This window comes from Maniola jurtina, chromosome 4, assembly GCF_905333055.1.
Source record: "Maniola jurtina chromosome 4, ilManJurt1.1, whole genome shotgun sequence".
In the NCBI taxonomy this organism is placed as follows: Eukaryota; Metazoa; Arthropoda; class Insecta; order Lepidoptera; family Nymphalidae; genus Maniola; species Maniola jurtina.
Window position 1 is genome coordinate 8,861,303 of NC_060032.1, and position 113,399 is coordinate 8,974,701.

At 35.8% G+C, this 113,399-nt stretch overlaps 2 protein-coding genes and 1 long non-coding RNA gene across 14 annotated transcripts; 1 reads left to right on the plus strand and 2 right to left on the minus strand.

The window, feature by feature from the left end:
- The first annotated feature begins 2,082 nt into the window (after window positions 1-2,082).
- On the plus strand, window positions 2,083-34,779 carry LOC123864465 (matrix metalloproteinase-14). 12 transcript variants are annotated; one of them, XR_006795782.1, is made up of 14 exons: window positions 2,083-2,403; window positions 21,079-21,232; window positions 24,369-24,473; window positions 24,577-24,745; window positions 25,839-25,914; window positions 26,597-26,674; window positions 27,209-27,340; window positions 27,795-27,963; window positions 28,596-28,799; window positions 29,319-29,575; window positions 29,962-30,127; window positions 32,218-32,405; window positions 33,629-33,752; window positions 34,439-34,473. XR_006795782.1 is itself a non-coding variant. In XM_045904924.1 (12 exons), the coding sequence occupies exons 1-12, from the start codon at window positions 2,245-2,247 to the stop codon at window positions 34,552-34,554; spliced, it is 1,785 nt and encodes a 594-aa protein (XP_045760880.1). In that variant the 5' UTR covers window positions 2,083-2,244; the 3' UTR covers window positions 34,555-34,779. The 12 variants fall into 12 exon arrangements, 3 of the variants coding, with proteins under 3 accessions (XP_045760880.1, XP_045760883.1, XP_045760881.1); XR_006795781.1 differs by lacking the exon at window positions 33,629-33,752 and having other exon boundaries at window positions 34,439-34,779; XR_006795783.1 differs by lacking the exon at window positions 32,218-32,405 and having other exon boundaries at window positions 34,439-34,779.
- On the minus strand, window positions 18,532-34,432 carry LOC123864501. Its single transcript, XR_006795797.1, has 3 exons — window positions 34,266-34,432; window positions 29,286-29,296; window positions 18,532-18,542 (listed from the first exon to the last, which is right to left on the minus strand). It is a non-coding gene; the product is annotated as an uncharacterized LOC123864501 (long non-coding RNA).
- Window positions 34,780-43,566: 8,787 nt separating the features above from the next.
- On the minus strand, window positions 43,567-112,435 carry LOC123864482. Its single transcript, XM_045904960.1, has 4 exons — window positions 111,834-112,435; window positions 50,126-50,270; window positions 48,551-48,757; window positions 43,567-48,043 (listed from the first exon to the last, which is right to left on the minus strand). Exons 1-4 carry the CDS (start codon window positions 112,293-112,295, stop codon window positions 47,718-47,720), a joined length of 1,140 nt encoding a protein of 379 aa, XP_045760916.1. The 5' UTR covers window positions 112,296-112,435; the 3' UTR covers window positions 43,567-47,717.
- Window positions 112,436-113,399: the final 964 nt, after the last annotated feature.

Below are 113,399 nucleotides of genomic sequence, written 5' to 3' on the forward strand. Positions count from 1 at the left end.
TGCTTTCTGTGGACGGGCATAGTCTAATTTTAAACCGAAAGACTGACGGGATTCTCAAAAACGTAAATCCACGTGAATGAAGTCGCGGACATCATATTTGGTACTGATATTATGTAGCTTACGTCCTGTAAACGGCCACAGGCTACTTTTTATCCCAGAAAATCAAAGAGTTTCCACAAGATTCAAAACCTAAATCCATCTGAAGTCGCCACCATCTAGTAGGTAATGTAATAAAAAATAGATAAGTAATTAAAAATACGGTTAATGATTTTGATGTCGGTTTGAACAAGAGTGAGAGTTTCCATCAGTTGTAATTGTGGAAAACCTATGATAGTATAATGAATAAAAAAAATAACTGGCGCTCTTATTGACCCTAGGCAATAATCGATTCAAAACTATAATAGTCAACTTATGATTTGAGGTGGTTAGGTAAGTATTCAAAATTCGGTTCAAAATCATATTTTTTTTAATGTCTATGAAACATGTAGGTGTTGTCCTAACACTGTTAACCCAGATACGGGCACGAGGTACGGGCACGTCAACAAACACTGTTATCAATACGAAAGATAAGTTTTTTCAACATAATCACCACTTACAGAAACTTATTCCCGCATACAATTGCTGAATAAATAGTAGATTTTTATTATTTATGATAAAAATGTATTAACACCGATATGAACGTTCTGATTTCTTAAGTGTTTAGTCACAATTGTTATTTTTTTTCACAGGGACTTACTTGAGTTCAAGGTAATCTATCTCAAATCAAGCCGCTATCCAGTAGATACATAATATTACAATGATAGATTTAAACAATACCGATGTTATGTTTGAAACTTAAAAACAAAAACGTTACGGTAACTGTAACGTAGGTGCTTACATGTTACGTTATTTTACTAGAAGAGAGATAAAAAAATCCCGTAAGAATTTTTGAACTTCCGAAATAAAAAGTAGCTTATAAGTCTGAGATGTAAGCTATCTCTGCAGCAAATATATACAGGTGTCCGCGATTTTGTCTACGTGGATTTCGAATTTTTTAAATCCTGTGGAAATCCTTTAATTATCCGGTACAAAAAGTAACTTTTGCCCGTCTCTGGGATCCAAGCTATCTCTGTACCAAACGTCAAAATTAAGTATTGAACGTTAAATTAAAACGTTGAAATTAGTTAAACAGATGGGCCGTGAAAAGCTAGCAGACAGATCTGACAGACAGGCACACTTTTGGATTTATAATATTAGTAGGTATGGATTTAACACAAGCATAGATAAAATGTATAATAACAAGTTTAAAGATCTGATATTTTTTAAAACATAAATAAGCCTTGTATAAACACTAGGATTAGTGATTTGTGGACAATATAATTTTACTACTTAGTGGAAACTACGTGATTTGCTAGCACTCCTCGTGAGTGGAATCAAGTTAGTAAGTGCTTGTGAGTTATGACTCACAGCAGCGGATACGATGTGTCAACCAAGACTATGACCCTAACAAATAATTATCTTAAAGCTAATCTTTATTACACACTGGCTAATACTAAATATGTAATGAATGACCTAATAATAATAGCTAATATCTACTAACTACTAGCTGATGCCCGCGACTTCGTTCCCGTGGTCATAAATTTTACAAAATCCCATGGGAACTCATTGATTTTGCGGGATAAAAAGTAGACAATGTGTTAATCCAGGGTATACTCTATCTCCATTCAAAATTTCAGGAAAATCCGCCAGTAGCTTTTGGTTGAAAGAGTAACAAACATCCATCCATACATAATATAAACTTTCGCGTTTATAATATTAAGTAGGATTATCGCAGCGCGTAAGTCTCATAATCTAAGATCATGATTTCGGTCCTTATCCTCGGAGATATTAGAAAAAAAAATACGATAGGTACGTTGATGATACTATGTCAGAAACCTACTCGCAAATCCTAATAGCATGTGTACATAGTTTTAACTCAATCGGATGAACGATGTGAGAACGCATAAGTAACGAACAGACGGATAAACTTTGTGTATAAGTAAGTGAAAAATTAAATGATAAAATATTACGCTTATTTAATCATATTTTTATTTTGTTTCAGATAACGGGATACCAAAATCACACACATATCGAGAAACATCATTCAATGATTTTATAGCAATATTTTGTGACCGTATCGGCCTACAATAATATTATTTGCAATATAAGAATGACATATTGTTTGTTATAACAGAGTAGTATTTTATAGATAATTTTTAAGAACAAATGAGCTTATTAAGTATAAGAGAAAACATATCATCTAGAAGTATGGCGTTCATTGGTTTGAGAAGTAGTTTAAGGATACTATGGGCGGTGGCGGCAACGATGGTGTTTTTGACGAGGAGTAGTGCTGCGCCTGCTTATGGTGAAACCAACAGGGCAATGGTGAGTGACCGAATTTCAATATTCACATAGCAGTATCTGCCACACTTATCTAATAACAATTTTATTAATACTTACTTACTTAATTTTCAACAGGTACCTAGTAAGACCTAGGTACCTACCTATTTTAATTTAAGTCATTAAATTTAAGTCAAGAATTCATACATCTCATATCTCATGTCATGCTTTACTAAATATCTAACTGAATATAATAACGTCAATAAAAGAAACTAATGATATTAAAATATATGACCAAAAACTATTTAAAGGTAAGGTATTTAAAGGTAAATAAATCCAGTACTATAAGTAAACCTTTAAACTCTTGCTTATATTTCGAAATTGTTTACACTATTACCTAAAAAAGATACTAATTTGTATTTGTAATTTGTGCCAAAAAACGAAAATAAAGTTTATTTATTTACCTGTCCGAAAAGATTGAGTTTATTTACTACTTAATTAGCTTCTTGTTAATAATAATGATCAAATAACAGTAATTCGTCTCGGTGAGTAATGCTATTGAGGTTCCGTTAAATGAATACCCATGCAACATCATCCATTAATCGATTAGGTAGATCGGAATCGGAAATAATCTCGCAGTGGGTCGACAACTGACTCACATTTCTCAGAATACGCTCACTTATGCCTTCGACTCATAAAATTGAAACTGACTGTATCCGTAGTAGCCACACCTGATAGTAATGTTCATTCATAACGAGTGATACACCGACAAGATAAAAAGTACGACGTTTACGTCACTTCAAAGGTATCAGGGGCCTCCTAAATTCGTTAGAGTAATACATGACTCACGTATAGATGTACGCATATGGCGTAGGTGTATTTACACATATTTTATTGGCTATTAGCTGGTGGTAGAGTTTTCAAAGACTCAGCTCTTAATTTCCGGTAACAAGTGATTTAACATAATATCGACTTACTACAAACAGCCTCCAAAAAAACGTGTTTATGGATATCCTTTTTATGAATCATCGTTCAATCACCTTGAGTAAGAACTATTTTCTTGCGGAACACATCGGTGCCCCTCTTGCGCGACGCCCTTTGGGCCCATCTCGGAGAAAAACGGTAGCCCCCTGCATTCATTTTGTTAGATATTACAGCTTGTGCCACAGCAAGATGTCATCTTCCCAAATCAATATCAACAAGTGTAAATTAAAAATTTATAACACCCCCGACAAGTGAAGGTTACAGTAACTAGAAAAGAGCTGATAACTTTCAAACGACTGAACCGATTTTCTTGAATTATAGCTAAGAACACTCTCGATCAAGCCACCTTTCAAACAAAAAAAAACTAAATTAAAATCAGTTCATTAGTTTAGGAGCTACGATGCCACAGACAGATACACAGATACACACATACACAGATACACACGTCAAACTTATAACACCCCTCTTTTTGGGTCGGGGGTTAAAAAACAGAACGAAAAACCCAGTTATGTTTGTTTTGTTTTAGATTTTTATTGCACATAAAATATAAAAGTCACATGGCGAATTTATTTTAAGGGCAAAAGGGCACCAGGATGATAGAACAGAGCGTAAATAGGGAGAATGAAGTAACATTAAAAAATAAACATTCAGGTTTATAGGAAGAATTAAGTTACAAATAATATGCATAAATAAACTAAATACAAGTAATTAATTCTCGAAAAATATATAATAATATTTAATTTTAAATATAATTACATATAATTATTACGAAGATAGACGATGTACTCATAGTTACAGTTGTAACTAGTCTGCGCCAAAAATATTTACATTATGAATAAGTATATGTCTACCTAATGAATTTAATAAGAATTAATGATCCTATTCTATGAGTGTTGTACGTGTCTGGATTTTTAAATAGTGCAAATTGAAATCACGGAAATGAAGTCAAAAATATGTAAGTATGTATAAGTACATATTAAATAAAAAAAATCATTGATATTTAATGCGGAAATAACAAATTAAAAAGATGACTTCATTGCGTTTAAATGCGGTTGCATAAAAATTATTCTACATCCTGTATCTGAATACCGTATAATCCAGAAAAGAAGTGGTTCCGCTGGTTTCGTGACTCAGGGGCAAGAATGCCTACTTATTGCCTAGGGTTCAGAAGGAAACGGCCATAAACTCGATGCTTTCTGAGAATAATTCGAGTGCGCTGTGAGTCACTGCTTGCAACAATTCTCGTAGGGTTACCAATTTCCACTTTCTTTTACTCAAATGAAACGTATAATAGACAAATAAATTATATGGCTTTATGGCTATAAGAAATGGTTATTTGACATAAAATCTAAATATATCAATAGAGAAGGTCTGCTCAAGCTCAGAAAAAAGTCAAGCTCAAAGTCACTCATCAATGCTCAGCCTAAGCCATTGGTACAACTATTTTATAATGTGAACAAAGAATAAGATCTGATTTTTCGTAATTTCCATTATTAGAATAAAGAGGGAATAAAGACAATTTACCTACACATATTATTTCAACCGAGCGAAGCCACGGGAGGTTGCTGGTGATACATATAACTATAACTGAATGATAGCATAGAATCGACTAGACATTTCTTTTATTTAAGCAGTTTTAAGTCTGCCGAAAATGTCTGTCATAAATTCATAATTTCGAAAGTTATAGAGTTATAACTCTTATATCTATGGTTTATTGTTTCTCTTTCATTTAAATACCTACTCAAGAAACATACGAATAAAAGTGTATCAAAAACTAAAAAGTCACAAAAAGAAAAGTTGGGAAGGAGACACGTGGCTAGGAGACTTGTGTTACAGACAAAATATCAGCCCAAGTACAATTAGTGCGACAAGGCTTTCACGAGACTTTTGTTTCGGAAAATTCTTGTAAAAGCCGCGAGAGGGCACTGTACATCCAGCAACAACAACAGTACAAAATTAAAGTGGAGAGCCCATTCAAGGAGTCAAACGTTAAACTTGTCATCGATAAATTGAAAGTGGGAACCCTAGTTCGTACGAAGTTCTAGGTCATAGAGCCTGTAAATATCGCGTTTTACCTAAAGGACGTGCGTAAAACAGGTCGTTACATAACATTGAATTAATTATCAACTGGCTTATCAAACTTTATAGTGATAGGCAAGTATTTGAAGAATAATGTCGTCAAAAATAATAATTTTTTAAGGAAAAAAAAGGTTTTCAAGGATTTTTTTTGATTTGCCGGGATAAAAGTAGGTACTATGTGATAATAGAGTATAAGTTATTTTTATTATTTCAAGGTTTAGCCTAATCGGTTCAGTTAATTTAGCGTGATTGAGTAACAAACTTCCAAACTTTCACAAAACTTATAATATTATAGGCATGGTACAGAATACCTTTCACCTTTTTCTGTTTTGAGGCTACGAATGGAATTTTCATCAAGATATCGAAGACGAACAAGTTTAATGTCCGTCCAAAGTTAATGTAAAGTAATTATAGACTTATCAAGGAATATTTCAAGTACCTAGGCATAAAAGTATTAACTGTGGTGCAAAATAAAATAAAAACAAACGTTGGTTCAAAAAGAATTAAACATTTAGTGTATTGTAATTCGTTGATAGTCGATTCTTACTTCTTACTAAACTGTTGTCATACTGTGAAGGCTGTATGAGTTTTTCTTTATGTATTCGACTTTTCGCTTTAATCTGATAAGCTACTCGTAACACTATGTCAAGGTTAATCAGTGCTCTAGTGACCTGCTTAGTTTTCTATTACATTCTAACATGTAATAAATATGAAGCTAAGCCGGCTAAAGCAGCGGTTTAAAAATAAAATCTGTCGGAAGTGAAAAATTTATTGTAACCCTATAGTTACTTAACCGTGCCTCTAAACTTTAGAGTAAATAATTTAGATCCTTACATCCTCATACTTTTATTTTTTATGGAAGAGGTTTTGTCTACTTGGATGGCAATCAATCTTTACGTCTTATATTCGGTGTTTCTAGCAGATTTTTGGTTAAATAGCGTCATCCATAGAAAAATATTTATTACAATATACTATTACTGATATTGTTGTAATCATTGATGACCGAGAAATCACATCATTAATAATATATAAATGCAAAAGTGTGTGTGTGTCAGTCTGTTTCTATTGTAAGCAAAGACAGCTTGTATGCTGGAGATGGACATAGCTGTTCCTTTTTTATCTCGGGAAATTAAAGAGTTCCCATAGGATTTTTTAAATCCTTAGTCCACCTGGACGATGTTGCGGGCATCATCTAGTTAAAAATAAAACGGATTATAAAAATAGAGTATTAAAAATGTTCTATGGCTCATAAACGTAAAACCGGTTGAGAGCAGGATAGGCGACTTTAGACCTATAAACAGTTGTTAATTAATCCAAATGATAGTTTTATTGAACGGAAAACCTGTATAATTTTCTCTAGGGTTTTCCGCATACTCATTGCACTGAGCACAGATGATTACCTATTATACCTACCACCCAAATTATTTACAATGACGTCCAAAGCTGGGCCTTAGCTCTATCAACTTTAAATAAATTCCTCACCTGCCTTTCAAAAATGGTAAAAATTCAAAGAGCTTTAAAACCGAGAAATAAAATATTCCTTGGTCCGAGAGCAAAATGAACTCAATTGACATCAAAAGTATTGAAATGCTCAAACGGTTACTAGGATACGATCAGGCACGATTTGAAGAATCATAAAGCAAGTCACGAAATTATGCAGGCTGCCAGCATTGTTTTTGTTGGGATACAAGGGTTCAAATTTTATAGGTCATTGTACCTTGCAATCACGTGAATACCGTGCCGGTGTTGCTTTACCGCAAGGAAGCCATTTCCTGTCGTTTTCAATAGGTATACTGTTATGAATAACGTACCCTTATATAGGGGGTCATTCTCCCATCAAATACCTGCGCAGGAACAATGGCCCCAGCAGAAGTGCGAGGAACTGATGTTCTTTGTTTTTATCACTCCACAGCATGTACAATTAATGCGATATAAAAATTCGACGCATGTTCCATACAGCGGACATCTCTCGTAAAATTTCCTACGCGGCGCCCGTTTAGAACAATGAACTCTCAAGAGTTAGCGTGTTTTACACTAACAATTTTATGTATGGAAAGCGCAAACGTTAAAGGTTCCTCAATATAGGAGATTTATCATTTGCGATGCCTATTGTTTCATGCAATTATTTAAATTTCTCCATTATCCAAGCTTTCGGAATACGCGTTACGCATAACTAACAGTAAACTAGTCAGCCACCTTCTTGTTATGCGCGTATGAAACAAGAGACTTGGTATCTCGCGATCGCACCACGGCGTACGGCGTGCCAACCCAGAGATAAACGGGCAAAAAATATTATTTGAAGAATAAACCGCCAAACAAGTCTTTAACCCTAGTCACGAATTTGCTCCTGGGAAATGAATGTTTTAAGTATTTCGCAGAAGATGAGATAATACGATGTGAATTTAAGGAATTTATAAATGTGTTTAGTTGTTTTTCTGCTAAGTTTTTGTGTAGGTAAAACACATAACATCTTTCGTAATCTGTAATAATCTAAATAACTAAATATGCTTTAAGGTAGACATTTGCTCTTCTAAACTATAATTTTACCTCACAAACTTGTGACTTAGTACGAATATGGGAAAATAAAATATGGGAATCTAAAGAAAACTGTTTTGCCTGAAAATTCCCATTGCAAACCCATGTAATAAAAAGAAGCCAGGGCAAAACGGGAGTTGTGTCTAATATAAAAATTTGTTCTCAAAATAGCATGTTGCCGGAATCATCTGACAAAAGGTTTCTGTGTACAAAAAGCGACCGGGTAACCTCGATGGTACGCTCGTAATGAACATGTGCCTACTACCTACAGTATTTTTGCGATGTGCTAAAATCGAACAACGAAAGTTCGATTTTAACGCAAGTCGCAAAACGTGTATCTTCTTACGATATTTTTTGGTTTCGGCTCGTAGATTTGTTTTATTACACCTACCTACACGTATTCTACAATCAATAGGTATCCTTTCTCATTTCTCCTAGATGTTCAATTCAGCAAATCCTGCATTGATTTAGTCTCTACAAACACTCTTTGTATTTAATTTGGCTACTAGATCTATTTTCATTATTCTGGTTCTTCAGGTTTTAATGTCCTCTATTTGCTCGCTTTTTGTTTTATGGATCTTCTGGAAAATTTCGCTTTTCTATTATTATCATTGTATGATTAACCCATCACCGGCCTACCACTGAGTACAAGTCTCCTCTTAGAATTAGAAGGGTCTAGGCATAGTCCGCCACGCTAGCCAAGTGCGCTTCGCAAACTGCGCACGCCTTTGAGAACATTATGGAGTACTCTCTGACATGCAGGTTTTCTCAGATATTTTCCGTCACCGTTAAAGGAACTCCGAAAAGTTAGAGGTGCAGCGTGCTCGGAATCGAACTTCCAACGTCCTGAAAAGAAGGCCGCAGGCTATTACCGCTCTCCGATGGTGACTTTGGTATACTTAAGAGCTTATTCTTTATTTTTGTGTTTTTTTATGTCCAAGATTTACATCTGTAGATATATCATAAACTTTATTTAGGCAGTACTCATGCCCTATACCTTTGGTTAGTTAGTAGAGTGAGTGTTTGCCAGGCAACCGCTGCGCTGTTTCGACTTTGGTCTATAGCACATAGGCTTAGTGATATATCATTATGAGGTGTGCAGGCTTGTGGCAGCGCATGCTCGTCACGCACGCAGGAAGCAGGCGGCGACCTTCAACACGCGCGCCACGGCCACCGTCCTCTGATGATCGCTTTTCATTGTTCGCTTTGACGCTCAATCATTACTCTAAACTACTGTCGTTTATCGTAATTTTATTATGAAGTCCGCTCTACGGTAAATATAGGAAATTACAGCCAATTGTTGCATCTTCTCTGTCCTGACAAAATAGTACAGTAGTGGGAGGTCCCGGTTTCGATTCCCGGCAGGAAATTTCATAATTTCTGGTCTGGTCTGGTGGGAAGTTTCGGCCGTGGCTATTTACCATCCTACCGGCAAAGCCGTGCCGCCAAGCGATTTAGCGTTCCGGTACGATGCCGTGTAGAAACCAAAATTCCACGTTAGCCCGCTTCCATTTTAGACTGCATCATTACTTACCACCAGGTGAAGTTGCAGTCAAGGCTTAACTTGTATCTGAATAAAAAAAGTAGAACTTTGCAATAAGTATAATATTTCCTCAGTACCACTACCAGCTCAAATTAGGAGTTATTGTTCTAAATGTTTAAATCTACTAGATAATGCCCGGCAATGCGTGGCAATGCGACTCAGGCGCCATCTCTGTCAGATCTGCTAGCAAGAAGATACCTACGAAGTCAACGTGATGAGCTAGCCCAAAGTAGTTAGTTAAAAGTCCAATTACCTAGTTACGTAGGTACACTTTTCAATAATTAAGTGCTAGCCCTACACAATAATTTACACGTGGAATAAGACAAGAAATGATTAGCTGTTCAACTATATTATTAAAAAGCAACAACGCTCTCCACGTGAAATAGAAATAGGTGGGTAGATACACTTTTATTATATTAAGTGCTTGTGAATCGTAAAAAGAATCAATCACTGGTTTGGAATGCCTTTCCTGCTAAGAAGAACCAGCAAGAAACTCGGCGGTTGTTCTTTTTATGAATATAGCATAGCGTGCATTGCTAGCGCGAGTCTTTGCGCTTCATAATCATTATCAGTATAGTCAGACATATCAGTCAGTCAGTTTACGAGTTATGCCTACCTAGTAAGGTAGGTAGGTATAAGTATAACTCGTAAAATTTAAAATGAAAAAAATGAAAAATCTTTATTTACACTTTATAGTGCCTTAAAAGTAAAGGACGGTAACAAATTGTCGGTAATTGTCTAATTTGTATGACAAAAGTTCGTAATTTTTAGATGAAAGAAAACGCGAACGGAGTCACGGTGATCAGCTAGCTTCGAGTAATTAGTTAAAGTTGAATTATTTACACAGGTACACTTTTGAAATAATTATTGACCCTACACAATAATTAAATAAAAGCACGTGTAACAAGACAAGAGATGATTAGCCGTTCAACTATTATTATTAAAAGCAACGACGCTCTCCACGTGAGCAAACGTGAGTTCGGTCGATAAAGGGCAACCGAGAAAAAAATACTCTCTACGGAAAATGGTGGTTCACACGCAACGGATTCTATTTTAATGTTTTGTCAATCACCCTGTAATTGTGATTAATTACTGGTAATTATCTCTTGCATGCGCAGATAAAGTGATATGCCGCGGTTGAGGGGCTGACTGTGACACTAAAAAGTCACCTGTAGGCTGTAATCCATAAAGTAATAATAATATAATTGCGAAAGTGTGTCTGTCTGCCTGTCTATTACCTTTATACGGCCCATAAGCTTAAAGATTTTAACATTTGGTAAAAGATATAACTTGCATCGCCGAGGCTTCATTTTAGCCCGGAAAATTTAACAGATTTTGAGGAAATTCGGTATACAGATAACTTGCATCCCGAAGATGGACATAAGCTACATTTTGTCACAGAAAATTAAAGAGTTACGGGATTTTCACAAAGCCTAAATCCACGCAGATGAAATCGCGGACTTGATCTAGTTTATATTAATTAATATACTTTGTAGAAACACTTCAATAGATTTATTTATGAAAAAATGTCAAACTTTATTTTGCAACTACAAGTTCAAGCGACCAAGTTTAAGAGACTAATCTTGTCAAGTATACCTAATAACTATTCATTATTTTACCATCTACAAATACACTAAAAGGTTAAATTTTTTGTTCTTTAGTTTTCAAATTAGTATCATAGATTAGTAATTTAAAAATTAATGAAATAATGTATTAAAAATTAATGAACGCTTTACAGTGCTTTGCACTTTTTAAAATCCTTTTTACCCAATATATGATGAGTAAAAAAAAAAGAAAAATCTGTAAACAGTAAACATGAAGCTGTTATTTACGCTCTAAGCTTACTGCAAACAATGTTATGTTCCAAAGGCTTTGCGAAGAGTCATCGCTCAGTTGTTTTAAACTAACCTCATTTATTTGAATAAAATAGTAATAAACATTATAAGCCTGACAATCCGATGCGAGGTTAATAGCTTGTTTCCATTGCGTATATCGCGTACCGATCTCATTTTTAGGGTTCCGTACCTCAAAAGGAAAAAACGGAACCCTTATAGGATCACTTTGTTGTCTGTCTGTCTGTTTGTCCTCGTGTCTGTTAAGAAAATCATAGGATACTTCCCGTTGACCTAGTATCACGAAATTTGTTAGGTAGGTAGGTCTTATAGCACAAGTAAAGGAAAAAATCCGAAAACCGTGAATTTGTAGTTACATCATTCAAAAAAAAATTAAAAAGTATTTAAATTTTCAAAGTAAGATAACAGCTATACCAAGTGGAGTATCATATGAAAGGGCTTTACCTTGTACATTCTAAAAGAGATTTTTATTTATTTTTAGGCATAATAGTTTTTAATTTATCGTGCAAAATGTCGAAAAAATACCCAAGTTAGGAACCATTGGTGCGCGAGTCCGACTCGCACTTGGTCGGTTTTTTTAAAGAGTCTCAGATTTTATTATGTATTCCATGTTTACTGCGACTATCTATGCAATGGATTTTAAAAACAGTAAAGGCATTATTTCCGTATTTTTTTAACAAATCATTATTCGCTCAAAACGTTCAATGAAATATTTAAAAAAGTAATCAACTAATTACAAAAACTTTTTTTATTGATTTTCATTCCGAGGACTATTTTTGAACCGAAAAATATGTATCTTTATAATATACCTAAATTAAAAACACATTAAGCAATTAACCTTGTCAATCGGCATAATAATTAGAAAAAAATAAGAATAAATTAAGAGCTGCATTCCTTGACACTCACAAATCACGATATTGAGGTTAGTTGTCTTAAATTACTGTTCTTAAATTCAGCTCTCACTTCTCAGCCTCTCTACTTGCCATGAAAATAATAACTTGTAAAATTCCTTACACATGTAAAGAATTTGCTGGTAGGTACGCAATAAAACATGTGCACTTCAAATACGCAGGTCATTGTTTACAAGATAATTGTATAGTAAATTATCCATCGCTTCACGTGAATGATCCAATTATGCCACAAATATTATAAAAGCCACGAGTTCCGCTATGGCGTAGTGAAATCTTTTCCACCCATTTATATTTTGCGTCTCAAATGTACACGTGTAGTATGTTATTTATACAATGCAAGTAATGATCACCCCATTTACACGCATAACCTATTTTCAAACATTATGCCGGTAATTTATAGGAGCTCGATACTTAAATATTCATATTGCATTGTTTTTGATGTTTGAGTCGTAATAGTGTTACAGTTGCAGCTTTGGTTGTTTATTAATGTGCACAGTTTTATTCAAATAATTTAACACAAGGAACAATTTTCTTGTACGAGATTCTTCTTTATCAATTTTAATTCTGTGAGAATTTAAGTTTTGTTAATTATTCAATAAAGAGAAGGTCTTCCGTGATTAGTAAATTTATGTCTTGAAACTTTCACGCAAATATATTATGTACCTGAACGAAAAACTGGCATACTTACTTAGATATATACTTAATAGACTGCACACTTAAGTAATGTATTTCCATTAAAGCTAATGGATACTAACTTATAAATTATAAAAAAAAAATTGGTATGGTTGTATGGAAATAAAAAGAAGTCATTTTAATTATGTATAGAGTATTTACGAGCACGTAAAAGCACGCTACCGCTGCTATAGGATATTGATAAAACACAACCTGACTTTGACTTTTATGGCGAGATGATAGAATTTCAAAGGGACGAGGAAGTCGTTATGAATATTTGCACGTGTTTTGCACGTGTCTGAATCTTCCGAATGGCTATCAGTGTTGGCTAAATCTAAAACCGTTGCACACCTACTTCCTAGAATATGACGTGTCATATGTATTTTTTATTGTACTTAATACGTCAATGATACGGGATGGAGCACCAATAAGTGTTATGAATTGATAAGTACGGAATTCTATTACTCATGATGTAAACAGAGAAAGATGTGCAAAACAAAAGAAAACCCAACGGTGGACAAGTTTAAATTAAAAATTCATAACACCCCCAACAAGTGAAGGTTATAGTAACTAGAAAAGAGCTGATAACTTTCAAACGGCTGAACCGATTTTCTTGGATTATAGCAAAGAACACTCTCGATCAAGCCACCTTTCAAACAAAAAAAAAATTAAATTAAAATCGGTTCATTAGTTTAGGAGCTACGATGCCACAGACAGATACACAGATACACACGCCGAACTTATAACACCCCTCTTTTTGGGTCGGGGGTTGAAAAGCGAATTAAACGGAAACAAATCGGCCTTGTGATTCTTCTGGAGCCTGTGAAAGATTCAATTAATCTAAGTAGTATCGTCTCGTGTATTGTAATTATTGTTACATTTTAATATACTATCTGTTTATACAACATTAATAACTTACAATGCACGTTTAGTTTAATCACCTAATAACTTTGTACTTCTCCACGTGTTTACCAACATGCCTTGCATAATATTTTGTGCAGGTAATATATGCAAATTTATTGTTTAGCTATGAAAATTGCTACCTCTCTAAAATAATAAATGATTTAGTAGTTAATTAAAAATTATATTGACGCCCCATTAACAAACCGTTATGTAGGAACCAAATATTATGTGAGGCAATTTTTATGTTGTGTAAGAATTTGGTGCGATGTCACAGTGGATCTTAGAATCCACAAATTACCATCCGGAAAATCAGAAGAAAACCATCTCATCCAAAAGCAATTAGGTACCTACATTTTATAAGTCTACTAGCATATTTTACGATTGTCTTGCTCATCACTGTGCCATACAAAACAATAAGCTTCAGTTTACATTATGTGAAACTTCTATCATTTTTTTGAGAATGATTTCTTTAACCAAGAAATATAAAGTACAGTATCCAAGAAGAATGAAAGAAAAGAAATTTGGCATGCAGCTATTATGACGTAGATATCCGCTAAGAAAATTCAACCCCTGAGGGGGTAAAATAATTTTCTGGAAGCTCCAAATTATTTATTTATTTTATTAAGTGATTATTGCAATAAGTTTCATTCATGTGCTATCTACGATGATGATACGATTATAGTAGTAGTGCAAAACTAGTAGGTAATCTTTTATTGCAATGGCTTCGATAGAAGCGTAATACGATTATTATTATTATTAACATAGGTGATTCACGCACTGAGTAGATACCAATGCACGCAAAGGAAATAAAGGAAGCGCTTTTCTTTTTGCCATTTTTAATGTATTTTACAAGATATACTTTGTTTTGATTTTATATTTCAAAAACTTTTTTTAAACTAAAGTAGTTATCTAAGTTTCATGCTGATAATGGAATGAATCCAATTAGATAAAAAATCTTGTCTAAGAATTTTGGTTCTCGTGATAGATTTTTTTTAAACTAAACAGGTAGACTTTTTCTCGTTGTAATATATAATATTTATAAATAATATGATTCTACTCTTTCACCTAAAATATAAAGATTAAATACATTCTATAATATTTAAGTCCTAAAAAACCATTCAAGTGCGAGTCGGACTTGCACATAAAGAAATGACCCCTTTTTTGTGATAACAAATTCACTGTTTTCGGATTTTTCCCTGTTCTTGTGCTATAAGACATTGCGACCTGCCTTTCATGATTCTACGTCAATGTGAAGTAGGTACCCTTATAAGTTTTGAGGCCCTTGACGGCTTGACACACGCGACAGACTGACAGACAAAGAAGTAACCATATGCGGGTTCCTTTTTTTTTCTCTGGAGATACGGAACCTTAAAAAAAGTAAACTAGGTATGTCTTCGTAACAGCGAGACAGCTCTCATTGTTACCGTGTAAAGAAGGCATTAACACAGTTCCTTATGTAAATTTGAAGTTCGGGGACAAGCAACGGCCCAATCATCACGCCTCGTCGGTAACTAATCGCGCAAACTGAAAACACTCGACTTTTATCCTCTTATTTTTATTGATACAAAGCTGTCAAGAGCAAAACCAGACAAGTGCGAGTTGAACTCATATAGGTTTCTTATAGGTTTTCCTGTAATCAATAACTAAAGAAAAATTTATAATCCTTGTTTTACTCTTGCCCACTTGCTTGGTAATTACTTCACTATTTAAAAAAAAAAAAAACAAAACGTCAATCGGCTCTGTTTTGTACGCACTCCAACAATTTCTACAATAGAACTGTAACAGAAATTACTGGACAAGTGTCATACTAGTAACGAGCTCTAAATACAATATTACGTAATTAGGTGTTTTACGCTTCGCCTATAATTCTCTGGATTTTGACAGTGATGTTTAAGTATGAAGTTAGTCCAGTTATACTGTTCGAAATAACTAATTAAAAATAACCTTGACCGTGCGGTATGTTATGGCTCTTGTCGGAACCTTACAAATATATTAATTGTATCTAAGTGAAATTTAAAAAATAAAAAATAAAGTCATAGAGTGGAGTAACACCAACTATGATTTAAAGAAAGCAACATGGAATACGTAATTACTTGGAGTGTTTTTTCGATACAAAGATCTCAGACGCAAGCGCAGCCTCCGACCGTTACAAGGACACACTGACCCCGATACGGTTGTGCCGAATTTTACTCCACCTTGACAAGCGCCTTTGCATTATCTTCAGACTTTCTTGTTACCGATTCAATAACGAGGTAGATGTCTCATGTCGCTTTTATGTGATTATTTGTCGTAAGTTCCGCTTATGGAAAAAATTTAATGATGACCGCAACCGCCGTTGGTGTAGGTTTCAGTTTTTAAAAATCCCGTGAGAGCTCTTCGATTTTCCGGTCTATATTCGTCCCTGGGAGGAAAATTGGCGAAATGCGATGATCGTGTTTTTAATACATATGCCATTTCTATTACCTTATTTAGATTTCTGCGATGTGACCTACAAAATACAAAAAAAATCACGTGATTTAAATACTTCACTGGAAAAAAGTAGGTAATTACAGTAAATATCTACGAATAAAAGCATGTCTTAATACTTTATAAGTAATTATTATTGTTCAGGGAAAGTTTACTAAAAGCTTTACCCGTTGTAACTCTCCATATTTTTAACCGACTTCAAAAAAAGGAGGAGGTTCTCAATTCGACAGTATTTTTTTTTTTTTTATATTTGTTACTATACTTGATATTTTGTACCTTTTAGATAGAGCTATTTTTTCTACTATCCAAGTTACTATATGAACTAAGGATAAAAAAAGATCATTTGATAACGTTCACATTTACAATCCTCAATAAACAGACAACATGTAAACATTAAAGGCTTACATCTGATAAGAAAACGAGAATGTTAACAAAATTTACTGTTACAAATCCTGTCACTGACAGTCAGTTATTCAACTGCAGGCTGCATTTGTCAGTGATGAACAATACAGGAGTCATCGCCCCTTATTGTCGGCCAATGGTATAATAGGTAGACGTACACCCGAAAACTGGTAGGTAAACTTTAGTCATAGTCCATAATAATATATTATTTAGCACTTCACTAAACTTAGGTACTTTTTTTTTTTTTTTTTACATTTTTTTTTTTTTGAAAATATTACAATAAAACTTAAAGCTAGCTAATTACTATACAAATCATGCCCGCGTGGAATGGTGCCAAGAATACTGGCTGCATTTCTTAGTTGGTTTGTTTTTTGTTTTACATCGTGTTGATTAATAATGAAGCTCATATTATGGTAAACTTTACACTTAATTTTTTGTTAAAATTAGTGGTTTAAGAAGACATTTACTTTTTCAATGGAAAATTTAATAATTACAAATAAGAGCCGTAGCAAACATGATGATCGCTGGTGCTAAAGGCAATTTAGTTACTTTTCGGAACCTCGATGCCGCGATCGAATTCTTCACTCTGCACACATACATTCTCCAGGCGCAATTTTTTTTATTAAGTAGGCATTTTATTTATTAAGATGCCCGCGACTTCATCACCTGGTTTTCAGGTCTTTAACTATACCCAAGCAAAAAATCATGTCTAGCCGTTGATCCGTTGCGACGTTATTGAAAGACTACAAGCCAACAAACAAACACACATTCACATTTATAATATTAGTAGTAATTTTAATACAGTGATCGAACTCAGAAAGTCATCTAACGGCAATTAAATATCAAAACTATCGCTACATCGCGATGTAGTCGCAAAAAGCCGTTCGCTGATGTTAAAAGCATCGTGTCTGCTAAGGCCCTAAAGGGCATATAATCACACCTATTTGCATTAAATATTTGAGAGCGTACCCTTCCATATTATATTTGTCATGTACACGTGGTAGGTACACATCTATTTTTGTGCGGTAAGTATGAGAACTCAAAACCAACGTCAGTAACTTATTTCCTGTCAATATTTGTTCAAGATAATTACACAGTGTACCTACCTATTTACGTAACATGTTAGCAAAATTTGACGCTCCTGTCTACGCTGGTTAATTTAAGACAGAGGAATATATCAAACACGTCTTATGTTAGGTATAGTACGGTAAGCTAGATAAGATATAGGTGGTAAAGTAGTTAGGATTAACAAAAGTATTCTCATTAGACTAAAGATATACTTTTTATAATTTTTAATATAGTTTTTACGTAAGTAAGCAAGTAGGTATCTACTACTATGAACTTTTATACCTACCAATCGCAACAGACACTTCAAAAAATTAAAATGTTATATTATGTATCTGGCTGATGGTAAAGTAGCGTAATTTTAATAAGGAGCGCCCAAATGACTTCGAGTGACATCGCGCCGTGCAAAATCAATCCAAAGCAAAACCGGTTTTCGTGCATTGCAGATACTTTTTTCCTTTAGATTTTCCTTATTTAGAGTACAAAGTGCAAGATTTAATAAATAAGTGTACTATTCTATGAGATTATTTCCCGATGTCAATACAGAAGAGACAAAGGGCGTCGATGCCAGACGTGTTACATGGATTACTATTCGGCGCACGCGCACCCAAGGTCGGCTCCGACTTGAACTTGCATCCCTATTGAGCTGCGGTGAACGATCGCAAAATAAAGCCTGCGTTTATGTGCCATAAAATTTTACTTGACAAATAGGTACTTGACAAAGCTTCAAAGCTTTTTACTAGGTATTCTCTTTATTTAGAAACTTAGTCACTAAGTGACTATGTCGCTTCGTAAATTACCATCGTGAAAACGTTAAACTCTAATTTTAAATAACTTACCTATATAATAACTTAGCTTGAGCGCACGCAAGAAACGAGAGAAAAGTAGGTATTTTTGTCCAATAACAATTTAAACACTAGCTACTTAGTAAGAAGCGGTGACTTTGATTCAGGAAGTCGGACTCGGGCTCTAACTTTTCGGAGCTAAGCTTACCTACATTTTTTGAGCAATAAATTAAAAAAAACACTTGCTTTAAACCGGCGAAGGCAAACATTTTGAAAAAACCTGCATCTCTGAAAGTCCTTATAATAATATGTAGGTATGTATTTTCAATAGTACCGCTGTGAAGTCTGCCGATCCACACTTGGCCAGCGTGGTGGACTACGGCTATATATACGACTACTATGAATAGCCATACAACAAATCACGTCAATCCGTTGATCCAATGAGACGTGATTGAAAGACAAACTAACAAAGGGGTGGCTCTTTCAAAATCAATGTAACAAACCAATAAGCCAACAAAAAAGCACACTTTTGCATTTAAGTATAATAGGTATGCATAGTGATTCTGTACATAAAATTAACGAAGAACCACTTTTTCGATACTTTCGTTAAACTTATCTGAGGCCTTACAGTAAACAATAGGGGTAACCTTGCTCTTGTATGATGTACCTACTATATCTAATGTGTAAAGATTACCCATGCTAGTGAAGTGCTTTGTTGTAAACGATCAGCGTTATCTTCAGTTACTCTGTGAAAAGCAAACCAAGATTACTACGATCCAAATTTTTTATTTAATTACTAGCTGATGCCCGCGACTTCTTCCGCATGGATTTAAGTTTTTGAAAATCCCGCGAGAACTCTGATTTTCCGGGATAAAAATCCGAAGTATAATCTAACTCCATTCCAATTTCCAGCCAAACCCGTGCAGTAGTTTTTGCGTGATTGAGTAACAATCATCCAAACGTTCAAACATCCACACTTTCACATTTATAATAAGTATTATTAGGATTAGGATACCTTTATAAAGAACTAGCAGCTAACTATTTCATTGTATTAAACACTTAAAACTATGTATTGAGCTCTCGATATCGACAGGTGACGTTTTATAGGTTAATCTTTGAATCTTGATAATCTCGTTATAGCGTGCTTCTATAATCTAACATTTATCTACTGCCATTCTATTGTTTATCTTGTCGGAAGATTTCTTGCTCATCAATTATTTTTATTTCAATAGCGATAACTTGTTGTCATATTATAATAATAGTTACATTATACGTGGTAAATAATAATGATTTGATTACTAGGCTCTTTAGCAGTTAGTATAAATAATAGCTACGTTCTACGGATTTTTTTTATTGAATGGTGCAGATGTAATTAACATTGTAAAAACTAAATTGATGAACTAGACGTTTTTACTACGTAACTTTTTTAATCGTTCAACCTTTCGAATTTTAAATTTGGTCGTTGGCATTGAACTATTAACATTGAGGCTTGATTATATCGATCTGAGATAGCTACCGATTTTTTAGAGTTATCTAAGATAGTTAAAGATTTACTTACTTACATAGTTGAAATGTCACTAAAAAAATTCATCCTATGCTCTATATTAAATGCCACATCATGCAAATATGGCTTATGTTTATGTGGTCAGACTGTATTTTACCTACTGTTAATACAGGTCAATTACGGATACTGAGTGATGTAATCTATTGGTTTTACTTCAAACAAACCGTAATATTAACGATTTGAGCGACAAAAGCTAAAATAATTTTAAGTTGTTTTTTTTACAGAATCTTACGCTTGAGGTAAATATACCCATTGTATGAGAAAAATTAAATAAGTAACCTCCTAAAAATTAGTTCTTACCGAATGTGGGTCATATTCGTGCTGTAATTTAAACAATAATTACAAATAAGGAAAACAACAAATAAATCATATTCATAGTGTCTGTATCAAGTAGTAGTGTTTTTTTCATTAGCATTACTCACGTGCTAGGGGTTATTCATCGTCTGTTATGCGATAGTGCGGGTTCCGTAATTAAAGGAAATTCCGCCATGAATGTATGGCCATTATTTTCCATAATGCTCCTTGCAAACAAAGCCGTGTCTGTTAGTACCATCTGCTTCACTCCACGAAGTTGATTTTCTAAGTAATCAACAACAATGAAAATAAAATATAAGTAACTAATCTTATATGTATTAGAGTATTTATTGAAATAAATAAAACTAAATAATCATGACTATATTATTTAATTTAAAGTACTATTAGACATATTGAAATTGCCTGGTCTTGATAATAATCTTAGTAGACTCGAAATAATAAAAGGGTACATATATCTTTAGTTGCTAATAAGCAGACCCTGGTGAAATGTACCTACCCACCTATTAATTATTATTATTGATACTAGGAAAACACTAGGTCGACGCAGTAATCACCTAACAGCTTAATCTTAGCTCGCTTTCCTGCACCATTACTAATGAACTTCATCTCGACAAAGGTCCATGTCCAATCTTGGATGCGGCAGCCTGATTATGACGTTGACTTCCAGATGTACCTGGCCCAATATGGCTACCTCAGCCCGTCCGTACGGAATCCTTCCAGCGGTCACATAATGGACGAAAGTACATGGAAAAAAGCCATCGCAGAGTTCCAGAGTTTTGCCGGATTAAATAGTACAGGTATTATGTTTTTTTTCAAATATTTCATAGACATCAACTTGCGTTTAATATAATCACTAATCTAATCGTAAGCTGGATATGTAAGTCTGTTAGTTATTTTCTTATGCGGTTCAATGTAGCATATACCTATCCTAATTCAAAATGTTGTCATGTGAATGTGAATTATTTTTATTCGGAGCTCTTAGAAATCCCGTTTAAACGAGAGTAAAACTGTCGACTTCTGGTGACTCATAAAATTTCGAATAAAATGTGGCACAAACAAAAGTCCCGCTTGCGAAATGCGATATTTTTCCACTTTTCGTCATAATCACAAGAATTTCACACAAATCTCGTCCTTTAATCTTAATGGCTTTTTGTGTTTACCACCATGAAAGAGGATAAAGTATCATGTACCTACATGATTCGTACTATGCGTGACAGTGCATTTGTTAAAATTACGAGGTTGACGTAAAACGTAAACGTACGGATATGTACGAGTACGTACGGAAATATCGATTTACAGGATATACTTATTTCAGAGAGTTATGTACTTTTGATCTGGTTCATCGCACCGGAAGGCATCGTCTTGGTCTCTACCCATACGTGGTGGAAATTCCACGGACAGACGGACATACCAAGTGATTTGCCTCCTCGTTTCTGATTTGGACAAGATATGGGACGCTCTTCTGGCATCAGTTTTCCCTCCACTTTTAATATAAATTATCTTTTCAATTTATAAATTCTTATCACGAGCGAAACTTTAAGTCAAGAGTGGATAAGCATCTTCTAGATAAGCCGCGCTCCATTTTATGCTGCATCTTTACTTGTCAGGAGGTCTCATTGCAGCCAAGCACTAATTTATGAGTCTAAACTAGAAAATAATAGTTGGTGTAGTGGTAACCCATATCGAAATCGACACGACCTTGTCCGCATTGTGAACCTTGTGAATACAGCCATATGTACAAAAAGAAAAACTAATTTCTACGTATTGGAAGTAATTGGTATAATAATATGTATTTTGTATAGCGGCGGTTTTGCCCAATTAGAATTGCTATAGCGTTATTTTTTATTTAACATTCTTCAGTAAGTTATTACTTTTAGCTACATTTTTAATGATTTAGTTAGAAACCAATAATATTATAAATTTACGCTTACGGTGCAAAAATGTGTCATATCATTTGGAGATTTCAGTTTTTTTTCTTATTGGGTAAAAAAATCCTGAATTGTTATTATGTTGACGAGGAAACCTTAAGTTACCCAAAATCTTGTAGGGAGTATCGAACTATGCCCACCTGTAGTGCATATTACGAGGCTCTAGGATCTGTTAAAAACTTGTATATGTAAGTACTGTATGCACCTTCTGATGTAACTGTAACGGATTAGGACACAGGGTTATTTAAATGCCATAAGTGCATTGATGTCTATAATACACCATTTTATTGTATCTGAGTAGATACAATAAAATGGTGTATTATAGACATCGATGGTTATAGAATTTAACTACATCTGCAGGTATGTCGTAGTAACAGCCATAACAGAATCATTTTAATTCGCGTTGTCACGAGTAGCTACCACATGACATTGGTAATGCAATTACAGTATGTACTGTTGGCAGCAAACTATTCGAATACCATACCATTACGTGGGCAGAACTTGAATCTTCATTACGATGTACGTGATTTGATACGAAAATCAGTTTATTGGTCGGCACTAGGGGCAGTTATTATGTAAGCAAATAACGAAGTACACACATAATACATTATTCATTGTTTATTACCACGCCAGTTCCTAAACGTAAAGTGTTCGCCTTGCTTTACCAGAATTTTGTATATTTTTCGCTGGTTGTTTTCAAGATATTTAGTAGTTCTTTTATTAAACTCAAAGTCTCTGTTTCGCATTCGCAATAAAATATAAAATTCCCATAACATTTCACTATTTGCTACCTAAAATTTATTAACTCATCAGGTGTGAGGTGACCCAAGAGTTGGCATTTATTTAACCCAAAGGTTAAGAGGGCTCTCTCCGTCACTCGTTTCCACTCGTTTCATACAATCGTAGTTCCAATTTCATTTGAATATTAAGCAACCAAAGTCCATGAAATTTTGCACATATATTCTAGAAACTAATATCTATGTCTGTGGTTTTCCAGATTTCTGTTAAAATATTCTGTTTCAAAGTTACGCGGTCTTAAAATTTTCATACAAATCTTTGAGCCCCTGTAATTTTAAAACTACATATTTTTAGAAAAATCTAAAACACCACAGACACAGATATTAGTTTCTAGAATATGTCTGCGAAATTTCATGGACTTTGGTTGCTTAACATTCAAATGAAATTGGCACTACGATTGTATGAAACGAGTGGAAACGAGTGACGGAGAGAGCCCTGTTAAGCTGACAAAACAGAAAGGCATTGTCGCCAGCGTCCTAGTACTGTATATGAATCAAACATTTGAATCTATATTTTTGAAGACTCGTCGCCTAATTATTCGTTCTTGCTTGAGTATGACAAATTAAGTATGTTTTTTTTTTACATTAAGTATTACCTACAGTATTTTTCTTGAATATAAGTTTAGATTATAAAATCACAACGATTTTATTCAATACGCGTGCTAATTCTGCGTATAAACATTAGGTGATGCAAAGTGTGTAATTCGGGCTATCAAACATATGAATATTAAAAGCCATGCTGACTAGTTCGCCTCTAAACCATTCTGCCTGATTGTTAGAGTTTTCCGCTTGCGGTTTTTGTTGCTATGATTGTGTAATTACTTCCTTGACATCTAACGACACATTGAGGGTGCGCTTTGAAATGATGATTTTGTATAATATTATCCTGCTAAAGTAATATAATATTATTAATATATGGTTTTTTGCGAGATAGGTTACATACCTACCTAGCGTTTTCATACCTACTCTGTACATCTATAAGTAATTCGATATCTTGGAGATTCCTTTGTTTAGCTACGATTGGAAACGCAGTTAGGTTAGGATTTTTGTATTTTACATTTAAAGTTAGGAGGTCACCTTCTGCGTCAATTCAAGAATACTAACTAAGTACTAATATCAAATGGTCAGTTTGTAAAGAAGGTGAAACCCGCCCCTTGTTTTAACCATCAGGTTTTTTAATAATTACTAATCCATAATATTTCTTTCAGGTGAATTGGACGAAGAAACTGTCAAGCTAATGTCATTGCCAAGGTGTGGAGTTAAAGATAAAGTAGGCTTTGGTGAAAGCCGGTCCAAGCGATACGCGCTTCAAGGTAAGTTATAAATTTCTGTGATAACGTCATATTTAGTGTTATCTAACAATTTTCAAAATCTTCTAGCAGGTTTTACTGTTTTTTTAATTCATTCATTCTTCAGGCTCAAGATGGCGTGTAAAGAACCTCACATACAAGATCTCCAAGTATCCATCTAGACTGAACCATGCAGAGGTTGACGCCGAGCTGGCAAAGGCATTCTCCGTTTGGTCCGATTATACGGACCTAACCTTTACCCAGAAGCGTGCCGGACAGGTCCATATTGAAATTAGGTAAAATTCTACGATATTTTTATCATTATTGATTCAGAATAATTGGTGTGTTTGTTTGTTGGAGCACGAGTCACTCCGAAACAACTGTAAAGAACCGTTTACATGTTTGAAGGTAGGTATAAAAGTAAGACTTTACAAAAACACTCAAAGCATTTATAAATATAGCAATTACTTCGATTATCCGGACTTTGAATAAGGAATGACAAAATTATTTTGTTTCATCATTTTCGAAACTATGCTTATAAAGGCTTTTCCATCTGGCTTTTATTGTAAAGTTGATAAATAAAAATAATATACTGGCGTGCCTAATATTACCAACGTTTATTTACTTTACATTCAAACACAGATGGGAAAATAAATTGCATCACTGATGGCGATGACTGTTAGGATTTCTATGTGTGTACTTATCTGTTGCATGGTTTCGTACAATGGTGATCTGCGTTGCGTAACCAAGTCCAAATTGTTGACATTGATTCACATAATGTAGTACCCATAAACCGATGTCATACCTACGTATTAGTACGTACTACGAACTTGTACCTGCTGGTTTCGATGTACTGAATATATTAGGATTTTAGACGTACCTAAGTCCAAAATAAGCTCATTTGTAGGACTACAGATTTCGTTCGGAAAATCATGACTTTTTCCATCTATTACAGTACACGTAGCACTTACTTATATTTAAAAAAAAATGTTATTATAAAATTGAATTTAGTGTCACATATTTTAATCATCAATCAACCGATTGACCTATTTCAGAACAGATTAAAACCAAAACATATATTTAATTTAATAAAAAATAAATACCTATATAATTTTTTAGTGATAAATTTTTTCAATGCAAATATATATATTTCTTTTTTATCTAAGTACTGTTGAAATACATAATATGTAACTTACCAACTTAAACTTAAGTTTAAGTTTAAAAATTTTTATTCGATATAAGCATGGTTTTAAACCATAGATATATTGAAAAAAAAAACAAAATTGTACAGAAATCTGCAATTTTGGTAATATATTTTTTAAGGATTAGATGTATAATTTGTATAAATAAAAACGGAACAAACATCATGTTACGATAATATTTTCGAAGGTTTGAAAAGGGCGAGCACGGTGATGGTGACCCCTTCGACGGCCCTGGTGGTACCCTGGCCCATGCTTACTTTCCTGTAAGTATTTCACAAACATATTTTAAACTAGACCATAACGTCCGTTTAGCCATAATTAGTGTAGTATAGTATAGTATATCAGTGTAGTATAGTATAGTATCTGTCGGTGTACTTTGATGAAACCTGAAAAAGCCATATGACAAAATTGAACACTCAATTTCTACATAATCCTAAGGTGATCTAGGATTTCATCAAACCGCAAAAGATTATGATGAAATCGAGTCCCATTTCATCATACTTACTCCTATTTTTTCTAACGAATAACTTAATGTTATACTTATGCAATTCAAGATGTATAATATGAAAACGCATCAACAAACATAGTTAAAGGAACTTTATAAGTTAAAAGTTACATAAATATTATACTATTTTATAGGATGGTATAACATGACGTTCAACGTAGAAAATGGAATGGTTATTTACCATTTTCATGGCATCACAAAACATGTACATTAGAAACATGAGCGTGAAGACCAATTAAGTAATAATGTTACACCCAAATGGGATGTTGCATCTACCTATGTCACAATTTACATACCTAATATTTGTAGTGAAAGCGATAACTATACTGTAACTAAATAGTATATAATAATTTTATTTATCTCTGGTATTGTGACAATTGCTTAACGTGTGAACATGTAAAATTATTGCTAGGTATAAAAATAATTTTCCGTTTCAAAAGGTATACGGTGGTGACGCTCACTTTGATGACGCTGAAATGTGGTCCATCAATTCCAGAAGAGGAACCAATCTTTTCCAAGTAAGTTTTTTACTACCTAATCCGCTATCGATATTAATCTGCATCTTTGCCCGTTTTCATATTGTCATTATTAAATCTAAAAATAATTTATTTTGAAACCGACCTTCGGTTTCAACTGTAAAAATCATGGCTGCCCTGAATCCGAGAACGAATTGCACAATTCCATTTTAAAATCTTTGCCAATATTTTACTTAGATACTGCAAAAAGGTATACTCGTATTAAGTATACAATGAACTAAGCTCAGTAAAATTAAAATAGAGTATAACTTAATATGACCCAAATTACGTTTTGTTCTTTGCATAATATTAGGAATTTTAAAATACAATAACTTATTAAATCAATCGTTAAATTTACCTACCTACATCAGTTATTGAAGTAGTTAATAAGTCAACTAATTCATCAGTTGTCAGGCAACAAGTTATTGAACAAGGTTGGTTATTGAATATGGGTTTTAAACTATAATTTTTAAAGCGTTGTCCTCAGAGATGTCACATAATATACAGACTATTAATTTGATTTATTTTTGTTTGTAGGTAGCAGCCCACGAATTTGGTCACTCTCTAGGGCTTTCGCATAGCGATGTCCGCTCAGCTTTAATGGCACCCTTCTACAGAGGCTACGATCCCACTTTCCAGCTCGACCAGGACGACATACAGGGCATACAGGTACAACAATGATTTACTCTACTTTAGCAACAACCTTTTTATAATTTACTAGTTGATGCCCGCGACTTCGTCCGCGTGGATTTAGGTTTTTAAAGATCCCGTGGGAACTGTTTGATTTTCCGGGATAAAAAGTTGTCTATGTCAATTACAGGGACGTAAAACTACCTAGGTACCATTTCATACAAATCGGCTAAGCAGATGGATTTTTAGGAATCCCGTGGGAACGCTTTGATTTTCCGGGATAAATGTACGTCCCCGGGATATAAGCTGACCCTGTACCAAATTTCGTCAGAATCGGATAAACTGTTGGGCCGTGAAAAGGTACCAGACAGACAGACTCACTTTCGCATTTATAATATTAAGTATGGATTTTTCTGTTTGAACGACGTACAGTGGCTATTTAGGTAAGGTTTATGTGCACGCAATTGTAAAAAATTACTAATTACAATTCCAGGCTTTGTATGGTCGTAAAACGCAAATCGATATTGGCGGTGGGCTCCCCAACCCCACCGTGCCACGAATCACCACGCCACAGCCCTCGGCCGAGGATGCCACGCTATGTTCGGACCCCACCATTGATACCATATTTAACTCAGCCGACGGTGCCACTTTTGTATTCAAAGGTAGATTTCTCTTTTCAATTTTTTGTGAGCTTGAAACTTTATTTCAGGGTATCGGGTGCGAACCCAGGAGACGCAGGTTCGAATCCTGCCAGTTCCGCAATTTTGTACATGTATTTAACAATTATTTAGAAATTTCCTTAAAGTGTAGGTAAGGACCCCTATCATAAAAATTATAAAATATTGTCAGATTTCTACCTCAGATGGTAAACTTTTGCAGATTTATATTTAGCAGCTACAAAGTTTTAAAGTGTTTATTAATTTCGGTAAGTAGTAAGAGCAATGTGAGCATTAATTCATTCACAATGCTTGATCTTTTTTTTTTTTTTATACACAGGAAATGCCTAACGCATACCCTTCCGTCAGGGGAAACGGAGGGGTTATGTGGGGCTTGCACCCACTAAAACCTGTGTTTGTCCCTCAACGGACTGGCGGTTGCGCGGGTATCACTAATGTAGTATTCACCGCACTCCCGCCAGGCGGTTACTTACTTTCCTATATAGATAGATACCAATTCGCAGAACACAATTCCGCTTGGCTGGGTGGCAACAGAACAAATTCGTTTATTGTAAATTTATGTATTAATATAATAATATAAAGATTAAAGATGGTACTAAATCATTTAATTTCTCCAGGCCAACATTACTGGAGACTGACGGAGAACGGCGTAGCATCGGGCTATCCCCGCCTTATCTCACAATCATGGCCCGGCCTGCCTGGAAACATCGATGCAGCTTTCACTTACAAAAACGGAAAGTCTTACTTTTTCAAGGGCTCTAAATACTGGCGGTATAACGGACAGAAGATGGACGGAGATTATCCCAAGGAAATTAGCGAAGGTAATTTTTACCAAAGATATTCCTCCTAAATATCTACTGGTTACCTTTTAATTAATAAAAAACTGAGTTGTTGGGAAAAGTCCTTACAAATAAAATATTGTATTTTATGTCAATACTGCCCGCAATATTTTATGTTAATAATAATGATGATGCCCGCGACTACGTGTGCGTGGATATAGGTTTTTCAAAAACCCCGTGGAAACTCTTTGTTTTTCCGCGATAAAAAGTTATCTATAATGCCCATCTCAAGAATGCAAGCTATTTCTGTACCTACCGAATAGATAATGATCTACGAGTACGTCTATATGGATTTAGGTTTTTAAAAGTCCCATGGGAACAAAAAGTAGCCTATGCATGCCCGTCGCCGGAATATAATCTAAGTCTGTACCAAACGTCAAAACGTAGCAGACAGACAGACAAATTTTCGCATTTATATAATATTAGTATTAGTATGGATTACTAAAATTTCTTCTTCATAAGTCGCACAACTAAATCACCTTAAAAACTTTATTCTTCCAGGTTTCACTGGCATCCCAGACAATATAGATGCAGCATTAGTATGGTCCGGCAATGGAAAAATCTACTTCTACAAAGGTTCCAAGTTCTGGAGGTTCGACCCCGCGCAACGCCCTCCCGTCAAGTCCACGTATCCTAAACCGTTATCCAACTGGTCAGGAATACCTGATAATATCGAGGCAGCATTGCAGTATACGAACGGATATACCTACTTCTTTAAGGGTGGATCATATTGGCGGTTTAATGATAGAACTTTCAGTGTAAGTGTTTTCTCTACATTTTTTTGGCAACCACATAGTTTTCAATGAACAGTTAATTAAAATTTTCAACATTGACTCATTTGAGGCAGACAGAGTTATGACCATTATCTACTGTAGTTAAAACCTTGTTTTTCGAACAGCCAATTCTGAGCTTATTCATTTAACTAGGCTTTAAAATATTATAAGCAGGTAATAGGTATGCTTTTAAAGTAAAGTCAAGCTATTTATTTAAAATAACTGGCATTGTTCACATTGTGATATATACAAGGAACCAATAGCTTAATTTGAAACCAGACAAATCTGTATGGTGCAACATGCAGCATGCGATATGCACCGCCCAACCTCCCACTGCTAAACTAAATATAAAATAATATCGCTAATTTCAGGTGGACACCGACAATCCTGCATTCCCAAGGTCCACTGCTTACTGGTGGTTGGGTTGTAGTAGTGCGCCGCGTGGAACCGTCGGAGGTAATGCGCGACTCTCCGTCCCTTCGCACTACGCCCACGACGACGATGACGACGACGTGGGCGATATCATATTCGACGCAGGTAGGTTCGGGACCCAGCACAGGGTAGCTCTTGACGAACTGACACTTTCAGATCATTGAAAATACTAAAGATCAAACATGATTCAGAAATGAGGATCAAATGATTTAGCATTTAAAATTGATCACAAATGAAAATCAAATAATAATACTTATAGTATTTAAAATAGAACTAATATATGTGTCTGTGGTGTTTTAGATTTTTCTAAAAATATGTAGTTTTAAAATTACAGGGGCTCCAAGATTTGTATGAAAATTTTAAGACCGCGTAACTTTGAAACCGAATATTTTAACAGAAATCTGGAAAACCACAGACAAAATATTCGGTTACAAAGTTACGCGGTCTTAAAAATTTACATACAAATCTTTGAGCTCCTGTAATTTTAAAACTACATATTTTTAGAAAAATCTAAAACACCACAGACACAGATATTAGTTTCTAGATTATGTCTGCAAAATTTCATGGACTTAGGTTGCTTAATATTCAAATGAAATTGGAACTACGATTGTATGAAACGAGTGACGGAGAGAGCCCTCTTAAATAATAGTCATATTCACATTTGACAAATGGAAGGTAGTTAATTTGTCTAAGGGATGATTTTTCACTTACCACCGCAACTGAGAAATGATTTGTATTGGAATAGGGGTTATTAATTGCGAGATAGGCTTGCGCTTAACAACAGTCATGCTTGATGAAAAGCATTGATGAGGTTTATCTGGAGCGCTAGGTTGCCTAGAAGATGCCTATGCACTCTTGCCTTGAAAATATTTAGGTTATTTGTGGTAGGAAATATTCTGTTAGAGTTTGTTGTTAGTTTAAAATCAGCTCTTCATTGAATGACAGATTAGTTACTTTTTAAGTAAAGGTAAATTTATATATTAAGTATAATTTAGTATTATCAAGAGCTATCCTGTTTTAGTAACGCGCGTTTGTTTTCAAGTGAGAATAATAAAATACTGTCTACAGTACCGTCTTCCACTGTTATGTGTCGTGAATGCTCGCTCTTGTGTATTGTTTTGTCCTAGTTTCAGTTCTGTTACTATTTATTATACCTACCTGTTATATTCTGACATATACATTAAAATGCTGTATTAGATTAATTTCTTCCTTTATTGTGTTAGATATTTCATGAGACGTTGTACTAGATATTTATTTTCCTCTCTTATTTATGTTCTTGTGTTTATGTTATGTTTCGTGTTTCTTTTTCATTTTCATCCTATTATGGTCATATGATACTAACCAAGGAATGTTTCTGACTATGGACAGAGCTTGTACAAAAACTAATACCATTTATTTCCCTACACTACCAACTAAATGAAAATCTAATTAACTATATATCTGAAATTTTTAACTTTATAATGTTACTAATATTAACATAATTTACACTAATAAAAAACGAAGCTTTATTGATATTTTTACTAAAAAAATTAATCGGCTATGCCTTAACAAATCTGTAAATATTAAAGCTTGAGGTTTTGCTGAAGGCAGTGGTTGACGGTGGATGGATTCAAGCGGACGACAACGCGGCTTCTGGGCATCCCGAACCTACTGAAATGTAATGTAATGAAGATTTGTTTCATACAAAAACCTAATAGAGTTTATTTTAACTTCATAATAAACGAAGGTTGTTAAAATTAAATTTATCATTCTGTGATAAATAATAATTTTCATTATATTACAACACCACACATTTAATATAATTTTAGATTATTTATATAGTATTTGGTATCCACCAAAAAAGTAATATTAAGTAAGTAATTTAATCACAAATCACAGCAATTTTACGTGCACTCTAGAACACTTTTAATTAATTATTATTAGTCGTATCTAAAACAAGATTGTCATTTGTTACTTATTTGATTAATCAGTAATCTAAATATTTAAGTACTTGTTTTTTTGTGTCCACTTTTACACACTTAAATATTTGTCCACACCTAAATATTTTAGTCAGTACCTACCAACATTATTTTGAATTAAAGTGCACATTTTTTTGTTTTAAGTCTCTGTCACCTATAAAAGTTATAACACTACGTGTTTATATCATGGTGGTTGGGACGGTCACATTACGTTGTGTGTTTGTGTTTGTCTTCTAGGTTTAAAATCATCCGCTCCCAGATCATTCTTCTGGTTCAGGAAATAGCCTCGGAGTTCCTGACCAATTTGTACATAGAGAATATCATAAAGAACAAAGACTAAATTAGTAACATAGGGGATCATGTACCAGTGAGATTATAGACATAAGCGGTGATTTTAGTACCGGCGAGCTTCTCACGCGCTGCCTGTACGTTTTATTTTATTTCACATTAGCATGATGTTATTGCATGAATTTTTCGCTTTATTGGCAGTAGCAGGAGCTTGCGCACTTAACTTAACTTTCATCGGAGCATTTTCATCTTTCCTATTTTTACTCATTCATTTAACCATGGTGAGTGGTGAATAATAAATAATAATTGATTAGTGGGTCGTCAGATTTAAATTAGTTTACAATGCACAATATTTCACCTGTTTCACATTTAGAAAAAAACTAATAATTAAATATTTAAATTTTACTCTTGATCAATATTTTTAGCAATTTTTATTAGATGGTAAATTCAAAGTTATTTTTTGCTATTCTAGATAAAGTCAAGCGGCCGTTGCGAGTGTTTATTTTAAGATTGTAAAACATCTTCATGCTTATAAATACAATGCAATCTTCGGAGGATTGTCTCGTAAGATCTTTCAACCCTGATCAGTAATGCACATTACAAGTGTTTCGCAAAAACTGATTATAAAACTATATAGCTATTTCGAATTTTGCACTTTCTTTGCATTAGGCTCAACAAACATTGCGGCAGAGTCAAAGGAAATCGATGCGTCTTTTCTAAAATTATACAAAGTACCCAATTATCAATTTACTTTGGAGATAACTGCACGCCCGTTTTTGTCTGTATGTTGCTAAATTTTTCCTCTTAAAATAACACGCAGGTATATTGAAGATAAAATTCTGCTAGCTGCATCGTTTTAGAAAAGACATGTCGCGGGTCTTTGGCCTCCTACCCTTGTGGCGTGTCAATGTCCTTATTATGACAAAAAATATAATTAGTTTTTACTTTTTACCTATAAACTGTACTTAGATGATGTTGTGTGACTAACAAATCCAAGGCGTATAACGCATGCATAGGCCTTTTATTTAGTCTAACGTAATATCTATTAATCGTGTTGTAGATACCGATGTACATAATCGTAGAAGGGGTGAAATAATAGGGGGTCAATAGGAGTATTATTTAGAAAGTGATTTATTTAGACCCATGGTTATAGAATGGTATAAGGTCTCGAATAAAAGAATTGTTTCTTTTATCGCTAGTTTGACTGATAATTATGTAAATAGGTAAGTACCTAACTAATGAGTAGGTAGATTGCATGTGAGAGTGTTGACATGTAAATAAACCATCCGTAGCGTAGATGCACTCGGGTATTGGTACCATAAACTAAAGAACTCTTGCTAAAGGCAAGTTAATGTTTCAGTGGTCAGCGTTCAGTCAAGTGGAGCTAGACTGTAGCTCTCGTAGCTCAGAAACTATGTACTCGGAGCTCAGAAATATTAGGAGGGCGCGAAACGTCCTCCGCCGCGACATCTTTCACCCGCATCGTAGGTTACTTTTCATTTGTTTTGCCAAACCGTACCTATGTCATACTTAATGCTATGTTAATGCTAAAGTCGAGTCCTGACGTAGTATTCCATAAAACTTTTAAAAACGCTTAACAAATGTAGTTAATTATTACATATGCTGAAGTAAAAGCAATTACCTAAGGAACTTTCAATTCAAATCTCACACATACGCCTAAATTCATCTGATATTTGATCATTAAAATAAATCAATCTTTGTTTCCTGCCAGCCATATAATTTTAACAGGTAATTATGGTACAGAGCTACCAATGGTCTTTACAGTTCAAACAAATAGTATAATGTCCTTACTAAAGAGCGTCCCTAATTTTATTTAAGCGACCGACTGCGACAAAATATACTCGTACCATCATAATTTTTTCTTTTGATATCATACAATACGATAAAGATTCGAGTACTTAAACCTAATAAACAACCTGCCAAACTAGTCAAACTTCTTGAACTACATTTTTTACTAATGATTAGATGTTAGTAACAAGCTTTAAGTATGGTATGGCATCTTCGGCCTGTTTTAATTATGCCTTTTATGTCATCATCACTCCATTTGTGTTGTTCTAAGCCCGTAGCATGTTGTAGTACGTAGGTGCACTGAGCACTTGCACTAGCCCCCCTGTTTCGTAGTGTAAAGCATTCGGCTTGTGGTGTGCAGATGCGGGCCACGCAGCGGGCGGCGACAGCGGCGCGGCTCACGCTCGGCAGTCGCTCACTCTCCTGCTCGCTTCGGTCTGCTCTCTGCTCCTGTTAAGGACACTTCCGCGCGCCTAGCGCCGGCCACCGCGTCTCCTCTGTGATCGAGTGTTGTGTGCCTGACTGCGTTCGGTATATTGTGTATAGCGAACGCCATGCTGTGATGTTATGTCCTTTTATACTGTTGTGAGAACGATAATTTAATTAAAAGTCATAGTTTTTATACTTAATATAAATAGATGATGTAAGTTCGAGTGTGATATTGACGTAAGCGACGATTTTTGTATTAAAAATATTTAAAGAAAATATGTATTTTATTTCTAATCTAATAATCTGGTAACTAAGTAGTTGTTATATTTTGGTGGAGTGAAAATCAGGACTGGTTAAATGATAGACATGATTGTATTTTAATCGGTTTATTTAACGTTTTTCTGTTTCTCCAATAATTCCTCTTAAGTTAGTAATTACAGGTTTATAAGACAATATTTTTCGTTTTTATTTGATTTTCATAAACGTATTTTTTTAATAAACATCTCCACAATTCATCATAACACGGTCGTGCGACCTACTGTCTCAATCGTTCTAACTCTTAGGAAAATGCAAATAATATTAAACTTCAAAATCTGTCTACGATTATTCGAACAATGTTAAGTTTAGTTCGAGTGCAAGACGCTAACTAAACGAGAGGCACGGCAGCGGCACCGGTGCTCGGGGCGGATGCGCCGTGCGCCGCGCGGAGCACTCGTGTCGGCTCCGTGGCCCTCGGCTGCGCTCAGCGACGCTCAGAGCGCTACCCGCAGAACCCGCGTGCGTGTTCCACCACGCCAACCAAAGCCTGCCTGAGCATAACGCGGCCGGGCGAAAACTCCCAACGCAAGACTCTACTTGTAGAGCTGTTTACGTCACCTCATACCACTTAGAAGGCGTAACATAAGACTTAGTACACGATCACTACTCGAGAAATACCTACGACACATCCTAGATCATATCAATATATAGCCGTAGCCCGTAGTACTGTGGCAGTGTTCGAGAGCGCCGCGGCCCGCCCTAAGGAAGCGTGCCGCCCGCCTTTGTGAATACGCTTTCGCGCCGTACCGCCATTGATAAAGAATAACAATAGAAATTTGAAACTTCTCTCGGAACATAAGTTCCTAATGCAGTTTGTGGATGGCCTCATTTAAAGAGAAAACGATAAAGTAGGTAAAAAATTGCTGCATTGGTCTGCTACTCTGCTACACATATACCTACTATCAAGGTACAATAGGTATTTAATCACTTTTAGATATGACAAACAGGCGTGCCAAATTGAATTGATGATAATGCTGACCTTGCTTGATACTAAACACCATATTACTGAATTTATTTGTTCTCGCCCCATCGACCAATTGGCATTTCCACCAAAATTTTCAGAAAAAGGGTTGACGTATTATTGACGTAGAGTCAAGTTAACGCTACGCGTCTTTTCTGTAATGATAAAAAGGATACGAAAGTGTTATATGCTGTGTAATATTATTATATTGAAAGTGTCAAGAAAAATCAAAAAAGTGTACAGTAGCTCAGGTCGCGAAAAATAAATATTCGTATACCTACTCATTATAATTTGCTACACAAGTTAGTAAATAACATAGTGGATGTAAAGCATGTAATATTAAACAATAGAAAAGACGCGTCGCAACGCTCGCTTTGACTCTACGTCAATATGTCTTGGCCCTTACGCGCTCAGCACGCAATGGTATCTATGAAATTAGTTTTCCTTGGTTTAATTAAAAGGTAAACAAACAAGTAGCTTCTCGCTGAAATGCGTTAGTGGCGCACTATTACGCGGCCTATAAGATCTTGTTACCACGAATCTACTTTAAAATCACGACACGAGTGAAAAAAACTCCAGAAAGTCTAAAGCAGCACGTCGCTTACACATTTCTCCGAGAAAGTTTTTGCGATTTGTTCATCGTTTAAGTAAACTAAGGAAAAATGAACTAAAAATGAAAATAGTAGTGACGATTTTTGGTGTAAGCAGGGCGGCGTCAAAGCGTATCATTATTATTTTTAATTAAGAGTAAAATACTATACTACCTCTCTCACTATTAACCAGGCAATTTTAAACATTATAAAGATTAAAGTTACATAGTAGCCCTGTGGACAGATTTAATTCTTCTCATAAGTATGCTCCTTAAATGAAATAGAACAATGAAATTACATAGTTAAGTAAGTACATATATTTATATGATCTAGAACTTATAGTAATAATTAATTTTATTCGTGGTTCTGTTCATGATGTAAAATAAACATAAATAACACTTTGATAGAATATCGAACAGAACATATTTTAAATAAAATAAATTGACCACACATATTATAATGTGATATAAGTATCGAGTAATATTTCAATATAGCAACAACGAAATAATAAATTGCAATGCATAAAAATCATTAACTTATATCATTTATATCAAAGAATATGGCTAGACAACTCTGTTGACGTATTTAACAATTATTCTATTCGGTACCTTTTCTCTATTCGATTCCGTTTACCTCCTGTGTGATCGTTTTAAGGGTTTCATATCAAATTGGTAAAATAGGAACCCTTATGGTGCGACTGAATCCCCCTGTCTGTTCGTCCGTCACAGTTGCTTATTTCAGTAACTACTACTAATGCTATCGACATGGAATATCGACTTGAAATTTTGAATAGTTTTAGATAACTCTTGTCCAACCTTATTTAAAGAAATCAAGAAATATTATAACAAAATAATAATTGTGAAAGCGGCCGAAACGGGGGTTGAAATTTTAAAGTGGAGTTATTAGTAGTGGTAATAATGAAGTAAAAAATGGAAACAAGAAAAATACCGCTAGCTATTAAGTGAATAATGTGCACAAAACAAAAAAAAACCCTTATTAGCACAGTTTTTTTAATAGGTAATCACCAATGAACCTTAATAAATAAGCAAACTTGCGATCCTAAATAAAAGCGATTTGTTTTTAAGAAGGTAGATTAATATACCTAACCAAGCAACTATTTATATAATGATTCTTTTCAAGATACGGAACCCTCGGTGGGCGAGTTTAACTCGCACTTGACTGGTTTTTTCATTACACATCCAAAATGTCTTGAGTTTATTAGCTTATTTCTCTCAACTTTCTTATGTTATGAGAACGCAAATAATATCAAAGCCTACTGTTATTGAGGAATCACCAGGTCGTATAGTCACCAATATTGATCATTTAATTCATTATCCACATTACTATTGTGGTCGCGTACAAATTATTATGAAAAATGATTAAAAACCTTAATTTATATGACTATTCATCATAAGATTTCAACTTTGTCATATTATATTACTATCACCATCATATTATAAACATTGCGCTTTTAAGATGATAAGGTAATGTATTTTCAATAGATAGGGGTTTAAAATGACAAAAAGGGATAGGAACGATTTAAAATAAACAGTTTAAATTTTATTAAAACAAACGAATAGTGCCTATAGATATAAGGAGACTAAAAATATTGGATACATTCTCCAAAGAAAAGTAACATTCATGAAAAATGCGGTGGCGTATTTTTGGTTGACTGGTAAAATGAATGTGTTCTTACATAATTACAAAATATTTCCACTTAACAGATTATATACATAATTACATCCAATTACTCTCCTGGTCGCACTGTTGTAAGCGATTTTATGCCTCTTGTATAAAAAACGACCACTTATCCTACATCCAATCTCAAAATTTCAAGTGTACTAAAATGACTAATATCAGAATGTCACAAACCCTAAATTTCCTATAATATACAAATTTTGAGTGCTCAAAATATATTGCAACAAAGTTTAACAATTAATTTCCCTAATTTGAATTACCACCTTTATGTACTATGTTGGGTAGGTATCTATCACTGTTGGTTCCTAAAACTTTTCCAGTGACGCGTTTCTGAAATCCGCCTGTACGTGCGTGTAAACTTTTCGGATTGCTCAAAATAATAAAGCATCCTAATGAAGCTACTTGCTTTTATTCGCGCAGAGCCCACATTTATACAACAATGAAACTGTAAGTTTGTAAATCGACAGGATAATCTCAAAAAACTAGTAGGGGAAGTCCGGGAGACTTGCTCAGGTGGGAGAGTTGAACCACCTTTTAAAATTGGTAGGTTATCCTATATTTATCAGGCATTATGGGTTTCATTATCACGAGAAAGGTTTGATATACAAACCGGTATTATGATTGATCACATTTATCTATGGAATAGGTAGGTACCCACCCGTGCGAAGCCGGGGTGAATTAACTAGTAGTTATTAGTTTAAATAGTAGGATTTTGTATTTTTAAATATTATTTTTTTCAAATTTGTATTTTCATAAAAGCAAAAAAATTAAGAAAATTTCAATTTCACCACCTCCGTCAAAAGTATTTATTAGTCGTAGAGGTGTTGTAAAATGCTTTTAACTTTAGGTCCTTGAAACCGTTAAAAAAACTGATGGCTGCCGCAGAGTTTCCGACAGCCGCTGAAGAAATCCATTCTCACGGAGCATTTAATTTTTGATTAGATATAATATCCGATTATCGTTCTATTTAAATGGTGGCCATCTTTTTGTATGAACTAGGTAACTACTTATGAAATCATTTACAGGCGGATAAACTTTCAACGCCACTAAGTTCACGCTCAGCTTTCGGTGGGCACCAAATGTTAATTCTGTCGAAATATCAACCAATTACAATACCGGTAATTGCCAAATATTCGTTCAAATTAACAAAAGGAAAAGGTTTTTGTCATGCTGGGATATCTTAATTAGAAATATATCCTATACCTATATTATTACTTTACATATTTTTAATGGATTTCGTTCTACAAAATTCCTTGAAAATATGTCTTTTGCATCTTTTTAAAATTAAGATTGGATTGATGGACATTCCCATATATTTGTCAGATTTAAACACAAGATATTTTGGAAAGGACGACGATTTAGTGCAATTACACGCTAAACACACAGTTGAACCCAAATGCGATATGGCTATCGTAAATAATAAAAAACGAACAACATCAATTAAGTATTATTTATCTCCAATACCTACCAACTTTCTACAACTTAAATACTTTATTCAGTTTAACTGTCACTGTCTCTATTGATCCCCTCTACATGTTTATCTTATGGTGTTGGATTGTTGTGTACTCGTGGCTATGATCCTGAACCATTGTAAGAATTTGACCTTTTAGGATTTCGTTGTGAGCTTTTAGTAAACAGAGCCTTAACATACCGCGAAAGTTCTTGCTTTTGGTGTTAAATAGGGCAGTTTTGTGCAATATACCTAATATAATTATTATCTACTAATGGTGAAATGGAATGGTCTTCTTTTTCAGCTTTTATTCAGTGACGCGCAAGTCATAGAGACAAAAAGCAATGCTTACTCTAGTCGAAATAAATCAGTTTTCATTTTTCATTATAACCTGTTAGTAAATAGGTATTTATCTAACTAAAGCCTACCCTGACTTCAACCCCTGAGCACGCCACTAGATGCAGGGTAGGTATATCCAGGTGGAGACCACACGCTGTACCTACCTACACAGTAAACAAATAGCTACCTACTTAATAATTGAAAAGTATAAGTCCCTTGGTGAAAAAAATAACTGCCTTTAGAAATAATCTGTCATATAAGTTATAGGTAACCTGTACAACGCGTCCAAACTAAGAAAGGCCACTTGTGACTTTATATATAGCTAGAAATATATTATTTCGATTCAATATATTTTTTTAAGTATATACCTACCTATTCCATCCATTCAAAATAAAAACACAATCAGTTGAACTTTTGTCCTACAGAATCAATTGGAAAATAAAAAAATGGACGTTGCCCGCTACTTTGTCCACGTGGATTTCCTGTGGGTTTCCACGGGATTTTTTAAATCCGTAAAACCAAAGAGTTTTCTTTGATTTTCCGGGAGGAAAAATTTCCTATGTCAATTTCCAGGACGCAAGCTACCTCTGTACTTCATGCAAATAGGTTGAACGGATGGATCTTTAAGAATCCCTTGGGAACTCTTTGATTTTCCGGGATAAAAAGTAGCCTATGTTTTTGTCTCCGGGATGTAAGCTAACTCAGTATCAAATTTCACCAATATCCATCAAAAGCTAACAGACAGACAGACACACTTTCACATATTAAGTATGGATATATTGAATCAAAATATTCAAAATATATTTCTAGCTAAGACATCACAACATGGCGGGAACGACGCCCCTTTGTTAGTTTGGAGGAATATACCTTCTTTTAACGGTTAAATAATAAGTTAACTAATATCTGTAAGGTTTAACCTTAACAGCAGGAACTTAAGTTACGTCCCACAGTTGGGCACGATCTGGTTCCCGAACCAGCATCTCAGGATTTCTGCTGCTTAAATTTAGTTAATTATACCTAGCAGATACCTCAGAACTTTCACGGTAACACAGTCACAGCTATATTTTTATTATTCACAGCAATGTATACGCAGTGGTGATTTAATAAATTAAAAAAAATCCTTAAAAAATAGTTTACTGCAGAATAGATAAAATTCATACATTCAAAATATTATGCTTTGTTTAACGTTCGTGTTCGAATAAAAAAAATGTAGGTATTGTATAAAATATTTCAACATCGAAATGACTATTTGTACTCATATTATAAGTATATTGTTTGTAAAAGGCTACGATTTGGTGTTTTCCTTACATTAACGATTACGGACCGGGCTCTGTACCTATTGAAATTATCTAAGTATATTTATATCGTGACTTCATTATGAGCTTTTATTTTGCAATGTTTGTGCGTGTGTATCAACAGTCAACAGTGTTGTTACGTAAACCTAATGTAACAAATGAACAATGACTAATTAATTCCATGCTTAGTGAATTGAAATCAGTTAAGTAGGTACATTCAAAGGTGGATTTCGTAACTTCATGCTGCCCAAAAAAAACAGCGTCTAATAAACATCAAATCCAGGTAAAAAAGACAAAGAAATATTAGTATCTACCTACCCATAGCTTGGCAGCAAGCGCACGAAGGAATCTAGGTCGTATCCCTAATCAATAACTTTCAGTTATAGTTTAGAGCTAATTATTATATAATAATTTTTCATACAATGTTTTATTTTTGTTATTTATTTGTGCGTTAAACATTTACACATTATTTATGTACACCAAAACATACGTATATTATTCAAAAACATAATGTACACGCTATCACCAAACGCTCAACGTAACATCAAATACACCCGTTATGCTAAACCTACTTAGAAGAGCACGGATCCCATGGCATGGCCCGACCTCTGGTGTCCGGCGTGTCCTACCCAGCGGCATAGTCCTCAAACGATCTGCGGATGTGAACTCTACATGATTATTCAGATAACTCTACGAATTATTGCTACTTTTGTGTCCCTACGAAATCAATAAGAATTTGAATAACTGGTCTCGATAATGAACTTTAAAGTAGGTAGCTTATTTAAAATTCAATAATCCTATGTTTAGTACCTACAGGTAGATACTTCGGTTTTAGTACAAAAATTACGTTAACGTGACGCTGCGTACATATCTGTGTACATCGAATGGCCGACGTAGAACGAGACGCCTGTATTGTATTAACAACATTCGAACCGATCTCCTATCTTTTGGTCTTTTTTTATCTACTCTAGAATAGGATAGTAGCCAAGTGAAGATTAATTAGAGTGAGAGTAGAAATATCCAAAAAGAAGGATGCACGGTCAATGTGTGAGTTTTAACGAGTGCTCGAAATTGTTTCAATTAATTTATTATGCTCTAGTAATTCATTGTCTAATACTAAATTTTGATAATTTATACATAGATACAAGTAGATATCGTGAAAAATACTCCTTTCTATAGGAGCGATAAGGTAATTTTATCTAACAAATCAGCTTGGATAGTATTTAAGTTACATTGTCTAAAAGTAAAAAAAAAAATGTTTAGTGAAATTAATTGTATTAAATATCAAAATATATAGGTATCTGTTTGAGAGTCTGATTTAAGTACTTAATTATAAGTATGAGCTCATTTATTTATATATGCTTAGAATAATTGAAATAGTCCGACATAATCTTTCGTAAATACAATTATTACGTAGGTACCTATAGAGAAAATATCTTTTTTAAGAAAGAAAATTTAGTTTTTTTTCTTGTTAGTTTAATAGGTTTATAACACACGTCTTATTTTGGTTATGGCTACAACTGTCCTTAGCATTCACTATCGGAGTCTGAATTGAAAAATTATATTTTCTGAAAGAAATTATAATATTATTAATAAATAAGAAGGTAGCAGATACATCTATTATAATTTGGAGAATAATTTAGTTTTTTTTTTTAAGTTTTACACTGATTTTATTATTAAGTAGGTACTACATTCACCAAATTTTTGTTCAATGTACGAATAGATGCAGTTTGGAAAAACTCATAAAATTCAAATAACAATTTTATATTTGTACCCTGATTTCTAACCGTTTTTTCTGTATACCGAACAACTGAAGGTAGACAAACGACGTATTTTTAGTATTGAATAAATAAATTCGCTATTATTGTTTTATACGTAGAATGGATGGTGATTGATAAGCGACTGGACCTTCTGGATTAAAAGATAATCTATTAAATTGTTTCGGCGATAATACCTGTGACGTGCTCTACACCGGAAATTTATAGAAAAGTAAAATTGTACTGCTTATCATATTATAGTTCTTTGCCTTATGAGATGGAATAGTGCCAGACCCTAAACGTTAAGAGGCTTCGTCAGCTTTCACTCGGTGAAGGCACTAGGCATCACTTGCGAATTAGATACTCGATTGAAACAATACGACCCACTATTCTGTCTCAAACTTACTCAAACCGGATAAAATCTATGAGGATTCAGAATCGAGGATTTTTAATAAGTTATGAAAATAATTGCATTCGGTATGCTTACTGTACCTATAGAGAGTATAGTGATATGGCTTAGACTCGTTGGAAGTTCAAAGTGATCCCGTGGGTGTGAGATTGCAGTGCGATTTGTCCAGTGACATCATCCTCACGCAGACCGACAAACAGATCACGTTACAAGGTTGAAGTAGAGAAAAACAAAACAAACCTCTAAGAAGCGTTAATAGACATTTAGCACCTTTGGTGGCTTTTATTTAAGTACGGGAATGGAAACAACAAACCGTTTTTGATATATTTACACAATAAAAACGTAAAAAATAACTTATTTAATATTATTATCTTTCGAATACAACAACTACATCCCCGATCGAGGACAATATCTCAACAAATGTCCATTCAATAAAGTCTTAATAACCATTAATTTTTATCTTCTTCTCGATCACAAAATCTTCAACGACACCACTATAATTTAATACTTTTTAAAAAATAAGACAAAATAACTAACATTGTTACCTATTCAATTATGACAATGACCATACCCGTGTTCAAGGTATTTCTGTTGTCATATACAACACGTTTTATATATGTATATAATATATATTAATTAGTCAATTCATATAAAAACATCTTCAACCACGTTTTCATCTGTAATTGGTATATCAATTAATTCATAAGACGGATATATTATTAAATATAATTGTCATCATAATACGCTAATGTCATACTTTCTTACAAAACAACAACTACTTTTAATTAATTAATCCTAATTTAAGATTTAGCCAATATAATGTACTCAATAGACCATTATTAGGCATGCAAGGCGGCTGGCTCTCGTGACAAAGGTTGCGTAGGACTTTAGCCTAGCTTGAAACTGTAACTGATTAACCATAACAAATAGTCTCTGTTTGCTTTAAATAAAAAGTAATAAATAAATAAACTTGCAAGCAATGTGTAAAATGTAAACTCCTGGGCAATTTTTAGAGCTAATCATGTTTCAGTAGCTGATTCGCCCGGTATCACAAAGGTGGCTGTATAAAATGTCTATATTAGACTCAAGGGCCCAGCAAGCTCATTAAGAAAATAGCCCACAATGTGGAATGCTTTTTTAAAATATCTACATACCGAAATTCATATTATGGTACTTATAAAAACACCCGTGATGCGTTGTGGCAAACACAGACCAAGCAGACATAGCAGAAATCATATCGTAGCTTTCAAATACAACGAGCTGTGTTAATGAAGATAAGTCATGGCGCGTTCTGAGCCCTACATCATGCAACCACGACACAATTACTTTTTTTATCACTGGAATAAATCCTCATCATCAAGTTCATAAAAAAAAATATAATGTGGTTCAGAACGAAATCTCAGCACCCCGATCCCACGTAATCCTGTCTGTCATACCCTTAAAGTGTATTTCAAAAGCGCGAAGCTAGAAGAGGCTATGATAATTCATGATCCATTCGGCCTAATAAGTTCGCTTCATAGTGAGCCTATACGAGCTCGAATGGAGCAAAGAGTGCAAGTGTAAGTGATCCATCTACATTGAGTAGTTGAAACTGAATGATATCATGATGGGGCTACGGAGCGTCTTCCAGTCCATTCAAAAGCCCGTTGAGACGTTGTGGTATCAACTAGGACTCAGAACGCCTTATAACTTTCTTCATAGCCACAACGCGTTAAGCGGAATTTACATTACAAAATAAGTGGCATGAAATTAGCTTCACGACATTAATTTCATTATCTATTGCATGTGTAATGCATGCATTATGAAATAAGACGTTTACACGTGCAATTGATAATGAAATTAGTTTTGTGAAACTAATTTCGTGCCACTAATTTCGTAATGTAAATTCCGCTTTAGGGTCGAGTATCACGAAAGCTACGACACAAACACTATACTATGTATGTAGGGGTTGTTCTGTGATGTCCACAACACATAATTTGCGTTTTTATAAAACGGTGCCATTGCACGCGGTGTGGATGTCGAATCGAAACCACAGTTTTTTCGGCTAGTGAGCGTTTTTCTTCTTTGAGCCTAGCATATTATGTATATTATCACTGCACAGAGTAACTGCTGAGTTTTCTCGCCGGCTTTTCTCGGTAGAATCAGCTTTCTGAATAGTTGGTAGTTTTAACATACTTACATGAAATAAATTTTTTTTTATTTATTTATTTATTTTCAATGGCTACGACAGGTGTTATAAACAGTGAAACGTTAAATTTATTTAGTACTATGATTATTTAGGACCGATTTTAAGTAACCAACGTAATAAGTCTTAAGTTGATTTCAAACTAAATCTTAATATCGCTCACGCTACTTTTAAAAGTACTTTTATTTAATTTATGTATTATATTATATTTCCGTAGTTTGAAGGCAACTGTATCCGAGAGTAAAATATTTGCTATTTTGGCAGGTTTTCATAACAAAAACTGTCATTACGCCCAATTTTATTCTTGATTTTAAACGTTTTTGGTAAAATCGGCGGTACTTCTTCTACATGAAAGAGCCTTAAGTAGTCGTTAAAATAACCGCAATAATTAGCTACTTCTCATGATTCGCGGCAGTTTCTAATCCATTTTACACATTGCTCAATCTATCTCTTTATATCTCACTGCATGAAATAGAAACGACCGGTGTGCGAGATTTTACATCTCACTAATGTTGATAGAACTCGAGCGTTGAAACACTAAAGTGTTAAAGTAAAATGAATTGTTTTAGAACTCAAATTCTTCCATACAATATTGTCTTGGGAGAGATTTCTCTTGAAACATTGTGAAATCGAAATTTGTTGTACTGAATTTTTATACTTTAAATTAATGCTGTTTGATTCAATTTTACTCTTTATTGTGTTTCGACGCTCGAATTCTATCAAAGTTAATGAGATGTAAAAATATCTCATGCTAAGCACACGGATCATACTGGATCGTGTAATCGATGACAATAATATTATATACTTAGTAACGGAGACCACCAACAATATTGTCACGAAGCCTCCGCCTCTTTACCAATGTTCGACTAAAAAATAATAATTAACACTACAAAACGAATTCGCACTATTGACACTAAGGTTAAAAAGGTCTGGATAGATACAAAACGTACGGCAACAACACGACAGAATATTACACTGTAAAAATTCGCACATTGAAAACAAAACTGACCCAATCTAAAATCTCTCTCGATTTGCCAATTAAAGATTTTGCGCTTGAATTAAACGAAAAATGACAAAGTATAAAGTGACACTGGTATCATCTAGTGAAGATCTAGCAAACGGATAGAAGTTACACGACAGAAGGATCTTTAAAACGGACGTATTTTTTTCTCGTAGAATTAAAATTGTTGTAGTTGTAACCCAGAACTGTTAATTTAAGGATAGTGCCATTTTTGTTACCAATTTGCGAATTCGTAATACAAGGAACAGTATGAAGCACGTCATACACACAGCCGCTCGCAACTGCTTAGTGAAGCGAATGCTTTGCAATGTGGACGCCTCAATTAGTACCTATATCTTCTACTCTTAATCGTCGCGGGTCGCTGCCGTCATAAGGTCTGTCCAAACCTTAAGAAAATTATTGTTGTAATTCGTGCCAATTTACGGTAGGTATACATTTGCATTACAGCAATGGTTTTAGATACATATAAGGTAGCAATGATTATAATATTCATTAAATCACCGTTTTAATACTTTTAACTGTTCTATAGTACCTAATATTATCTTCGCTACCTTGTAAGTATTTATATGCCAAATACCACGTACTTCCGCATACAGTCATTTCTTTAGAATCTATTATGGTCTCAGGTCTACTACTATTCATTCTTCTAGGAATATCGGATTCTTGTATTGTATTTCACTAATTGTTAAGACACGAGATTCGAGTTTTGCATTTAAATTGTATTCACAGCTATAGAATATTTAGCAAAAATAAATGAACTGCACTGTGGGCTCTCGCACCTATCGGCTGTAATAATTGTACTCCTACTTTAAAATATACAAATACTTAACGCAAATATAATAATATGTATTCGTTAGATTTCGTGGCAAAAAATATTACTATACTGGCCGGAATGTCGGCTATATGCTTGAACATAACGCATAAGTAACGAGTTAAGATCATTTTTGGTGTTTTTCTGATAAAGATGTGTAAAACGGGCACAGACATAAACTTACAGTCTATAGACACCTCGCGCTCGCGGCGACGCGCGACGAGGGCTCGCGCTCGGCGCTCCGAGGCCGCGAGGCGCGGGCGTCGTGCATCTCGTCATCGCGCGCAATTTATTATCATAAGTACAGCACTAATAGAAGTTTCGATCATAGTCCGGCGATCGCGGGACGTGGGAGTGCGACGCACGTTAACGTAAAACTATAACCTCGTATCGCGCACATTCACTAGTGGTGTAGGTGTCCAGTGAGTCCGAATCATCGCGGCGACAGCTGTGACGACCGAGGCCAGGAGCAGGCCGAGGCTCGGCAGCGGCTGGGCGGCGGCCGCGGGCGCCTGATACGGCACCGAGCAGGTCGCCACGCGCTCCTCCACGGGCGAGCACCACTCGGCTTCGGGCCGCGGCGGCTCGCTCAGCCGCGCCTCGCAGCGGTAGCAGAGCCGCCCCTCGCAGTACCAGTAGCAGCACTCGTCGGCTCCGTAGTTGGATTTATTCGCCTGTGCGCCCGTCTCTGGTATACGCGGATCTGGAAATTAGGTCGATTTGTTTTAGAATTGAATCAGACGAAGACGAGGTAAGTCTCTGGTCGTTTGGATTACTATTTAGGTTAGTCGTTACTGAAGTCTCTTAAAAAGAAATATCAATTCAGAATGAAAGTAGATACATTTTATCTTCGAATGAAAAAGCTAAAAGTATCGTACAATAAAGAGTACCTAAGTAGGTAAATATAGGAAAAAAATCAATGATTTCTCGTTTTTCTCGCCAAGAAGCAACAATTGGTCAAAGTGATATGAAGGTGCAGCTCACAGATGCTATAGCGAAAATTTCGAGGAAGGTAATCACGATTTCCATCAGGCGCAAACCTATAAAAAAGACTACCGGTGGAGGGATCGGCGACTTGAAAAAGGCTGGTGGATAAGGAAAGTGGACCGTGAAAGGTGGCACACTCAAAAAGGCCTACGTTCAGCTGCAGTGGCCACTAACTGATTGATGATAAAAAAATATTATGCTAATGATTATAGTTATTGCTTACCAAGGCATAGGAAGGTGGGCTCGCCGGCGTACTGGGTGGGGTATGCGGGCGCGCGATCTGCCGGCAGGAAGTAGGGGCAGTGCTGCTCAACGAGCTGGCAGACGGAGAGGCAGGGCTTGAGGCGCACGAGGGGCCGGCCGGGGCCCGCAGCTGCGGCGCGCACCCAGCGGCCCACGACTCCGCCGCCGCGCCGCCGGTCCAGGTGACCTGCACATCCAGTTCAGCTAGGGATTTCTTTACAAAATACAAAGTTAGCTCTTGACTGCCATCTCACCTAGTGGTTACAGATGATGCTGTCTAAGATGGAAACAGGCTAACGTTTTTCTTGACGCTAACTTTTATCCTTGTTACATGGGTAGTAGCATGTCCTTCATAAAAATTTCAAGGCCTAGTATTTACACACTTTTGTTTAAAAATATTACCCTAACAGAACAGAACCCTAAAAATGAGAACGAGGAGATTAGCTACGTCACTTGTCCAGCATGATATTAAAATATGCTGATGGATTTTTACCGGTAAGAAAACAAGAACATGGGTCCTACACCATGTTCTTGTTTTCTTACTGGTATTAAAAGAAACCAAAATTCAAATAAGTTTTTTTGTTTACACCTTTTCCCAAGCCCTTTCCCGAATCAATCCAAGTACTAAAATCTACTCCAGAATATATTGTCAGTAACTATTCCCATGGGGCACTCTATTTTTCAATATTTCTTTTTCTTTTTCACATAAAAAATGGGACGGGCTGTGTCGTAAAACACGGCTATCAGTCTAAGCCGTAATGTCATCCATCGTAGCTGAAGTGATTACGGGTAATAATTTAGAAGGAGCATTAACCACCGAAATATTGTATAATGCGTCCGAACTAACAAAGGGAAAAGTTTCCACCCTGTTGTAACGTGACTTCTTAGCTAGAAAAATATTTTGATTACAAATATTTTCAATATAGTATTTTTACAGGATTTATTTCTACAAAATCTATTGAAAATTGGTGTAACAAAATCGAACAACAACAACGTATACCTAATATACGAACAAGTTAAACTAATAATAGTGCTTTACATGGTCGCTCTAAATCGAGCGTGAACGCATGCTGTTCCAATAAATCCAATCAACATTTACATGACGATATTTTAACAACGTAAATCAATCAACATTTAGCAACCTACTTTTTTTACCCGACTGCGGCAAAGCCGCAAGCTGGAAGGGTTATGATTTCAGCAGTATGTATGTATGTAAGTATGTATATATGTTTGTATCTACATTCTGTGTGTTCCACCAGTACTACTGTAGTACTACATAGTACTACACTGCCCAGTAGTTTAGGCACTACGCCTAAACTACTGGGCCGATTTTGATGTCAATTGATTCGTTGTAAAGGTGCCATAGGCTATATTTTATACAAAAAAAACTTACCTAACGGATGTTACATCAAAAAAAAGTGGAGGTCTCCAAAATTTTTTTTTTTTTGTATCGAGTAGGATGTCAAATGAAAGAGGAAAAAATTCTGAGCGCCGTGACCGCCTGCCTTCGTCACCGTCCTCAAACATGCGGAGTTAGATGTTGTGTTGTCATTACCTACGCGCTCGAGGTGCCGCGCGTGCCATCTCGCTGTGTGCTCCGCGGGCGCGCGCCGTGACCGCCCGCCCTCGTCGCCGTCCTCAGCGCCCTCTTCCACCCAAAGCGGAACCATTGTGCTACACGCCCAACGTCGATACGTCTCCTGTAATAGAACAAACGGCAATCTTCATGACAAATTCGTACATTCTCATGTACACAGCTGGTACACAGAACCGGACTAGTCCTCTTTTAACTCAAAATCATTTTTTTAAATAATATTCTAGCTACGTCGATCTCTGTTATTATCCATACTATCCATATTCCATATCTTTACTAATATTGTAAACAGGAAAGTGTGTCTATCCATCTTTTCACGGCCCATCTGTCTGACTGTTTTAACGAAATTCATTACAGAAACAGTTTGCATCTTAGGGAAGGCTACTTCTAACTGGCTTGCTTACTGGCTTTTAAACCGGAAAATCAAAGAGTTCCCACGGGATTCTTAAGAAACTTAAATCAACTGGAACGAATTCGGGAACATCATCTTTTTGGCAGAGATAGCTTGCATTCTGGAGACGGTTCTAGGGTACCTATCTACTTTTTATCCAGAAAAATCAGTTTCCCGTTTCCCTCGGAATTAAAATACAAATAAATCCACGCTGACGAAGTCATTATTCATCAACGAGATACAGTTTTCACTACTTAGTGCTTACCGATTTGATACAAAAAATCTAATTTAGTTCTCTTATCTTATCGTCGTAAGTAATAGCACGGTAATAGCGACGGCAAGGGCTACCGCTTTTGTCAGATTTTTTCGAATTCAAGCAATGAGAACTTGTGACGTTCAATTTACGTACGTTGATTCTGTCTTCTGCTTAGCATTTAGTCACTAGCACATCACTAGTATGCTCTTATGTTTTCGTGGACAATGGATCCCGTTTGAAGCACGAATAGGCACAGATAAAATATACCTATTTACTGTACATCACAAAAGATACCCTTGCTATTATAAGAAGATGTAGATTTACGAGCTGTACCGCCATTAAAGGGCTGAAGCGGTAACAGCTGGCCAGTCCCTTCTCACATTTATCGTTATTCAGCATTTTTCCAGCGCGCACGATATCACGTCGTGAGTGATTAATTAGACATCAAGCGACCGCAGCGCCCCTACTGTTTATCTCGGCTAGCCCGGCTAGTATTTTGGTAACTTCTTGACGCAATTAGGTATCTACCTATCGGCCATCTCTAGCGAGAAATTGCGTTCATGTTAAAAAAACCTGCATCTCCATCTAGAGTACGCCATTTGTCTCCAAAATACGAATTTGGCACGCCATGCTTACAGGATATGCGATTTTACCTAAACACACTAATATTATAAAGGCGAAAGTTAGTATGTTTGTGTGTCACTCTTTCACGCAAAACGGAACTAAACGGATTTGGCTGAAAGTTAAAAAGGAGACAGACTATACTCTGGATTAACACATAGTCTACTTTTATCCCGGAAAATAAAAAATAAATAAAAAAGATTCCGACGAATTGAGAACCTCCTCCTTTTTTTGAAGTCGGTTAAAGAGTTCCCCAGGATTCAAGAAACCTATATCCACGCGAACGAAGTCGCGGGCATCAGCTTGGTCGCGGCACCTTAATACATATGTAAATATGTATGTGTATGTGTATGCATATACCATATTCTAGCAAAATAAGCGATTATGATTATGATTACCTACGTACGAGTACATCGGACGTTACAATTAACAACCTATTATCGTTTAGCCAATGGTCCAATACAGTGCCCCTTTTATGACGATTTCTTTATCTTATAGGTGCTTAAGGCCCATTGACATGAGCTCTTAACACTAGTGTGTACACTGTACAACCAATTAACTTTTCTATAATAAAAACATAAGATAAATGTTGCAATGTTTCTCATACCAATGAAAATCCGCGCTATTTGCCTACTGGTATCATTACTGGTGCAGTTCTTCGTAACTAACTATGACCGACTGTATTCCATTCATCTGGATCTTATATGTAGATAAATTTTCAGCTTTTATAAAATAACGAAGCCGTTTTTTATGACCCGTTCGCCCGTTCGTTATTTGATTTAGGTAATTGTCATTTGTCACCATAGTTTTTGAACTTTGTATACCTAGTTGCATTTGTTTTGGTATTGCTATTGACGATATTGATGCGATAGACTTTACTAACCAGACAATCCAATTTCATACAATTCCCGGTTCTCTGTATCAACATACCAATCATATTTGTTAGCATTGTTAGAGCGGACTGCGGAAATATGTGCATACTGCATAAGCACTCAAGTTATTACTTTACACAAGTATAACTTGCTGCATATACATGTATTTATGCTCTATTATTTTCTCCGACGTTTTTTCAAACAGTGCTCCAAGCGCTTGAATGTAATGCCGGTCTAAGAGCTCGTGGGTAATTTTAAGGAGTTATTTGATTACAGCATAAAGTTAGCGCGGTCCTTCAAAGGTTCTTCAGTCAGATAATAGACAGTACTTAATCATCATCATCATCATTTTGACTCACACAATGCATGAAACAAGCGTTATTAGGGTATAAAGTGGAGTTTTTGATATTTATTCAAAAATAGCTAAACGAGGTGCACGCATTTGCCACCGCGGTCCCGTATTGGTTCCTAGTGGATTCGTCTGCCGCTTCATATTCATTATGATACTTAAATATTTAATATGGGTATTAAAAAAATAAACACCCTTTTATCATTTTAAAAACAAAAAATTAATGCCCCATAACAGCTTGCAAACAAGAAAACCTACTCGGGCCCAAGGTCTACAAAACTAAAAATGATCGGCTATTATTATCAAGCATTTTCTAAAAATTTACTACGGGATCCCGGGTCTTACCAAGAATCATACATTGTAAAATTTTATATGCCGTGGAAGAAAGTCATCTTCAAGGTAAATTGTATATGAAAAGAAAAACAAAAGGGTTGCTTGCCCGAAGCATTTAATTTTACTCACAGTAAGGTCAAGCCGCTTGAGATTGAGACTATATTGTTCTTTAAAGTAGTGAAATAAAAGAGGAGTTATTTTAGATTACTTCTCTCAACTTTTTTATTGCAGTTTATATGAAAATGCAACGTTTAAGGATTTTAATATTCCTTTTAATATTTTATTTACAAAGGTATATTCATAAAGTAACTTAAGAATGCGGAGTCTTCTTTTCTTGATTACCTACCTTCTTTAAACAATACACACAGCGAGATACAATGAGAAAATTACTTTTAAAGATAGAATAATAGGAGTTAAAAGAAACGGGATCGCAATCAAGCTTACTTTTTTATTACTTTGCAAGACATTATTTTTAATGTCTTGACCATATTCATTTTTCTAATTACGTCGTTTAAAAATGTCGGTTACTCTGGTTCTCCTATGGATCTCATCATTTCTGATTTAATGACGTAGACAAACTCCAACCATATAGCCCTCTTCATCATCTGCTGCGTGACTCGGAGCTTTAAAGCATACAAATGAAGTGCGGAAATCTCTCTAGTAAATCTTTATCCAGTAGTGGATGTTCGCTTCAGCTTTACTCTCTCTCTTTCGTCACAGAATCTTGGCCAATATTTGGAATCGTCCGTGTGCAGTGGGGCTTAAGAAATTAGGACAAATGAAGTATGCGAGGCCATTGTCTCGACAGATCGGGGGCGGAATGGAATACTAATCAATCATACCGCAATTCCCTCGATGTTTTTGTGGGCGACTCTATCGCGTCGTAGTCTGTGTTAGCTAGCCTTATTATCTTCTTTCTTTTTTACTGAAATATCCGTGTCAAAGCACTGTTCTACACAGACAGCTATTATGTCTAGTTTGCTGATGTCTGATACGAGTGTTTTTTTAAATTCTAATAAACCACTAGCCAACACTACCCATAATATTATAAATGCGAAAGTGTGTTTGTTGATTGATGTGCCCTTCAATCAAACCATGGATTTTTACATGGATGTAATTAAAGACCTGAAGGATAACAAATAAAAAGTATCCTATATACTTTTGTCCCGGAAAAATTAAAAAGTTCCCACGGGATTTTTAAAAACGGGATTTTCGCGAGCATCATCTAGTCCACAATAACGTATCAACGTATGAATTATACATCCATGATGAATACAACGTCATCTTCGTTTATTTATTTACTAAACAAAACATTTTTAATTATTGTGAAATGCTAATTTTTAAATACACATGAAGTTCGGCCTTAATAAATGAGTAGGTATATTGATACCTACCGACAATGTTAAGAAAAAATGAAGTTAAAACATTATATATGTATTTGTGCCAAGCGGTTTACTAGTGGAACCCAATCAATCATACAATAATAATTAATCCGACATGTCTGTATTAGCATACATCACAACAAGAGACAAGCTTCTATCGTGCCCTACTTTGCGATTTCATGTCAGCGTACAATATATCAAATGATTGCATTGTTCAAGCAGCTTTAAGAAGATCTATGGGAGGCAGTTATAGCTAGATACCGCCTGGCCCATATCGTCTGATAGTAGATAGTAAACTAGGTCACTATTTTTTCTCCTACTCTGAGGTAGCAAGATGATAAAGGAACTTAATGAGGTTTTTATTTTATCACTACCCATATTATTATAATTTTATTGCTGGAATACCTTTATAAAAAAAACGTTAAAAATATTGTTGAAGCCAAACAGAAACTAAACTGACCGATAGTTATGATGTACATAATAATCTATCTAATTACGGGATGGCAAATCCATCTATTAATTATTATTATAATACAAAAATTGCTAGCTTTAAGTTTTATTGTAATATTTTCAATATAAATTTTGAGACCATTAAGTAAAAAAAAAAAAAAATTGCGTAAGTGTTTGTATATTTTTATGGCGGTGTACTTACATACTGAAAACTCTAACTGTTTTTTTGCTTACTCTTAAATTACTTATTTCGATACTTAAGAATTCTCAATCTTATGCAAAGTCGTTACATAAATCAAAAGTTTTCAATTCATTCTCCAATACAACTATAGATATTGAATCTGCTAAATAAACATTGACGCCTAATAAGCTACTTTAACTAGTCAAAACCAGCGGCCTCGGAAAGGAATTACTGGAATCGAGAGGAGGCATAATGTTCCTTTAATGGCCCAAGTTGAGCAATAACGCTATATAAAACGGGATGATAGACGAACACGAAAACTACAGTCATCCGCATCGTTCGCATTACAACGTGATTGTCATAATCCCTCTCGCAATTCATATTTCATTTCACTCTAAACCTACTTATACCTAACCGAATCTCTCTCTTTCTCTCCGGTCGTTCCTTTATTAATAAAGATCGTGATCCTGGCCAGGTCCCAGTCTCGAGTGGATCAGATGTTTCCATTTTCTTTTATCGGTGGTCATCAGCTGTTGGTCAGACATCTTGTTGGTGAGCGGCCGCAATGCTTTTCTGCCTTAATGTTGCCAGTAACAATTAATACAACTCAACAGTTTATTAAAACTTAAAAGAAGATCAACGGAACAAAGTTTTGTTCGACATTGAAATAAATCTATTTCGTCCATAGGCAACAAGTGTAAATAATAAATTTATAGCACCCCTGACAAGTGAAGATTACAGTAACTAGAAAAGAGCTGATTGATAACTTTCAAACGGCTGAACTGATTTTCTTGGATTATAGCTAAGAACACCAACATCAAGCCACCTTTCAAACAACAAAAACTAAATTAAAATTGGTTCATTAGTTTAGGAGCTACGATGCCATAGACAGATACACAGGTACACACGTCAAACTTATAACACCCCTCTTTTTGGGTCGGGGGTTAAAAAGCGCAGCGTAGGCAAATACCCCACTGGACAGGCGACATCAAACAAGTCACAGGGAACCGCTGGATCCTGGCGATGCAAGACCGCTTCTTGTTGTCCCAACAAGAAACCTAATATGTCCAGCAGTGGCCGACCATCGGTTGACGAAGACAACAACGTACAGTACATAAATTATATTTTTTACAATTAGGTACATATTATGGATTTAGTGTAAATACAGTATACCATTCCTATATGTATACAATTTTGAAATTTTAATTTATAGATATAGAACTCAGTTTTTTATAATTATTTGGCGTGCCCATCTGTGGAATGATCAAGTATTCATACAAAACAATCAAGACTTCTTTGTCTACGCATCTAGAGCAGTACAAAGGATGAACTGACATAATGAAAAATGTCAACACAACAATTGTAGATATATGTATACATACAAGCAATATACAAGAGGTATATTTGTAAAATTATTATCATCACATATTAAACTGAAAACCAAAAATATAATGTATTGAAATGGCTTTTAAACGCGATATTTTAAGGCTACGGTGATTCTACGGCGCAGTTTATCTACACATAATTTCGATTATTCATTTTATGAATATTGAGTCCATAGTACCTTCTTCACATTACATATAAGTGTATGCTTCCTCATGAATAAAAAAATTAGTACCTAGTTTATGAAACCACAAAACTGTGATGAAACTTTTGCATAATGAGAATTATTAACACACGAATGGGAATTTAAAAAATCTTGCTATACTCGCATTGCCACATGAGAAATATATAATAATAGATTTAGAGCCTGTGAGGGCCAGACCTTCGTTATTATATAAAAGCTGAAAGTTTCTCTGCGCATTGTCCCCAACACAGGGAGGAACGATCAGCGACTATGAAGTTTGCATCATTGTGGCTTTGGCAGCAGGTACAAAGACGTATAAAATCTTTCGTCAAAGTATAAAGTCAATTTTTTTTATATTTCAAAAATTGTCTTAAAAATTCACATACAAATCTTTAAGCACCTGTAATTTTAAAACTACATATTTTTAGAAAAATCTAAAAAACCACAGACACAGATATTAGTTTCTAGAATATGTCTGCAAAATTTCATGGACTTTGGTTGCTTAATATTCAAATAAAAATTGGGACTACGATTGTATGGAGTAAGTAACGAAGAGAGCCCTGTTAAAGTTTGATTGGTTAAATATTCAAATAAGAGCCAAACTACGATTATTTGAAGCGCATTACAATAAACTCCTCTTAAAATGTTAACGGTCACCGTACGGACATGACACACCTCGTCCGCGAGGATTGACGCGCAGGCGGTTATTGCCCCACTGACCTCGTAAGCCAGATTAATGACTACGTAGAAGCCATGACTCAGTTCAATAGAAGTGACTATGAGTCATTTTTATTAAAATAAAATATAATATGGTCGAATAGACTCCTGAGACATCCAAAACGGTATCTTGTTAATTGAATGACGATATTGGGAATTGTGTGGAAGATAGCTTAGTGGTTAAGCGTCGGCGTCCTATTCAAAGAGTTCGATCCCGGCTTCTAAAGTTTCGGATATAAAATGTAATTATGTTGCCAAAAAAATCTAAAATGACTACTTATAACTTAATTTTTCTTTGTGCACCATCCGGCATTTCGGTCATTTAATTCTTTCACCAAATGTTGCTTGTTAAATGATTGCTGTAACAATAAAGCCTCCTTTGCACCCTTATGTATAATTTCTTCTGTGTGTTATTTATACGGTTGTGAGTGCAATAAAGAATTCTAAATAAAAAATGACCATTTGCCCCATTTCTATTTTTAGGCAGCATTTTATGGTCCATAAGCTTGCCAGAGAAGTATTTATAATTATTTTCCGGTGGATTACACGGCAGAAAAAGAGAAAAAAAATAAACGAACGTCTATGTTATACTTGTAATCCCTTTATCAGGGTCGCCGCGTGTTGATCACGCGGTTCCGCTGTCAACCGTTCTCGGAACTGATAAGCCATTGAAATATACGTGCCCACTGCCTAGGTATCATTTCTTCTGTAATCCATACCAAAATTATTAATCTCTTTATCTGTCATTAAAAGTATACGTCTTACCTATGTAGTGTGAATGGTTGTTTACAAACGAAAAGTTTCATTTCAGCCTTTAAAAAGTAAGTCATAAATTACTGCAGGCGATAAAACACCGTAATGATGCGATGAAATTATAAACTTCATTTTCATTTCAGTGAATGAAATAAAATCGACTAAAACCACTGAAAGGGTCATATAAAAGTACCTACGCTGGAAGACAACATGACAGTTATTTTTTGTGCCGATACGAAGCATCCCCCCGAGCGTACCGGGAATTGAAATTGACTCTTGTTAAATGTTCTGCGTGTTGACAATATGTTGACAATAATTGTCTCATCACTAGCATTTAGTTCCGAGTATGCTCACATGACGCTTATTTCTGCTATCAGCGTCAAAATGGTGAAAATCGACTTCTGTCAAAAACAGGTCGGCAATCGCTGGTCTAGCGTATGAATAGAGATCATTAACTAAAACACTAAAAATCTTCAATTATGAATGAAAACGAAACTGTGAATTATCTTTAGCCGTATTTTATTAAATTTTATTATTTTTAACCCCCGACCCAAAAAGAGGGGTGTTATAAGTTTGACGTGTGTATCTGTGTATCTGTGTGTCTGTGTATCTGTGTATCTGTCTGTGGCATCGTAGCGCCTAAACGAATGAACCGATTTTAATTTAGTTTTTTTTGTTTGAAAGGTGGCTTGATCGAGAATGTTCTTAGCTATAATCCAAAAAAATTGGTTCAGCCGTTTAAAAGTTATCAGCTATTTTCTAGTTTTCTCGTAGAAAAGAAGGTTAGATAACCCTTAGGTTCATAATATTCAAGGCATTCAAGTGTCAATTGACAAATGTCAAGCTGTCAAGATGGACGTTGCCTAGATATACATAATTATTTATTTGAAAATGATTTGTCGGGGGTGTTGAAAATATTTAATTTACACTTGTAGTCAATTTATTTGTAATTATCTGACTTGACCTTCAATCGTAGATCGTACTACGTACACAAATTCAATATCTACAGGCGACAACAAAATAGGTCAAAAGAAAGTGCATTAAAAACCGCTTCATCGCCCTTGGACAAGCTTCTCTATTCTGAACGAGAGAGCTCTTCTCAAGTATTATGAAGCGTGTCATAATTTTGCCACTACATTGAAAAGTTTAGCGCTATGAAGCAAGCTGTGTTGCATATCTCTCTCAGGGATAAAATTCGGGACGAGATAGAAAGAATAAAAGCGACCGCCATAGCTCAACGGACTAGCATGCTGAAGTGGCAGCGGGCAGAACCATACAGCCCATGGAACAGACGTGCTCTGGAATGGAGACCGCGTCTCGGTAAGCACAGTGTAGGATGACCTCCAGCCCTTGGACCGATGACCAGAAGAATGTAGCGGGAAACGAGTGGATGAGGAAGGTGGATGAGGATTACATAATAATACGAAAGTTGTAAATGGTTTATCGTGTAGTTAGTGTTGGAAGCAATAAGATAATTCCATAATCGGAATAATTTAAGGCAAAAAGGATTCTGGTCGCCAAAAAAGCAAATGATTGGACGATTATAATACAGGACAGGGCTTAGTAACCCGAATTTAAAAGAGGCGATTTTATTTAGAGAAACTTTTTGCATGATGATGACATGAAGAGAGCGCGCGATGATGATGATGAAATCATTTTAACTGCTTAGAATAATAAGGTGACCTTGTTTGAAAACCAGGACTATGGTACCTACTCGAATAACGTACCTATGTACTCAGATAACGTACTTAAGAGGGGTCTCTCCGTCACTCGCTCCATACAAACGTGGTTCGTCTGTCATTGGAATACTAACCAATCATACTCAATGAAATTTTGTAGAAACGTTCCGGAAACTAATATCTATGCCTGTGGTTTTCCAGATTTCCGTTAAAATATTTGGTTTTAAAGTTAAGCGGTCTTAAAAATTCACATACAAATCTTTGAGACACTGTAATTTTAAAACTACATATTTTTAGAAAAATCTAAAACATCACAGGCACAGACATTAGTTAAAGATGCAAGTTCATGTATTCTCATGTCATGTGATCCGCTTCATAACTCTGTAGGTATTTTAAAAAATTTCATCATAATACCGGCGCAATTTAATCATGGATATCGAGATTATCCATTTTCTAATAGGTACATATAATGCACCGCCAATATGATCATTTTATTTTTGTTACAGAAGGAAAATTCTTTTGTTTAAAGTTTTTACAAGACATCGACCATCTTACCAGGACGCATTAAGTACTAGTAGTCACATTAACAGGGCTCTCTCCGTCACTCGTTTCCACTCGTTTCATACAATCGTAGTTCCAATTTCAGTTGAATATTAAGCAACCAAAGTCCATGAAATTTTGCAGACATGTTCTAGAAACTAATATCTGTGTCTGTGGTGTTTTAGATTTTTCTAAAAATATGTAGTTTTTAAATTACAGGGGCTCAAAGATTTGTATGTAAATTTTTAAGACCGCGTAACTTTGAAACCAAATATTTTAACAGAAATCTGGAAAACCACAGACATAGATATTAGTTTCTAGAATATGTCTGCAAAATTTCATGGACTTTGGTTGCTTAATATTCAAATGAAATTGGAACTACGATTGTATGAAACGAGTGACGGAGAGAGCCCTCTTAATTGATGGTTAGAAACAAGGAATTTAAAAGCAAGTATAACCTTACAAAGCCATGCCCGTGACTTTATCTGCGCAGATAAAAATTTGTAAAAATCCCGTGGGAATCTTTGATTATCCATAATAAAAGTATCCTAAGTCTAGGATGCAAGCTATCTATGAACCAAATAGATAGATGATGTCTACGAATCCCATGTCCTATGTCCATTTATGGGATACAAGCTATCCATGTACCAAGTTTTGTCAAAATCGGTTTTACGGATGGGCCGTGATAAGCTGGCAGACAGACATTTTCGCATTTATAACATTATATTTACGATATGGCCTACGACGGCTACGATGGAAAGTTTCCTGCAAATTAAGACTTCGATCAATGAGGTATAGAAACCGAATCGTTTGTTCGGTTTCCTCATAATCAAATTATGAAGGCCATCTAGTGACGCTACTAAGAATATATTTTATTCAATGGGGAAATTTATCGCTCGCAAGGCGTGTGAGGGTGACAGTTTAACGCGAACAAATTGCTACAAATAGGGGCACATCTTCGACAGGTATCTCCGGCACAATGCCGGTGCTCCATTCACTATATTCACAACATCGTCTATAGGATTTCCTCCCGCTGCATTTTCCTTATAAGTTCTGATATCGCATGCTTATTAAGTATATAATGACAGTGCCTAGAATTATGCTTTAGAATTTTTTAATTATAAATGAATACCTTTCCATGAACTAAGGCTGGCCAGTATAAGAAGTTAATCAGGCTATTCAGTATACTTCCATTGTCTATATGGATGAAGTACCTCAACATGTATCAAAATCACTACCTCTGTGCGTTTGTTTGTTGTTTTAACGGTTTGTTGGTTTCTCCTTCAACGTTGCAACGGGGCAGGAACAAACACAGGTTTTAGTGGGTGTAAGCCCCACATAACCTCTCCGTTTCCCCTGACGGAAGGGTATGTGTTAGGCATTTCCTGTGTATAAAAAAAAAGGGGGCAACGAATGGACGTGATTTTTTTGCATGGTAATACCTATTTAAAGACCTGGAGACATATGCTACTTTTTAGGGTTCCATACCTCAAAAGGAAAAACGGAACCCTTATAGGATCACTTCGTTGTCTGTCTGTCCGTCGTGTCTGTCAAGAAACCTATAGGGTACTTCCCGTTGACCTAGAATCATGAAATTTGGCAGGTAGGTCTTATAGACACAAGTACATGAATAAATCTGATAACCGCGAATTTGTGGTCACATCATTTGAAAAAAATTAAAATATGTTTCAATTTTCAAAGTAAGATAACTATACCAAGTGGGGTATCATATGAAAAAGCTTTACCTGTACATTTTAAAACAGATCTTTATTTATTTTTATATATAATAATAGTTTTTGATATATCGTGCAAAATGCAAAATGTTGGAACAATACCCGAGTACGAAAGCCTCAGTGCGCGAGTCTGACTCGCACTTGGCCGGTTTTTATCCTGAAAAATCAAAGAGTTCCCACAGGAGTTTGAAAATCTAAATCCACGCGAGCAACTTACATAGTGGGCATCAGTTAGTAATATATGTATAAAAGAGCAAACTGACTGACTGATATATCAACATAAGCTCGAACCTTTGGATCTATTGTATGATTGCAGGTATACCTATAGGTTTTCTCGTAGACTCTCATTACGAAAGGATTTTTAAAAATCCACATTTAACGCAGGCAAGGCTGAGGATCCAAGCTAGTAAACTACTAAAGCATGTGAGGCTGACAGGTAAACGGGAACAAATTGCTACAAATAGCGATGTAGCTTCGACAGGCAACCCTGCACAATGCCGGCTCCGAGCCGCCTGTACAATTTCCTTTTCACTGAATTTTTCTTATTCCTAAAATACCTACTTATAAAAATGTCAGCTTGTTTTTAATGAGTAGAAGTGCTTAAAGCAAAGATTCGCGTGGGCACATTTTAATATTTTTCTAAAAGAACTTAAGTTTTAATATACATAGTACTGGGCTCTATAATCTATTATTCTTTCGCCTACATTTACGTCACTGAGACCAGCTGAAATCTAAAACCAGAGAATACTTAATAGTACCTTCAGGTATAAAATAATATAAAATAATCACTCCAAAAATGTTTAAGTATTTTAATGTGTATCGGTGTTTCTGTCTGTCTGTCCGTCTGTCTGTCTGTCTGTCTGCGTGTTATTTTTTCACGGCCCAACAGTTTAACCGATTCTGACGAAAGGTACAGAGTTAGCTTATATCCCTGGGACGGACATAGGCTACTTTTTATCATCAATTTGTATGAAATTTAGTACCGATTTAGCTTGCATCCATGTAATTAACATAAGCAACTTTTTATCCCGGAAAATCAAACAGTTCCCACGGGATCTTTAAAAACCTAAATCCACGCTGACGATGTCGCAGGCATCCTCTAGTAGGATATATTTCGGAGAGTGTGCACAGGAACTTTTCGAACTTGTCCCCCTTCACCATTTTACCACCGAACCGCAAGACGTCGGGCGAGTTTCCATCCTTATGCCGTTCCATCTACACACACGAAACTGCCTTTCCATCAAAGATGTGCGACGTTGCTTAGCTTTAATCTCCCTCTCCGCTTAGCTACGTCACTCATCTCAAAGGCAGCCTTAGGAAAGGCAGTAGTTGGAGGGACATCGCTGGGACTTTGAAAGTTGACGGAAACTATGTAGGTATGTATCTATTTCTACCAAAGTTAAGTGATGTAGCGGAACGGTTAAGATGCGCTATGAAGATTCCCTTTGCGTGAAGTAGCTATGCGAGGGATATGCGCGACGCGAGCTAAAGTACGGCCAGTCATTGGCTGAGCTTCATAATCCCCATAGCTAAGCCATACCACAGCTGCACATCACTAGCCCGCATCACTTGCATGCCCAGCTCATGTCAGTAACTCGCATCCCTCTCTTCAAATAGTATGTAAAAACATAAAAAACTTAGCTTCGACTCGAACGCGCGTCTACTACGTCTTGCTATATTCCGAACTGTTGTCAATGCCAACATTGCAAACAAAAATAATATATGCTCTGCAAGTTGCAACGTCCGTTTCTGTGTTGATATTTTGTTATTATTTTCACACAGAACATTATAAATATAGATGATCACGGCTATACTCACACAGAACATGTTTTGAGAATTTGAAACAAATCAGTAAAAAATCTTTTTTATAACTCTTTCCATACAATACTTACCTACTACGTATATTTTTTTGAAATGCACCATTACTTTTATAGCTTATTTTGAAAAGTAACTAGGAAGGATTGCTTAAAATACTCTCAGAAGAACGTAGGTAAGGCCATATTCGGAATTAAAGTACGTCACCCATCCAGTCGCCGACTTGGGTCAACAATGCTTAACTAGGGCAATCTACCATTATACAACGACGTTACTATAGGCCATACCACTTTCGAGAACCCCTATACTGTTGATATCTAACAGTAATATCTAAAAATATATACGATTTGACTCGTAGAGGCTCGTAGAAACTCGTAGCATGCTCGTAGCAGAGATAGATTGATAGTACTATCACTTCGATACTGTCGGTATTTACAAGGCAACTTCCGAATGAACAGATGTATTCGGACAGTACATGATAGATAACATTTATCGATGAGCTGAGTCCATTTATACTAGCCGAATCTCCCTAAACTTTACATAGACACTAGATCCAGATGTTTTGTACTATAGGGACAAGACGGATGTTTAAATTATGTTTTTTCGACACCTTGACCATTTTATTTGTCAAACCTATTTCTACTCCCATCGTGACCAAGCCTCATGGAACTTGGTCGCAATATCGATAACTATATGATACCCGCGACTTCGTCCGCGTGGATTTAGGTTTTTAAAAATCCCTTGGGAACTCTTTGATTTTCCACGATAAAAAGTAGCTTATGTCACTTTGCAAGTCTTTAACTATTTCCATGCAGAGATCACGTCGATCCGTTGCCCCGTTGCGACGTGATTAAAGGACAAACTAACAAACAACCACAATTTCGCAATTATAATATGGATACAACGAAATAATCGCACGGCTGTACCAAATTATTTTGCAGAAAGTACATAATTTGAATAAAATGAAAATGTACAGTTATTTCGTTAAAATTCTGCGTGAAACGGTATTTGTTACAAATGAACATTGAGTAATTAATAAATGCCGGTCGGCATACTCCGTAGTAAGATGTGTTTCATGAAAATGTATTAAAAACTATCTCAGAACTAGATGATACCTGACTTCATCTGCGTGGATATAATGTTTCAAAATCCTGTGGGAACTAGGGATTTCACGAGATAAAGCTAGCATATTTATAGTTAATCCAACTTATAATCTATCTCCATTCCAAATTTCAGCTAAATCCGGTTAGTAGGTTCTACGTGAAAGAGTAAAAGTGTAACAAACATACACACACACACACACACACACACACGCACGCACGCACGCACGCACGCACGCACGCACACACACACACACACACAGTAGCTTTAACCTATACGTACCTGTAGACTAAAGGTGATAAAACATTCCTCGTGAAATCTTTAAATAATGAACAACCCACTTAAAAGTTCAAAAGTTATAAGCGATTACACAGATTAAGATTGTGACTTTGTTTCACAGAGAAAAGAAACAATCAAAATCATTTACAAATTTATTTTTTATTTAGTCATGAGTCTTAGAGATTATAATGTTACAAAGAGGTAGTTTGTAAGTTTGGAACATAGAAGGTGATCTCTGGAACTACTTAATGATTCTGTAAATTCATTCGCTGATAAAATTGCTACGTTATTCCGGCGTCCTATATGCTATACATTATAAATGTAACGTGGACAAAATCGCAGGAAAATCTTACACTTTCCTAATCATTACAGATGTTTATAGAATAACAACGTTTTTAAGAAAGTTTTTTATCCATAAATTGAGGAAAGTACCCGCTTAAAGTATTAGAGAAGCTTAAAGCTCGAAAGCGCTTTATCACGTAGCTTAATATCGGTTTAAATTGCAGCGTCCATCGTCATGTCACTATGAAGATTGGACTAACCGTTGAATTAATTTTGTAAACTGCTGTTAATATTTCATTCAACTTTTTCTGTAGAGAAAAGTCCCTCCTCATCCTCACCTCAGCCTTTCGCCTTTCAATAAATCTCTTCTTAACGGATGTCTACGTTATATCTGCATGCTAAAGGTGCGCTGAGCGATCAGTCAGTCAGTTAGTTTTTCCTTTTATTAGGTAGGCTTTTAATTATTTAGTAAAAATTTAAAAGTTTCGTTTACGGAACGAAAGCAAAAGTGCTTGAAAAGAAAATGGTTACGACAATGTTTTGGCCGTACCTCTCTGTTGGATTATTCACACACATAGTCTATAAAGTGTTAAGGAGAAGAGATATAAATGAGGCAAGGGTATCGTTTGCATAAGCATTTTGATGAAATATGCAACACTTGCTTTCGGTAAACTCTCGAAGAACTTCAGAACTAATATGTAACGCCCAAGCTTTCACTTTCGTTCTGTTGATTATTACTAGCTGATGCCCGCGACTTCGTTCGCGCGGATGTAGTTTTTTAAAAATCCCGTGGGAACTCTTTGATTTCCCGGGATAAAAAGTAGCCTATGTGCTAATCCAGAGTATCATCTATCTCCATTCTAAATTTCAGCCCAATCTATCCAGTAGTTTTTGCGTGAAGGAGTAACAAACATACACACACACACACACATACAAACTTTCACCTTTATAATATTAGTGTGATATGAGTATTATTTAATAAGTAGATTTGCCATTCCGAAAAAATGCTTGGAGTTTCAAGTTCAGTACAGAGATCGCTTGCATCCCGGGGATGGTCATAGCCTACTTTTTCTAATAGGACTTTTAAAAAACCTGATTCCACGTGGATAAAGTCTAGTACAGAGATAGCTTACATCCGTGATACTGAGATCTAGATCAAGGCTACTTGTATCCCGGAAAATGGAAGAACTCTCTTGGGACTTTTAAAACCTAAAGCTACGCGAAGTCTAGTAACTTATCCAAACGCCTAGGTATAACTGGTGATGTGTGGCAGAACTATGAACGATTTCTTTTTTATAAGCCCTTTCCTTTAGCTTCTTAAGCCGTAAGGTACGTATTTATTAATCAATTGTCTGTACAGAATACAACTACAAAGTTATAAGAGAATAGAGATTAACTCACGCCGGGGGCTCGTTTACGTAATTGTTGAAGCGCGCTTACATCAAATATGCAGCACTTCTCGCTTCGTGCCAAACTCCCGAAGAACTAATATGGAACTTTGAAGTCCCGAATATGCCGACCTGACGGCGCTGCTTACAATCAAAACAATGATAGCCATGTTAGTTTCTATTTTTGAAATAGGGCAACATGACACAGTAGGTCGGCGCGCGGTGCTCCACTAGATTACAACATGGGGTTATTCAAGAGGCGGATCAACAGATTCCTGAAAGGCCGGCAACGCATCGGCGATTCTTCTGGTGCTGCAAATGTTCATGGGTGGTGGTGGTATATACTTATAATATTATGAGTTACAATTGTATTTCTGTAAAGGCAAGGAAACAACTCAACTCGGCAATACAAGCTGATGCCTGGATCTTTTCCCGTATAAATTTAAGCTTTTAGCATCAAAAGGACTACAATTGTACCTACTTTGAATAAATGATTTTGACTTTTGACTTTTATAATCCAAGGGCACTCTTTGATTTTTGGGGGGTTAAAGTACTTCTTTCTCCAGATCTTTAACTACGAGAATATCCATGCAAAAAATCACGACGATCTGTTGCTCTATGGTGGCGTGATCTAAGAATAAACCAACCGACAAACACACTTTTGCATCACACTAATATTATAAAGGCGAAAGTTTGTATGTGTGTGTGTGTGTGTGTTTGTATGTTTGTTACTCCTTCACGCAAAAACTACTAGACAGATTTGGCTGAAATTCAGAATGGAGATACTTAGATAATATCCTGGATTAGCACATAGGCTACTTTTTATCCCGGAAAACCAAAGAGTTCCCACGGGATTTCGAAAAACCTAAATCCACGCGGAAGAAGTCGCGGGCGTCAGCTAGTTTATAATAATACTAGCTGATACCCGCGACTTCGTTCGCGTGGATGTAGGTTTTTTAAAATTCCCGTGGGAACTCTTTGATTTTCCGGGATAAAAAGTAGCCTGTGTGCTAATCCAGGGTATAATCTATCTCCATTCTAAATTTCAGCCCAATTCGTCCAGTAGTTTTTGCGTGAAGGAGTAACAAACATACACACACACACACATATACAAACTTTCTCCTTTATAATATTAGTGTGATGTGATTCGAGGTACTGGGTAATGATTATGTTTCTGGTATAAAGGCAAGGGGAAATATAATAACTCGCGCCAAGGGCTCGATTCCGTAATAGTCGAGGCGCGCCTACGAGGACATCAAATATACATTCCTTGCTGAACTCCGAAAGACTACAAGGTACTTCCCCGGAGTCTCGATGCCAAATAGACAGCGCGAATACCAACCTATATTATGACAGGTGTCAGTTTCTATTTTTGATTTCAAGAAAGTGGAGCGAAGCTTCTATATAAGGAACAGTTACGACACTACTACGGTGCTATTTTATGATCAGGTTTCGGTAAGTTTTTGCTGAATCAACGACATCAAATCGAAGAAATTTTGACCACGCTGCAGTATTAAATTCGATTCTCGATCATTTTTCATATTTTATAATAAATGTATTCCACTTCGTACACCTAGGTTCACGCACTAGTAGGTATTATCGCAAATTTATTACAGTAATAATATGCAAATGGAAAAGAGAAAAATGAAGTACCTATCTATAATAATTAATAAACTTACATAAAAATACATTCTATTAAAAACATTCACTATGAATAATAACAATATAGTAGTAAAATAATAAACATAGTATGTACTTAAATGATAGATTTCTATAATAAACTTAAAAACACGAAATACTGGTCGCTCAACTGCTAAGCTAATCTTTATTTAGGTAATGTTCAGGTGATATTATTCCCTTTTTATTCCTCTTTGATAACCCAGGTGAACAAAGTAGAATACACCATTTAGAAATAGGGAGAAAATACGTCATTACAAACCGTTCTAACTGGAATGGTGCCTATGTCAAAAATTTGTTTTGATTTGATTTGATTTCTGAATCTGTATGGTACAACATGCAACATGGGGCATGCAGCACCCGTTCTCCCACTGCTAAGCATGCACGAAAAGCCAGCCACCAAGCAAGCCCTAAGTACCACCATTACAATACAAGTACAATGCACAATTGCAAAGTTTGCAATTGTGCATTGTATGGTACTACGGTCTACATCTCCTGAGGATGCTCCGGTGTCAGAGCGAAACGTGCGTCGAGTGTGTTCTGGTGGATTTGTATGGTGTATACATGGTTTGGTGTGGTGTTATTCTGCATTTTGGTGAATTTGATATGCAATGATGATATCGATAGCTAGATGAAGTCCGCGACTTCATCTGTGGATTGTTACTGGCTACTGCTATAAATCCCGTGGGAACTTTTTGATTTTCCGGGATAAAAAGTAGCCTATGTCCGTCCTCGGGATGTAGGCTAACTCTGTACCAAAAAACAAAATCGGTTAAACTGTTGGACCGTGAAAACCAAGCAGACAGTCAAACAGACAGACAGACACACTTTCGCATTTATAATAATAGTATGGATCGGCTTCGATGGGTATTCTATTTATTAATCCTTTTCTTAGCAACGTTTGGGTTGCAGGAACAGATCGATTGGGAGTACGAGTACGGAGTAGTATCTCGCCGCGTGAGCCACGTGAGCCGCGTGACCGCCATCCCCGTCGCGTCGGTACCACAGCCATCCGGACAATTTAACGTCAATATTATGGATATCCGGGTACCTCAAATACGGGGAATTATTAATTACTAGGCAATTTTAAACATTTAACTACGCGAGGCGCACTTGGGATTACCTCCTCCCTTCTTTACTTAATGAGTTCCCAGTGACGGTGGTGGACCAAATAAAAGAGTATGACAGAAAAAGGGGGAAATAGACTCTGAAGGAGTTTCCGTTGAATGGTGGGTCGGTATAGTATGCATGTATGTTTGGACTTATGTATTAGTAATATAGAATAGTAAGTATTTAGAAATATGGAATAAAAAATTCAGTGCAATTATGTACTGCATAGTTCAGGATAGGACTCCAACATGTAAACCCACGTGGTTTTAGCTGGAGCCAACGATTATCAGGTATAAAATTATTGTTATAACTTTCGATAGTAAAAAACAAAAAATTAAAGGATAAGAAAAGGGGACTCTCCCAATAGCATCGATGTCCCAATAAGGTATTTTACACCAAACGAGAAAAAATAAAAAAAAATGTGGCAATCATAATATTGATTTGTGAATAATTTATATAAATATACTCATACTAGCTGATGGCCATGATTTCATTATTATTAGACAATTTTAGACTATTTAATGTGCTTGAACATTTTAAGAACTTAAGTACCGGCCATAGTCTTTTTTCGAAGGTCGAAAACTTACATTTGCAGATCAGTGAAAGGCTTCGAATGTGTTACTATGTGTTAGGGATACTAAATTATTCACAAAAATCGCTCACTAAAGTATTATTTTGTCATTACGCAGCGCCGACCTGCTAAACTACATTCTGCAAGGAAGTATGGCAATGGGAAGAAATCTCAACGTAAAACATTATTGTTTTCAGATGAAACTAACATAAACTGATAAGGCTTTGACGGTAAATATATGCCCCGCTAACGAACCATTAAATCCCGTTACTTGGGATTTAAGAACATAAAATAACTTTTCGCTCATACTTCTTTGCAAATCGGGTCGGTACGCAAGTCATATTGCTATGCATGCCGAGCATTCATTAGGTAGTCAATGACTAGAAAATCGGGAATGAAAGAATATTTCAGCAGCAGGGCTTTGACATAGGTCAAGACAGGGGTACGAGCCTAGAAGTGTGGCCACCTTGCTAGAGTGTGGCGCGGGAAAGGACACTTCCCCGGTAACGCGAAGTGTCGGATAGGCTTCTTGGTTTAGGACGTCTAGTCTTGGTTGGGAATCGCCCATGTCGGCTCCAGGGCCCTGCGTTGTGGACGATGGGTTCGCCCTCGTGCATGGGGGTGATAATTATCCACCTAGCTATAGTTTTAGGTAACATTTTATTTCAATAAAATAAATAATCTGAGATAGATTTATCAATAGCTCTTGGAATATTCGCAAAATTGTATGATATTAAAAACTAATAAGGCGGGGCAACTTGCCAAAACTTTGCAACAACGTCAAGCAGTACAACCTCTATGCGGTAAAAATCATAAAATGCGGAAATACACTGAATTTATTTTATGAATAATCAGGCATAATATTAGCCATACTTCATTTACAATAGCGTCATCAGTGATCTATACGATATTTAGATAGTTGATCCGCTCCGACATCGCTCAGTGAAACTCTAAATTCTTTTTTAGTATGCTTTTATTTACAGAAAAAACCAACAACCTAAATCTCTTGAGCTGAACATTGATTCTGATTTAAATCATAATACAAGATTGATGACAAAGGTCTCCTATCAATAAGCTACAGTAGAACATGAGCAAAAAGATAGATCGAGAAAGGTTTTCTGTATTACAATGCAGTTGACATTTTGGATAGATACCCTAGAAGAGCGTCTATAAGGGCCTGCGCAAAGCGGTGGATGGGACGGCAGACGATTTTTTTTATCAATTCATTTACTACCCTATCCAAATAAAGTATATATTTCAGTGCTCGAAGATACCGCAGAGATCCAGTGCGATACTCCGAGGCCGGTCTCCGAGTAGGTATTAAAATATTATCTTATTTCCATTGAAAAAGATAAAATAAGTTATATTCTAGATAATTTGAAAATTTAAAAACACGACTGTCCTGCTATACTGATATTTTGTTAAAATTAAAGCCAGTATCACTTGAGATATTGTAAGGATTCTAACGATACATCCTAATCTGTTCATGCATTCAGAAGTTATTTTGGAACTAACGACCCGTCCCGGCGAAACAGGTGCTTTAAAATAAAATATAGCGTATGCCACTTAGGAAGAGTGAAGCTTTCTATTGCTGAAAAAAATTTCGAAATCGGCTTACTGGTTCCAGAGAATACTTCCCATAAACAAACTCACAAGCTTAACCTCTTCATAATATAAAAAAATATGTAGACAACCCTGAAAACATTACAATTCTTTTTTGGCAGTCGTGTAAATGAATTGATAAATTTTAAATCCTCTGCCATCCTGTATGCGGATTTGCACCGGCCCTTAGTTTGCAAAAAACCCTCATGACCAAAAAGGTAACGTGACGCCAAATCTATACAAAAGGGTTCAGAATAGAGCAACCAAATTCATTAGGTACATTTTGCGCGACATTTACCCGCCTAGGCCACCCGATCAATGTCTGATTCTTTTATACAAAGCAAAGTAAATCAAATTCTTTCTCTATTTTGTCGTGTATCTATTGTGTGTCGAAGGATTGAAATATTAGCGAAAAATCAGGACTCATTTGAACATTGTCGTTGGAGTACTTACCTACTCGTAATCGTAATTAAGCTAATTATTATTATCCTAACGTTGTAGAGCATAGTACATATTAATTAGCCAATTTAGCATTGATACCGTAAAAAAAAGATTCCGACGAATAGAGAACCTCCTCCTTTTTTGAAGTCGGTTAATAAGTTTAAATGAAATGTTTCATCAGTAATTTAGGTACTCACCCTACTTAAAGCGAATATCGTCGGTAGGTACTTATTCACTAAAAACTAAATAGCGGTTATCTAACCTCTAATATGAGAAAATCGAACAGCACCTCGTTCACTACGAAAATGATTTATTAACATATTCATAAAGCAGAAATTAAATGTTAAACATTTTTTGTTGTGGACTAGAATATAAAAAGTAAACAATTAGTAACTTTAGTTAGCAATTATATCACACTATGTTTTATTAGTTAAGACTACGAAACCTTTACCTTAATTACACGAGTCTTTGTAGAGAATTTAAAGTAGGTTATAGTTAGGTCTTTTAGGTATACTGATTATTTATTTGTACTACATTTATATATGTAGCTTTTACCATTGTCATTAAGGATATAATTCGCACTCACATCACTTCGTGACTGAATCCCGAAGAGAGAATAATTTTTTCCAATAAACCTTCGAAATATTAACGGCAATGAAAAAATTACCTAAAACGTAATCGTGTAAGGTTGGGAATCGCATAACTGAACGTGGTCAGAGGAAAACGTGGGGGAGGGAGGTCAACGTCCCTGCCTTCCCTCCGCCCCCAGACCTCTGAGCCTTCGAGACGAGGACTTCGCATCGGGATGGCCGTATGTTGTGGAAAAAGGTTCAAATATTTATTAAAAGTAAAACTGAAGTAATTAGACAGTTAAGTAATTAATTTTTATCCTACAGTCCGTCATCTACACACTATAGAAAAAGAAAAGTTCTGACTAGTGACTCATTGACTGACTGACTCATCAACACCCAACCCAAACCCTTGGACCTGAATGAAAAGCTGGAATTTTACACAGAGATTCCTTTATAAGACACAAAGGATAAGACCAAATTTTTCCACATTAAAATTGAAAAACAAAAAAAAATTGTTTGTAAAGTCTGTAAATTGAAGAGAATTTAATAATATCGATTCTGAAACTCTGCTATATTTTCAATCCATTCGGTTGAGACTGAAATTCCAGAACCACAGATCTCTTGTGGAAGTTACCTTTAGACGGTTTCTAAGAAATATACTTTATTCGTCACAATATCCTCATCGCCGGCATCAATAGGTACCTAGCTACCTACCTAATTAGAATAACTTCCGTAACAGTAACAGTTAAGGACAGAAAATGATGAAAGAATGAAGATAGAACTACGATTGTATGGAGTACGTGACGGACACACCCCGGTTAACTTCAATCACATTTCACTTGCTACTTGGCATACATCATAAATACGGTAAATAGGTATACACTAAAACAAAGTGGCTTAGGGAAACCCATGAGGACGAGCATTCCAACTCATGTTTCGGAATCAGGAAACCCGAAACTCAGGTTACAAATGTAGAGCAGCATCTTTTTATCCGTAGATAGGTATATATGATGACGCCTATAGTGGTCAAAACTTCGGTCCTCTAATCGAAGGGATAGTATTCGATCCCTGCACGCAGCTCTTACTTTTCGGAATTGTGTTATCACTTGCTTGAACGATGAAGGAAAACATTATGAGGAAACTTAAGACCTACACGAATGTTAATGTATGAAATCTGCCAATCCGTACCTTACCTAAACTGTTTTCTTTCTGATAGGAGAGCTATGCTGTACTGTAGTTGCGAGCATTGGGTTGATTGGTGGTGATGATCTTTTGATCCATATCAATACTAATATTATAAATCCGAAAGTTATGCGGACAGACATAATGTACAGATAGTATAATACTGGCTGACACCCTCGACTTCGTCCGCCTGGATTTAGGTTTTTTGAAATCCCGTGGGAAGTCTTTGGTTTTCCGGGATAAAAAGTAGTCTATAGCCTATAGATGTGCTAATCCAGAATATTAGTTATCTCCATTCCGAATTTCAGCCAAATTCATCCAGCGTAGCGTGAAGAAGTAACAAACATACGTACACACACACACATATATTATACACACAAACTTTCGCCTTTATAATATTAGTGTGATAGTGTGAAGTGTGATTATGTCCGTCCCCGAAAATCAAAGTATCCCCACGCAGACGTAGTTACTGGAATTATATTATTCTAGTCTCTTATAAAAATTCCAGGATCAAAAACACGTTACGAATTACGATTAAAAAACGTATTAAAATCAGATTATCCAACCATCCACGAGTTACGAAACCGCTAACAATCGCTTCAAACTTTTAACACCCTGCCCGTTTTTCCATCCAGGGCTTTAAACTATAATTACGCAATATTCCCGAAAATATTTCATTAAGTATTTAGGTACGTAAAATTTGTACCCAAATGAAGCAAAGTGGGCCATTGAGTCGAGGCGCACTCCCACAAGAAACTTTAAAAGAAAACCGATTCTCGAGTCCAGAGGCACTTATAAAGGATCTCAAATCCATGTCCGACAAAGTGTTACACTTCAAGACACTACAAGTACATTATCCCGGCATCGTAAGTGGTAAGCGGAGTATCAATTTTAAAAAATGTCGGCAATAGGTACTTGTTATGGATAATGACAGAGTTGGCTTAGATATGATATTGTCTTTGGATAAAAAAATATAACAATTAATATCCATACTAATATTATAAATGCGAATGTGTGCCTGTCTGTCTGCTAGCTTTTCACGGCCCAACAGTTTAACCGATTTTGATGAAATTTGGTACAGACTTAACTTACATCCCGGGGAAGGACATAGGCTACTTTTTATCCCGGAAAATCAAAGAGTTCCCACGGGATTTTTAAAAACCTAAATCGACGCAGACGAAGTTAGGTTAGGTTAGGTTTTTAAATAATCTCGTGGGAACTCTGTATTACCGGGACAAATTAAAGTTAGTTAAGTTGCATCAAAAGTGAAAAGTTAACGGCTTTCGTAAAATCTAGTACATAGTACTGAGTACAATATAGTTCATAGTATAGATATGAGTAATCTGTTAAGCGGATGGGCTGTGAAAAGCTAGTTGACAGACAGACAGACAGACAGACATACTTTCACTTAGTATGGATTTCACCAGCAATCACAAAGGGTACACTTTTATAATATGGTTTCCATAGTGAATAATGATAATTAGTGGATAGTAAGACGGCCAGAGCGCGCGCTATCGGCTCGATCGCGCGCTTCGTCTCCAGTTTTTAGGTCAAGCACTCGTCTGGCCTTACATCTCACCCGCTCTCAGAAATTTATTGAGAGCATAAATTTCACTAGCCTTATTGTATCAGCGTGAGAGATGCTCTGATTACTAGGCTATCATGCAGATTTCTATGATAATCTAATTAATCGCTCACGGTGTACTTACGAAAGCTTTAGTAAAACTAATCAATCAGTGTCTCATTTAGACAGAGAAATATACGTATAGGTACCTGAGCTATATGAAGTTGTTGTAGTTATCATGGAAACCGAGGAAACCATCGCATGCAATAACGTCATATAAACCTATCTCTTTATTGCCAATTACTTGAAAATTATTTAGAGACTAAAACTCTTATAGTCCAGTCATTATAGTAAGTTCACCTCGGAATTCGAGATACCCAGATGTAAGTTTGTAAATACTTGTATATTGACACCCTAAAAGTTGTCTCAAAACCTACATATGGTAGGGTGTACGCAACTATTAAATTTCAAGTTCAAAGGTCACAAAAATCGTTTTTTTGCGCTTATAATAAATACAAATAGCAAAAAAACCCATACGAAATGAGATATTTACAAAAGAAGCGCAATAAACCGATTTTTGTGACCTTTGACCTTGAAATTTAATAGTTGCGTACACCCTACCTTATGTAGGTTTTGAGACGACTTTTAGGGTGTCAATATACAAGTATTTACAGACTTACAGCTGGGTATCTCGAATTCCGAGATTCTTACCTAATTTAAGCTTAATGACTAGCCTATTACTTGAAGGTATTAAATCGATACCACATCATCAATTTGGTATCCGAGAATAACATTCAATAGGTAATGACCAAGTCCACAAAATTACTCATTATACTTATGTACTTACTTGATAAAGTACCTAATCACTAAAAGATAAGAAAATCATAATATATTTCTAGTGTACTTAGTTCAAATTTTCGACGGTGTAACACGAAGGGCTTATCTACAAACTTGCAATTATTCTATCTAAATCATTCGCAGATATTCTACATATTTCAAACAGATAGTTTAGACTTAGGGTGCTACAACGAAGTTTCTAAGGTTCAGTCCTGCACCTATTAATATTATACGTTTGATATTCCAGCGCTTGAAAGTAAGACAGTAATAGTTATTCTAGTAGTATTTTGCCATAATGGAGACTGAATTATCATAAAGAAGCAGTGGAAAATTCAAGATATTATAATTATATTAGACGATATCGGTTAATGTGCACATAACCTAAATGAGCTGCAATTTACTCCTGGGCTCTTCGCGGTAGTCACCGCTTTGCGCCCTCGTTGCTCTGTGAAGTACAATAAATGCACCCTAGTCGCATAAGCCCATTTGGGCAAATTCCAGCCAGGCAAATTAGCTACTTATCTAAAACGTGCTAGAACCGGGAAGGCACGTCACATAATAAGCGTGAAGAACTGAAGCTGTTTCGAGGGTGCTCACAATGCGGCCTGCGCCCGGATTACTCGTCAAACAACTCGAAAATTCCAAATCCATATTATTCACCTTTTGATACACCGCTCAAGTGCCGAGTGGCACTATAGTGATGCGCGTTGGTACGAGCGAGCTCACTCACACCCACCCGTCACGGGATTTTCGTGAAATAAACATTTCAATCCCGACTCACAATGTGAAATGTTCTGAGTTTAGGATTTTCAAGAGGCAAGTCTCACACAGGTTGCTAAATTGTTACTTTTGTATTTAACTATAGTTATTTACCTAAATATTTGTTTCATTTCATATTATAATTTTATTTATAGAAGCTTTGGATTTTTAAAGATTCCGTTTGAATTTCTTATAAATCCTTGATAAAGAAGATTTTAGATGCGTATAATTATGTTAATTTGTCAGACAGTCAGTTTCTCTTTCTAATACAACTAGCTTTTGCTCGTCACTTCGTCCGCGTGAAATTAAAAAAAAGCTGTGTAAAAAACTTAAAAAGCTTAAAAAGCTTATTCAATTGAAATAAAAACACATGCATGAAGATGTCGTGCATTGGGATTTTTAACAAATACAAGCTTTACTTTGTGATATCTTGCATCTCAGCTCGCTTTACCAAGCCTCTCTTCCTAACACTACCCTCTTTCAGTAGCTATTTTATTTTATTAAATTAATAGTGATTTCATCTAACAGACGTTTTGTACTGCTACTTTAATGAAACTCTTTACTTTAATTAAAGTGCCAGCATTCTCTAACAGGAACAACAGCTTCATAAGCAATAAGGATTTTAAACGGCTTATATTTTATACTTATCAAAGCAGTTCTATACCTTGGTCTTATAAAGCTGGTGATTCACTTAACGTAACATTTAGAGTTTTTGTAACTCAAACCAAAGACTGACTTGTAACGTTATTTTTAATGTACTTATTATTCGCAGTGAGCGCCGCGTGCTCCACTCAAACGACGGTTTTTTGCGAATTCTCTTTTCACAGTGTTACATTACAAGTAAGTGCAGGTCTGCAATTTTGAGTAAAAATAGAGCACACTCTTGAGCCAAAAGCCTGAGCATTTGTCACGAGAATCGTCTTTTTTCGCAATAATAATATAACAGATATAGACATAGATATTTTTGATCACAGATTTAATAACTTTGCTAGAAAAATAGTTAAAATAATTAAGTGAAATAATAGAATATTGGTGCTCACATTGTTATTTCGTTGGATTCTTAGGTTATTATTTATATCGAGTAGTAAGTGTTTATATTAAATTTACTTTATTAATATTAAGTAATAACTAAGCGTGCCTTAAAAACCATGGTCATGTTGTGCGACCATATAGGATTGCAATAAGGTCACTATGTAGTAATTTAAGAATTAGCTTAAAATCATAATTGTAATCTGTTTTGGATCCCAGATAAAAAATAAAAAAAATTCAGGGGTAGATCTATGTAACATATTGAATAGAAGCTAAAACACAATAATTATTTATTATACAACAAGACAATGCCTTGTCGTCGTCTTATCGCGACCATGTCGTCGTCTTATCGTTGCCTTGCCGTCATCTTATCGTCTTACGATGGCAAATGCTAGAGTTAGATCTTATCAAAATAATTAATTAATATCCCTATTATAAATGTGGAGGTGTCCGTCTGCCTTTCTGTCTGTCTGTCTGCTAGCTTTTCAAGACCTATCCGTTTAACCGATTTTGGCGCAGACATAGCTTGCATCCCGAGGACGGATACACGTCGCAAAATCGCCCAACGCGCCTAAAGAAGTTTTCACTTCAATACAAGTGTAAATTAAAAATTTATAACACCCCCGACAAGTGAAGATTACAGTAACTAGAAAAGAGCTGATAACTTTCAAACGGCTGAACCGATTTTCTTGGGTTATAGCTAACAACATTCTCGATCAAGCCACTTTTCAGACAAAAAACTAAATTAAAATCGGTTCATTAGTTTCGGATCTACGATGCCACAGACAGATACACAGATACAAAGATACACAGATACATACGTCAAACTTATAACACCCCTCTTTTTGGGTCGGGGGTTAAAAAAATAAGTATTATAATAATATTATTATAAAAAATAATTGTACTGTATCATCGTTCCGTTTGAGTTGAAATCATAAAAGTTGTTCATCTATTAATCCACGGTGGCGCGGCGCGCGGGCGGGCGCCGATCAAACAGGCCGGGAATCAATATGGTCGCCTCCCAGCTGATCCGTGACCTCTACCCGCCGCGTTCCACCACCCCACTACACCACCCGCAAACTTAACGCTTCCTTACCAATTTTTCTCAAGGCGACCTCCCATATATTGTTTGGCGACTACATCTGTGTTCGATTTTGCTTGGATTTAAATTTTTGAATACATACCTAGTACCTACCTAATATTATTATATGTTTCGGGTACATCGGAACAAAGTTAAGCGCGAAATTTATACTCAGTTTATTTGTAAAGAATCGCTAATAGATACTTAGCAACGTTGTTATGTATCAAAAAAAGGCTATACAATTATTAACAACGTTGCTAAAAGTACGCATAAATTGATGAAAATTGTTTGGTGAAATATTTTATGATAACCAGGAATTCAAATTCACATTCAGGGGCATTATATTATGATTGCCTCTTTATTTACAAATAATAATTAATGATGCACGCGACTTTCCACAAGTTTAGGGTTTTATAAATCCCGTGGGAACTCAATAAGTTTCTGAGATAAAAAGTAGGCTATATCCGTGTCCGGGATACAAGCTATCTCCGTACCAAGTAGATGATGACCGTAATTTCATCCACGTGGTTTTAGATAATTTATAGGGAACCCCGTGGGAACTCTTTGATTTTCCGGGACGAAAGTCATTCCCTGGGATTCAAGATATGTGTGACTAATTTGGTCAAAAATGATTAACCATAATAATAGCCACTTAAAGCTATCAAACAGACAGGCACACTTTCGAATTTATAACGTTTGTATAGATAATATTTACAATAATACTATTACTGAATATTATTTATATAAAATAAGACCTTTTTAAAAGAAATCTTAAAATTCCAAAAAGTTTTGAAAATAACAGCTATCTTCCTCTTCTATCCTAAACCAGATCAAATACACATAAACAATATAGGTATGTATTCTGAATCGGCAAGGGTATTTCGGTTGAGATTGATTGATTAGATCTACTACTGGTTCGGAGTGTTGCTCTTACAGTGTAAGGTGGATACTTAGGTATTGTTTTTGTACAACAGTTTGTACAATAGCTTTTTACTGCAACGTTGTAGGGGAAGGAGGGGCAAGACGGGGTGGTATGTAAGCGGGGCCCGGGACTTCTTTCTTTCTTCTGGGCAAGTCTTCGCCTGTGGTAACGTGTTATAACGTAAGGTTTTTTTAAATCTTTATTTTATGCCGGGGTAAGGTTTTTTTGTTGTGTGAAATATAGTTCTTGTCTATAACACTTTAATTTTATAAAGGCGAAAGGTTGTATGTATGTTTCTAACTCTTTCACGCAAAAACTGCTGGACGGATTTGGCTTTGAAATGGAGATAGATTATACCCTGAATTACTTTTATCCCGGAAAATTAAAGAGTTTCCACGGGATTTTAAAAAACTTATACTCACACAAACATATTCGCAGGCATCAGCTAGTATTAAATAACAATAGATCAGGTTCAATCTGGTCCCCCTGTTTTGTCCCCTCTTCCACTAGGTTTTGGGTTTTCTAAAGTTAATATTGTAAGTTCTCGAAATCCTTTCTTGGTGGGAGATTACGTTAAAAAGAAAACCTGCTTGCAGGCAAAAACTTAATCGTCTAGACCAACTGGTTGAGCTGTTATGTTGATATCTATATTAGAAATGCAGAAGTGTGTATGTTTGTCTGTCTGCCAATTTTTCATGGCCCATCCGTTCAAACAATTTTGACGAGAGGTACAGAGATAGCTTGCCTCCCGGAAAATCAAAGAGGTCCTACTAGACTTTTAAAAACCTAACAAATACAAGTGAATGAAGCCGTGGGCATCGTCTAGATTCTAGTATAATTAAAACAAAATAAGGAAATGAACTCATCCACCAGCTGAAGGTTGATGTGACGCATTTGATATAAAATCAGAGTGCTAAAGATAGCACTGCAATCACAATATGGCTAAGGGTGTAACTTTACGACCATAGTTATTTCTTTAGTGCATCCACAATACTTTGTAATAGGTAAGCAGGGGAGATTAAGAGCGAAATATTCAGAGATTGATTATAATGATCTAATAAAAATAACAAAAACAAGTAATACTGACTAAGCAAGAATTCGTACTCGGGTACGCAATTTTAACTTTTCGGAGCTATCTGCAGTTTAAGTAATTAACAAATTACCTGCAAACATGTCGCCTGAGTTTAGCATAATATTCTCAAAAGTGTGTAAAAAATGACAATCCGCACACTTAGCTACCATGATTGTCTAAAAAATGTTTTATGGTCTTTAACGATATTATTGCTTCCTCCTATTAAAATTTTGTAATGTAAAATCTTACAGTTACAGTTTTATTATAAGTTTATAGATTAAGACAGCTCAACTCAAGAAAGAAAAAGATTGTCGGATCATTTGAGAAATATACTCCACTTACATAATATTATCTAAGGCTATAGACCGGTACACACGTGTAAGGTCAATAAGTAGAGCAAGGTGTAATTTTACGACCATAGTTATTCTTACAATACGTGCAAATAAGGCTGGGTAATGGGGAGTAAAGAGGGGGGGGGGGAGGGTTTAAAGTGGAATGTTCAGAGGAAGTGGTGCCCGGTCTGACAAATTGTGTAACAAGGGTGGGTGAAACGTGACTTCAAATATTTTTGTATTTTTGTGAAATCAGTTTTATATAAAATAATAATAGATATACAAAATACAATTGTAGAGAAATAAAAAACAATACAATAATATAATACTTATGTACTGGCCGTACAATAACAGCACAATAGTAAATATTTTATACGCAATGTAATAGACGATACAATAGTTTGCAATCGCAAGAGTAATATTGCAAAACTAGTTGACCCGTCCCAGCTTCGCACGGGCGGCCTACCTAGGATATATAATACCAAATGTGTCATAATATTAGTTTCAGGATTGGATCATTAGCTTTGGTTATTACCATCTACATCCAAACTTACTTTACCTCTTTATAATATTACATAATATTCGTGTACAGTATAGATAGGATAGTGGCTGGATGAGGAAGGCTGATGAGGACCGGGTGTGGTGTCGCTCTATAGGGAAGGCCTATGTTCAACAGTGGACGTCCACAGGCTGATGATGATGATGATGATGATGATGATAGATAGATAGGATAGGATATAGGTAGACCTGTAAGTTTTATTCACGTAGATTAAGTAGCTTACATAATTAACTTACGACCACTAATGTTAACACCCTTATAAGTATATTTACATTAGTAAAATTGCTTTCAATTAATTACGTAAGGTACTTACGTGAGTAAAACTTACAGGTGTAATCACAGCCGCAGGTCAACGAAATAAAGAAAATCGCCTGATCTAAAAGGTTATAACAAGGGAGCAAGGTTTAAAACGTGACTTCACATATTTTTGTGGAAATAGTTTGATGTAAAACATTGTCAATATTATTATAATATTATAGCAAGTTCATGTCTCTACATTAATTAATTATAATTAATAATATGGCTTAGGCGAGTTTAAGTGTTGGCAATGTAGTTATTATTAGGTAGGTACAGATTTAACTTTTATCTCTTAATTTTAAAATTGAATAGCATAATCTATGACTAACTTTTTTCCAAAATTTTCAGTGATAATAAGTTTTTATAAATGTGCTAGTTTTCAACTTTACAACTCTTGTAGTTTTTTTTTTTTAATAAGTACAAGTACATACACGGACTTCGTCTGTGTTGGTGTTGGCTGGCGGGCGTGCTCTGCCTTTTTGGAGTGTTTTTTTTGTTAAAACTGACTGGAAAGCGCTCTAAAGGGGTGCCGTGCGTATGTCGGCGAGCGCCGGCACAGACGGGGTCCATACTTGTATAGTTTAAGTAACTTGTTACAATTAACTACAAACTTGACATTGGCTAATCTTTGTAAAGCCAGACGAGAGAGAAAAAAAAAAAAAGTACATACACTGACATACGGGCAAATGGCCTGAACGGAACTATAAGGGTTCTTTGATGTACTGCAGACCCCTAATATACTATTTACGGCATACAAAGTAAATGATTAAAATATAATTAATTACATTTACGAGTAGATCAGATTATGACCACGGATGAACCGCATAACTTCCGATTTTTAAAAATCCCGTGGGAATTCTTTGATTTTCCGGGATAAAATGTAGCCATTACATCTCCCGGATAAAAGCTATCCTACTGAGTAGACGATGTCCGCGACTTGGTGAATTTAGTTTTTTTTTTTAAATTCCGTGTGAGTTTTTATTTTTCCCAGACAAAAAGTGGTCTATGTTCTTCCCCAGGCTGCAAACTATCTCTGTGCCTTTCATCAAAATCGGTGAAAAGCTGCCAGACGGAAAAACAAACACACTTTTGCATTTATAATATTATAGTGTGGGTTGCAATACTTTTAAGAGAAACAAGCTTGAAACGAAAATCACGCTTGGCTAAATTTTTATTGGTTGTATTTGCTGTGGCGGTTAAATTAATTGTTATTGCTCCCTCAGGACCGTTACAGCTAGATAGCAGTGGTTATCAAATTGTTGCTAGTCCTCGGGGAAACACCGATTATAAGTTCAGTTGAAAAATGATTAATACGCTGTGATTGGAAGTTAAAAGACTACGTTTATTAATTGACATAGAATTCAATATCAACATTATTTACACAGCGAAATTATTATATTACTAGCTTATGTCTGCGACTTCGTCCACAACTACTACACAAATTTCAAATAGCTATTTTAACCCTTTAGGGGTTGAATTTTCAAAAATTCTTGCTCCACCTGAATCCAGCGGCTCCCTGCGCTTGTTTGATAGATATCAGTTTGCCCACCTAGTGGGGAATCTGGAAACGCTGTACTTTCCGATGCGAGGTCGCCATTTCAACAAATAAATTACAACCATCAATTCCAACAAATAAACAAAGAAATTACCATCGTAAATCTCTGAATAATTGGACATATATACAAACACGCTGGAAGATGCGTGCCATACAAAATAACAGTAATTTTTTGTGCCGATTCAAAGCGCCCCACCGAGCATACTGAGCATTAAAATTGATTTAAAAAAATTGTCTTCGTGTTGTGACACCTGTCAACATAGACAAATGTCTCGTCACCAACAGTTAATTAAGTCGGTACGCTCACATGATGCTAATTGCTGCTATCAGCATCAAAATTGCGAAAATCAAGTTGCTTGAAAAACAGGTTTCAACCATCGTACTGCAAGGCATCGTCAAGGTCTGCATCCGTACGTAGTTGAAATTCCTCGGACACGTACGAAGCGATGTGCTTCCTCGTTTCTAATCCGACCCGCTAGGATATGGAACGCATTTCCAGCATCAGTTTTCCCTTCTATTTTTAATATGGGTACCTTCAAGTCAAGAGTGAATAGGCAACTTCTAGGCAAGCGTGCTCCATCTTAGGCTACATCGTCACTTGTTAGCACGTGATTGCAGCAAAGCGCTAGTCTATAAATTTATAAAAAAGTTCAGCAATCACAGGTCCAGCGCACTTGTATTAGGTAGTAGAGGTCAGTGATTCCAACAAATAAACAAAGAAAATATAACTGCAACAAAATTATGCGACAAACAGTTTTCACTCATTTATTTCTTGAAGTTTTTTTGTTTCACAGGCATGTGTTAAAAACCTAACTAGGTTTACTTAACAAGGCACGAGCTCATAATGTGTTAAGTTGCATGCTTTTCGCACAGTAATTTCCTAGTTAGGTTTGTAGGCTAATGCTGTGTGTTTGAACTTAAGAATTCATGAAGTATAATAACACAGTAAGATGGAGGAAAAGGTTAAGAAAGGCAGATTTTGAATATAACTAAGTACTAAGTTATTAATTTGTTTCATTCCTTACAATAGAACTAAATGATGCTCACGTGGATTTAGGTTTTTAGGTTTATTTTCGATTTTCTGGACCAAAAAGTTGTTATTTATGGGATGTAAGACATCTCTCTACCAAATTTCGTAAAAAAACGGTTGAACAGTCGTAAAAAAAGTGGTTGATAGACAGATATTTCGCATAATTATAAACATTAGCATAGATTAGGTTTGTTATTATCTCCTAATAACTTTGAAAATCACCTTAAACTTTTAGAGCGTCTGGCTTGATTTGTAATACTATTCCGAAGAAAATATAAAAATCAGACTTTATACTTTGGCGTAAGATTTTTTACACCTTCATTACATATTATCTTCCAAAGTCATCATGGTCCAAACTTCATAGTCGCTGATCGCGTGTGAATACGCAGAGAAACTTTCACCTTTTATAAAATAACGAAAATCTGGCACGCGTTGGCTCTCTCTCTAAATTATTTATTATGTACTACACACACTCGTATCTAAAGAGTTTTAATAATACTGCCAATTACGGAATTATTATTATCTCCTAGTCTTATCACTCACAACTTTTAAAATGAATGCTTACAAACGAGTGAAGTTAGTAGCACTTACTTTATAATGTGTTTTCGGATAGAGTTATAATTGCGTTGAGTCATTCGTATTACCTTAAGTGGAAGTGGGATGGTGGAAAACATGAGGTCGTGTCGGTACGTCTTTAAAACGACTTTGCTAATTAAAGTAGGAAGTTAGTTATTTGCTCTTTTGCGACTTGTCTTACACACGATACCGGTTATCTAGTTTACTTTATGGGGAGTCCCTGATTTTGTACCTACTAACACATTGCTAACAATGAAAAAGAGAAGTCACAATTCTCAATCTCTCTTTCTTTCTCTCTCTCTATCTGCGTCATATTCCTCAACGCTGAGGGTCGTGACTCCTTTCCATTAATCACATAATGGAAGGAGTATGATAATAATGTGGTGGGTCCCCAGATCTTCCTCATACAACTTGAATAAAAAGAACGAGATTACGAGTCTTAGGTGTTTACAGTTCCTTCTCCAGAGCACCTCCTCGGAGAGCAAGTTAAATTGAACTTGCTCTCCGAGGTACAAAGGCAACGAAAAGGTCAAATTCGATCACCCCTACAGTTGGTCATCCAGCCAGTTACGACTTGGGTCAATATTGCTTAACAATTGCAATCGCAAATAGCAAACCAAACAACACGCCTATCCACAAGATTCGCAATAGGCTTTACAAAAACAGATAGATAGGCCCTAAGAAGTGCCAGCCCTGGCCTGATTTCAAGCAATGGAGGGATTGTAAATGGCGCGCTATTGTATTAGTCCACTGGTGTGCATTCCAAGCCACATTTATTTACACACTAGCGAATCGCCTCGGCTTCGCATGGGAGCTAGGTACTATTCCATAATACACGTGTCTAAATTTTTTTTATCTACGCTCATGATATCTTAAAATACTTATTTTTATCAATTCAAAAATATAGCAGGTAAATTTTATTCACGTACATCAATACTAATATTATAAATGCGAAAGTGTGTCCATCTGTGTAGGGACAGACATAGGTAACTTTTGTCGTGCACACTCAAAGAGTTCTTCCTGGATTTATAAAAAACCTAAATCAACGCGAACGAAGCCGTGGGCATCATTTAGTCTTTCATAATATCATCAATCTGTAATAACAGAGTGCTTGGTTTTTACGTCTTAGCAACTTTGAAATAATTTGAATATCGATACACCAGGTTAAAATAAAATTGACCTTAAACGCCTTGTTTTAAAGCTCAATGTTGTCCATTTATCCACAGCCATGTACTCTAAACGCGAACGTTGTGAAACTAAAATTGGTGGAACTATATTTTCCTCAAATCACAGAAGTTTAGAATCATTTCACTCTGATGTTATCGAATTTTTAACGTTCGAATTTTATCAACTTTGGTGAGATATAAAATCTCATGCCAAGCACATAGATATTTTATCAGTACGAATCCCGAGCTACGAGCGTAATGTGCTACGCAAAAGGTAGTTTCTACACGTGTGGAGATGAATATTCTCAAGATTCACTACGCTACATAAATAACTTATATTTTTTAACCCCCAACCCAAAAACAGGGGTGTTATAAGTTTGACGTGTGTATCTGTGTATCTGTCTGTGGCATCTTAGCTCCTAAAGTAATGAACCGATTTTAATTATTTTTTTGTTTGAAAGGTGGCTTGATCGAGAGTGTTCTTAGCTATGATCCAAGAAGATCGGTTCAGCCGTTTGAAAGTTATCAGCTTTTTTTCTAGTTACTGTAACCTTCACTTGTCAGGGGTGAAATAAATTTTTAATTTAGGTACACTTGCTGCAATAAATATACACTGATTGGAATATACAAAAATATTCTGTGAAGTACTCAGTACGTGGATTGTACCACACAATAGCAAAACTGTACACGTGTTCCACTTCTCACAGCTTACTACATTTAATAATTCAGTATCTACAAAGACCGGCACACAGTGTAAACAGTGTTTAAATGTATACTTGTCTGTAAGAGAATATACATATATCCAAAGGACATTTGGACAAAAAGCCGACTGCAAAATTCCAGTTTGGATATTGTTTTATTGAAGCCTATGTGTAGACTCCTAATTACGATTCAAAGCAATAAAAAGACAATTATCATTATCGTCATCGTCAACCCATCGCTGGTCCACTACTAAGAACGAGTCCCTTCTCAGAATGAAAAGAGTTTTTCCATAGTCTACCACGCTGCACTGGCCAAGTGAGGATTGTCTTCACACACCTTTGGGAACATTGTGGAAAACACTCAGGCATGCAGGATTCCCCACGAGGTTTCCCTTCACCGTTAAAGCGTGATACCTAATTGCTTAAAATGCACAAAGCTCCGAAAATTAAAGATGCGTGCCTGGGATCGAACCCGGGAAAAGTTTAAAATTAGTAAGTATTAGCCTGGAACGTACTATTTGATAATCTGTGGTACCTATTTGTTTACCACATACATATAACAAATATAATATCATTGTATTTTAATTAAAAGTTAAAGTTATTTTTAATGCCAACATATACAACTTACTTGTTTCTTTTGAACATTACCTATAGGGTAAAAACCGGCGACCTGCAGGAGTTGACATTCACAGCACAAATTATACGCGAAGTTGCAATATTATTTCAAAATTATATTTCTTAATTATTGTTACACTAAATAATAAAAGAAAAATAATTTTAAATACTTTTTCTTTTAAATCTTCTTGAATACTATGCGGATTGCGATAATAAAGCTACGCCGTAGGTAGGTGCTCAAACCAGATAGAATAAATTAGAGCATAAAAATCTATCCGGAAAACAGCCCATGTTGCGCATGGCAACAGTATCAATGCTTCAATCTGAGTGAAAGAGGTCCGCTTTTTGTAACTTCTTCGATTTCTTTACGGCTATCGACGGACAATAGTTTTAGGTTTTTGCAGAACTAGCAAGTAAAATTATTAGGTACTCTCATTGTGACAATTTTTTATGTGGAGTAAAGTAAAACAATGGTATTTGCAGTTTCAGCAAGATCTAGTATCTTTATATAAATAGAAATAAAACAATGATATGATATATAACAATGATAACACAAGTGTAAATTAAAAATTTATAACACCCCCGACGATCCAAAGTATTTGAGTTTTCCAAAACATCATTTTCAAATAAATAATTATGTATTTAGGCAACGTCCATCTTGACAGCTTGACATTTGTCAATTGACATAATATTAAGAACCTAACGGTTATCTAACCTTCTTTTCTACAAGAAAACTAGAAAAGAGCTGATAACTCTTAAACGACTGAACCAATTTTTTTGGATTATAGCTAAGAACACTCTCGATCAAGCCACCTTTCAAACAAAAAAAACTAAATTAAAATCGGTTCACTCGTCTAGGCGCTACGATGCCACAGACAGATACACAGATACACAGATACACAGATACACAGATACACAGACACACAGATACACAGATACACAGATACACACGTCAAACTTATAACACCCCTCTTTTTGGGTCGGGGGTTAAAAAAATAAGTCAAGTTACTTAGTGTTGGACAGACAAACAGTTGCAGCCGTGCATAGTTTAAGACTAGCACAAATTGACCCTACCTACCGGGGCAATATACTCGGACAATGTGTACCTAAAGTGTGTAGGTAGAACTATTTTAAGTAGGTAGATACTTACATTTGTCGCGTGCGGACAACTTAGATAGTTTCGTACAAACACCATAGGTCCTATGGTGTACCTGTCTAAGTTAACAGGTCTTCATCCTCATGTCCTTCATCCTAGTCCTGATCCTTTACAGCAGAGAGCTTTATGAAAAGGATAGCATTACATTTAAACCTGTCATCTTAGCTTAGGGATTATGTGCAACAGAATTGGTCACATTAGATTATTTAATTGTGCCCAAATTTGTTCTGAGAAATCCTTTTATATCTCTTCTATTCTCCACTGTTGAAACTCACTATGATACTCTATACCGTGCTTGAATCAGATGGAGTTATCCAACTGCGAAGAGCTATCCGCGATAAAAACAATGCTCGACCAGTATTACATAGCAACTATACAATAGGTATAGACGGGTTTGCTCCAAGGCAAACAATGCTACGTTAGTAACCACTTCTGATTGTTCATACGTACTATATTGAAATATAACGTAACTAAAAATGTTTTAATGAATAACTCATACCTAGGTGTTTTAAGTGCGGAAACCAGCCCAGAGAAGAAAGAAGAAGAAACTCATAGGTGTGTGAGTTCTGCCAATCCACACTTGGCCAGCGTGGCGGACTATAGCTTAAACCTTTCTCATCCTGACAGGTGACCGGTGCTCAGTAGTGGGCCGGCGATAGATTGATCATAATTATGATGATCGTACTATAAATCGGCGACTAAAAATATAAACTATATTCAACATGTTGCATCAAACAATGAATAGCAAAAATAAATCGTTTTTTCTTTAAATTAAACTTATTTTATCTGTTTTTTGCAAAATTGTTGAAACTTTTACAGGGGCCAAAACTGCAGTGTTCTAAATTTCAGTTTGGACAGTAGGCTAAACAAATAATCAAAAAAAATGTTATAAATCAGCCTGCATTCATCCTTAGTTGGACTTAGGACCTTTTGAAACGTAACTTAACCTTTTGAAATAAAGATTTTTAGTTCTTCAAAATTCATTACATAGTATACCTTTACATATTATAATAATATTAACATTAATTATTATTAATCACTAAATAAAAAGTAAAGTACCTAATTACTCTTTGAGAATTCTGCGAGCGCTATCCATCTCTACTTTAAATGAGACAATGTGTTTATCTGTCAATTTGTATGTCCACCTTTTCACAGCTCAATCGGTGAACTGATCTTGACATTTAGCAAATTGGTACCTAATACCCTGAAGGCGAACATTTTGTCTAGAAAAATCAGAGTTCCCACGAAGTGCACGATCAAGTGCAAGTCGGACTTGCATACGAAGGGTTCCGCATAAGATTTTGAAGAACACTTTGTACATTATAATTTTTTTTATTTGCATGGCGGCTATTTTGAAACTCACCATCTTGTAATAGAAGCACACACTGTGGGAAAATTTCAACTCTATCTTTTACGGTTCATGAGCTAAGCCTGCTGACAGACAGGCAGATGGACAGACAGCGAGGTTTAGCAATAGGATCCTGCTCAAAAAACCGTCAAAAAATCTAAAACTTCCGAGTGTTGACGCAGTACGCGTATCGAGTAATGGTTTATTGTTATCGATATCTCGATACAGCTTATGACCGGACTATTCCCCCTCTTCCCTCCGCAACCTGCGCCATACCGTGCACTTGGCGTGCCGCCAGCACAAACACTAATTCGTTGACGTCGTTACATAATTGCTTCGTTTTTGCTAACCGGCCAAGCTAGGTGCATTTCAAATCCTTCTCGGTACTTTCCAACGATATCCGCACAATAATATCCGGGAAACGCTGGGGGCGGGAAAATTTATTGGATCTCCTTGTGCTTCTTTTTACGTACCTAGGAATCTAATAAGACGTTTTTAGTAGCGATAAAATTGATTTGAATTATCTTGCCGTTTCTTGGACCTTAAACTAAACAAAACAATAACAATAATAAGTAAATTTATACTAATTACGATAATTTCAACTAGACGTTGAAATTACGATGAAAACGTTAATACTGATACTAATACGTAGACGTTGAAACTGACTAGCATTAGCTATTAGTGGATGACAAAATATATACAATAAGAGTTAAATAATTTTATAGACACTTTTAATGATATGAGAGGAACATGAAAAGAAAATAGGTTTAAATGGGACTAAGGTAAAATCACAGATCACGCTGGCTCTACCGACATCAATGGGTAAAATAATGGTGCAATTAGAGGCATCATTAAACGCCACAGTATTATTATCAAGCTCGTGACCGGCGCACCACATAAGTTCACCCCGCAACTCGCAGGCTCACAGCCACCGCAGATAGAGAATATTAATTTTCCGAGCTGACGGCCTTTAATTATGACGAACAACTTTCGGACTCTCACATTACATGCTAACGCCCGGTTTAAACTTCACTTAAGAGGATCGTGGGACGGCAAAGTTTTCTTACAAAAAGCGCTTTTGGGCACCGAAACCTTCAAATATTTTGGAGATTTTTAGATGATTTTACAAATCCTATGTTTTCTGTATTTTAATTTCTCCGCTAGTTATATTTAGTAAAATAATGATGGACTTTTCTTTTCTTATTTTGATCAAAGTTTGACGATTTATTACCACTTCTCTTCCCAGAATTTTTCTTTATATTACCGATTTTGTAAATGTATTGCAATCCTTTTCATAATACCCTGCGGAAAAGGATAACACTAGATTTCGACACATCAACTTTTAGTTTAGAAATTGTGTATAACAGAATTAGCAACATTAACAATGTGCAAAGAACTCAATAAAACCCAGACGAGAAAAAAAAAGAACTCAATATGTTGAACGATACGTAAACGATAGGACACGAGAACAGAGAGACACACAAAACATTGTTTTTTATAAATAAGATATGACTAGTCACTAGCTACAAGTTTTGACACCTAGTCTCTGCCATCTGTCATCTGTTTAGGTTCAATTCTGTTGCTAACGATTACTATTATTTATTATCAGTTATTAATACATAAGATTAATGATAGAAACCGGTACTGACGGGTTAAAGTGCTCTACGAGACTTGTAGACGGATAAATGGCAAAATTAAATTAAGTAAATTAAATTAAAAATCGGTTGCCCATCTTATGTCTAACTTACACGCGACTGCATGGTATATTGCGATAACACACCTAGGCCATACCACCCAGTATTAGATATACTAGTGTCTCAAAATGGTACATTTAATCATTTTTTTTAAGTTAAACGTCCAGTACTGAGTGGCACAAGAAAAAGAGTTAAAGCATTACACACTACACAGGAAATTACAACTCAATATTTTGCGTAATAAATCTTTACCATCCGCCTTGCATCACTTTCCACTCCATAAGTAGCCACTTAAGAAATGTAGTCTCTTTTTTAAAGTTACCGCTTTATACTTTGAAGGGGAGAATTACCGGACAAATGTTGCTCATAACTTTATCCATTACTGCAAAGGACCTACGGATAAAAAATCGCTATAAATGTAACGCATTTATATGAAAGTGAACTTTATAAATTATTAAACTTGAATGAGTATTAATTTTCCGGATTATTGTAAGCAACATCGAGATCAGAATTCGTAAAATCTTTGTTATGGGAATGATATTCATCTGTAAAAAGTACCAGAAGAAAAAAGTTCAGTAAGTATAAGTATTCATCGAAATATATTTTATTAAAACAAAAAAATACTTAACAAAATATATATAGAAAGTGTTTATTTTAGATGAAATCATCATTTTGGACTTTCGGTTCAAAATAAAAAAATAGGTGTTTCACAATTTTCACAAATTCCACTCGAGCGAAGCCGGGCGGATCAGCTAGCAACACAATAATGTACTTATTTATGACGTCATTGTATTTTAGGCTTAAGCACTCATGATATGAAGAATCATGCTCGACGGGGTTTTAGACGAGTGATTACATCATAAGTGAATATGTAGCATGTGGTGCTACGGCGTAGCAAATAGATACAATTTTACAGAAAAACAGTCAAGGCGATAGGCATCTTGTTCGAGTCATTTTTAAATGTAAATGTACAACTCAACAAGAGCCTTAAATAGTCCTTAGCAATATTATAAACTAGCGACTCGCCCCGGCTTCGCACGGGTAGCTTATTTCAAGTTTCATAGGGATCTCTATTTTTTTTTAATAAAATATAGCCTAGCCTATGTCACTCAGGAATAATGTAGCTTTGTACTGATGAAAGAATTTTTAAAATCGGTTCCGTAGTTCCTGAGATTACTTCATACAAGCAAACTTAGAAACTTTACCTCTTTATAATACTGTACCTATAGATAAATGCGAAAGTCTGTCTGCTCCGATCGAACAATTTAGACGTTTGGTACATCTCGGGGAGAGACAGACCACTTTTTGTTCCGGAAAATCAAAAAGTTTCTACGGTATTTAAAAAATCTATAGGTATACATGGATAAACGGTAAAAATACGTGGATAAAGTTACGTACATCATCAATTTGGTACAGAGATAGCTTGAATCCTGGAGATGGATTCAAACTATCTCTGTCCCCGTTGAAATATTGAAATGGTGACACTAGGGAACAGAAGTAAAACTCATTGACATTTTCCTCAATAGAAGCTGAATAGAAGATAGAGACATTGAGATGGTCCAAATTCTTTATCTATCTGTATTGTCTGACGTCTACTGATAGTTTAATACTTCTTTATTTAGACTCCTGCCTAATCTTAAATTGGTTTGTTCAGTGAGGAGGCAAAGGTCACAATATCTTATAATATGATATGTATTATGTCCTTTATAGTAATCAATGTACCTATGACGTAGATTTGTAAAAACATTTCAACATTTCAAGTACATGTTTGCTTTATAGTTTCTGCAATTTTGTGATTAGTCAGTCAATGAGCGGTATTTCGCTTTCATTTGGTTTAACATTTTCTTTTGTCTAATGCTTCGCCACGTGAAATTCAGCAAACAAACTAACAAACTATCACACTTTATAACAATACATATATAGGATCTGCAACAAGTAAACAAAGTTTGTCAGTTCAAACTAAAGAAAAAAGTAAAGAAAGTTATAGTTTAAAATTTTAATAAAATAAGAAATTGCAGTCACACTATGCCAGTTTGTTGCTAACGATATGGTTCAGAGCTTAATCGAGCGTTGCCCCGTTGCAAGTTAGTGGGTACATTAATTATGTTCTCGCAGAACTGCTAAATTATTTACTAATTAATCGTATTAGTCAGTAATTTGTACACGCCCTTAAGAGTATAATTTATTATCCTAAAATTCTCAGTTGCCCTATATATATTCATGAACATAATCTGTGAACTAATGAACTGTGGAATACAATATTATATATAGTTTTAAACAGAGTTCTAATATAGAGTTTCTAGGTACAATATACAAAATATTCTATTGGACTTACTTTAAGGACGCTAATTTAATCCCTTACTTAATTTGGAATAAATTTTCGTCACATGAAATGATCGTCGCATCTGAATTTACGAATAAAATTTTTGTAAGGTCTAAATTACTAGACACTGCTAACCAAGGTCTGTGAAAAAGGTCTTCGCACATTACACAGACTCGACACCGACATCCATCATCATAAAGGTCATAAAGATTGAAACTTTTCAACGAGATGTTGAAAATTTCACCGTAAGGATATAAAGCTCACATTTCCATGTGGGTTTAGTCGAAATGGAGTTAGCGCCGAATCTGTGAAATGTGGGAAGATCTTTAAATCGTACGCTACCTACCAGTACAACCATATTATGTAATGTAATATTTACTTGTTCCTACAAAACCAGATAAGCTGGCAGTATAATAAATAACACTTTTCAGGCTTTTCCATAGGACATCGGCGTCAAACATACAATGACATAACATAATATTCGTCGCTCACCGGATTTCTCGTACGCATCTCAAATTAAATAGCCATTTCAACTGCCACTTTTCTTTGATTACGGTGCAGAAATAGCAGTCACCGTAAATGTATATTTAATTATTATTATTCATTGGATCCATGATCAATCAAATTGCTTTGACATTAGTTAATTAAATAATCTGTTGATGGAAGATCATCCGTTTTGCAATCCGATTCAAAAATAATCAATGATGTATTAATTTTGATGTAATATTTTTGCGAATTTAATGCCTATTTATTATTCTGAATCAGACAGGACAGACTAACATTTTTGAAAGAAGTTGTTCATCCGATCTTGACGCGTTTCTAATCCTCAATTAGAGAAATCCTCAATAAAAAAAATCTATTATTCAAATAGCGAGCAAAAATTAACACACAAATGGAAAGTTTGAATATTTTAATCCAGCAACCAAAACATAGCCCAATGACCAATATTCGTCGACATGCTAAATGCTAATGCCTTGAGGCGTAGTTAAGTTAAGAGTTGTTCTAGTTAGAGACAAGACTTAACATTTTTTTGTTTCAGCCATTCCATCTCTGTTTAGAGAGGCTCTCGGGTTCGCAAACAAGCCAAGATACTTTAACTCTTTGAAGACCTCTTCGCTTACTCCATTTGTACTTTACAATGCCAACTGGTTGCATTTAATTTTATTTGTCGCTAGCTGCATCATAAAACTTTGCTTGTTTGAAGTTATGATATGGATCCAAAGGTGCGGGTATTGGAAATTAGATCAATGAAAAAAGGCCACATGAACACTAGAGACATGTCTCGGAGTAAAAAGTTGTCAAGATGCATGCCATAGTGAATTCGATCATGGAATATACTTAAATCGATGAATTTTGACAGTTTTTCAATAAACAATCTGTCAAAACGTCAATTTCGTTCTACAGTCAAATATTATTTGGCGATAGAAAAATCGACCCTTAGTCGAGAACGTTACCGATTCATCACGGATCACGAAATGTACCATTTTTAACCATCGCAGGACATATTTTATTCCTTGTCTGATTGGAGCTCTACAACGGTTCAATTCAGAATCAATGAAACTACTGTACAAGATTAGCATACAACCTTTCGCCGAATCCAGCGCTTATAAATATTTATCAAGCTCTTTTGAATCGTTAATAGTTATGTAATAAACAATTAACCAGTCAAGTGCGAGTCGGGACTCGCTATTTAGGGTCCCGTACATAATTACGAACATTATATTTTGGGTGTATTAAATATTAATTCTTTAGAGTTAAAGTAAAATGGTCCTTAAACACCTTGTTTTAATGCTCAAGTTTGTACATATTATATTCACAGCTAGCGAACCAAGCGGAAACGTGGCGAAATTAAAATCAATGACACTGAATTTTTGGTTTTAAATCAAGTGAACTTAGGTCCATTTTACTTTGACGTTATTTTGTTTCGACACGAATTCTATTCAAAACTAGCTGATGCCCGCAGCTTCGCCCGCGTGTATTGGTTAGATCCCCTGCAGCATCAGGATTGAGGAGTTGGACTCCAAATTTTTTATGAAACAATGTCGCAAAGTTTCTCTATCGATTAAAAAAAAATTACGCAAATCGGTTCAGAAATCTCGGAGATTTCGGTGTACATAGGTAGAAAAACACAACTCCCTTTTTGAAAATCGGTTAAAAAAGTAGCCTATGTTACGCCCTGGTCAATCTTCAACTTGTCTGTGAAAATCCCGTCAAAATCGGTTCAGCCGTTCCGGAGATTAGCCTTTTCAAACAGACAGACAGACAGACAGACAGACAGACAGACAAAAGTTTTAAAAACGTGTTATTCAGTGTTGGTATCGTTCAAATAACCATATGAGCTTAATATGAGGTAGTTATTTCGAAATTACAGACAGACACTCCAATTTTATTTATTCGTATAGATGGTGAGAAGTAAAATCTCGTATTGAGGGTACAGATTACGTACCTACCCATTGGGTACGGTAACCTAAAATTGGCTGTCAAGTGGGGACGGTCGAAAGAAATGAAAACTTAAAATTACAATTAAAATTTCACAATTTGTATATTAAAAGCATTGACATTAATTTAATTGTTACATCTAACGGCACTCCGAGCACAATTAGCATTAGTATGTCGGTGACGTGACCTTGAAGTATTTACCCATCCCAAAATCGCCCAACGCGCCTTAACAAGTTTTCACTCCAAAAATGCCTTGGTATTAGCTTACTTACTTATAACTGAAAACAATTTAAGTGTCATCTCAGAAGATGTCGCCCCAAACAAACATCAAAATATAACGTAGTGTTAGCTGAAGAGCTTAGACAAACATATATAGCGCTAGAAAACGTACAGCCCGCGAATGGAACGAAATAAAAACACGCTGGAAAAATTCAATTCTGATGGAAAAGCATGCTCACTTTGATAAAACTTATGTATTTTCTTACTGTAGGTAACTAGGTAAGAAAATAACATGACCTATCTACTCCTTTTTAAGGTTACTAACTTATCTTTAAATTCTCATCTTTTCTTCTAAATATATAAAAGAAAAAGTTGATATAAGCTGAAAGGCATACAGAGCTATTTAGATGTAGATATCCGCTGAGAAAGGATTTTTGAACTTGCAATACCTGAGTGGGTAAAATAGGAGTTAGAAATTTGTGTAGACCACGCGGATGAAGTCTCGGGCTAAACTAGTTTATGATAAATTAGAATAAATAGATGATGCAAGCAACTTCGTCCACATGGATGTAGATTTAAAAGAACCCTGCGGGAATCTTTGACTTTCCGGGCTAAAAATTAGTAGCTATATTTCTTTGAGACTGCAAATCTTTTGGGTGTGAACGTGACAACATTAGTGCGCCCTGTGATATTTTATGTAATGTGTATAAGTTATGGAGAATTCCCAATTATATTTTAATTGTTTTGTTCCTTAATGTTCCATCCAAAACTTGGTCCTTTACCCGCGACCCTGAAGGAAAAATGACACCTCATTAAACAAAACAGTTCAATCACACAGTTCAAGTTACGAGCCACAGCCGGCACTAATAACATCCTTCGTAGAGTTTAATATATCTCTCTTTGCCTGGTATTCCACATTTCTGAAGGCCGTGGCCTCTTCCACAAATCTAGTTATTTCTTAAGGGGTATTTTTTGGAAAGATAACACTTTCGGCTTCTAGATCCTTCAGTCGCAAGACTCTACCTACGTACTAGCACGCTCGTAGATGCTCCCTCCACACATACCACCCTCATCCCAAAGTTTAAATGTAGGTAAGCGTAAAAATAGTATTCAAACTTAAAGCAGAGAAACGGTAGCAGAAATAAATGAATGTAACTTAGCAGGAAACTTTACAAATTTTCACGTCGACACTTTCCTGAAACGAGACGACAAAAAATTGGCTGTAAGTAAAATGTATCTTTGCTTGCGATTGCGTACTTATCTTCTTACTAGATAATGCCCGCGACTTCATCCGCACAGATTTAGATTTTTGAGAATCCCATGGGAACTCTTTGATTTTCCGGGATGAAAAGTAGCCTGTGTCACCCTCAAGGTTTTTAAGTATATTTAAGCAAAAAATCACGTTGATCCGTTGCTTGGCTGCAGCGTAATTAAAAGACAAACAAACATACACAGTTTCGCATCTATTATTATGGGTCCTAAGTATATAAAACAATTGTTAGACTTGCAACACCCTCCACATTGCGTATGACCCACAACACTTTTTCTTTCAAACGAAAAGTGTACCTAAAAGGAACCAATTACAGTATACACAAATGAGTGGAAAAACTGTCTTTGTCACAAAACGGATTAATGTTGAAACAACGGTAATTCCATTTCCCCGAGTTATGTTATAACGTCAAACACATTTAACTCAGTTTGTGACATATCTACTCACATTTCATCAAAGTTACGAAGGTTTGGGCAAGGTGTGAAATGCTAGCGATCATTACCACGGGTGTATCAAACTCTCTTCCTCTCTGCGAGATAGCTGCGGAAGGTTAACTACACCAGATGATCATTGTTATCAGATGAACCCTTTACGGTTTTGCTCTACGGGGTACCCAGTAAAAAGTTTGCCTCTGGACCTCAAAATCATGAAATTTTAATTTTTTATACTAAATTAATTTAAAAATTAGAAAAAAAACACTCATTCCATAGTTTTCAGTTCTGTTGGTAGCCCCTACTGTCATTTATTTAACAAAAATCTTTTTATTTCTATTTATCCTATATTTCTATTTTTCTATATAACACAACCCTCAATAACCCTCCACCACTGTCAATATGTTTCAATTCAACTCTTTGAACTTTTTAATAATATTAAAGAACAGCAACCAATTAACCATACATGATTAATTGATCACTCGAAATCGTGTTAATACCTACTTACTTATTACACAATACAACGCTGCAGACAATTCTATTAATAAAGGTTATATTTGAGGGTAGGTACATATAGATCACGCTAGAAAGTAGGTCACCGTGAGTTTAACTGCGAGCGACGGCATGGAATAGCTGCTTACGGAAAATGATTGTTTTGTTTCTCCACAGATACTGAAAAACAGGCGTGAGGTTCATAATCATTACCAATTTGCTGTTCTTAGGTATACTTCAAGTACAGAATATTTTTTATAATGTTATGAATTTAAGAAGGTGGTGGGAAGTGGGTGGATGAGGAAAGCGGAGGACCGTGTGTAGTGGCGCGCTCTTTTGAAGGCCTATGTCTAGCAGTGGATGCGAACAGGCTGATTGATTGATTGATGAAATTAAAACTAACAAAGATAGATAAAAAGCATTTATTACTAATAATAATATTGTCTAAGCGTTATACCTAATAATTTACAGCAATAAGGCCGCCTTTGCACACAACTGTTTTTTTCTGTTTTCTTCCTTCTGTGTTGTTCGCTTACATTATTTGAGTGCAATAAAGACTTCTATCTATATCTATCATTACCATCAATGCGCAAGGGTGTTTGTTTGTTGGTTTGTCCTTCACTCATGCCGCAACGGAACGACGGATCAGCGTGATTTTTATATCTATGCAGATTTAGTTAAAAACCTAGAAAGTGACATAGGCTACCTTTTATCCTGAAAAATCAAAGAGATCTCGCGGGATTTTAAAAACCTAAATCCACGCGGATGAAATTTGGGGTATATTAGTTAAAATTTGGTCAATTATTCTTTCTCAGTACAAATTCTGCATCCAAAAATCTTAGATCTTCGTTCATTTTAATTCGCTTTCCCGTATTCGGAGGTTCGTGGTTGCCTCTTCTTTCTCAAGTAAATAAATCTCGTGGATAAGTGGGTCAACTATAAAGGTGAGACAAGACTATATAAATATGCCATACTTACTAGCTGATGCCCAGCGTGGATTTCAATTTTTTTAAATGCCGTGGGAACTCTTTAATTTTCCAAAATTAAAAGTTGTCTATGTCACTTTAGCCTGCTGATTAGCTAACTCAGTGTTCAACGATGAATGATAGTCACCGAGCCTATTTGACATTGGTTGGTGCTACATTGCTGCTTCACTGAGTGACATGAAACTTAAGCATTCTGTGCTTCAGCTCCACTTCACTCTGCAAGTGTGCGTTGTGCCTTAGAGTGGCATGCGCGGCGACACGAGGACTGTAGCGACTGGCGAAGGAAGCGATCGTTTCGCTGCAGGAAACTTAGCTCCGTATCGCCCTAGTCACTCTTTCCGGCAAGGGAGCGCGCCGTCACCGCGACCGTAAGCAATTTGCCTTTTTTTACACTTACACCAGACGAATTGAATTTTATCGAATATCGGTAGAGGATATTAGAATAATTTTTCTAGTGGGAAACATATCCTTGCAACTGGCAATTTGTATTACTCAACTACAGCAAAGCCATAAGATAAAGTTATGATTTTAGCAGTCTATGTGTAGTGTATGTATCACTATGTAGGTTTGTATTTATGTGTATTCCACCGTAGCGCATAAACTACTAAGCCGATTTTGATGAATGAGGTGTCAATCAATTCGTTATTATGGTCCGGGGAACATCCATACTAAAAGGTTATATATTTACTAAAAAATCGACTTGACGGATGTTAGATCCAAGAAAGTGGGGGTCTCCAAAAATTTTTTTTGCTATTATATCAAGTGGGATATCAAATGATAGAGAAGAAAATTCTGAGTTTATAAATATAAATATAGTGCAATGTTAAAATACACTAATTGACAGAAAAACAATTTTACTATATCGATCGCTATGTAATATTTGTCGACAGGTCGCAGGTAGTAGTCGGGTCTTAGCGCTGTCAGCTTTAGGTAAGCTCTTCGACCATACTATTTTGGTGCAATACTCATAATTTAGATTTTAGATTTATGAACTAATGTCCTAAGGGTAAACTGAATAACGTGCTCGCTGAAAATGTAATATAACCAAGCCACATCATTAATTCATTCAGCTATAAAGCATAACGCAATGTTATATTGTGGTACCCATAATTGACATCATCATCATCATCTCAACTTATCGCTGGTCATCTATTAAATTCCTCTCAGGTTTTAAGCAATAGTTAAGGCAAGAGTGAATAGGTATCTTCTACGAGTAGGTATGTAAGCGTGCTCTAACCTAGATAGACCTCAAACATACTTTACTCTATGACTTGATAATTGCTTTTTATTACGTATAATGTCGTCAACTGTAAGCCTATCTTACGCCTAAAATGATAGTCCACCACGCTGACCAAGTGCAGATTAACAGACTTCATACACCCATGAATCATTATTTAGAACTCTCAAGTATTCAGGTTTCCTCACGACGCGGATGGCGTTACTTACGCCACAATTATTATCAAACTAAGTCTAGTTGGTATATTTTAATATAACTGATACTGAATCTTTTTCATTAGTTCCTGTTTCATAAGTTAAGGTAAACTCAACTTTGCTTGTACGTCTAAGCCGCATATAAGTAGGTCAACTAGATATAAGAGTAATAGCGGTGAAATAAAATCTTTGCACGGTGTTGCCACACGAATGTTTCTAATTATTCATCTAGTAACAAGATTTTAGTTTTATACTTACTTTGTAGTTTATAATGTATTCAAATTGTATCCATAGATAGATATCAAGCTTTTCTTAGATTCACTACCTTTTGTCCGTGACTTCGTCCGCGTGGAATTGATTCTTGAAAAACCTTGATCACTTCTCACCTAACCCTTAACCTGCATGTGAATGCCCCTTTAAACGTTTTCATTAGAATTTCCGAAAATCATGAAAATATATATTTTCCTTAGGTATATTTTCAATCGGAAGCCTAATAATACCAATTATTATGGATATAACTTGAAAACTGACAGACTTTCATACTTTGAAACCCTTAATAATCCCTACAAAGTTAAATTTTCAAAGATCCTGTCTTAGCAGATATCTATGTCATTAATAGCTGTATGCCATAAAGCCTGATCAGTCCAGCAGTGGTTTAAGCACATTGTGCAATGATAGGTCAATCAGCCAGTCAGTCATCTTTTCCTTTTATAGGTTGAAACTAAATTCCATAAAAGTCTTCAAGGTGTTTCGGTACTCTGAACACATTATTCTTCCTTCCTTTCATTAAACGCTATTGCTTGTGATCACCGAAATGTACAGCGCTTACTTAAGACACCTAATGACGTAGTGCAGATTTAATGAAGATTTCACAAGAGTTCTTCGGCTGAAAGGTTTCAAGCCATAATTCTCGCCTTTTGTTCCCTTTGTCTCGCGGCACGGCAACTTAAAACGCCAACGTGGGCAATACTTGGCGATCTTTGTTAAAAACATTTTTTCTACTAAACGGCCATGTAAAACAATATTGTGGGGAGATTTTTTTTTAAAACGCTTTATGATCGTTGCTCACATTGGATACATTTTATTTTGTTATAACATACCTACTTAGGAAACAAATTTTATGGATCCTGTTCTGATAAATAAAGGATGAAATTGTGTACAAATTAAAGCTACGAGTATCTTATGGCAAAATTTGTTCAATGCTTCTTAAAATTACTGATTACGTCTGTATCTGTAATACTAGACAGGCGTGGAACCGTGATGAGTTATTATTAATAGGACGAGGAGAGAGTAGAGGTACGTCGATTTCTACATATTACCTAGTTTATTCTTGTCTCTTGTTTTTTACACAGTAGGTAAGGTATCTTTGAATATTTTTTTGAACTGCGACTACCATCTGCTACTTTCAAACGAGAAGTATAAGTTACGATCACATTTAAAACAAAATGAATCAAGACTTCCGATTTTCCGCGAAAGTACCTACTTAGTGAGATGGATCAATTTTCATCCAGAAGCGGAAGGCTTTGAAAAATTCATAATGGTTGGTAGCCCTTATTATAACTAATTCTCCCTATAATCCCTATTGCTCTTTACGTTTAAACGCTTCATTAAATTTTCATGAGTTGTGGATAACGATACCCACAGATTAACAATATTATTTTGTCCACCAAATAATTTTAAAAATAATTGAAAAATCTCTATTTTAAGTCAAATTTTGAAGCCATTTCATGCGTAAATAAATTGTAAAAAAAAATTAAAAAACGAAAAATTAACAATTCTACGTCACGCTTTACTTCAAAATAATTTCAAATGTCTTTAGTTTGTGTAAAAAAATGTTTTCTTTTGCCAAAAATAGGCGTAAATCCAAACGTCGATCAGCAATTAAGTCACTTTACCGTTTTTGACTAAAAAATCTTTGAACCCTAAGCAAAATTCATTCACCGGCGTCTCTCGTGGTGAAGTGCAGTTAGTTATAGGGAAAGGGTGGCACGCACAATAACTTTGTTTCCGTCATCTATGAAAACAACATTATTTTAGGTTCCACCCGCCAACGAGTTATCACTTCGATAAAGCGGGCTCTTAACACGTCTCCGTCCTCTTTGCTTCTGTATAAACATGCCTTATAGGTGCCAGTCCACTAAAATGTAAGTATTGTGTTAAGCAGACCAATCAGATTATTGATAGATGACGCAAATATTTAATCACGTCATCTCTCAATAATCTGATTAGTCTGCTGAAACATCACCGTTCCACTCCACTTTAGTTGACAGGCACCCTTACTCCTTAAATAATGCTCCTTAAGAAATACGAGTACTTTAGTAAAATACTTATATACACAATTTTATACTTCAAAAATTTAAACGAATTATGAAAACAAAATTAATAAATTATTAGAAACTGACTGACGGAACTCGTTGATGTTCCGGGATAAAAAGTAGCCTGTCTATAGATTTTGACTATACCCATGCAAAAAATCACGTCGATCAGTGGCTCCGTTGCTAATGAATGAAGAACAAACACCTTTCGCATTTCTAAAATGGTTAGTGATGAGTAACCTTAAAATGCAAGATTCAAAATATTGGGAAAGGTGGATTAAATCATTGCGGGAGTCCCGCACGGCGCATGCGCGGGAGGGCACGCCTGCGCACTGCCACTTAACCTCAATCCAGACGTGTTTTTGAATGAAACTTCATTCGCAAGGCCCTACCGCACTTTGCTTTCAGAACTCCTCGACTTATCCGTTGTTTTATCGAATCTCGGCTAACTCATTGCTTACCTACTTCTCACTAAAGATTAATTACTAGGGAAGAGAACAAAGTATCAGGTGAACATTAGTCCGCGACTTTGTGTGATTGGATTCATTATTTTCAGAGTAGGTAATATTTTACTTACTAAACTTAAATATTATATCGGTATTAGGGAAAATACCTCCTCACGTTTCGTTTGACACAATATTTTCTAGTTCCTATATAGTTAATATTTGAAAATGTTAGATAGATACTCGAAGATAAATTAATTATTTATCGCCACACAAAAAACATAGAAAAATAATATAAAAATGTTAGAGCAGAAAGTACGAGATACATATTTCACTTGGTTTTCGTGTCAATTGGAAGTTCTCAAAATCCTTTCTTTGTACAGAATCTGCGTTACAAAATTTTAGTATTACATACCTACTTACTTTCAAGTAGTTTACAAGAAATTTCAAAACCAATAGGTATGTTGAAAACGAAATGTTTATTTCTCCATACAAAATTTATCATCCCCATTCACCCTTGGGCAATAAATTTTTGAAGTGAAACTTCTTTATCCGCGTAGGAAAGCTTAGGTACCGCATGGAGGTGATTTTATGAAAATTGTATCGGAAGTACCTAACTGTAACTAATATGACGTCAATACAATTTTCATAAATCATTTTTACTTTTTGTTTCAAACTTTATCCTTGAATTATATCTTTTTTTTTAAGAAATTAATATGAATTTATCGCTACTTTTATAAAATCGATAATTTTAAAAAGTGAACGCCTTTTTGAAATCCTTGTTATTGGACAGAATTCTTTCAAAATCGACATTTGGGGGATAAGATTATCGTAAAAAGGAAACTATTGCTTAAATTTTTGCTCTCATTACTCGACAGACATTATTACTCAGGTCTCAGACAACTAAAAAAGTTACACTTCTTCCGCATGTAGGTACGCAACGAGCACATGCAACCATTCCAATGCACATGTAACCAATGAAACAGGCGTTATCTTATTTTCTTCAAAGTTACATCGTAACTTTTTTTTAAATGGCTCTCCATACAAAATTTATCACTCCTTTTCACACTCTTAGGGGTGGAATTTCAAAAAATCCCTCCTTAGCGAACTCTTAAGGTAGGTACCTACTCAAGAAATAAGGGCTTCTCCAAAGGGCTTTGGAGATTTTGGCTCACCTAGTAGCCCGCCATTTTTCTTTCCAAAATAGTGGCCACGCATAAAACCTATATTTCAAGATATTATAAGCTATCTTTGTACCGGTGACTAGACTCTTGTTCTGGTGACGTCACTAGTACAACAAGTACGTTACTTTGAAAAAAAAAGGCAGGCAGTATAGGCAAGCCAGGCTCCATTCTAGATCCACCGGTTAGGTTGTGTGCTGTCTCTCAGTTAGTCACGTGGCCACGGTAATTAAATATTCTACTGTTTATTTTGATTTCAGTGTGGGTTTGATATTTTTAAGGACATCAATTATAACAGTTACTGAATAAACGAATTTGCGGAGTAGAACCTTCACTAACCTTTAAACCTACGAGCAATCGCCCACAACCATTCTTTTTACGTTCTTTATTTATTTCTTCATTACTAGCTAATGCCCACATCTCCGTCCGCGTTGAGAACGTCATAGGAACTCTTTGATTTCAGGAACTGCGGATAAAAAATTGGTTAAACTGATTGACCGTGAAAACGTGACAAGCAGACACGCTTTTGCATTTATAATATTAGTAAGGATAAAATAGCGCCCAAAAAGTGTTATAAGTTTGACGTGTGTATCTGTGTATCTGTCTGTGGCATTGTAGCTCCTAAACTAATGAACCGATTTTAATTTAGTTTTTTTTGTTTGAAAAGTTTGATCGAGGGGGTTCTTAGCTATAATCCATGAAAATCGGTTCAGCCGTTTGAAAGTTATCAGCTCTTTTCTAGTTACTGTAACCTTCACTTGTCGGGGGTGTTATAAATTTTTTTCATTACAAATACAATACAATACAAATTTTTTCTGTCTGTTTACCTGTCTGATTGTGCGTAAACATATTGCGCTGAAAATTCTGAACGGATTTGAATTGAATACAACTCGACTTCTTATGGCTAATACTTTGGGTTAACTTTTAAGTATCGATTTAGGACAATTTAGCAATCGTGACTATAAGCATAATACGTTCGTAACATAATAAATACATTTTTATTTCTTCCCTATAAGTTGTACCTAAATTTCTCAATGCATCAGTAGTATAGCGGTTGTATTTATCATTCCGAAACTTTCACGATTCCACGACGGTATGTATTGTTATAGAAAATAACACATACCTACTATTTGTCTATGGAATATGTATAAACCCGTGGCCACCAATCAATAGATCAATCAATATCAATAGATTAGTATTGTCATATGTTATTGTTATGTTTAATAGTTATTATTATGTTTAAACGTTTTAAAACTTTTACGACAATAGAAGAAGAATATCGCTTCATAAATGTTCTTGGAATGTAAATTAAAATAACTAGACCATTGTGACCATGCCATTTATGTATGCGTATTGATTTAAAAACAACTCGAAAACTAGTCTCATCTAAAACAACCAATAAACACCCGGGAGATGTTAGCTACGACACAAACAAACAGCGAGTTAACGGGCTAGCAAACGGCTGAAAGCTTTCTAGTGTCTCGAATGCAGCCTGTAGGTGATCTGCTTGAATAGGAAATGGCTACTGACACGCTACAGGACAAGGTGTCAACGAACCGTGTTAAGGTGCGCTTACACGGGCAATTGACATTCCTCAATTCCAGGCAATTATGACGTCGCGGCTATTTACTGTAATGCCCAGCAATACTTACCTGAAATTTTCAGCAAGGTTATGTAAAATAATTGCTCCAGTTTACTCCACATATTGCTCCAGATTGATCCATACGTATTGCCGAGCAACAATTGCTTAAAAGATTGCCCATGAAAGCGCACCTTTACATCAGTGTGTTACATTCAGATGGTGTAACTATAATATAGGGTTGCCGCCTTCCAGAAATATTATAGGTAAATTAATGAGGTGTGCAAAAAAGCTACACAGAAGAAGTTAAAGTTCAATATATATTATATAGTATATACTGTATAAATATATTTATAGACATAACTAAGTTTATACAAAAACTATGACAAATTACCAGCAGGTGAAACCACAAACCCTACTAGTTATACCTACTATTATTGTTGTTTTTTTTTTACTTTTAACATAAAATAGAGTAATTTCTGCGTGAAAATATTTTTATACTAAAAAAAAAAATTGTCGCTTATTATGGGCATACTATTATCGTATTGCAACTGGACAATGTTTTATTGATTTAGTTGCCGTAGAGTTCCAGCACGAGTAAATGTCCAATAAAACGCCAAGAAAATTGTGCTCCTTGTCTCTACAATTTGTTATCCATTTAATGTCTATTTAATGCTGGTAAATGTTTTTATAGTTCCTAACCTGCATGGATATCGTTTTGGACGAGTTCACCTTCAAACTATATTATGCAGTCAATTTTAACCATTCCTAGCGAGAATTCCAAAGGCGGCTTCGCTCGAGAAACTTATTTGCCAGTCAACCTTAGGAGGGTAGGAGATGCGCGTAATTATAGGTGTGCTCAAAATCAATGAACGGTAAAACATAGAGATACTTACTATAGAATTTAATCTTAAAATATCTCTTCTATCCCTGATAATAATTAATTCTTATTTTCTTTTAACTACGAAAAATTATAATACTGAAGTTTTTCCTTCTCTTGCATGTTCTGGTTCTACCTTCAAAAATTTCAAACCATTAATGTTGCTGAAACAATTGACTTCTGGTTCTTATCTTCGATGCTTGCAAATTAGCTTGCTATTAAATACTAATCACTCCGTAACTTTGCAACAGAAGTGAATTTTTAACCCCTGACCCAAAAACAGGGTTGTTATAAGTTTGACGTGTGTATCTGTGTATCTGTATGTGGCATCGTAGCTCCTTAACGAATGAACCGATTTTAATTAAGTTTTTTTTGTTTGAAAGGTGGCTTGATCGAGAGTGTTCAGTCGGTTCACTCGACTCGGAACTCGCTCGGATCGGAAATCGGTTCAGCCGTTTGAAAGTTATCAGCTCTTTTCTAGTTTATTATAGAGGTTTTTGTGTCGAGCGTTTTTTAAATTTTGAGTTATTTACGATACTTTTTACATCTGGTACATTTTAAGTTGGTAAGTATGTTTAAAAAAAAAAAAAAAAACAAATGACTACATCTTGAAACATTATTTATTTTTTGTTTAGATTGCTTATTTTAGGCATAGATATGTTTTAGGACATTTTATTTTATTTCAGGAAGCACCAATAACTCTATATTCCTAAAGTGATACCTGTTCATTTTCACAGCTAAATTACCTCTATTTCATGCTTTTTTTTTGTTTATTAATAGCAACGTTATTACGCGCGTACAAAAAGTGTTGTTTAATTTAAAATAACGAGTCTTGCGAACAAATATTCATTCAATTCAATCAATTCGTCCTTTTAAATTATTTTACGTAAGGACCGCGCGCGCTGCAGTGATATTGCTAGAGCGTGAAAATCTCGAAATGGGGTTTTTTATTTATGCCTGGCTAGTTTGCCATCACATTATGCCAAATGTTTTTACCTGTCAATGGCAGAAATGCGTACCATGCGACCCAATTCGTAGTTTTTTACAATAATGGCCTCCCCAGGGACCTGGTTTCATATTCATTACTTATACGGAAGGTGACGATTATTACAAACCTTACCTACACGTATATACTAACTTTATTTTTACTATCGTAGTTTTAGGCCTTACTCTGAAGGAAAAAGAAAAAGTCTTCTTTTTACCCGACTGTTTTTTTAGGTGAATTTTTTTTATTATCGTAATAGTCCGGGATTCAGCGTTGTATTTTTGTAGCGTTTACATTCCCCTTAACTGATGTATTAAGTGATATAAATATAACTATTTAACAAACGAAGCATCGTTTATTTGCGTCTAGGGGGAACTGGCTATAAGAAAATTAGAAACAAGTCGAAAAAAACACTTTTCAAAACTCTTGAAAAATTTGAAGTAGCTGATGCAAGGATCGTAAAACGGTTAATAGAAATCGATTGCGATAGCAATCGTAAAATATGATTTGTGACTGCGTTCATTGCCATTCTGCCACCCGGACTATAATCATAATAATAACAAGAAAGAAACGAATAAAATGTTTACAAAAGTTAATCTAAGTACCTACTACAAATATTTATGTATACCTTATAACATTATGTCCAAGAATCGAGCACTACAAGCATGGTAGGTACCAAAAAAACTCACTGGCTCTGTGGAAAGGTAGAATTAAAATAAATCTTTGAACTTTTAAAGCAGCAAAAGGATCAAAAAGATTATACATAGATACAAAATTTGCAGAAAGCGCGATATCAACGTGACAATCTTTATCTGATTATGCCAGATGCTCTACATTAGACTAATGTAAGAAAACACCTTGTTCATTCTTTCAAGATGTTAAATTATACATTTTTACCCATATTTAGTAGGTACATAGTCGATTAGGGTTTAAGGCTCATTCACATATTTATAGTTTCATTATAATAACATAAAAATGAGGAGGTAGCATGTAGAAAGAAAAATAAAAAGAATGTGAAAAACTTGTTAATTGACAAGTATCAGCTGTTCATTGATCAGCCCACCTTGTTGTGTTACGTGCTCTTATAGGTAATATTGTTCGAAAATATCAAAGTTATAATAGGTATAAGTCTAAATTAAAAAGAGTCTATATTATAATAAATGAAAGGTTTTCCAGTCTACTACAAGATTGCTATAGAAGGTGCCTCATTGGAACGTGGGCGAGTCCGATTCTTTCTTATACCCATCGCTAACTCTACCCACCTCTCTGATTTCGACCTTTTTATACTCGATATGAATGTACCTATTATACCTAGGTTACTACTTACGAACTTCTATTGAGCGAAAATGGATGACCGATTTTTGAAGTGAAAACTTCTTAGAATAGGGGTTATTATTTCTTTAAGCGCGTTGGACGATTTTGGGTAACAACTTCAAGATCGCGATAAGCTGATTTGATTAGTTTTTAAAATTTGTTCCATAACGCAATATATTAAGGTTCAATTTTTAATGGATATTGCGGTAATCGGAGTACTTCCTAATAACTCCTATTTTTTTCCTAGTTTTCACTGCCGACAGCGGTCCTAACTGACTGGCTAATTTTATTGTTTCATAAAGACATATAAAATAAACTAGCAAATACCCGGCAAGCGTTGCAATGTGACTCGCGCGTCATCTATTGTACGTTGGCAATACCATGTCAGAAACCTTCTCGCAAGTCTTAATAACAACTGCACAAAGTTTTAACTCAATCGTAATGTGAATGTTGCCCGAACGCATAGGTAACGAACCGCTGAGTAAGTAAACTGTAATGAACCAACACAACCAAACAAACGTTTATTTTTATTTAGGTATATAATTCTATATAGTGAAAAGGCCAAAAATAGCGGTCCTACTGGTAGGAATGGAACTACAGACCTCATGAAAAATCGAATAGAAGAGGTAGGTACTTACTTAAACAGCTTGATCCGCTAGCATAGTTGATGACACAATAGGGTCTTCGACTGCAGTAATAAAGTGATGTGATTTTTTGTATAGCGGTAAGTAGCTTATGGAGCAAGACCCTATTATCGATAAGCTTGGACGAATAAGATTGATGGGGTGTTTAATTTACTCGTACTTTGCTTCACTAGTTATAAGATAGGTATGATACCTACATAACAATTATTTCGTTCACCACTAAAGTGACTAACCAAGAGGATCGATACCTGCCTATAATCACAATCTCCGAACTTGACACAGGTCACGACACAATTAGGTATGTCGTGCGAAACAATTCGTATACCCGTGCGATGGTACTAACCGTTTCAACTACTTATCTCTCATCAAACATCATAATGTAAGAAGAAGAGCGAGGACCAGCTATAAAAATCGTTGAAATGATAGAGATCGTTGGAAATATTTCTTGTATCTACTTTAAGAATGCTCTCTTCGGTGGCTCCAAGCAGATCATATTAACTTCATTTTGATCCATACACGTAATGCATTACGGGTCATTATGATTCCTCCGTAACCTGATGAAAACAACCATAGTTGATGTGATCGCGCCGGAGCACTCACCTGGCACTCGTGACACGTGTGTACGGAGTAGGACTGGTCGCAGTCATAGCGTTGGAGGATGTAGGCGAAGTCGCAGTGCACGCGCGCGACCATCGCGTCGAGGGCGAGCAGGTCGTGCAGCGTGCGCTCGCAGCGCTCCCCGCCGGCCAGCACGTCGGCGCGCGCGCCGCGGTCCAGCGCGGAGGCGGGCGAGCGCTCGCAGCAGGCGCGCAGCCGCAGCTCGGCCAGGCGGCGCGCTCGCGCTGCCGCCCCCAGCGCGCACAGCGGCCGCACGTCGCGCCCCGCCAGCGTCTCGGCGCCGCCGCCGCCGCACGCGTGCCGCTCGCCCTCGCCGCACTCGGCGCCCGCGCCCTCCTCCTCCAGGTCGCACGCGCTCAGCCAGGGGTTGAGGCGCGCGAGCGGACTCACGGCCAGGCCCGCGGCCGCCATCAGCAGCAGCAGCAGCAGCGGCGGCGCTCGCATGGCGGGGGCGGCGCCGCTAGCGGGGGCCGGCCCGCCGGGCGCGGCGCTGCCTCATACCGCATCGCGCATGGCGACCTACTCGCGCGGCCCGGGCCGCGGGGCCGCCGCGCGGGGTGGGCGCGCCGCCATGTCGCTCGCTCGCCGCTCGACTGACTCCCCCCGGGTGCGCATCGATCGCCCCGCGCCCCGCGCCCGCTGCGCGCGCCCCTACGGCCTCCGCCGCCGTTATGTAACCTGCGCGCGCCGCTCCGGCCCCGACCGCCCTCCGCCCTGCGCGCGTGCCCGCCCGCCCTCTAGCGGCGCTACGCTGACGAGCCGCACGCCCTGTCGCCCTAGCATCCCACGCCACCGGGACGACAGAAACGTTTCATGTCAGCTTTATCATCCATGTAGGACAACAGATGGCGCCGTACTACAATCATCGAAAGTTGGCGCCATTTATGAAATACTTCTCATAGATTTACAAAGTTTTAAACTTTGAATAGCTTAGTTTAACACGGATGGAGGAAATGATGTATAATTTAAGACCAGTCATTACTTACATCGTTTACTACCGAAATGCTTGAGCATTTTATAGGATGTTGCGTTTCATTCACTTTCAGCAGTTTCAACGTGAAGCGTGCACAAACAGACAGACAGAAATAAGTAAAAAAAATATTGGTTTGGGTTTTAAATCGTTAATAGTGCTTCCTCTGATTAAAACTTCAAACCTTATAGTTGAATATCAAAGTATTTTTTTTTAGGTATACACACGAACAGCGACATAATACCTACCTATCACCAAAACGAAAATATCCATCTTTAGACAAAATTCACAACGAGTTCATAAGATTCCCCTAGGAACTCATTGCGAAAGTCTTCACTTATCAAGCCAACATGCACCTAAACGTAAAAAGAGTACTTAGGCTCCGATGTTATAAAAACTATGACTGACTACATAGCAGGAAAATATTACAATAGGGAATACTAAACATTGCTAGCTATCCCTAGTACCTAGTCACGAGGGGAAGGCAGACTGAAATATCAAAGTTGTTGGTTGGGATAACGATGGACGACGGCGTTGTAGTAGACAGTGCAGGCTTATGATCGACTCTTTATGAGCCA

Bases quoted from the DNA above. Each gene is read 5' to 3' on its own strand.
- LOC123864482 (XM_045904960.1), bottom strand. From the start codon at position 112,295: ATGCGAGCGCCGCCGCTGCTGCTGCTGCTGCTGATGGCGGCCGCGGGC. The intron at 50,271-111,833 runs GTGAGTGCTCCG...GTTCTATTACAG, and splicing joins ACACGTGTCACGAGTGCCAG to GAGACGTATCGACGTTGGGC. The intron at 48,044-48,550 runs GTAAGCAATAAC...CCTAATTTCCAG, and splicing joins GCCCACCTTCCTATGCCTTG to ATCCGCGTATACCAGAGACG.
- LOC123864465 (XM_045904924.1), top strand. From the start codon at position 2,245: ATGAGCTTATTAAGTATAAGAGAAAACATATCATCTAGAAGTATGGCG. The intron at 21,233-24,368 runs GTATTATGTTTT...TATTTCTTTCAG, and splicing joins TGCCGGATTAAATAGTACAG to GTGAATTGGACGAAGAAACT. The intron at 26,675-27,208 runs GTAAGTTTTTTA...TTTTGTTTGTAG, and splicing joins GAGGAACCAATCTTTTCCAA to GTAGCAGCCCACGAATTTGG.